Raw genomic sequence first — 144179 nt, 5'->3', positions numbered from 1 at the left:
TATTAATAGCCATAACTAAGTCATTCCAACTTTTTGGCAACGAGAGCAGAAATAACAGAGCCCTAACTTCATCATCAAAATTTATCCCTATAGAACTTAACTAACTCATGACCGTGTTAAATTCATTTAAATGATCAGTGACAAGTCCACCTTCTGACATCCTCATATTAAATAGACACTTCATCATAAATATATTATCTGAGGTCGAGGGTTTTTCATATAGTTTGGTCAATGTCATCATTAAACCTTATGTTGTCATTTCTTTTGAAATTTTGAAAGCCACTTACGCTACTAGACATAGTCATATTGTTCTCAGTGCCTTTCTATTGAGGATATCTCATTCTTCATCTAGCACACTCGTCGACCTCTTTGATTTTCCTCTCAATGGTAGGTACAGATCTTTTTGATACAGATAATCTTCCATATGCATCTTCCATAGCTGGTAGTTTTGGCCGTTAAATTTCTCGACCCTAAACCTACCATCTTTCGCCATTACTCCCACTCGAACTAGGAACCCTTCTCCCCTACGAATTTATCAACCAAATAGACCTTTTGATCTAATATCAGTTGTTATAAATTAATTAATGGAGCAATAAAACACATAATATTGCAAAAAAAAAACAAACACATAAAACAAGAGAGACGCAGATATACGTGGTTCATCCAATTTGGGCTACATCCACAGAGAAACGGCAAGTCATTCCTTTTATATTATCCAACAAAATGAAGAGATACAACCTACAGAAAACCCATTGTAATTTCCTCTTCACTCTCACACAGTGTTCTTTATCTTTCTTGCTTAGAATAATAATACACAGTCGCAATACAATCCCCTCATATAAACCGAGGGTTGTATTCTAGGGCAAAAAGCCCTAGATTAACATAACTTATATTGTCATATCATCTGCATAATGAACTTCCTATATTGACAACGAAATTACAATATTTTATAAGAAAAATTTTCATTTATTTTTAGCTTCGGCGGCACTGCCCCCGAAGCCCCGTTGGGGGGGGGGGGACGGGGGTTCATAAAAGTCATCGTCGCACCCCCTATGTTATAGACATTTTTGGGCACTACAACCCCAATCAAACATGTCCATAAACCAAGGGCTCCTAAGTCCCTAAAAGTGTTGTTCCATACCCTAAAAGAACAAGGTCAGCTACTTACATCATCTCCCAGAAGTTCTCCATGAAAAGCTGCTCATAACTGGTCAAAACTGGACCATCTCACCTGCTCCATGGTCAAAGTGCGATGCATCCCACCTAATGCACACGGGAGGTGCGATGCATACTAAAAATCCCTTCTATGGGGTGCAATGGGTGAGAGTGGACAAATGGCAGAGACAGTTTGCGAGGTGGATGATCATGGAATCTTCTAGAAACTTCTCCTGTGACACTTGCCTCTCTGAATTCACCCAGGGATGAGTAATATATCATCAATCTCCAAGTGGAATCAAGAACTATCAGAGAGAGGACACTATTCAAAATCCCAGAAGCTGACTCACCCCTCTGCAATCATCTATATATGGATCCCTCATCCCAGAGATCCAAAGGCTGGAATTTTGTATCTTGTAAGGAAGTGTTGTTGATTTCTTGTTGGAATATCATAGTGTTGGGTGATCTAAGCTTTTCATGAGGTGAAAGAAGGGCTTTCATGCTGGAGGGTGACACTGGGTCAGAACAATTGGTTGTAATCCTCTTTGCTTATTCTTGATATTAATAAAGCTATTCAACTTTTTCTCCACATTCTTGTATGTTTTATGATATATGCATTTTTGTGGTCAATATACATCTGGTCCTATATTTTTTATGATTGTAGATCTTTGTTCTTCGATAGTATTATGCTGCTTTGATTCCACAGGTGCTCTTTGAAGCTAGGTAGACAAAGGAGAAGCGGCAAGGATCTGTCAGAAGGGAGAGGAACCGAGCAAGGAACCAAGCGCAAGACTGAGTTTGGTGTCCTTCATTCCACTCTTATCTACTTCTCATAAAGAAAAATGAAAGTAGTTTTAGTTTGTTTTTTTCTAAGATAACTACCAGTCTTAGTGGGACTAGCAGCTCCGAGTGGACACTAGATTTCCCGATAAAAAAATGGTGACTCCACTGGGGAGCGGATAGATTGTTTGTTTGTCTATATTTGTTTGTTTTATAAACTTACACACGGAGCCTGAAGCCAAGCCAACTAGCCTTCGAACTACATTTGCTATGCAAGTGCAAAGTAAATCAATGCTGCTTCAGTCTATCTTCAGGTTTTGTTTATAAACTGAACAATCGATTTGCAAACTTTCTAATTGCCCTAGTGGTGGCTCTAGTAACCTCATTAGATCAGACCCTGTGATTTCTATTTACTGTACATCATTTTCTCGGCCTAAATCCCTGAACTGAGCTACAAACTATGACCAAGAGCCAAGTAAAGTCTCGTCCTGGTACCATCGCACCCTCTCTTCAAGGAAACCAATATGCATCACACCTCCCGTGTGCAGTAGGTGGGATGCATCCCTGTTTCCCTGTGTTACAGGTGCGATGATTAGAAAATGATAATTTTGCCTCTAGGTTTTGGTTTTCCTTCACTATTTTAAGCTTTATTCAGGAGTTTTGTTGTCTGTGATCAGTATACCACTGTGAAAACCCCCTTCCTTTCCATCATTCCGCCTTCATTGTGCAAAGAACTGCGAATGTTTTTATGTATTTTCCGCCATTTTCAGTTCTCTTTTACAAAGTAGTAGCATAGTCGAAATGTCGTTTTTTGATTTGAAAGTGTCGCAAGTGTCGTTTTCAGTCAAAGAAAAGAATTCTATTTTTCTTGATGGTTGATTATACAGTTACTCTTGTATTTGATTTGAAATAGTAGTTTTTCAAGTGTCGAAAGCAGTTTTCAACTCAAAATAGTAAAGTGTCGTCATTATCTTCCTTTCGTTCTGAAGAGAAATTTGTTAGTACTGTCGCTTTAAAAGATAATTCAGATTTGTACTTAGCATTATTCTTGTCATTCACACATTAAGAAAGCTGAAAACAAATACATGCATGTACATTTTCATTTAGACTGCTTGTTGGTTTGATTTAGGACAGTGCATCTTGTGTGTGCTCTCTACTCTATGTTGAAAGAATATCATCTCTCTTTATTTTGTAGCTAGGATTTTCTTTGCAAAAAGAAGATTAAACGATTGTTTATCATCTTAGATTGCATTTTAGGAATTGTACATCTACATCACGTGGTGAACCTGAAAGGAAAATTTCTTAAGAAAGATCAACTGTAAAATAAATTTAATGAACCTAAAAATGCTTTCGAACCTAATGCACAACCTCTAGAAGTCTAGGCTAGAGACATATTCCAGCGTCGTAAAGCTTGGTAACTGTCACTTTCACTGTTGGTTGGGTGATTCCTCCTCTTTGAGATGACAAGTGCCAGTACGGACTTGTGCTCCCACGTACCGTTGAGGATATATTGGGAGACCACAATAGGCTATATCCTTTATCCATAGGAAGCTGTGTCTGCCGCCCTATCGATCACAATGCACTGAACACAGCATTTGGGAAGATTGACTGTCGTACCGTAAAAATTATTCTGCAGTTTTTTGATTGGTTTGGTAATCCCTCTGTCTAGATTTCCAGAGTAGTCTCTTTCGTTCCTTTTCAGACTCCTTAAATGAAAAGGTCCATCTGAGCACTTGTCACTTCAGGCTCATTAAAAATCGAAGGCGACTAAAGTCATCTTTTGTTTTTTCTCGACTCTTAAAAATTGAAAAAACAAGTTGTGTCAAAGCGTCTAAAATTCATTTAATTTGAAATCACTGTCCCCTTTATTTTTATTTGATCGAGTAATCTGCAATCGTGGAAGAAAGTCAATTGAAACCCCGTCGTTCGCGGAGACTTACGAATCAACCGTCTTTGTCCCCAGAATCAAAACTATTCCGGACAAAGTGAACTCGTTTAACCGACTCAAAGTCCCCTGGTCGGGTTGGAACAAGTGTTCCGACACCCTCAGAGACTCCGGTTACTCCAAACATTTTTGGTACCCCTACCTTTACAGAAGAAGTTCCGCAGCCACAAGAGGATAGTAGAACTGATCCTAGCGTGAGGGTAAACACTTCTATACCTGAACCAGCTCCATCCATAGCTAATTCGGAAGGTGTTGTTCCCCAAACATCAGTCGTTACAGAATATATACCTTCTTCGGCACCGGAAATATTTTACGGACCTGACGGCCTACCTCTTCCAGATTGCTATAGAAGAGATTGTAGAGGATCCACCATCTAGTACTCCATCGCAATTTGGAGTAGGGGTCACTCTATATCCTTCTTCATCAGAAATTAGTCTACCGTTATCGGAAGTTCCTGTAGAATCGCTAGGAAACCTTTTGGATAGACTAGATATGTCTGAACAACCGTCGACATCTAGGACTATGTCATCTGACACAGCAGCGGCAGAACTTCCTGCTACTACTCCGACAATGTTCGCCAGCATACCATCTGTCGCAACTAGCTCTCAATCACTGGATGGGATCCATCAAGGGGTTGTTTCGATAGTATGGTCTATTCCCGTTTGTTCATCCGGAATAATGTCTGGAATCTCTTATGTTGAGACTCAGCAAATTGATCCTTCGCAATGTCAATTTGGGAAGTTTGGCCCTCAAAGGCAAATAATTCCCTTAAGCACCAGATTAGCGCCGTATGGAGGGAAATATGCCCTTTCATTGTCGCCTCCAGGAGGTCAACCATACGAGAGTTTGCAACAGAATTCAAGTTACGCAGGAATTACATCCAGTGGTTGGATACCAACACTACCTCAACAACCAAGAGTTGTATACTCAATGCAACAAAGTATGCATATATCAAATATCCCCACTACGCCGGCTATTGTGACGGTGTCGCAAGTACAAGCGTTACTTGTTGTATGCCAACCTCAAGTCTCTCAGGTCGCAATCCAATAGCCCCTTGTCCCTACGACGCCACCACAATCATCGGTTACTGACTCCTTGATTGGAGTGACCCAAGCTCAAATGGGTGCCATTACCGCTCATCTCAGTCAAACAGCTAGTATTGGACAATAGCACATGGTCTCACAACCATGGCTGGTGCAATATCAACAACTACAATTCCAACAAGTTTACCAAGGATCTGAGCACCAAGTCTTTGCAAGTGATGGGTAGCCGTATGTTCAAAACGGTCAACATCAACCATTTCATAATAGTTATGCCCATCAACCTTATCAAAGTTATCAGCATCAAATGCACTATGCTGGTATGCAAAGACCCACTGCTCAGGAAATCCCATGTTATCCTGGGTACACTTTGCCATACCTGAATCAACAGTTGCCCTTCATGGAAACTTTAGAGTTACCATATCTAAACAGGCTAACAAACGATCCAATCGCTTACGCCCCTTGGTGGCCAGCAATTCCTCATAAACTTCCGTCAGATATTCCTAAATCTAATGGAAATCCGGGTGAAGACTCATCGAATAATGTGATGACCTTTCACTTGTGGTGTTCATCTAACACTCTAAATGATGATTCGATCAGGCTTCGCCTTTTTCATCGAACATTAACTGGTCCAGCAGCAAAATGGTATATCGAATTGCCTAGAGCTTCGTTTGATAACTTCAGCACCCTAGCCACAACATTTTTAACCCATTTTCAGTTACCCATAAGGTATGAAACGAGAATAGAGCTTCTTACCAATTTCAAGCAAACGATGGCCACTCACATATCCGATCATATTCATGAGTGGCGACGTCGTCGTAGAATGGTAAAAAAATATGTTCCTGATCAGCTATTGGTTGAATGGTTTATTAAGCCATTGTTACCTTCTATTATGGAAGATGTGGCAAAGGGAGGAGTCGTCACTGAAGAGCAAGTAATTTCTCGTGCACAATATCTAGTCTGGCACGTTCTACAATAAAATCCCTTATGCTCCTAGATCAGAATTTTCCGTTCCTCCATCTCCTAAATCAAACAAAGACTCTCATGCCGGGGACAGTGTGATAGGAACGACCAGCACAAAAACCGTAAAGGCTAAGTCGAAAAAGGCCCGTACGGTTTCAGGTCAAAATGCAAATGAAGAAATTCTCGCCTCGGAAGTAAATGTCGTATCGACTGACAAAGGCAAAGAAACTAAGCAACCAGGAGGCAAGAAGAAAAAGAAAGGGAAGAAGAAGAAACAGGAAGAGTCGTCCCCTCAAAAATTTTCTGCAAACCCTCCTGGAGATAGGAAACCAAATCATCCATGCCTAATATGTGATTAGGATCATTGGACAAGAGAATGTCCATATAAAGCTGAGCTTAGAAAATTCTTCAAGAATTCGAAAACCTCGGCAGTATTGACTGATCCGTTTCCAAATCCAGAAACAAATCAGGTTGCTAGTGACAATTATTCCCCGTCCCAAGTGCTAATGTTTTCAGTTTCAAAGCAGCAAAACGATGCTTTGATATCGACAAGGAATAAAGATTACGGGAATCCACAGCTGTCGGACAACAAGGCCAATGATCAACCCAGTAGTTCGACAACAACTTCGACCGAAGTTGTGCCACCCATCATTCCTGAACTAACGATAAAGCGCCAAAGGGAGTAGTACACAAATGGACATTTAATCCTCGTGCCAGAGCAGCACAGCATTATAATATAGTGGAGGATTTGGCCCAATCGCCATCTGCTATGTCGACACTTGAGGTACTGCAAAATTGCCCCTCTCAAAAGAAGGCTTTATTATCAGCGATAGGTGGGATTGACCCAATGGATTCCAATCTTGTGTCCTTTAATCACAAAGGATATGACCCTCAGTTACTAGCTCAACTAGCTTTCCTTATTCAAGTGAAAGCCCTCAACAAAAATGTTCATCGAACAATTATTGATGAGGGGGCATCTACATGTATTATGTCGATGAGTTGCTGGAAAACTTTAGGATCTCCACCCTTGTCGCGATCTTCGACAACATTAAAAGCATTTGATGGACGAACATACACCCCATACGGTATTTTAAATAACTTGCAAGTCGAACTGGGGGGCAAAATAGTAGAAATAGATGTTGAAGTAATTGACAGAAACCTCGATTACAACATCCTACTGGGAAGGCCCTGGATATATGCTATGGTAGCCGTTGTGTCGACCTATTTTAGGAAGATTGCATTTCCCTTTCAAGGAGGAATTACAATCGTCGACCAACAGACATTTCTCCCCAACAATTCACAAGTTACGAGAAGCATTCTGATGATCCACGGAAGCCCTCACTCGCTTCAAAATATCGGAGTAGGCCTACTAAAAGACCCAATATTAATGGGGACTTTTGCCCTACCGCCTCCAATAAATCTAGCGGAAGTGGCAACAGCGGGAACCTACAATATGATATCTTCTATTCAAAAGATCTCTGAAAACGATATTAAAACGGATCATCTGCAGGTATTTCCTCCAAGCCCAATAGAAATCTTGTAGCAATCAATGTTTTCGACATGGGAGGCAAACCCAAATCAACGTTCATCAAGCGTTTGGATAGATAGGTCTAAGGAATATGGTACCCCTTCAAATCCTTGGTCACAAGTACATTATATAGACGAAGGAATTGTTCAGTCAATGATGATTGACGGGGCACCATGGGAAGATTACCACCATCGTTCCCATCTTCTGGATTACAAAGAAGATACTCCTAGTGACCTTCATCATCCCTCAGTTTTTTATTTTCTATCAAATACTGTAAACACGGTGGATTCTGAACGAAACTTGTCCAATATTGAAGAGACTATCGCCATAAATATCTCGACCAAAACAGATGTTGTAGAGAATATTCATGTCGGCAAATCTTGTTCTCCTTCAGAACTGGAAATATATAACGCTCTTTTTCGCGAATTCAGAGATGTCTTTGCTTGGTCGTATGATGAAATGCCAGGCATTGACTCGAGCATAGTTGAACACGAAATTAAGATGTATCCAGATGTCAAACCAGTACGACAACGGCTACGGCAGGTGCACCCCAAGAAAGTCGCTGCCATTAAGGCAGAAGTTGAAAAACTTCTCCATGCTGGTTTTATTTACCCGGTTCCTCTAACCGATTGGGTATCAAATATTGTTCCTATAATGAAAAAACAAAGAACGATTAGAGTGTGCATCGATTATAGGGATGTAAATCAAGCTTGTCCGAAAGACAACTACCCTACACCCTTCATTGACCAGATAATTGATGAATGCACCGGATGTGAAATCTTCTCATTTATGGATGGATTTTCCGGGGATAATCAAATAAATATCCGCCCACAAGACTAGTCAAAGACTGCATTTGTTTGTCCGTGGGGCACATTTGCATATTGCAAGCTACCCTTTGGTTTAAAGAATGCAGGGACAACATTTCAGAGGGCAATGAATTATGCCTTCCATGACATCAAAAACATCGTTCAACCATATCTCGACGATCTTCCAGCTCATTCGTGAAAGCGGACCGATCATCCGCAACATTTGAGAGCGATATTTCTACGTTGCCGACACTACAAGATACGACTCAATCCACACAAATGTGTATTCTGTGTCAGTTCTGGTCGTTTACTTGGCTTTGTGGTCTCAAAGGACAGGATTCGTCTCGACCCATGTAAGGTCCAGGCAATCATTAATTTTCCTCCACCTTCAAATTTGCTTCAGATTCAGAATCTCCAAGGGAAAGCAAACTTTCTGAGAAGGTTCATTCCAAATTACGCCGAACTTGCTAAAGGTTATACTCGTCTATTGAAAATATAAGTACCCTTCGTCGTCGCGCAAGCTTCCTTTGATGCTTTAAAAGAATCCCTAATAAAAGCATCATTAATGTACGCTCCTGATTATCAAAAATACTTTAACCTCTATCTAGCTGCAGCAGGTACAACCATCGCAATGGTTTTAGTTCAAGAAGACAATGGAATCGAACATCCTATATATTATTTAAGTAGAAAATTAAATGATACAGAAAGCAAGTACTCCTACGTTGAAAAGCTAGCTCTCGCAGCTGTTCAAGCGATACAGAGATTTCGACACTATATCCTCTTTCGAAAAACTACCATTCTGTTAGATTGCAACCCCATGACTTATATATTGTCGCGACAGTTGCTGGGGGGAAAATATTCAAAATGGATAGCAATTCTACAAGAGTTTGATCTGGAATTTATAAAATCCAAATCGAAGAAATCCCTGGTTTTCGCGGAGTTACTATGCGATCTCCCATCGTCATCCAACGATGTAACATCAGAAGAAGCAATCGTGGACAAATCTTTGTTTCTGATATCTTCAAGCAATTCGTGGTATGGAGACATAGTAATCTATCTCCAAACCCAAACATATAGGTCTAATACCTCTCGCTCGGAACAACAACGCATTCGATACCAAGCAAAAGACTACATGATCGTCGGTGATACACTTTACCGTCGTGGTGTCAATACAGTTCTGAGGAGGTGCCTCACCCACGAGGAGGCTGAAAAAGCCCTGAATGATTGCCATTCAAGCGCGTGTGGGGGGCATCAATTTGGTTATGCCACGGCGCAAAAGATTTTACGAGTAGGATACTTCTGGCCAACAATGTTTAAAGATTGCATAACTGCAGTCAGAAGTTGCCATGCATGTTGTTGACACCTAATCCGAAACGGATGAGGTGAAGTCGGACAGTCATCTAGAAGATGAACTGATCCGTTTTATATGTGTATAAATATAGTGTTGGCTAATGAATAAATCAATCAATCAGTGTTTTCTCATTCAATTGTTTTCTTGCGCTCATTGCTGGAGTTACCCTGGCCTGACATGGTATCAGAGCACAGGTCCCAAATTGGTTGTAACTCCTGGTCAGTTCTGTGCTGAACGCCTCTCAGACTGACACTGCTCACTGACTGCCAGAGACTGTGCCTCTGGAGACTGCGCCCTCAGACCTTGAGTACTGCGTCCGTTACCTATGCGTTGATGCTGTTGAACTAAGAACTGAGGTATCGTTTTCTTTTAATGGTGACTGTGGTATGCGTTCAAGATTTTGGCTGCCTTCTTAGTTTAATGAAGAGTGACGGTGAATGCGTTGAAGTAATGGTAGAACAGTGTATTGCTGCGTTTAAAAAGAACTGTGGTTTATTACTGCCTATTTTAATGATGTATTAATGCTGGATGCGTATTTTTAATGACCATTGCATGACTGTGTTTTTTAAAGAACTGTGGGTATATGGTGCCTGGTATAAGCCTGCGTAGGTTTAACATGGTATATATACCTACATATAATACACCACTTACAGCATTTGTTCATATATATACATGGGGGTTTGTTTCTCGGAAAGAGAAAACAGATTTGTGTCCAAACAAAACTGTAACTTATTCTACAGCGGCAAATCAGGTTCGGTTCATTGAAAAGTTTGAAATCCAGATTGGGATCCCTACAACTAATATAATCCATCCCTAATCTCTCTGAAGTTTTTAGTTAGGTCTACATCATGAAGCTGTCTCTGGGACATTCGCTTTCCCAGTGCGATGACAGACTTTCTTTTCTTCTCTTTCCAGTGCGATGCTTTCCAGTGCAATGACAGACATACGCCACGGAATTAATTTATCTAACTGTTAAAAGAGTTTTTCTCAGCGCCACAATTTAACGCATTGTAATATAGTGTTCCTCAAGGTATTCTGTGAATCCTTCTGCAAACGTCAAGGTTTCAAAAATTCGCCTCTGTTATGGTATCCTCTGCGGTCTCTTACATTCGCGTTCCTCTGCCTCAGTAAATTTGTGTTCTATTCTTCTTTTATAATTTGGGCGCATCAGGGTTCGGGATTATGAATGTAGTCTAGTTTCGCTCATTATTGGTATTGAGAATGGAATCCCGCGTTCATTCCAGCAATTCATTGCCAGATATATGTGACAACGAAGAGCGCCCTCTTTTTTAAACTGTGATATATGTTTTGTTGTGAGATATTGATGCGAGATATAAGATATAAGCAGCAAGCGCCCTTGATTTTTTCATTGAACAGTGATATATGTTGAAGATACAGCACTCTCCTTTTTCTCTATTGAACAGTGATATATGTTGAAGATACATATGAGCGCTTTCTTTTTCTCTGTTGAACACTAATATATATATATTATTTTTTTCCAGCAGAAGTCTTGCTGTGACATAAGGATTTTTTTTCCCAGTAGAAGTTTTCTATCAACAGAAGCTTTTTTGGCAGAGATAATTTTTTTTTACAGAATGCATTCAATCATTTCCATGGTCGGAATAGTTCTCACTGGCAAGGAGAACTATTCTGAATGGTCTCGGATGGTGAAACACACCCTCATCTACAATGAGCTGTGGAAAGGAGTGTGTGTCGGAGAAGAAGACAGAGACCTTGTGCAGCCCACATCAGACAAAGAACTCACCATTTGGGAAAACAAGAACAGCAAAGCCTTTGCATTGATCGCAGCATCTGTCAATGAGGAAGTAAGTCGTCATATTTCCTGCTATTCCACTGCTTTTGAAGCTATACAAAAGCTGAAAGAACTCTATGATACACATTCTGCACTTGAAGTTGTGCAGCTCATGATTAAACTCTTCACTCTTGAACTGAAAAATAATGATCCTCTTGCTCTTGCATCTGAAATAAAGTCTATAATGCATGATATAAAATCCACTAAGGTTGAGCTGGATATCTCTCTTATTGCCTTTCTCAAAGCACTCTATCCTACCTACTCCAATTATCTTGAATCTTTACAAGCAAATGGAAACCTTAAAGATATAACCTTTGACTCTCTTGTGAAAAAGTTTGCTGAAAGAGAGAAAGCCTTTGGAAAGAAAACAGTCCGTGAATCTTCTGAAGAGACTGTTTGCCTTGCTCACAAAGAAAAGCATCCTGCTCAAGATTCTGCAAGAGGAAGAGGTGGACGAAGAGGAAGAGGAAGATACTTCAGAGGCAGGGGGGGCAGACATTCTCAAGTAGAAAAGGCAGATCTGCATTGCATTCGCTGCAAACGAAATGGATCACATGATGCTTCTACATGCAAGCTACCATGGGACAAAGTTGAGCAGAGAAGAAATCAGCAGAAAGGTAAAACTGATGACTCAGACAAAGGTAAAGCACCCGAATCTGCACACTATATTGAGGCACAATGTAATATTGGAGTAAATGAAGATTTGTTTAATGCTTCACTTGCTTCTTCGAAAAATGACTGGTTGCTTGATTCAGGAGCAACCTGTCATATGACTCATAGGAGAGATTTCTTTGAAGATTTCACTAACAATGTTGATGGAGCAGTATACTTTGCAGATCAGTCAAAAATCAAGCCATCAGGGCTTGGCACAATCAGGCTTAAACTGCCTGGTCTTCCAGACTTTCTTCTAGATCATGTTCTATATCTCCCACAGCTGAAGAGAAACTTGCTGTCCCTGGTTCACATCCGCCAGCAAGGTCACTCCATTCACATGTTTGATGGCAAGCTTGAGGTAAGAAAGGCATCTGACCACTCACTTGTCATGAGGGGTATAGAAGAAGAAAGACTCCTTAAACTGCAAGGAACCTCTGCTCATGCACAGCATTTCTCATATATTTCTCATCATGAAAAAGGTGCACTTCCATCAAGTTTATTATGGCATGCTAGATTTGGGCATTTAAACTATGATAGTCTCTGCTTGTTGAAGAAAAATGGTGTTGCTGGTTTGCCTACAATTCCTAGAAAACATAAACAATGTGATGCTTGCATTCTAGGAAAGCATAGCAAACAGTGTTTTCATGATTCACATTCAAGAGCACATAGGAAGCTTGAACTTATTCATTCAGATTTATGTGGTCCAATGCCTGTTCCTTCTGCAAATGGAAATAAATATATCATGACATTTATTGATGATTACACCAGAATGTGTTGGGTTTACTTATTGAAGAACAAATCTGATGCTTTTCAAACATTTAAGAATTTTCATAAGTGGATTGAAAATGATGCACAATCTCATATTGGGTCTATTCGCACTGATAATGGAAAAGAATATACATCAAATGAATTTGAACACTATCTTCGCCAACATGGGATTAAACATCAAACAACTGTGCCTTATAATCCTCAACAGAATGGTGTAGCTGAAAGAATGAACAGAACAATTTTGAATATGGTACGATCTATGCTTTTCTTCAAGAATGTAAAGACAATGTTTTGGGCTGATGCTGTTCTATGTGCTGCATATATAAAGAATAGATGTCCATCTAGTGCTATAAGAAACAAGACTCCTTATGAATTATGGTATGGACATGTTCCTTCGGTAAAACATCTCAGGATATTTGGTTCCACCTGTTATGCTTTAATACCAAAGGTACATAGAAACAAACTTGGTGCTAGAAGTCGTAAGTGTATCTTCCTGGGGTATTCAAACACATCTAAAGCATACCGCCTTTATGATGAAGTAAATAAAAAGTTTGTTTTATCTAGAGATGTAATTTTTCTTGAATCATCCAAATCTGACAGTGTTGTTGAGCGGCAACTTGATCGCTTGGATAGATTCACAAAACCGAAATCATTTCAAGAGTTTGATAATCAGATCCCACATCTTGAAGGGGGGATTCCTATACTAGATCAACATGTGGAATCTTCTTCTGAAGAACAATCTCCCCTGCCTGACACTCCAACAACGGATGATGCTTTAAGTGATGTAATTGATAGAATTGGGAGACTCAATCTTGATACAGAGCCAACTCAATCAACAGAACAGCCTGGACCATCTCAGAAAGGTCCCCCAAAGTGGCTGACAAAGACACTTGAAAGTGTTCATCCTGATGAAATTGGAAAAACAGGAACCCGAAATTCAAACCGACAAGATGGAGGTGATGTAGATAACTCTAATTCACCTGTTGATATGGATGTTACTTATGATTGTGAATTGAACTTGTCTACAGATTTTGAACCAACTTCCTTCAAAGAAGCTGCTTCTCATGATGAATGGAAAGAAGCAATGCAGAAGGAGTATGATGCCCTCATAAAGAATGGCACTTGGAAGCTGGTTGATCCTCCATTTGGAACCAAACCAATTGGCTGCAAGTGGGTCTACAAGAACAAGTACAAAGCTGATGGCTCACTTGACAAGCACAAAGCTAGGCTTGTGGCAAAAGGTTTTGCACAGAAGGAAGGGGTCGATTATGAGGAAACTTTTGCTCCCACAGAAAAATGGGCCACCATCCGGACACTCTTTGCACTAGCTGCTCAGAACGGTTGGAAAGTCCATCAAATGGATGTAAAAACTGCATTCTTGAATGGAGATCTAAAAGAGAATGTTTTTATGTCCCAGCCTGAAGGATTTGCTGTGAAAGGACATGAACACAAAGTATGCAAACTTGTGAAGTCCTTGTATGGCCTCAAACAAGCACCACGAGCCTGGTATGAAAAACTAACTGAGCATCTTCTGAAACTCAACTTCAATCATTTTGATCTTGATGATGCAACTTTATTTGTCAAGAAAGTTGGAAAAACAGTTGTATATCTTGTGGTATATGTAGATGATCTTTTAATGACAGGGAACAATGAAAGCTATATTGCATCCATAAAGAAAGAATTAGGAAAAATCTTTGAAATGACTGATTTGGGCTATGTTCATTACTATCTTGGCATTGAAGTAACCCAACATCCAAAGTCCATATTTCTTTCTCAAAAGAAATACATTGGAGATTTGTTATACAGATTTGGCATGACAGAGTGCAATCCCCTCTCTACTCCAATGGAACAAAACTTGAAGCTCACATCTACTGAAGGAAAGGAATTTGAGGATGCAACAAAGTATAGACAGCTTGTAGGAAGTCTCATCTACCTCACTACTACCAGACCAGACATTTCATTTGCTGTTGGAATCCTCTCCAGGTTTATGCAAAGGCCTTGTGAGGGACACTGGTCTGCTGCAAAAAGAGTTCTAAGGTACTTGAAGGGAACTCAAGACCTTGGAATCAAGTATACACAGGTGAACGACTTCAACTTGATTGGATACTCTGATTCAGACTTCGATGGAGACAAAGAAACCGGGGTATCTACTTCAGGATATGCTATGAGTCTTGGATCAGGAGCTGTCTCCTGGAGATCACACAAACAATCAATACCAGCAGATTCCACAACAGAAGCAGAATACGTGGCAGCAGCTGAAGCAACGAAAGAAATTGTGTGGCTCAGGAAAATTCTTGAAGATTTGCAGGTAAAACAAATACAATCAACTCCACTCATGATTGATAACACATCTGCAATAAAGTTGGCCAAGAACCCAAAGTTCCATGATCGTACTAAGCACATCAATACTAAATATCATCTGATCCGACATCATGTTGAGGCCAAAACAATCCATCTTCGTCATTGTTCCACAAACGAGCAAATTGCAGACATCTTCACCAAAGCGCTTGGAAGAGAAAAGCTTGAAAAATTCAGAATGATGCTTGGACTCACCAACATCCCTTCAGATTAAGGGGGGGAATGTTGACACCTAATCCGAAACGGATGAGGTGAAGTCGGACAGTCATCTAGAAGATGAACTGATCCGTTTTATATGTGTATAAATATAGTGTTGGCTAATGAATAAATCAATCAATCAGTGTTTTCTCATTCAATTGTTTTCTTGCGCTCATTGCTGGAGTTACCCTGGCCTGACATAATACCAGAATACCACCCGCACCTCTACAACCAGTAGTTGTTGTTGGGCCATTTGCCAAATGGGGCATAGATTTTATGACATGTAACCCCACTTCGGCTGGGGGGCATGGGTATATCATAGTCGCAGTAGACTATTTTACCAAATGGGCCGAGGCGATGCCTACATTAAACAACAGCGGAAAAACGGTTGCCCTCTTCTTTTTCAATCATGTAGTCTCCAGATTCGGTGTTCCACAGACCATAGTCACAGATCATGGATCGCATTTTCGCAATCACATGATGGTTGAGTTGGCTGCCAAGTTAGGGCTGTCCCACAACAGCTCTACTCCGTATTATCCGCAGGCTAACGGACAAGTTGAGGCAATCAACGAGGTCCTAAAGCGGATGCTGCAAAGGATGATTGGAGTCCACAAAAGGAGTTGGCACCTGATCCTGTACTCTGCCTTGTGGGCATACCGGACATTGGTGAGGAATGCAACTGGGTTTACACCCTTTCAATTGGTGTATGGCCTGGAAGCAATCTTACCGGTTCAGTGTGAAATCTCGTCCCTCAAACTCGCAGTCGATCTTCTCCCTGGAACTTCAGAAGAAGAGGCTCGTTTCTTGGAACTAATCCAATTGGATGAAACCGTCATGATGCCACTTTGGCTAACGAAGCCCATAAGAAACGAGTCAAGGTGCAGTTCGACAAGAATGTCAAACCCTGTGTCTTCTCAGAAGGTGACCTGGTCTTACTTTATGACCAGGAACCCGACAAACTGGGAGCAGGTAAGCAAATCCTTATGGATGGGCCCCTAAATTGTTAAATGTGTATTAGCAAAAGGAGCCTACGAATTAGTAGATTATGATGGGATTCCACTGGCACAACCTCGCAACGGGTTGTACCTTAAGCGTTACTATGCTTGACTCAAGATAGTAACCCGTATGCTTTTGTTACATTTTTGTTTTCGCTAAGGGTAATTGTTTTGGTTAAGTGATCCGCTTTTACATATGTTGCAGATGTCGGACCTATTGGAATCATTTGCTGGATATGCCGACGGAGCGAGTCGTAGTTCGCGGAACCTATCTTCTGCAGCTTGGGCCATATTCGATCTAAGTGGCGAATTAGTGAGTTTCAGAGGGGTATGTATTGGTCAGTCAACAAACAATATTACTGAATACAGCACGTTGATAGAGCTCCTCTCTAATGCCATTACATGTGGCATACACCGACTAGTCGTCAGGCTAGACTCACAAATCGTCATTCTACAGTTCACTGTTATCTACTCCGTACGGAATCCAGCTATCTATCGCATGTTCCTAAGGGTCAAGATTTTGGAAAGGCAGTTTGATTTTATTCAATATCAGCATATTTCCATAAACTTAAACACATTAACAGACTCATTGGCAAATTATGTGTTAGATAGACATTTGCAACATTTATAAAAGAATCATTTCATCATATATTTGCATCAAGATCACGTAACTCAAACAAAATAAAGCTCCGAAAATCAAAAATATATATATAACTGTTTATGGTTCATACATAATGTTTTGTAACCAGGGCAAAATCGGTCGAATGACCCAAAACTCAAAATGCTAGGGGGCACCCTAGTCTAATGATGTTGCTGATAACAAGTCACCGCCTGTGCAATCATGCGTAAAAGCCTAGTCCATCGACTCGGCATGCCAGTAGTATGTCACTACAACCTCTGGGGAAGCTCGTCGGTCCTCACGTCCGGAATACCGAGAGTGAGGCCCTCGACCTGATCCTGCAATGCTGAAAGGGTCTCGGCCACATCAAGGTCGCGAAGGATAGCCCTCCCCACAGCCTCTCCTGCTAGAGCAGCACCTAGTACTCTCAGACGTACTATTGGCCGAACTGGTCCAATATTTGCATGAGCACATGAGTTTTGATTATTCCTGATAGAAGAAAGCACAAAAACATTATAAAAAGAAACCATGAACAGAGATATGGTCAAAGAATTTACCGATAGCACCCCACTGCTCACCAGTCGGCAACACCAAATCCGGGTCACCCCGGAAATCCATACCAGCATATGGATACTCGAAAAAGACCATCTCCTGACGATTGAACCACTCGAAAAAGGTGTCAAAAAAGGAAACCTGGGACTAACCAGCTTGTCGGGCCATAAGTTCGACCCATCTCTGCATCCGTGGCTCAGTCGGTAGAGGTAAACCAAGTGAGATGTACTGCGGCTGCATCAGTGGGATCTTTTCCAAGGCGAAAGCGGTCAAAATAGAACCATAGCTGAAGTTCTTCAATTTTCCGTTTTTTACCTTCGTCAGTTGTTCTTTCATCACAGGGAGTACTGCGTCACACCAATTGAACACCTTTGGTTCAAGGCATTCCAAGGCGTATTGCATATAGGACCTGTTAGCCACGTGAGGAGTCGCACTACCAGCCAGTCTAGTAAAAGTGAACAGAATGGTCCTCAAGGACTGGTCATCGACATCTTGGATGTTGATCGTGCCGTCCCTACTCAGCTGAGATCCCTCTTTGCAAAATCGGCGAATATAATCTCTCACAGATTCGCCCCCGCGGGCGGCATCTGATAGTGAAAGAGCGGCACCACGCCTCGATAAATCGGTCAAAAAATAGATGTCCATGACAGTCAAGCGAAAAGATTTGCCTCTGATCTGAAACACCTGGTTGGTAGGATCCCATGCATCGAGAAAATATTGCAACAAGTTGATTTGTTACCTCATGCTAGAAATGCGGAAAAACTTGAACAGGCCACAGTTCCACAGTGCAGTTACCGTAACCGGATCATGTAGAGCAAGCATGTCCTTCTCGCCATGTAACAACCATTTTGCTCCAATATATCTCTACAAAACAAGCAAGGGAAGAGTCAGGATCCTGATTTGGAAAAAAAGGCAAAGATTCCATGAGAAAATAGTGCAAAAACTTCCCTTCTCGTGCCCATCACACCCCCAGCAGTGTACTGGGTGGGATGCATACTGATTGGCCAATGGCCAAGCCAGTATGCATCGCACCTTTCAATATAGAAAGGGTGCGATGGAGCCAAGGCGAATTTTTCAAACCCCAAGGACTCAGAAAAACAAGGAAACATGCACAGAATTCAAAAGGGAAAGAATGCAACTGAAGAGCTCAGGTTTAGCTCCTACCTGGTCCAGATGGCGCCGAGAATCGTCCAAAAAATATCCTGAAATCAGCTGGTGAAAATCAAGGGGGAAAAGCACCTCCAGAGCTCCAACAAACCAAAGTTCAAATGAAATGGTAAAATGAGGGGTAAAAAACCACTTTTAAATTACTTTTCACGTAATTCGAGTAAAATATTAGTGTTTTAACTCATTTTGAAACATATATTGTTCATTTATAATCGTTTTGATGAAGCAATTGAACAGGCAGTACAACCTTTGAAGGAACAAAGTGATTAACAGTGAAATTAAATCGATGACCATTATCACGAGCAGTTTTTATGTGGAGTTCAAGCTCGTTAAAAATTAAACATAAGCAATGAGCAAACGTTCCCCCAAAGTTTAAGCTCATTAAAAAATGAACCAATTTCTGGTAAATAACCATTGTGAATGCATTGTCATCAGCTTTTGAGCCCTGGTCGTGTTCTCATTATCACCTCCACTCTGTTTTAGCTGATCATTCACCTCCATTTGATTGTTTACCCCTTTTGAGGAATAGCTGCGAAGAGTGATCCTGTTATCCATCCTTATGACACTGTCGTGATTGGAAAATTCCAAACCTTACCTGGAATCAGCTGCTACCCAAAATTATCACTCATTTCTCAAAAACGAGTCTCCTTTAAGCTCTTTTCACCTGACTCATAAAACATGAAAAGATTGCCGAGCGATTGGCCTCTCCAGCTCGTTAAAGCGACCGGAAGTGCTATCCCTTCTCTAGATTTTAATCTTTTTGGGCCTGAGGGATTATTACACAAAAAGATCGAGCGCTTGTCTTGTTCGGCGCATTAAAATTACCGAAAATTCATTCCTTTCGTATTATTTTATAATTTTTCGGACTTAAGGGATTATATGACGAAAAAGTATTATTGGATTTTCCTTTACATCCCTTTCAGACTCTCTAAAATTGAAAAGGACCAAGTTATCTTTGTCGTTAAACTCGTTAAAACCGAATAGCGACAAACTTGTCCATACAGACAAGAACGAGTTTCACTGTCACTAGGCTCGTTAAAATATAGCGACGGGTTTGCCCGAAGGGAAAATTATAGAACAAGCATATTTTATCCTCCTCAAGCTTGACAAAAATAAAGAGGTACTGGTCAGCAATGACTGGGGAAAAATTGGGAAGAAAACTTGAAGAAACTTTATTGGTAGCAAGTCGCTCTTGAACATGACATTTTCACTCTGCATCCGAGTCGGGTTGGGTTGTTCCGTTCACTGGTCATATCACCATTGGTCCATCACACCATCCATATTTGGGGTTAACGCTACCAATCCATGTCAGTGTCGCCGGTATGTTCAAGAGAAGTCGCTCAGCGAATTCACCTGTGTCTCATCCACTGCAATACATTCATGCTCCATCCTTTCATGACCGCCACCCTGAACCCTATATCATCAGATCATTTTCATCTCCAAAATCATTTACTCTGTTCCGTGTCGTAGATGTGGGATTCATTAAAGCCCTCCTACGGTGGGTCGCTTCTTGTCGACATCAGCTCATTATCCAAGAAGTCGACTTAGGAACAACCCTTTCAGTACTTTGAAGCTTGCATGCCTCAATGACAAGTTTTTCACTTCCGGCGACAGGTTTACATCAATGGCCTTCGACCGAAAGATTTTGCGCGGTGTTCAATGCCAAGTCCCTTATTCACACCATGTGAATTGTACTGTAGTACCTTGAGGGTCATCATCATTATCGGTGATTCCTCTCGCGCCTGTTAACAGCTTACATCATTGGCTGGTAATCAGGCGATGTCTTTCCATGTTCGACTCCAGAACATCTTTCACATGGATCGACTTGTACTCCGAGTGAAGATTGAACGAGTTTGAAGACCCCGAATCTAGTTTCATCCATCCGGGCTGCAATATATTCAGGAAAATAAAGACATCAAATGTACATTGTTGCTACACAGATGATCATCCGAATCAAAGGATGATGACTCTATTAGAATCATCAGTCTCCCGCACAGACGGTTGTCTGTCTTATGTACATGAAAATGAATTTATAAAGCTGAGCATGGGAATGTCCGCCTCAGCTAGATCATGAAAAATATTATGAAAATAATGTATTGTATTGTATCTTATTACAAGTCGCCTTCCAGCGCGAAAAAACTTCGGATCCTCATGATAAAGCATTTCACCCGACATCAAAAGATTAACGACCTCATGCTTTAGGGGACAACTGTTGTAGACATTTTTGGGCACTGCAACCCCAATCAAACATGTCCATAAACCAAGGGCTCCTAAGTCCCTAAAAGTGTTGTTCCATACCCTAAAAGAACAAGGTCAACTGCTTACATCATCTCCCAGAAGTTCTCCATGAAAAACTGCTCAGAACTGGTCAAAATTGGACCATCTCACCCGCTCCATGGTGAAAGTGCGATGCATCCCACCTAATGCACATGGGAGGTGCGATGCATACTGAAAAACCCTTCTATGGGGTGCAATGGGCGAGAGTGGACAAATGGCAGAGACAGTTTGCGAGGTGGATGATCATGGGATCTTCCAGAAACTTCTCCTGTGACACTTGCCTCTCTGAATTTGCCCAGGGATGAGTAAGAGATCATCAATATCCAAGTGGAATCAACAACTATCAGAGAGATGACACTAATCAAAATCCCAGAAGCTGACTCACCCCCCTACAATCATCTATATATGGATCCCTCATCCCAGAGATCCAAAGGCTGGAATTTTGTATCTTGTAAGGAAATGTTGTTGGTTTCTTGTTGGAATATCATAGTGTTGGGTGATCTAAGCTTTTCATGAGGTGAAAGAAGGGCTTTCATGCTGGTGGGTGACGTTGGGTCAGAGCAATTGGTTGTAATCCTCTTTGCTTATTCTTGATATTAATAAAGCTATTCAAGTTTTTCTCCACATTCTTGTATGTTTGATGATATATGAATTTTTGTGGTCAATATACATCTGGTCCTATATTGTTTATGATTGTAGATCTTTGTTCTTCGATAGTATTATGCTGCTTTGATTCCACAGGTCCTCTTTGAAGCTGGGTAGACGAAGGAGAAGCAGCAAGGATCTGTCAGAAGGGAGAGGAACCGAGCAAGGAACCAAGCGCAAGACTGAGGTTGGTGTCCTTCATTCCACTCTTATCTACTTTTCATAAAGAAAAATGAAAGTAGTTTTACGTTGTTTGTTTCTAAGATAGCTACGAGTCTTAGTGGGACTAGCAGCTCCGAGTGGACACTAGATTTCCCGATAACACCCTAGACCTCCCTGACGAAAACTAAACAGGCGGCATTGTCGCCCCGTTAGGAACAGGGATCCAACAAAGTTGAAACAAAAAACCTTTGAACAATCAGGAAGATAATCAGACACCACACCCAACAGCTTTGTCTTTATACCAATTCTAGACTCTGCTTGCTCCACATAGCATCCTTTCGGATTTAGAAACAAAAACCCACAAATTCCTATGGGAAGGTGGTAAGGAAAGCTCCAAAAATATACATTTGCTTAAATGGACTCTGGTGAAGGCACCTAAAAAACATTAAGGTTTGGGAATACGAGATCCATTGCTAAAGAATAAGGTAATAGGAGCAAAACTAGTTTGGAGATTTGTCACCCAAGAAGAAAACTGGTGGAAAGTAATCTTCAAGGAAAAATATGTTCAAGGATAAAGAGTTTGATCTTTGGAATCCATCCAGATAAAGAAAGGATGTTCCTCGATCTACAAATTATTTGTTTCAGCATCCCCCCTCATCCACTTATGGTTGTATTGGAAGCCAAGAAATGGTAATAGTATTAATCTATGGAATGATGAGATTGTGAACCAGTGGCCTTTTGAGCAATTTCCTGAATTCCTTCCACTACAAGAATATTTTTGTGCTCAAAGGAAATTTACATTGGTAGACATCACCAATTGTGATGAAGAAGGAAATTGGATGAACTGGGACTTAAGGAATGCTCCAACAAATCTCCAATGCTTGGCCGCCAAGCTCTGTGAATGGTTGATAGGTTGTGTGCCTTGGAGAAAGGAGGATGAAGATCAAATTGGTTGGAATGCTTCATATTATTCAATCAAGGATATGCGGATTTTCTCTTTCAGTCCAGCATGCCTCCAATGCTCAACTTTTGGCAAAAAATATGGAAGACTAATGCTAATCCAAAGGTGAATTCCTTAAGTTGGCTCCTTGCACATAAGAAAATCTTGACAGCTGAGAACCTTAGAAAGAGAGGCATCCATGGCCCCTCAAGATGCTCTCTCTGCAAGAAGCAAGTGGAAGATATCTCTCATATTTTTTTGGAATGTGAGTATACAAAAAAGGTATGGATGGAGGCAACATCTCCTCTCCACAATAGGGTCAAATGGCCCTCTACTCTGCAAGAATTATTCTCCTCTTGGGAAAAAAATTACAAAGGCAGTTTTATATGGAAACCTCTTTTCAAAATCTATTGGGAAACGCTCCCCAAATTTATATGGTGGAAACTTTGGTTTGCCAGGAATACGAAAATCTTTAATAACAAAATTACTCCTCCCCAAAACACTACAATTAAAGCATTATCATTGTGTGTTGAATTTGAATCTCAAAAGCAAGATCACTAGAGCAAGTTTTAGTAAATTGGTAGGTATGGATAACATCCCACAAATTACTGGTTGAAATCAACAAAACATGGGACAATGTCGAAGGCTTAGAATGATAGGTGTAGAATTCAAAACTTATAAGAATAGTAGACAAGGATGGATTCTCTATTTTGATGGGGCATCCAAATGAAATCTAGGAGTGGCAAGAGGGGGAGGCGCTCTTTACGGCCCTAAAGATGACAGTCTCTTTATGGCCCTAAAGATGACAAAGCGTTCAAATACTCATGGGGAATTAGTCATATGAAAAATAACAAAGAAGCAGACAAGCTCACTAATGACGAATGATAATTGAAAGTATGATAATTGCACATCAATGGCAAAATTAGGCCATCAATTATCCTTTAATGGAGTCCAATAACTCAAAAATCAATTTAACCCGATGTAGTTCAGCTCATCAAATCAAGGTCATAGTCATCAAGAACTTTATTATCAATCAATAGTTTTATGTTTTGTAAATATTGTGTTTTGTTGGGGCAATTCTACAAAAACCCCATTAGCAATATGTTCCTTGGGAAAGTAGTACATCTCTTGGCTAAGAGAAAAATGATAGAAATTTTGAAGGACATATAATCCCTGATGTATTTTCCGTGAGCCAAGCATGATTTATATTAAAAAATTATGTTGATTTTTAAAGTGTTCTAGTCATTATATTTATTTATAATGTCATGGTTGGAAAATGTTGATATTTTAAGGTGCTTTGTACTCGTGATATTTGCTTTTAATTTCATGGTTGAAAAATGTTGAAATTGTAAAGTTTCTTGGAGTCGTGCTATTTTATCTTTAACGCAATGGATGAAAATTGTTGGAATTTAAAGGTTTTCCGTGATCATGATTTTGGTTTTTAATGCCATGGTTGAAAATTGTTAGAATTTTAACCCTAGAAAATGGTGATGCAGTATCACCACTTTTCAATACCGTGGTGTTATTTTACGTTTTTTGAGTAAAAATATGGTTTTTTAGGCTAAGGTTCTCGTTTTGAGGTTATAGTTCTCATTAAGATGGTAATATTGTTCTCTTTCCTACACCCTTTGAGTAAATATTTTTAAAGTCAATCTTTTAAGCCAAAATATGAGTACTTACTGTTGAATTCATTGTTTCTACCCAACTTAGACATTCATTTTGTTGGATCTATCTATTAATGCCCACCAAACCACTCTTTCACCATCTTGACCAAACAATGATTTCCTTACTCACCGCTAGATCTAAGATTTATTGTTTTCGTTACTTTCTTCCACCTTCCAATATCAATGATCGTGCTATGCTAAACAAGACTCCATGCCCGATGGAAAAGCCTCTAATCTAAAATGTTTGCAATCTTTAATCCTAGTCTCCTACCATCACCCTCAAACATTGTTTATCATCTTGTTTCCACTATAAATCTAGTGTTATGTCCTTAAAAAACAGGCTGCTACTTAATGATGGTTGAAATATAATTGGCATAGTTATGTTCATGTTCACCATGGTTTATGCATTGGATTGCATTATCCTTATGGTTGATTTTGATCTATATGAGTTGACTATTAAGATTGAATATGGCCTCTATAAGTCTGATAGACCATATTGGTCTTGGTGGACGTTAATCATCATCATCATCATTTCAATTTGTTATGGATTATATCATATATATAGATAATTTTATGGTTAAATTGTGGTTCATATGTTATATGGTCCTTATAATCAATAAGATCTTAATGGTTGTTGAAGCCTTGAAACTTTAAATTTCAACTCAAAAGTTGTAGAATTAACTACTAAAATCACTCAATTTACTATGGCTTCGTCACCTGCACAGTAAAAAGTCTTTCAACACACAAGAGGCGAATTTCTTTCATTTTTACAACATGCTCTTCATACTTTCCATAATACACTCTTTCTTGTAGGACTTTTTTGAATTTCTATTTGAACTCATAAATAATTGTTATTGACCATTTCTACAACCTATTTGTTGTAGAAATATCTAACTATTGTTGTAAACTACGTGAAACACTGAGCTACACTACCACAATAATATATAAAAATGTTTTCCTTCATGTAATCCAAATGTTCAAGGTTCATATACTCATGTGAATTAATTACATAGAGAGATCTTATTCAAATAAAGATAAATTCTAAAATCGTTTTAGAAATAATGACAACAAAAAATTAAGTTTAAAAAGCTTAGCCCTTGTAACATTGGGTTCATCTCCATAACTTGGAAAGGTAAATATGATAGTCATATTCAAAGAAAGAATTTATAATCTACTTGCAAAGTCTATTGAATAGAACTATGAAAACACAAACAATCTAAGCAGATAAAGAATAAGCTTCAACATTATCATTGTGTATGTAGAAGTTAGATTGTCAATTTCTCAAGTAACATTTGTTTTGCGAAAATAAAGTATTCACATACTAATAAGCATGATATTTTATAAAGTTGATGTGAATCAACATAATGTTTTGGCTTTGCTTGTATGTTAAGCTAACTTAAAATCTTAGGGCCTCTAAGATGGATCTTTTTGGGAGGTTTAGATTTTTGGGCTGAATGCATTTTTGGAAAAGATGATCTAGCTTGTCCAATAGATGGGCAGTTTCATATATATAACTTTCTTAATTGAAAGTTAAGGAGTTTTTATCTCTGAGAATAAAGAATAACAGAAGCTAACTTAAGATCTTACAATGTGATCAATGAAATGGAATTAATGTATCTAATTATTACACTAAAAAAAATTATCATTGCCTAATAAAACTTTCCAAGTTTTTTCCAAAGATATAGATCTTCTTTAAGAAGATCTGTGAGACCACACAAGAATATCTGAAATATGAATTCAAAAAAATAACACCTCACTCATTTGTTGACCATAAAGTCATTTTCTATCTAAGAGATCTAAAATATCAATTCAAATGAGTAAAATCCCATTGCTTCACTAACCATGAAGTTCTTTCCAATAATACTTTCAAATCCAATCTCTATATGTCTAATCTCAAATCAAGTCAAGTTTTCTTACTTTTTTAGTATTCTATTCTTTTTATTTTTCATTTCCATATTCTAATTGCAATAATAATATTCTTTGTTTTTGGGGCAGAAAAATACAACTTCATAATTGCAATAATTGTATTCCTTGTTTTTGGGTGAGAAAAATATCTATCGATTAATTTTTTTAGTAATCAATTCCCAGTGATGCATTGTTGTGTCATTTTTACATTTCCTGAATGACATTTAATATATAACCTAGAGATTTCAAAGGAAACAACTATTCCAGTGAATAATAATATCATACACATAAATATTCTTATATGCAAATTTAGTTAATGTAGTAATTAAAAAAAAAAAGGGCAAGTGTAATGTGCATGTTATAGATGGACGGAATGGTGCACGCATAATTGATTAAATTCAACCAGGGTCTGAATCCCATGTATCACATGAACTTGTGGGTGGGAGAATGTACAACTTAAATGTGGAAGTCTAGCAACACGTGTTCAGAGAATGTGCATGGTTCAACACATAGAAGTCAAACAATGCAGGTTTGTGAGTATTTTGGTAAAAAATATTGAAATGCCGCCGTGAAGCTTTGCGACAGGAAATTAAGGAGCTATTGGGTTATGCCATTGTGATTGAGAAAGGTCACTGCCATGTTAATGACCCAAGTTCAAGCCCCGAAAATCATATAGCCCTGAAGTGTTGTCCAAGTTTTACGGGTTATTATATGCACCATTAGTCGAACAAAATTGACAGAGAAACATATATCTGAGAGTAAACGCAAGTTGGATAATGTGATTCAAGGGAATAAATGTCACTGATATTTTTTAAGTATCCACTTCACGTGGAATGCCAAAAGAAACCAGTGGCCAGACTTGCAAATCTGGGTGCAAATTCCCCTACTGGAGGTGCATGCCGAGAAAGGCACCTCTTTTGCAAGGCATAAAAAAATATCTCTTGGAGTTTATTAATCTTGATAAGGAGTCGTCGGCAGAAGATAATGCACTTCACGACTGAGATGGGAAGACACTAAAGAGACTAAATGTACAGCAGAGGATTCTTCAACCTTTGTAACTATCATAGAACATCGACGAATAGTTTCTTTTACTCTAGGCTTAATAAATTTCAGCGCCAATTTATGCTAGCCATTCCTGAAATTGTCGTGTGTTTGCAAATCGGAAACTGCAAGTTTATTTGTATTTGTACAAAGCTTTTCTGCTTTAGTGTCGATTGGTTTAGAACTCAGACGAGTCATGACGATAGCATGTTTACTTGAAGAAAATTGTCTTGTTCAAGTACATCGCGATAGCATGCACGTTTAATTGATGAAAATGTGTTATTCAATACATAATGATAGTATACTTGATTCATTACTTGCCAAGAAAAGAGATGGAAACAACTAAAAGAATGAAAAATGGGGAAAGGAAAGCACAGAAAAACTGAAGAGAAGAAAGGAGACGAAACTTATTTATGGAAATTGAAAAAGGGTTACAGATAATGAGAAAAAGGGTTATGAATAATGAACGAAAAACAAAATAGGGTTTTGAGTGTGTAAAGAAAAGAAAAAAAGACTTTGAAAGAGAACAAAACCCCAAAGATGAGGCCTTCAATTAAAAACTAAAAATAAGACAGAGATGTAACAACAATGTTAATTGTAACTGGGATTCAAAGCATCTGATATTTCTACTTTGTGGATGGTAAAATCCAAGATGCTAATAAGAACTTAAGACTGAAATGCACAATCTCGCCAGCATGAAATAAGAAGCAGATGACATATTCTACCAATCACAGCATGCTGCCTATAACAGAATTCAATCTGCATGAACAAAATCACTGTATTGGAGAATGGGACTGTATAAACACTGCAATATATACAAGATGCTTCAAATCTTTTATGAACAAATGTCCAACATATCACTTATCAATGCTGATGAAGAATAAGAAACACATAATTCAAGAGTTATTAGTATGTTTTCAAACGAAATAATAGCTCAAACATGAGTTAGTTCCTTCGAGACACTGAAACTCTCAACAGCAGCCGCCACTATCTGTATCATTTGCCTGATTTTGTTTGAAAATATTTTTCTTTGCTGCAGATGCACTATCTTGCAATAGGATTGGAGTGTCTAAAATCTGCAGAAACAGTGGGTAAAAATGCTTAAGTTAGAATATACACCGAATCCAGCTTTCACTAAACTTCCTCCAATTCATTTGCTCCAACTACTTTGTCACAACGTACTTAAGTCAAACTCTGGATTTCTGCACCATGTTGTATAATTTAATAAAGTATTTACTGGAGTACTTGAACTGTTCTATCCTGACCTTAGTACTGAAAAAAATGATAAAGAGAGAAAATCAACAATTCACAATTTTTTCTAGGAGCCTTTAGTCGCTTGCCAATAAAATACCTGCCCTCAGTCAATTGAGCCTGCTTTTGTATATCCAGAGTAATATTTTGGATCTTAATAAAGCTAACTTAAGAAACATAATAGAAAGGCATAATGACATCGATTCTATGAATCGTTGATCACAATTAACATTTTATTGTTCTCAATTTTCACAATATAAAAGCTTATCTTGGTCCTTCACATCAACAGGAAAAAACATCATGGAAATGAAAAGACATCATTTGGATCTGGCAGTTTGCGAATCATCTCTCTTAGAAATTAAGATACTCCTACATAATGCAATATGCTAGGGATGAAAGATCATTTATAAGATATTCACTATTTAGTATACCAGCTATTCTTAGTAACTGAATCTTCATTTCTCTCTTTCTGGAACTTAAATAATTACATTGACCTAAAAAAGTAAACCACTATTTATGAGAAAAATGCATGTCCTCTTAGGCATAAAAATAACAAGTGCCACCGAAAGGAGTTGGATCCATTAGTTGGAAGCAAGGAATTTTTCACCAGTCGACAAGATGTGTTAATTTTCCAATACCATATCTGATTTAATATCCCTGGCAATTTATTTTATACCCAGAAAATTATATTCATCCCAATAAATTATTTTTTCTGAAAACTGCTGAATAAAAAAATACACTAGTATTTAACTTAAATAATTGCAATGGAAATTTAAATAGAAAATCAGTCACAAAAGACAGCAGGATATCACCCACCAAATTCTCCTTCACCTTTCTATTACGCAGGAAAATTAGGGCTCCTTTAATAGGGAAAATGACCCTAAGAGAATACACAGAACATACAGCACAATAAAACATGGATTTTTGGCCTCCTGAAGAATTTGACCCTTTGGAAATTCTTGGCCCTGGAAAATCTCGGCTTCTTCTCCTGCAAATAAGCCTCCTCTTCCGCACCCTGCATGTCCCCTTGCGCACTGGAGAAAAACACCCTTTTACCCCAGCGCAAGCCTAGCTGGAAATCCCGGCTTTCTTCACAAGTCTCAGCCTCCTCTCTCCACAAGCTCAGCTCCTTTGAATCCTTGTCCCAAAATCTCCTTGCTGCACACCTTTCTCTTCTCTTTAGTCTTTTGACTCTCCCTTGAGAAAATCAATCTCCCAAGCATTCGATGTGTGTTCCACCTCTCCTTTAGGCTTCTTTTATAATTTCTCATTGAGCTAGATCCCTAATCCTAGATCTCCAAAGTGATCAATGGCTAGGATTAAATCCTAACACACTTAAATAAATGGTAGAGATTAGATATAACTCACTAAAGTAAATTAATTTACTTTTCATTTAGAAAATCTTAGCCCAATAGCCAATATTATTAATAAATAAATCAATGTGTTTTTCCTAAGTTAGACTTGGGAAAGAGATCATAGAAGTCACTCAACATAAGCAAGTACCTAAAGAGGCTTTTGGACATCTTATGCATGCTTTACACCTAGCCTATGTAGGACCTGTCCGAGCTATCATTATCAACAGGGTACAGTTCCCATGAGGACTTTTCCTAGAGCCATGGGGTCACCTTGAGATAGTGATTAAACATGTGATTGCACCAAGAGATCTTGTGACCTATGCAATTGCACACATAAATGGATCAAATCCCAACCCCATGTCCGTTGATTTTAAGCCCAAGGGGGTTGGACCCATTTGAAGAGGAGCAAGAAGGTTTTCACCAATGGGCAAGGTCCAATTCTTGCAAGGGCATTTCTAGGAGCCATGCATCACCTTCAGATAGTCGTCAAACATGTGGTTGCAACCAAAGATATTATATTATATGATCTTCTAAGTCACCTAACACGAGCACATGAGACACGGAGGCCACGCAAATATGAGTGTCCGACAAGTGACATGGAGACCCCTCGAAACAGGACACGTTTTATATATATATATATATATTAAAAAATAATAGATACATCATATTATGATATTACCCAAATTCTCATGATGATACAAATTCAATCATACATGTACATTGTAACATTATGTATATAAACATGATTCATCAATGATACAAGTGTACAACTAGCACTTGCTACTACATCAATGACGATGAATTGGCATTGGACATACCCAAGAAATTAACCATAAACTGCAGTTTTCTCATTAAGTCATCAAAATCAAAATGTATTACATAGGTACTGAGTCCTGAGGACTCCCGACTAGGAATGCCAATAGAAAATACAAACAAGGTAGAATGGGAGATTGTTGGAAAATTGTCATTGATGTCAATGGGTGAATGGGTTAGTAGTCATTTGATGATTTGCATGCACAAATCAAGTAAATTTGGTTGCAAGGGCCTCCTAGTCTGGTAGTCCTTGTCTCGCCATTTCATTTGATAGGTGGCACATTTTGCGAGTCCTAGTTGGAGACATATTAATTTTTTAACACTGATGGCCCAAAGATGGGTTTTGCACTAGCACATTTACCCCAAGGATTTTTGGCATTAACATTCATTGTTGCCCTAAAAGGAAGGTCAAAATTTATAAATTAAGAAGTCTAAATTCAAGGGTCCAAGTATGCCTTGAAAGAAGAGTATATGAAAGGAAAAAATGAATTGTTTAAGTGTCCTAAAGTCCCTCTAATAAAGTTGTTTCATCTTCATCAAGTCGGCTTAAAACTCAATTATGTCCATTCATAAAATTAAATTATTGTTCAAGTCGGCCCCAATATAGGGCCCCCTCCAATCATGTATATATATGGTGGTCATTGACACTCTTAAGGCATCAAACAATTCGGAGCTTCTATGAGCAGAGATCTGTGAAAGAAGGAAGGTTGTGAGTTGATTGAATATCTTAAGGAGGCCAAAACCAAGATGTACTAATTCACCTTTCTATGGAGAATTTTGATAGCATCTATCTCGCAGGAAATAAGTTTGTTTTCAAGGTATTGTGGTTGATCATCTTGACATTCATCTGGTGTTTTCTTCACGTTGGGCAAAGGACATTTACAGGTCTAACTCGACTTGTCTGAAGCATGTTCGACCCTGCTTTGAGGCCTCCTCCTGAGGCTGATCTCGGCCTCTCTAAGGCATATTTTATCTGAACTTTTGAGGCCACCTTCTTGTTTGAATTACCGTTGTGACTGACCCAAATTTCGGCCCCTCACTAAGGCTCATTTCGGACCTTTGGTTGAGGCCTAAGTTGCACGAAACATCGAAATGTCTAGAAGTTTCTGAAATGGGGACAGCCTAAAACATGACTCCCGAAAAATGGAAACACAGTCGAAAGAATGAGACATATAAATGACATTTTAGAAGGAAATCCAAATTTATATTAACTCCAACAAATGATTACATGATGCAAACATCTGAAATTAGCCTTTATAGATGAGGCTTTACATCCAAGACTCCAAATCAGTATTTATATATGAGGCTATAAAACATGAATTAAAGACAATTATGGCTACATTAACATATCATTACTAATAAAACTCCTCATCCTCATCAGCAAAAATAGAACAAGATGCTTGTTCAACAAAAGAGGCAACTCTACTAGTACTTCCAGTTGCACTTGCATCACCACTGGCACAAATATCAAGAGCACAGAGAGAGAGTTCTAAATCTAGACATTTTGCATCCACATCCCAATCTTTATGAGGTCCACTTGTATATTCTTCATGCCTACGAGACACAAGGCATAGGTTTGAATGCACATATACAAGGTCCTCGGCCTTCTGTGATCCCAACCTGTTGCACTTCACACTATGAATGAAACTGTAAATGCTCCAATTTCGTTCTGCCTTACATTAGATTGTAAAGAAGCTGGAAACATCCTTTGAAAGCTGGAAACATCCATTGGCCACCTCCTTGTCCTCATGTGGAGCCTTCCTCTTACCATTGCCTTCAGCAATGAATTCTTCATCATAAAATTTTGGATTCAAAGCATGTGCGAAAGTGTGCAATGGAGTGTTGAAGTTATTCCACTTGGTAACAATAATGGACCTCACTTGTTCAACAAAATCAAAATCCACAAAAAGAAGAGTGTGAGCCTCTTGTGTAATAATTTCCACAGTTTTTTCAACCATGGTATCCTTGCCATCATAAACCTCTCCTAGGAAAGGTTTCTCTATGTCTACATCTCGGAGAAGATCAAATGCAGGTGATGTGAACTTGACCAAGAGATCAATCTTGCTCCACCAATCTTCATCAACCAACACTCTCCTTGCCATACTTCCCTTCTTTGAATTTGTTTGTCTCCACTCAGCCCAAGTTGGACCCACCACCATACTCATTAATGCATTTTTAACTTCAACAAGGTGATGCAACATGATGAAGTTTGAGGTGGTTGGTGATGAAGTTTGAGGTAGTTAGAGTATTCTCGATATATTGCTTAAGATTAGTGGTGGTTGGCGATGAATTTTGTAATCTCCCTAGCCTGCCCTTTCACCTCCTTAATCTATTATGTTTTTGCCTCAATCTCTTCTAAAATCATATTCAAATTGTGGACAATGCAAGCAGTCCAAAATATTTGATTGTATTTACTCTCAGCAATCAACCCTGCAGCTTTGCAAACAGGTGCGTTATCTCTGATAACTTGCACCACATTTTTTAGCCCTAATTGTTCAAAAACAGAAATTAAAATGCCAGCAATGAACTTACTATCCTTTATCTCACCCGAACAATCTTTTGTTTTGATCAACACGGCTCCTTTTGGTGATGATGCAATGACATTAATCAAAGGCTTGCGTCTTGTATCAATCTAGCCATCTGAGATAATGGAAAACCCTGTATTACCCCATGAGTTACGTATTCATTTCAGAACATCATCAAGAAGTTGCCTCTCTTTCTTCAGCAAAATTGTTCCGACTTTTTCATAGTTTGGCCCCTTGTAACCTTGAGGAGCTTTGTTAATCGCTCTCACCAAATCCTACCAATATGGGGATCAAACAACATTCAAAGGGATGCCACAAGCAAAGATGGCCATTGCCACTCTTGAGTCAGCTTCTTCTCTCCCTTGACTATCAAGCATTTTCAACAATCTGTTGTCTTGAATTAGAGTTGATGGCTTTGATAACTTTGCTTCTACTTCTAGTGCCCTCCTCTTCCTTGCTTCCTGAACAATCATTGGCTCAATACTATCAAACATGTGAGGATTGGTAGTTCATGTGCCGATTTTGCTTCTTTGATCCTTCAACCTTTGTTCATCATCACTCTCCTTCTTGAATTTAGCTCTCACCGTAGTCACTGTTCTGATATGAAAGAGTGCTGGTCACTTATCTCAACAAACTAGATCTCATCGTAGTCCCTCAGGCTGGCAGGATGCACAGCTTTGATACCACTGTAATATCCAAGGGTAATTGGCTAGGGTCTCTAATAAGTCAGAAAAAAGCATACCCAGCAGTGCGCACACATTTAATCATTGAAAAATAGGCATTCATGCATGAACATAAAGGATCTTTACTAGCAATATAATACTTCCACAACTTCAGTATATCATGGCTGATTTGTCCAATGAACAGAGCATATACTCAGCCATGATGCACAGCATAGTTCTAACTTCTAACTAAATTGGACAGTAATAATGATTCTTCAACAAATCCACAAATTAGGGCTGACTGCCCACAACGGCAAATGTATCCAAGATCCACCAGTACAGATCTGTTTGCAATCTCCACAATTTAGAAAACTAGATCCTACTGTAACTGTGCTATTAAATCAGATCTGGGTGAGCTATATTAAATTTAATATATTAGTCAGGTGTACTGCACAATAGTCTGATTGCCCTGAAGATAATCCACAGAGTGGGTGCCCAAACTGCATTTCCTGAGCGTAATGCAACTTAGGAAGTAGCCCATTCAACTTGCTGTCAAGGAAATCGAAATAGGGCAGCTGTGCCGAAAATTTTAGCCCTGCAGCCCTGTGGAATTTCAGCCCTGCGTACCTGCAGCTGTGATCCTGTGGCTGCGGCCTGCAGCTGCAATCCTGTGTGCGGCCTCCAATAATTCGCTGCCTCATTAATCCTGTTGTTTATGAGGCAGATTTTCACTGCTTCTGCTACAGGGCAAATTGGAGAGGATTCCTTCAATTTAAATTTGTGTTGGTTTGAGACAGGTTGCAATTCACCACAATCACAAAAGACAGAGCCAAGACAGAACAAGGAAAAATTGTTCATCCTCAAAACCAAAACAGAACTGCTCCAATGACCTGTGCCAAAACAAGGAAAAAGGGTGACTAAGTAGGGCTGGAGCACCTCCACCGAAACTAGTCAAGGAAGAGAAAGGGGTCTTAAAACCCTCAGAGCCTCAGGCTCAAAGAAAAACAATTCAGCATGATGCCTCAAATGAATCTAACCCTCTTGTTTTTATAGATTTCAGTGAGGGGATTATTCTCCTTAATTAATTGAGTGGGTGGGGTTCACAACCAACCCCAACTTTGGGCATTTTTGCCCCAGCTGCCCCAAAACCTGCCCACTATTGCCCAAGCATTGGAAATTTTGGGGTTTTTGCCCTTTATCCAAGACTAATGCCTACGGGGATTGATAGGCTACTTCGTCTCTTGGGCAATTAATCTCTTGGGGACATTACAATTTCACCTACAGGATAGCATTAAAAAGGACCATCTGAGTAGGTTTTATTGATAAAATTGATGATCATCAGTTAGATCAATGAAACGTGATAAATGTGACATGAAATATTTCCTTTATCTTTTTGACACTTGAAAATATTTTTAAAAAAGCGCTGAGGTAACAAAATTTGTTTGACAAGCATGTTAATCGGCATATCCTAATAAAAATGAGATCGGGGCATATTTTCAACATGCCTGATAAGTGTGCTATCCATACAGCACATATCTTGGAGTGAAGGCACTTTAACAAGAGTATTTTCTGCAGATTGTGGTCAAAACAACAGGGTTTGAACTTTGAAGACAGCACTTACAGGAAGTAAAAGGTTCAGACCTGGTGATTTCAAATGAAAAGGATGGTTCTTTCACCAAAAATATTTAAAGGCTAACATCCAGTGCTGAGGGTTATCCTTCAAAGCAGTTTAAGTGACAGATGAAAGGAAGAAAGTGCCAGCACTGAACAAGAGTAGCTTTTAGAAGTTTTGCCTTGGGAGTTTGGCCTAAAACAGAAGCAATAGGAGGGTTAGGTGATTCTGATTTTCTAGCAGTGGATGTTGAAAATAGTAGCGAGAAATAAATTCCTTTATTTGTGCCTTAATTCAAGGAGTGAAATCGAGTTTCTTCTTTGGCATGCTCGATTTCCTAAAGAATAGGAGAATTCCTAAAAATTAAGACGACCTATGATGCAGTTAACTAATGGGTTGATATGGAAGGCCAAGTTATCTGTCTTCTAAAGCGAGTTGATTGAGGAAAAGGATAAGTGGTTCGGTCTCAAGTCCTAGATTTGAGATAGAACGAGTTTCATGAGTAGTTAACTCAGTTAACTCAGTCAATCACAAAAGCAACTTTCCTTAATTAGAAACTTACTAACTTTAGCCATTCAAATTGCATTAGAAGGAGGAATGAAGGCATAATTTGTATCATAATTGAGCACAAGTTTGTGTGTTACTTGTGAGAGAAAGGTGCCAAGAGACCTTGTGCGAATTGTTGGAGGAAGGCAATTCCTTAAGGAAGTGCACATAGAAATAGGAGATTCCCTATTTAATAGGAGGAGAATTTGCACGAGGAATTCGGGCTCCTAGTGCGCACGGATCTAGGAGGAAAGGACAGCATTGTTGCAGGTTGTTTCAAGCCTAGTTCAAGGCTGAGAGATCATTGTATTCTCTATTGAAACAAAGTGTTTGTGTAAGAGATCTATTGCTCATTCTTCTTCAATAAAAGTCTCAAGCGAGGGTTTTCCCAATTGGGTTCCCTAAAAAAATGTGTTTTGCTATTGTGTGATTGTGAATGTGATTTAAATTCTGTTATATTTTGCTGCAAATTAAATAGAGAAATTCCATGTCAGTGAAAAGAAACTCGTTTTCAGATTGTTCATATTAGCAGTTGCAGAATTTCATGGATTTTAAAGTAAATTATGGCAATTTCTGATACAATGGATGAGGAAAAGTTTAGTGGATAGGATCACACCTTTGCTTTCTGAGGCAAAGAAAGCCATCCAAACAGAGAAAAAGTCACAGAAATTAAGCATGCAAGGACTTGTCAATTTAGCACGCCTTCTTTCCTTCTTCCAAAAGTAGCTAGGGCAAGTTGGAGTCTGGACTCGAGGAGTTGGTTTCTGCATATACAGCGTTAAAGATGGAGTGGAAGGGCTGGACATTATTCTTCTCTAGGCAGTGTTGTAGCAGCAAACTACTCATTTCTTTTCCATCAGCTGAACCTTCAAAATTCAAATACGACCTCCACTGCAAGCAAGGAGATCCATCGCAGCATGTCACCTGTGGTTCCCTATGATGCAATTAATCTCTTGGGCTACATGTCATTCCGTCCAATTATGCTTTGTTTAGCTCCCTAAATCTCTTAGGTTTCATTGATTAAATTGTATTGCAGTGTCATGGTTAGTCTATAGTGCACTTATATTGAATTTATCCACCTATGATGCACATTTACCTCACTCGTTTCTGTTAATTTGTTGTTACACCTCCAGAAATCTGATCTAGGAGGAAAGGACAGCATTGTTGCATGTTGTTTCAAGCCTAGTTCAAGGCTGAGAGATCATTGTATTCTCTATTGAAACAAAGTGTTTGTGTAAGAGATCTATTGCTCATTCTTCTTCAATAAAAGTCTCAAGCGAGGGTTTTCCCAATTGGGTTCCCTAAAAAAATGTGTTTTGCTATTGTTTGATTGTGAATGTGATTTAAATTCTGTTATATTTTGCTGCAAATTAAATAGAGAAATTCCATGTCTGTGAAAAGAAACTCGTTTTCAGATTGTTCATATTAGCAGTTGCAGAATTTCATGGATTTTAAAGTAAATTATGGCAATTTCTGATACAATGGATGAGGAAAAGTTTAGTGGATAGGATCACACCTTTGCTTTCTGAGGCAAAGAAAGCCATCCAAACAGAGAAAAAGTCACAGAAATTAAGCATGCAAGGACTTGTCAATTTAGCACGCCTTCTTTCCTTCTTCCAAAAGTAGCTAGGGCAAGTTGGAGTCTGGACTCGAGGAGTTGGTTTCTGCATATACAGCGTTAAAGATGGAGTGGAAGGGCTGGACATTATTCTTCTCTAGGCAGTGTTGTAGCAGCAAACTACTCATTTCTTTTCCATCAGCTGAACCTTCAAAATTCAAATACGACCTCCACTGCAAGCAAGGAGATCCATCGCAGCATGTCACCTGTGGTTCCCTATGATGCAATTAATCTCTTGGGCTACATGTCATTCCGTCCAATTATGCTTTGTTTAGCTCCCTAAATCTCTTAGGTTTCATTGATTAAATTGTATTGCAGTGTCATGGTTAGTCTATAGTGCACTTATATTGAATTTATCCACCTATGATGCACATTTACCTCACTCGTTTCTGTTAATTTGTTGTTACACCTCCAGAAATCTGATCTAGGAGGAAAGGACAGCATTGTTGCAGGTTGTTTCAAGCCTAGTTCAAGGCTGAGAGATCATTGTATTCTCTATTGAAACAAAGTGTTTGTGTAAGAGATCTATTGCTCATTCTTCTTCAATAAAAGTCTCAAGCGAGGGTTTTCCCAATTGGGTTCCCTAAAAAAATGCGTTTTGCTATTGTGTGATTGTGAATGTGATTTAAATTCTGTTATATTTCGCTGCAAATTAAATAGAGAAATTCCATGTCTGTGAAAAGAAACTCGTTTTCAGATTGTTCATATTAGCAGTTGCAGAATTTCATGGATTTTAAAGTAAATTATGGCAATTTCTGATACAATGGATGAGGAAAAGTTTAGTGGATAGGATCACACCTTTGCTTTCTGAGGCAAAGAAAGCCATCCAAACAGAGAAAAAGTCACAGAAATTAAGCATGCAAGGACTTGTCAATTTAGCACGCCTTCTTTCCTTCTTCCAAAAGTAGCTAGGGCAAGTTGGAGTCTGGACTCGAGGAGTTGGTTTCTGCATATACAGCGTTAAAGATGGAGTGGAAGGGCTGGACATTATTCTTCTCTAGGCAGTGTTGTAGCAGCAAACTACTCATTTCTTTTCCATCAGCTGAACCTTCAAAATTCAAATACGACCTCCACTGCAAGCAAGGAGATCCATCGCAGCATGTCACCTGTGGTTCCCTATGATGCACTTAATCTCTTGGGTTACATGTCATTCCGTCCAATTATGCTTTGTTTAGCTCCCTAAATCTCTTAGGTTTCATTGATTAAATTGTATTGCAGTGTCATGGTTAGTCTATAGTGCGCTTATATTGAATTTATCCACCTATGATGCACATTTACCTCACTCGTTTCTGTTAATTTGTTGTTACACCTCCAGAAATCTGATCCCAACCACCTTTGAAATAAGCAAGAATTTACCCTCATTGTTGACTGTACATGGGCAGGTCATAGTTTTTCATGTACTAATTAACTTGGACTTTATGCAGATTTATTGGTTTAAAAACAGCATACAACCTCTAGGGACACCCCTCTGAAATAAGGAGAGCGTCAAACCGAATGGAAATGCTTCCAACGGTTATAGGGTTCGCTGTCTAGGCTCTATAATTATTAGGTAGGTCTGTCTGTGCAGATTTACATGATAAGAGGCCCCTATGTTGCAAATTTCTGCCAATGTCTCTAAAATACTGTTATATGCTTCCATCCATGACATCTAGTGGTTCCACTAAGGTTTCAGGTGATGATTTAAAATGGCCATAGCTTTCTCAATATGACTCAGAAGTATATCATATAATATGTCAAATTGTAGTTGTTGAAGAGCTCTTTCACCCAGTTTTGGTTTGGCTTCAATACAAGCAATTTGTCAAGAGTTATTTGCTTTGCAATACCCAAAACAAAGTCACATCCATAACAGGAAAACCTTAAAATCACTCATTTTAAATCAGCAATATCTTCACTTTCTTAGTCCAATTTCAGTAACTTTTTTGAAATGTGTATTTTGTAAATGATGAATCTAGATCTACAATTTGTTTCTTCAATTTCTGCAGAGAAAATTTGAAAAATTGATCCAAAGTGTTACAGCCCAATTTTTCCTCCAGAAATTCTACAAGAAAAAAATGGAATCTTCCCCCTTTTTCCCAAGAAAGTACTCTAATAGCACTTGTAGTTTGAAAATGAATCACAAACATATAACCATCAAATAATAAAAATGCTCCCTACTTCACTGAATCATAAACCCTTAAGCTAGGGAAACACCAAACATTAATTCTTTTAAAGAAGAATAAATTTATGCTCACATGTCTCTTCAAGGGGAAACTCCAAAATTATCAAAGATGAAAGATCTAATACAACAATCCTTGACATCACATAAGGAAGACCCCATTGTTATTCATAGTTATTGAATAAATCCTAGCTCTAACCACTATTGGCCTATACATTAACCAGCAAGATCCATCTTAAATACGGATCTAATATGAGCCAAGAGGGGTCCAATTTCTTCAAGTGCAAAATTTTTTATGAGCCCACATTATTTAAATGTTTTGCATAATCATTTATATTTTTTTAGATTTTTAAATTTTTTTACTTTGGCCCACATGAGCAAAATTTCAACTTCGATGACAGACGAACAATGTTACACATCACACTGGGTTGTAGAATGAGCCTCTTGGCTCAATGAATGGGCCAGATTACATTCATTGCATAATATAAGCCAATGTTGCAAACATCGGCATCAGGATAAAATCAGCAAGGGTCTGGAAAACCAAAAAATCGTAAAAAGCAGGAACATATCAACAAAAAATCGGCAAACATCGGCAAAATTAAGATACCATAAAAATATCTTTAAAAATCGACAAACACCAGCTAGGCCAAAAAATCGTGATTTTGAGATACAATCGGGATGTTATCGAGATGTTTGCAACATTGATATATGCAGTAGACCTTGTTTAAAAACTACTAACATAGTGGACCCAGCCATCATTACATTAAAAAACCACCATACCTACACTATTATTAACTCTATTGGGCCCTATGGCCCCCATTACATCCCTAGGGGGACCCCATCATTGGCATCTTCTTCTGATGGTGAGGTTTGTCATCCCAATGAGTTACGAAAACTCCTGAAGTTGCATGCCCCAATATTGGTGACACGTTGGATGCTCAAAAGACTCAATATTACTCTTACAACGAGGTTTGTGCTACTTGTGATCCTCAGTCTTATGTAGAAGCTCTCAACAACCAAAATGGAAGGCATGATTGCGGAAGAATACCACTTGATGAAATTTACACATAGTAGTTTGCAACTCTCCAAATATGGAAAAATGTTGTTGGATGCAAATATATCTACAAAACCAAGTCCTTTTCAAATGGACACATTGAGAAGCATAAAGCTCACATGGTCACTTGATACTTTACTTAAAAAGAAGGAATTAATTGCCTAATACTGTTGCTCATGTTGCCAAGATAGACACTATTCAAATTATTCTTTTGTTTGTTTCTTGTTTCTAGTGAGAAATTTGCCAAATGGATGTGAAGATTGATTTCCTAAGTGGAGTTCTTCACGAGGAAATTTATATGTAGTAGCCTGCAGATTTGGTTCACAATAACGCTTCTAAACTTGTTTGCAAGTTGAAGAGATCTTTTAATGGATTGAACAGTGTTGAAATATGTAACTAGGTTCGGTCTTCATAAATGTGTTTGAGATGTACTTATCAAAAGGAATGAAGAAAATATTTTTTATTATGTCTATGACTTATTAAAGCATGGGTTTCATGCTTGGGTCATCATGTTTTAGGTCAAAGTCCCCATTGAGGGCTTCTAGGATTTATTCCAAGTCATTAGTCATTGTACATTAAAAGAGACCTTTCTTGGGCTTTCGAATCATGTAAAAAGAAGTATTTTTTAGTCAAAAATGAATTTAGTCTCCTCCACATCAAGTCGGTCACAAGACAAGCAATTCGACCTCCCTGGAAGGCTATAAATACAAGGCAGTTCGAATTCATTTGAAGCATCTCATTCTCTCACATAGTTCAATCTCTGAAGTTGGAAGCTGGAAAAGTGTGAAGTTGGTAAGGGGCTAAAAAAGGAGCTGGAAAGAAGTGCGAGTTTCTGGAAGGAGATAGAAGACCTCAAGATCAAAATTTTAGGACAACTCTCACTCAATTCTAAGGTGTATAAAGGGTGATCGAAGTTCTCCAAGTTTAGTTGCAGTTGTTGATGCGACTATTGCTGGGTCGACGCTGCTACTAGGTCGAAGTTGCTGGTGCTGCTATTCTGAGGTGTATATGTTAGGATATTCCGACAAATAGGATATAGTTAAGTTCAACTTGGTCTAGTATAGAGTTAGGTTAGAGTTAGGTAAAGTGTGTTTCTTTACCGTTGTACATTTTGTAACTTACAATCCGACGGTCACGATATGTAGTGATCCGACGGTTCACTCTCACCTCGGTATTACCGACACTTGATCCGTGGCTTGACACCCGATTGGTCCATGAGTTCTATTTAAAGCGCATGGAGGGTCATTGTTCGGGTAATCCGTGCATGAGAGAAACTTATGTAAATTTTCATTCTTTGATTAATAAATTGCCTGTAGTACCCACGTTGGGACAGGCCGTGGACTGTTTCCCTCCTTGCACTTTGAGGGTTTTAACCACGTCAAAAATACTGGTGTATTGATTTGAGATCTGGTTGTGAGCGGTGTCCTTTTGGTGTTCTTTCTGAGGAACTTACCCTGTAAATTCCTACATGGTATCAGAGCTATTTGAGGGCCGCGTCCGTTGGTGATCCAAATCTGAAGCCGGTAGAACTGCATGCGGCTGTCGTTTCCTAGATCTGCTGTTTCTGACTGCTTTCGGGCCGAGAGGACTGCTCTGTTGCGTTCGAAGCATCTGTTCCAGTGAGGAACCCCTTTCGTTTCACGCGAAAAGGTTTCCGGTAGCCCTAACTGCGTCATTTTTCAGATCGGGAGGTATACAGTGTTTTTTTTTTGCAGTTTGCTGTTATTTTCTCTCTGCTTATTTCGGTCTCAGTTTATTTAGCTTTTTTTTTAACCGGATCTATACCTTTCATTTCTGCGTATGCTCTTTGCCCTGCGACTCTGTGCGATTTGGGCAAATCAGAAACAGAAAGGAAGGATTTTTCTCATGCGTATGCTCTTTTCCCTGCACCTTAGTGTGATCTCAGAAAATCAGAAACATTGAGAAAAAGATTTAGTTTTTCGGCTAAAGCTAACTTTGAGATTTTTTTTTTTAATTTCTAGTTTTTTGGCTAAAGCTAACTTCGAGCCGCAAGGTTCGTTTTTCTTTGCATATTCGTGTTGGGTTTTGTGTTTTGTGTTTTGTAGGGAAAAAGAGCTTTCTCAAGGCAAGCACGCAAACCAAGGCCCCCCCCCTCTCTCTCTCTCTCTCTCTCTCTCTCAAATTTTTTGTATAGATCAATTGGTTCAAAGCTATTTTAAGAGAGTAGAGATCTTGGGTTCAAGTCTCCATTTTGTGGGGGCAGATTTTTTTTTCATTCGCGCACTTTGCCGACAACGTCAACAATTTTTTTTCAAAAAGCCATAACTTCTTCATCCGGAAGCCTTTTTCAGAGCCGTTTTTTTTAAAACCGCCTATTTTTTCGAGATCTATCCATTGGAACACTTGCTTTCAGCATCTTCAGCTTCAGTTTTTTTTAAAATGGAAATTCCATGCCAAGTCATTCTTGACAGCACTAACTACTTCCAATGGGTAGCCTACATGGAAGATTTACTTAGAAGTAAAGGTCTCTTCAGAATAGCCACAGACCAAGAGAAGAAACCAAAAGATGAAGACAAGGCTGCAAAATGGGAAAATAGACAAGATCAAGCACGTGGTTTGATAGGGATGTCTATTTCTCCTGATCTTAGATTCCACATTGCAGAACTTGAGACTCCTCATGAAGCATTAGAAAAACTCTCTAAAGTTTTTGGGATTAAAAATGAAATTAGAGCCCATCAACTTGAAAATGAGCTGCTTACTTTGGATCCTAATAATTTTTCTTGCATTGAAGATTTCTTGTCCAAATTCAAGACCCTTAGATATCTCTTGGAAGGTGTTAAAGTTAAGAAAGAAGATGGTAACCTTATTTATTCCATCCTTACTAAGTTGGGACCAACCTACTCTGTATTTGTTTCCACTTTCCATTCTACAAGGGAAGCTTTCATTTGTCAAGGACAAGAATACAAGGCCCCTTCCTTTGACTCCTTTTGTGATTCCTTAATAAGAGTACAAGAAAAACTCTTACACCTTGGTCTTCTTATTGGAAACTCTTCCACGAAAGCGTTAGCCGCCCAGCAGCAACCAAATTCAAAGAATCCTAAGAAGTCATATCCTCAAAAGAATGGTCTTAAACCATCTCAGCCTCAAAATGAAAGATCATTTCAGCAAAATGATAAGACCAATAAAAACAAATGGAAGAAGACTGATAGACATTGTAACTTTTGTAATCGAGATGGCCACTTAGAATCTAAATGCTTTAAGAAGATGGAAGCCTTGGAAGCCGCAATGAAGAAACATAACATCCATGTGCAGCCTACTTCAACTTCAACTTCCGGAATGGCACTTTCTGCATGTCATTGTCAATCATCTCAGTCTGGTTATGCATTAAATGTATCTTCTTCTTCTTCTTCTCATTCTCATGAGTGGCTCATTGATTCTGGAGCCTCTTGTCACATGGCCAAAAACCAAGCCATGTTTTCTTCTTTAAATGATTGTAACACCAAAAATATATATGTTGGTGATGATAGATCTCTTAATGTTGTAGTGACTGGAACTGTTCATCTAGACAATGGTCAGTTTAATGATGTATTATGTGTTCCAACCTTATCCTGCAACCTTCTATCTGTCTATCAGATAACTCATTCAAGTGAAGGTAAAATTGTTGAATTTTCACCTCATGATGTTGTAATCAAGGATCTAAAAGATCCTAAACAGATTCTAGCTACTGGTCTTGGTGATGATTCCAAAAGGTTGTATAAGTTTCACAACTTTGGGTCATCAAATCTTCCCTCAGTATTTATTGCTCATAATGATGAAGTGAGCAAACTTTGGCATGAGCGATTTGGTCACTTAAACTATCGCTCCCTTCAGCATCTATGTAAAGAAAATATGGTGACAGGTCTTCCTATGGTATCTTGCAGAGATGGTGTTTGTTCCGGATGTGTACTCGGAAAACATCATCGGGACATTTTTGACAAACGTGCCTCTTGGCACGCCTCAGCCCCTTTACAGCTTGTGCACAGTGATTTATGTGGTCCTCTTCCTGTTGCTTCATTCTCTGGCTGCAAGTACTTCTTAACTTTCATTGATGATTTCTCCAGACGCACTTGGGTATACTTCTTAAAACTCAAGAGCGAATTATTTAACACCTTTTTGGCCTTCAAAGCCTTTGTTGAAAAACAATCTGGACATCAAATTCTTAAGCTAAGAACTGATAATGGTGGAGAATATGTTAAAAACACATTCATCAACTTTTGCACCGAAAATGGAATTCAAATGCAACATACTGTTCCATACACTCCACAACAAAATGGTGTAGCTGAAAGGAAAAATCGCACCTTAAAGGAAATGGCTAATTGTATGCTGCAATCTAAAGGACTCAGTCTTAGTTTTTGGGCCGAAGCAATTAATTGTGCAAATTATATAATCAATCGCACTCCTACTAAAGTTCTAGAGAATATCACTCCAGAAGAAGCTTGGAGTTCCATTAAACCAGATGTAAGTCACTTTCGTGTGTTTGGAAGTGAAGCATGGGCCCATATTCCAGATGAAAAGCATAAAGCTTTAGAACCTAAGAGTGAGAAATGTACTTTTGTTGGATATTCTGAAGATGTAAAAGGTTATAGACTTATTCCATTTAAGTCCAAAAATGTTATCATTAGAAGAGATGTAAAGTTTGATGAAAATAAATCGGCCTGCGAGCCTAGTCCGGCGGATGTGCCACCTCTTCCTATCTCTTCTACTTTTGAAAACATTTCTTCTTCAGATGATGAAAGCGAGGATGATAATCCTCCCCCACCTTCTCAGGATCCTCAACTTCCACGATGGGTCCGTACTACTCAGGATGCAGCAGGTGATCTTGCCGGTGATCCTACAGATCAGCGACGTACACGTTCTCAGTTTGAAAGAGCCTCTTCTTTACTGGCTCAAGCTCCAGTAAATCATGATTCTGACACTTTTGCAGAAGCTTCAGGCCATCCACATTGGGAAGCAGCTATGAATGAAGAATATCATTCATTGATGACAAATGATACATGGGATCTTGTTCCTCTACCAAAGGGACGCAAACTTGTTAGATGTAAATGGGTTTACAGAACCAAGTATGGACCAGATGGGAAAGTTGATAAACATAAAGCTCGTCTCGTTGCTAAGGGCTTTTCACAGGTTGAAGGCATTGACTACACTGAAACCTTCTCCCCTGTTGCCAAAATGAACTCTATCCGCCTTGTTCTTTCCCTTGCTGCCTCTTTAAAATGGGAAGTCCATCAGATGGATGTTAAATCTGCCTTCTTGCATGGGGACTTGCAGGAAGAAATCTATATGGAACAACCCATTGGCTTCATACAAACAGACTCCAGCCTTGTTTGTCGACTTAAGAAATCCCTTTATGGCCTCAAGCAAGCTCCTCGGGCTTGGTATGCCAAAATGGATAGCTTTCTTTTAGAATCTGGATTTTCTAGGTGTCATTCTGACAATACTGTCTACACCAAGAAAGTGGGCAACTCTCTTATCATCCTTGTTCTTTATGTTGATGATCTTATTCTTACTGGTAGTGATCCCAACCTTATAAACCATGTGAAGTCCAGCCTTAAAAAGAAATTTGAAATGACAGACTTAGGACACTTACACTATTTTCTCGGTCTTCAAGTCTTGCAATCCCAGGAGGGTATTTTCCTTTCCCAGTCCAAGTATGCTTGTGATATTCTTCGTCATTTTCACATGGAAGACTGTAAGCCAGCCCCTTCTCCCTTTCAGTCTGGAGTCAAACTTTCAGTCTCTTGTACTTCTCCTGAAGTTGATGCTACCTTATACCGTCAACTTGTCGGAAAACTCTTGTATTTAACCCATACTCGTCCTGATCTTTCCTTTGTTGTTGGCCTTGTTGCTCATTTTATGCAAAACCCCCGTGAAAGTCATTGGAAAGCAGCTAAAAGAATACTTCGTTATGTTCGAGGTACAATACAGTTTGGGATTCATTACAGTGCCAAAGCAGCTCCTCTGTTAGTTGGTTTCACTGATTCTGATTGGGCTGGTGACCCTGATGATCGGAAGTCTACTGCCGGTTATGTCTTCACTCTTGGTTCAGGGCCTATTACATGGGCTTGTAAGAAACAAGCTGCCATTTCTCTTTCGTCAGCAGAAGCAGAGTATCGTGGTGCCGTGGAAGCTAGTAAGGAAGCCTTGTGGCTTCGTCAGATCCTATCAGAGTTTGGCTTTGAGCAGCAGCATCCAACCACACTTTGGTGTGATAATCAAAGTGCCATTCAGCTATGCAAAGATCCAGTCCAGCATCAGCGCAGCAAACACATTGAACTACACATGCACTTCATCAGAAAGCTCATTCATGACCATGTTCTTGAAGTGCAATATTGTCCAACAGATGATCAGGTTGCAGACATCTTCACAAAGGCTCTCACAGAGGCGAAGTTCACTAAACTTCGATATATGCTTGGAGTTCAGGAAGTTGTCACTAAGGGGGGATAGGCTCTAGTGCCTCCTTCCTTCTCCTATTGTGTCATATTTGTAAATCCTTCAATCCTATCCCAAGTTGTTTTTAAGGGGGGATGTTGGGATATTCCGACACATAGGATATAGTTAACTTCAACTTGGTCTAGTATAGAGTTAGGTTAGAGTTAGGTAAAGTGTGTTTCTTTACCGTTGTACATTTTGTAACTTACAATCCGACGGTCACGATATGTAGTGATCCGACGGTTCACTCTCACCTCGGTATTACCGACACTTGATCCGTGGCTTGACACCCGATTGGTCCATGAGTTCTATTTAAAGCGCATGGAGGGTCATTGTTCGAGTAATCCGTGCATGAGAGAAGCTTATGTAAATTTTCATTCTTTGATTAATAAATTGCCTGTAGTACCCACGTTGGGACAGGCCGTGGACTGTTTCCCTCCTTGCACTTTGAGGGTTTTAACCACGTCAAAAATATTGGTGTATTGATTTGAGATCTGGTTGTGAGCGGTGTCCTTTTGGTGTTCTTTCTGAGGAACTTACCCTGTAAATTCCTACAGTATAAAGGGTGATCGAAGTTCTCCAAGTTTAGTTGCAGTTGTTGATGTGACTATTGCTGGGTTGACGTTGCTACTGGGTCGAAGTTGCTGGTGCTGCTACCAGGTCGAAGTTGCTTGTGAAGGGTTGTCATTTGCAAGAAGGATTGAGGGTTGACTTGGTGTGGAGGGAATCTTTGTCTGGGTCTAGAATCTTGGATTATCTCGAGAAACTATTGAAGGAAGAATTGTTGACTGGGTTTTCCCCTAGATAGGGGTTTTGCCCTGGCTGTCCGCCTACATCTGTTGTCCATGTGTTATTGTTTTGGTAATTACTTGATGAACTAAAAGATAAAAGAAGAACATAAAGATAAAAGAATCACATCATTATCTATATAAGAAAATATTTCTGATTTTCTGATTTTCTATCAAAAAGGCCCCTAAGACATGGTATGAAAATATGAATAACTTCTTTTTTGCTAGCGGCTTCACCCATTTCCATTCAAAATTCATTTCCAAATTTTCATGTCAAGCATGTCAATGACGAAAAATTTTGATACTTTTCCTATATGTAGATAACTTTATTCTTGATAACCATAGTACAAAAAATTATTGTTGACATGAAGAAGAAGCTCCTAAACACTTTTGAAATTATTCACTTAGGCCTTTTGCACTATTTTCTTGGCATTCAAGTTTTTGCAAGTTGATGACAGTATTAGCAATTTAGCATTTCACATCCAAAGCGTGATCTTGACGTTCTAAAATGGTTTTGCATGGCATATCACAACCTTGTTCAAACCCATTTCATTTTGGGCTCAAAATGACTAGAAGTTGTACTTCATCAAACATTGATGCCACTTTGTATCTGCAGCGTGTTGGCAATAATTAATAATATCATATACTTGACTAAAGCAAAAAACAAAAACAAAAAAAAATATCACCTTTGTTGTTCATCTTGATTCCAAGTATATGCAAGAACCTAAAGAAAGCCACTAGCTTGCAAATAACACAATTCTGAGACATGTTAAGGATTTGTTTAAGTGCACTAAAACTTGAGGTTGTTGCCGCATTACTATGATGCAGCAAAGATTCATTATGATAATTATAAAAGAGATATGAGTTGGGACAACAGTCCAAAAGAGACTAATTTGGAGGATGGAGCCATGGTTTTAGAGCAGTTGTAATGCAGGAAATCCCCTTTTCCTGCATCTTCGAACAAATTCCAACTCCTCAACTGGAACCGTAAGTTCGTAACACAGGCACTCCAATACTACATCATCACCCTCATCTCAATCTTCAGAAGGAGATTTAAATGTTCATTTGAATCAATCGCTCTAGTTCAGCAACAACTAATTGTTTAGTATTGAAAATGATAGCGAGAAAGGGTTCCTTGATTTGTGTCTTAATTCAAGGAGCCTCGACGAATTTCCCCTGAGCATACTCGAGTTCCCTATAAGTTAGGACAAATTCCTATAATTTAGGATTTGTTCCGAAAAGTTAGGACGAGTTATGAGGCAGTTAACTAATAGGCTGAAGTGGAAAGCTCAGTTTATTGTTTTTCTAGTGCAAGTTAGCTGTGGAAGTCAACATGCATGACTTTGGGCAGATCGAGTTATATGAGTTAATTAGACTCACTAACTCAATCACCAGTTCGACTTTCCAGAAATAAAACTTGCTGATTTTAGCCATTCAAACTGCCTTTAAAAGGAGGAACGAAGGCACAGATATGATCATTTTCTTGTGAGCACGAGTTGGTGAGACAAGAAAATAGAGCTCACAGGCTTGTGAGAAGGTTGCACGGGTTTATGTGAGGAGCTTGTGAGAGAAAGGACATACAAGAGGAGTTTGTGCGAGTATTGAAGAAGGCAAGTAGATCAGGGGTCTTGCAGATAGTTTTAGCTTAGTACAAGCAAAGGGAATCAGATTGTATTCTCTATTGAAACAAGTTGTATTTTTAAGAGATTTGTTGCTCATTTTCTATCAATAAAATTCTCAATCAAGCAGAGGGTTTTCCCAGTTGGGTTCCCTAGAAAAATATTGTGTTTTGCTACTGTGTGACTGTGATTTATTTCTGTTCCTATTCCACTGCAAATTTGGTAGAGAAATTCGGTGTCTATATGAAAAGAAACTTGTTTTTAGATTGTTCATATTAGCATATCAGAATTTCGTGGATTTTCTGCATGGTATCAGAGCTTTTGGAACAGAATTAAGATCAGCACATCAAAAGGGTGATCATCTTAGGAGAAGACATCTCTGATATGGCCACAGGCTCAAGAGGACTATCCGATGTGAAGGAGAGATACATTTAGGAGTCTTTTCTTGTGATAGGGATTAGGCCGAGTTGGGCAGGGAGGCTGGCGAGTATTGGAGGAGCAATCTGGGAAGAACTATGCACGTTTTTGTTGGAAGTTTTTCACTGTGAACAGATCACTGTATTTTCTATGTTTATTGCAGGGAAGAATGAGTTGCTAGACATATAGCACAGGAGTCCTGGCCTAAAGGAAGGGAAATAGAGTATGTTTTGTGGGCATTTTGGACCAGTTTTGAAGAGCTTATGTGGTCAGTCAGCAAGCCCTAACCAGAGGGCCAAAACTTCAGATATAGGTGCACATGCCGCATTGATTTGGGGACAAAAGCGATCGTCCAGACCAAAGGAATGTTTGTGCTTTTCCAAGTTGTGTTGATGTAAGGTTGATTGTCCAGGTTTCGGACAGAATAGGTAACATCTTAAGAACAGGTCGAGGACTGTTAGTAGGTGCCTAATTGTGGCCAAAGAGCAGGTCTTGAGTGCTAGCAGTGGCAGATATATTGAAGCCCAAGAATTTGCAGACTTTGAAGGACTAGAGGAACAGTTAAGTGGGCAGCCTCCAAGCCCTAAGTACAACCTCTTGTGGAGGACTACAGGGTTGTTAGTGCCAAGTGGGCAGGTGTTGGAGAGCTCTCTTGGGTAAGCAGGAAGGCATACCAAGGGTTGAGAGCAGATCATTGTTTAGAGGTAGCATCAAACTTTGTTCCATGTAAAGGGAGGATCACGATCGTGCTGGAAGATAATCACATTCGGAGAATTCATCAAGTAGGCAATAGCGCCACCTCAAAATCCCCAGCAATTGACCCAACATAATAAGAATGATAGCAAGGCAAGGGGGATTATTCTAAAAGGAGTCAAAGATCATATAGTGCCTCATATCCATGAGAAGAAGACAGATTTTGAGATGTACGATACCATCTTAAAACTATATCAGAGTACCAGCGATACCAGGAAGCTTGTTCTTAAGGAGTAATTGAGGAGCATTCGGCTAATCAAGGATGAACCCATAGTCACATATTTGTCAAGGTCCACTCAGGTACGAGAAGAACTAGGTGGTGTAGGCATGGTTGTATATGATCATGACCTTGTGAGTTTTCCTTACTTGGACTTCACAAGTCTTAGAAAGGGTTCCAGGATGTTGTTAGTGGGAGAGAGAACTTTCCAATGTGGGAAAGGTTTTGGACTGATTGCATAGAGTAAGATATCCAAAGAGGAACCATAGAAGGGATATCAATTAAGACAGTGGATGAGGAGAACCTTGACTTCGCAAAAAAGGCCAAGGGCAAGAAGGACCAAGGAAAATCCAAGTCCAGTCATAAGGGCAAGAAGAAGGATCTAAGTAATATCAAATGCTTCCATTGTCATGAGTTTGGGCACTATGATTCTAAGTGTCCTAATCAGAAGAAGGAGTCCAGTAAGGATCACGTAGTTGCATCAGCACAAGTAGATGCATTTTTTGTCCAGTGCGAGAAAGATTTCTCATTGATTGTTTGCATGGCAAGCTCAGCAAATAGCAATATATGGTATATTGATTCAGGAGCATCCTTCCACATGGCTGGTAACAAGAAGAGTTTCAGCCACCTGAAGGCGAAGGACATGCAGTTTCAAAGTGAGCTATGAGATGATGGCATGTATGCAACTAGAGGAGTTGGTACTATCAGCTTTCAAAGGGTGTGAGGTAATCCTCTTCATCTCAGAGATGTTCTCTATGTTCCAGGATTGAGGCAAAATCTTGTTTTGGTAGCTACCCTTGAGGACAAGGGATATCATATCATCTTCAGCAGAGGTAAGGCATACCTCCAACACTTAGCTTCTAAATGTAAGAAGCAGATAAGTGTGAGGATGAAGAATCTCTACAAGCAGCAGATAGAGATAGGTGCAGCCTTGAGCAACAAGGCAAGGAGTTCTCAGAGTGGAGAAGTGGTGGTTGAGCGAGAACGGGATACAACTCTCAAGATGGAGCCTCAACCAATATCTCAATTTCAATCTAAGCTAATTAGCAGTTGGGATGACTAGCAGGATGATGATGAGGAGCATAGCCCAAGGCGAGTGGAGGCAGCCACTCAGTCAAAGACTTCCAGTATAGGGAGAGTTTGAGCCAAGTAGGCTGAAAATTTGGTTAAGGGAGATCAAAAGAGAGTTAGGTCTCCCAGCATCAAGAAGCAGACACAGAGGTATACAGTGTACATGGCACTTGTGCCTAAAGTGGTGGACTCGCAAACCATGGTGGGAAAGAATAGGTCTTCAAAGCAGGTTTCCCAGAAGAAAGCAGGGAAGTCTTCTAGTGCAGAGGGAGTGGCGGAGAACTTTGTAGTGTTGGAGACAAATCCAAGTGGACGAGGTTCTTCCAGGGACACCTTCCTCGCTAAGAGGGAGTGTTGAAAATGATCGCAAGAAAGGGTTCCTTGATTTGTGCCTTAATTCAAGGAGCCTCAACGAGTTTCTCCTTAGCTTACTTGAGTTCCCTATAAGTTAGGACAAATTTCTATAATTTAGGATTTGTTCCTAAAAGTTATGACAAGTTATGAGGCAGCTAACTAATATGCTGAAGTGGAAGGCCCAGTTTAGTGTTTTTCTAGTGCAAGTTAGTTGTGGAAGTCAAGATGCATGAGTTCCAAGTCTAAATTTGGGCATATCGAGTTACATGAGTCAGTAAGACTCACTTAACTCACTCAATCACCAATTCGACTTTCCAGAAATAACAACTTCATTTTAGCCATTCGAATTGCCTTTAAAGGACGAACAAAGGCACAGATTTGATCATTGTCTTCTGAGCACGAGCTGGTTTGACAAGACAATAGAGCTAATGGGTTTGTGAAAAAGTTGTACAGGTTTATGTGTGGAGCTTGTGAGAGAGGATGTACAAGAGGATCTTGTACGAGTATTGGAGAAGCCAAGTAGATCAGGGATCTTGCAGATAGTTTCAGCTTAGTACAAGCAGAGGAATCAGATTGTATTCTCTATTGAAACAAGTTGTATTTGTAAGAGATTTGTTGCTCATTTTCTATCAATAAAATTCTCAATCAAGCGAAGGGTTTTCCCAGTTGAGTTCCCTAAAAAAATATTTTGTTTTGCTACTGTGAGACTGATTTATTTATGTTCCTATTCAGCTGCAAATTTGGTAGAGAGATTTTGTCTATACGAAAAGAAATGTGTTTTCAGACTGTTCATATTAGCAGATCAGAATTTTGTCAATTTTCTACATTTAGCCCTTCGTTCTCTAAGCCAACCAATCCTAACGTGCTCTGTTCTGGTAACAAAAACTATACACTTGTAACAAGAATCCCCTTATGGTCACCAGAAATCCACATGAGAATTGGAACTCCTGATAGTAACAATTTGATTAAATTTACATTCCCCGACAGTCACCCAACTCATAATCCCATCTCATGCTGAAAGTCCTCAACAATAGGCAGTTTAATAAGAAGCAAATCGACTTGGTTCAGCTATGTCTTCTCTGCGCTTGGGTTCCATTCATATTGTCCAACACCGTATAAACCCCAATCTCACACATTTCCAATATGACTTCAACATAGAAAAGTCGTCCTCCTCCTTGGTTGCTCCTCTTCGTCCATCAATGAAATTTGCTTTTGCCTCTTCCAGATACAAAGATCTCTTGTTGCGGCTCTACACTATAAAACAGCAAGCACTGATTTCCTCTCTTTAGGCCTTCTCATACTTACCTTCCTTGAGTCTTCACCAAAACTCATGTGCCCATTTAGACACAGTGTCAACTCTCGCAATGAGTCTTCTTCTGTTCTATAGACTTTAAAATCCCGCGACAATCCTTACCTAAGTCTTACACATGGACCATTCTCTTTATACATGCATTGATAATTCCCCCGTTGAATTCCGTAATGGAATTCGGTCTTACTCAGTGGATACAGAGCCTTTTGCTTTGTATATTCTGCTTATGGAGATCAACGTACAAAATCTGGGTTTCTCCTCTATAAACCCCAATTTTCTCAAGTACTCTTGTATGACAAGTTCTTGTTAGCACTCAGTTCAATTGTAAATACCACGACTGAAACTTATATTAATTCTCAATTCATACAAAACACAAGTCTTCCGTATTTGCGCAGAGACAATACGATGACATGAAAATTCCCATTCCATTCAATTAATGATTTTACATACATTCTTACTCAGAATTAGTTGTGTTCTCTCCATGGCCCGATTTCTCCTTTATTTGTCCAACCTCTATTTTGTGCCTGCAGGCTTACAATGCTTATATCAAAAACTTAGAAATGATAACCTAACCAATACAGTTTACATCCTATGCCAAGATTCTTCTCCTACAATCTCTCATGGTTTAACTTAACAAGGCAGATTAGGTACTTCAACTAATTTTCTCTAAAAACTAATTAAATAATTTAAATAATTACAAAGAAACTATTCCCTCGGTAAATATCAAACCCCTAGGCCTATCAACAAGCTGGAAACTTGAGAGCAATGCTCCTGCATCAAGTTGGAAGCTGAACTTTTGGATGATCATGACAATTATAATATTCATGGAGCAGACATGCCACCCACATCCACTAGCAAGTTTCTAAATGCAACAATTTATCTTTATCTTCACAACATCCAACACTGTATGGATGTCACGCAGCTGTTTGTCATGACAATGACCATATTCACACAGCAGACATGCCACCCACATCCACTCGCAGGTTTCTAAATGCAACAATTTTATCTTTATCTTCACAACATCCAGTGTTATATGGACGCCGAGAAGCTGTTTGTCATGTTCTACAAACACTTCCACCTACTCTTATTTATAGTATATAGACCACAAGAAAAGAAACTAAAAGACTCTAGTGGCAATAGGATACAAGATCTCTTTTTCTTTATACTTAGGACTACGTCTTTATTAGAGCCTACTTTCTAAACATTATTGAGAGTCTCAGTTTGAAATTTGAAGATTGAAGTTTGAACCTACCTTTGAACTATTCACTGAATCTTTCAACTCAATGTTCTATTTCATTTCGTGGTTGATGTTATCTATTACAATTTGTTGATGACAAATTTTATAAGTTGAAACTTGAAGGTTGAGGTTGTGGTTGATGTTTGATCACTTGATGACAATGTTGTAACTTATAACTACTAAATGATCGATGTTATATGTGTACTAAATGGTTGATGTTTCAATATTCATCACCAATCAAATAGTTAAATCTATGTTCCCATATTTTTCTGCAGTTTATTCGACATTCTACATGTCTTTTTAATATATATGCATCAGAATATATTAAAATATGTGTCATATAAAAAATGCTCCCAGACACTTTTGAAAATTATGCTTCTTGTTCCTCCTCCCAACAGCCTTGCCTCCAATCTTCCTTCTGTCTAGGTATATCTTAAATCCTTCAGTTAAAGTTCCTTCGAGCTAAGGTATATCTTTTCATCAACAGACCCATTCCTTTTATTAGATCTAAAATGCACATCAAATGTTTCCTTGTTTATCCATAAATCTTATTAAATTATTTGCAGTTTTTCTCAACTATATCACCGTCATCCTTGAAGGGATTATTAGCTCCTAAAACCATTGCATACTGAATATATATGCTTCATAACTCACTGCGTTAATATATTGAACTCACAAACTCTTGGATTAAATTCATTTTCGGAAAGATCCATAATTACAACAGTTTCATGGTAACAACTTAACTGACATGGAAGCAAAGGTAGCATTCTGTATCTTTCAATTGCCAGGACAACCTTGCATCTTATTGTTCTAAGAAATTAACTTCTTATATTTTTCCCACTAAAATATAGTTTACAAAAATGAAACTCTAGATATTGCTAAGGTTGACTCCATGTCTGGTGGAAGGACATCGTCAAAAGAACAGAGTCTCTCCCCATTATTCACAAAGGATGGTCCAGCTTGCAAGAAAACATGATATAGCTAATCTAAGGACTCACAAGACACCAAATCATTATTTACCAACAATGGCATTCTGAAAACTTTTATGACATATATTGCCATTTTCCACCCATCCCATGAAGTAGATTAGCCTCAATTCTCTTGTAGCTAATCAACTGAATAATGAGATCAGTAGAAACCAATAGAAGATGAGACAGAAATTTTCTCATTTTTCTTGCAATACTTTTTTTTGGGGGGATACTGCTTTTAAACTCACATCCCTTTGGTAAGCTTCTGCGCCATGAAGGATCTATCCTAGCCATCAAAATCACCTACAACTTGCACCTGGCCTCATCCACACCCACTCAGGGGTTCTGAACCCAGGTATCACCTAGAGCTTGCCGCTAGACCACATTCCCATCAGCTAATGCTTCTAATATTAAATCAGAGTTTTCTCAAAAATTGCCCTAATTTGGAGGTAATTTCTATCAGGTTTTTATGTTAGAAAGAGACAACCTCTGGTGAAATTGCTAAAGAGATAAACATAAGCCTGCTGTTATTTTTTATATTTTGCAATATCTTCTGGTGACTTGCCAGCTTCTGTGAACATTGTTAGATTGCATGTTTTGGAGTCAATTTGTTTCAATTCAATCTGCAGTGTACATGTTAAACAGGTTTCAAAGTTGTAAATCAAAAAATAAAAATAGTTGACTATAGAATTTTCAAATTGAATACTAAAAATATCCCACATGGGGCAGCTCAATTGGCAATGATCATGTTATGAAGTATGATGTAAACCATGAGATTCAATGCTCAAATCCCCGTGCGTCAATCCAACAAAAAAAACATAAATACTAAAAATAGACATAGTGCAAAAAATCATAAATTCCCTGCTATAAAATACCTTTAGAACAAGCTCTTCAAAGCAATTTTCTACATTGACATGCGTCTTTGCACTGCATTCAAGAAACAAGCAGCCCAATTGCCTTGCAAGAGCAATGCCTTCTTGCTTAGTGACAACTCTCTCATTCTCCTGGAACATAATAAAAACAGAGTTAATTCATATACATATAGCAGAATATACATACCCAATACACGATCAACACATTAGGTCATGGAAAAGAGCATTCACAAGAACATAGAAGTAACCTATGGGAACATTGCAATATAGAGATGTATAAAAAATTCAGTGCATCAAATAACTTTAATTCATGCCACACAAGCAACTTTTGTACCTGAACTGTACATCAACTGTTTACATAGGAATAAGCATAGTCAGCAAAATTAGGAAACAAATAATCTCTCTGCTGTAAATCCTAATAAAGAATTTCGTATAAGAAATTTAAATTTTAAATTGATCTCAAATGATTCAAAAACTTTAGAAGAGAGAGGCACACAGACTAAGAAGAGGATTTAACTATTGCTGAAAAAATGGAATATTGAACATTGTGGCAGAGGAATTTTGCCATGTTCGCATTTCCCACTTCTGACCAGGACCCAAAAAGACAACAGGTGTTTAGATGGCAGAAATAGAGGACCCAAACAAATGTCTAAAACAAACATGAAAAGATATTTAAGAGGGTCAAATGTACAGGTACATTGGTTGGTGGAAGAACTGACATAAATGGGATTCTCCTAAAAAAAACAATGAAGCATTCCAATGGCACATCCAATTACATGACCATGAGTATCAATGACTCAGTCACACCTAATGTTTATGGAATAAAAACATAACTAATGTGCAGTAACAGTCCTTTACCAAAATACACAATTGAGCCCTGAAATAATTGAGTTTCCAAGAGAGAATACCCTGTCGACTTTATTTCCAACAAGCATCTTTATGCAGTCTTGATTTGTTGAGTACAGATCCACCTCCTTTGCCCATATCTCTGACAGATTCGTGAATGTTTCTCGTCGTGTGACATCATAAACTGCATTTGATTATTTGTATTTAAAAATGTGCTTCAAGAAGCATAGCATCATAAATATATGTGTTTTCCAGATTTTAATTTTGGTGCGTTTGAATCAAAGAATAAACAAAAAATACATATCAAAAAGTGCATTTGCCATTTAGTGGTAGGAAGGAGTCAATAACAAGATGATAGAGCAAAAATTGAAATAAATGGATCAGCCAGAAGGTGATAAACAGAAAACCAGTCCAGGAGTCTGTAGTTTTCACAGGTGTATCATCAACTTCACTTTAGAAAAGATTAATGTGAATTCCTTCCCATGATTATCCAGTTTAAAAATTGTGCATTGTTCTATAAAACCTTAATCTTCGAACTTGACTATACTGATTCAACCCCAACTGAAATGTAAACATAGGATATAAGAACAGAAAGTCACAACTCACAAGCAGCAAGACAATTTACTTACCAAAAATAATACCCTGAGCTCCTCTATAGTAAGAACTGGTTAATGTTCTAAAACGCTCTTGGCCAGCTGCAAGAATAACAGGTGAAATGTTCAAGTCACACAACGTAATTTTTCACATGATATTCAATATAGCAAGATCTACTCTGAAGTCATATAATGGAAGAATTTTATTTAACTCTAGTATCTAATTAAATGGGCTCAAGATTGAAAGATTACAACATACTCATGTGAAGGGAAAAACAAGAGAATTGCAAATAATTACAGCTGTTAATCAACAAGGAATCTGTATTTCATTAGAATCAGTTGTTTTTGTTGCATGCTCAGGTGCAAAATAACCAGTCATGACTCATGACAACATTCAAAAGATGTAAAATTGTCACTGGAAATGACTCTTCTATCAAGGCAAATTCATTCCTTTGTTAGAAATCATGAGGTAGAGGATCTATGGTGAATTATCCAACAAATCCTAATCCAATAAGATAAGCATGCTGCAATATAGCAGTGCCCCAATGATAAGACTTCAAGAGAGTGCTCAATGCAAGTACAAGGCCCTTTAGGCAAAAGATGAATAAACTTGTAAACTTACTTGAATGAGTCGATGTTACAAATGAAGGAGATGGTGCATTTATGCTACTCTACTAGGGTTAAGGCACTCATCCCAACAAGGAGACTAGACCAACCTGTTGGTCCCCTAAGTGTTACGGTAACCGAGGAACAGGTAGAGAAGACATTCTCTGAGGACTGGGTCCTCCCACTTTAGGCTATCTGGCTGGTCTCTTGTAGCCTCAGGGGGTATTCCATGTATTTATATCTTAAATATATTCAATCGTACCTTTATGATGTTGACCAGGCTAATGATAACATGTAAAATTGACGTAAAATTTGAGATTCCAGTTGTAAGAAATTGATTAGCTTAACAAGACCTCAGGTTATGCAATAACATAAAAGGACAGTCTAACGGATGACACATTGATGCGATAAATATAAGATCAAATTCTATCTAACACAAAGAAAATGCTAAAAACAACAAAAGAAAAGGCTTTAACTTTAAACATAATCATATGGCAAAATAATCGCCTCGGACAGCTAAACGAGGTATGCAATATCAGGTATTGTTTCCCTGCAATTTAACATTGAAGATGACCAAGTGAATTTCAACAAATACTCTAAGAATATGATATCAGATTCTTATTAAATTCACAATACGCCAGACATCGAAAAACATATGAAGCCGTGAATTCGATGCCAAAATATGTATAATAATGTAAACAATCAAAGAAAAAAACAAACAAATAACGCCGCTGAAGTGATATCCGACTCTCATCAACAAGCAAAGTACCAAGCACTCAATTCATCGAAAAGGAAACCTTCTAATCAGAAACCTCCAAGATAATATAATGCTAAGTAAGATTCTAATTTCAGATAATTTATTAGTCACTTAAAAGCCGCTCAAGTCAATATTCGTAAGGAAAACATGTCATTTGCATAGACTGTATAAATCAATTTTCGCATTGTTGACCACTGGAAAGGTACTTGATGATTATATGAAGACTCCATGCCCAAGGATGTACCAAAGGACACTTGTACCATCAGTCTAACGGATGACACATTGATGCGATAAATATAAGATCAAATTCTATCTAACACAAAGAAAATGCTAAAAACAACAAAAGAAAAGGCTTTAACTTTAAACATAATCATATGGCAAAATAATCGCCTCGGACAGCTAAACGAGGTATGCAATATCAGGTATTGTTTCCCTGCAATTTAACATTGAAGATGACCAAGTGAATTTCAACAAATACTCTAAGAATATGATATCAGATTCTTATTAAATTCACAATACGCCAGACATCGAAAAACATATGAAGCCGTGAATTCGATGCCAAAATATGTATAATAATGTAAACAATCAAAGAAAAAAACAAACAAATAACGCCGCTGAAGTGATATCCGACTCTCATCAACAAGCAAAGTACCAAGCACTCAATTCATCGAAAAGGAAACCTTCTAATCAGAAACCTCCAAGATAATATAATGCTAAGTAAGATTCTAATTTCAGATAATTTATTAGTCACTTAAAAGCCGCTCAAGTCAATATTCGTAAGGAAAACATGTCATTTGCATAGACTGTATAAATCAATTTTCGCATTGTTGACCACTGGAAAGGTACTTGATGATTATATGAAGACTCCATGCCCAAGGATGTACCAAAGGACACTTGTACCATCAGATACCATCAGATCACCAAAGTTTTTTAACTCTACTTCTTCTTCTTATCATTTTCTTCTTCAGTCCTCAAATTCCGCAACCCTACGGGGCTATTGTATAAATGTCACTAACATGATGAATAAAGCCATGTAACAGGCCTAGGGTGTTGGGACTCAATCAGCAAGTGAGTACACCTTGGAGTGTTTTTTTTACTTGGTTAATTATTCATGCTTTTTACCGGCGAATAATTTTCTAGGTTTTCTCACTCATTACATTACCCCAAAGTCAGGGTGACAGTTTGAAAGTTGAGCCCCTAATGCATCTTAATGTCTAGAGTCAATGTATATTACCATGCTAGGTCATCTCTAAAATTTCGCAGAATTTGACTAAGTCTACATACGATTTTTTAATAATTAAAAAATTCTCGCAAAACAGGATTTTTTAAATAATTTCTATGTAATGATGTAAATAAGTCGTCTTCGAAAATGTCTAGCGCATGTGACTAATCGAAATTCATCCTCAAAGACCTAACATTATACTAAGACCCACTTCAAGGGTCAAAAAATGACTTATAGTCCCTCTAAGCCGATTTTTCTAATGTCAGAGGCAAAAATGAGGGAAATTTCAAAAAATAATAATAATTGGAAAAATTTACAAATTTTTCCAAAGTCAAATTTTGACGTGGAAATTAAGTGGAGAAGCAAATGGTGATGTAGTAGCCATGTGGGGCCCACCACAATTGCACAATTCTAGTCAAAGTCAATCAAGTCAAAGAGGGCCCATGTTGAAGCACAACGTATTTGTACATTCTAATGTTTTGATTTAAGGTGGTGCACATTAAAAGTCAAAAAGGGGACAAGAAATACTAAAGTGGGACACATTAAGATAATTCCAAGATTAAAGGGGGGCAACAAAAGTGACATGGCAAAACTTGTCCCCACTTGGTCATACATATACCCCTCTCATCCAAAAGTGTAACGTACAACATAATTTTTTTGTCGTAGTCTAACGAGCCGAAGGAATTGCCCAGAAAGTTATGGAAATATCAGTTATATTTAGAGAAAATCCGGCCAGGATTTTTGAAAATCCAAGTTATAGTTGTTAAACTTCAAAACTTTAAGTGTCCTAAATGTTTATGATGGTGTTGAATCCATTTCCACCATCAAAAACACGATTCAAACACTGTCTCTGCAAGATTTTTTGAAATTTTTTTGCCTGGATTCCGACCACTTTTGGCCATCCAGGCAATTCCCCCGCCTTGGTAGACGACTCCGATTTTTTTTTGGCATATTTTGGTCACTAAATTGGTCAAATTGATTGGAGGCCAACAAAAGTTACATGGCAGACCTTGTCCCCACATTCTCCTACATGTGATCCACTACCAGCCAATGGAATGTTACTTGTCCACCACAAAACTCCACGCAGGCAAGGAAAAGGCAGTTACGCAAGTCCAGAATTGTGAGGATTTGATTTGGAGTTATGCCTCCACCAGAATATACCTACCTTCCACTTGTACAATGCCATACCACACAAGGATCTACTTTCCACTTGAACAATACCAGCCCACACAAGGATCTACGCACAACAATTAAGGCTACATGCTGGCAGCCACACACAGAGATATGCACAGCTGATCACCTAATTATAAAGTCAACACAGCAGTTTGTTGGCTTGGATTGCAACGTGTCACAACATGGTTCTTGATTAGAGATTCGTTGGGAATTGGCTCCCCGATCCACCTACCATCAGTCACACATGGAAGCTGCAGAAAAGGAATACGGTGCCCAGCAAAAGGAAATATGCATAGATTGTGAAAATGCCACTTACAACACTTTGTTTCCACTTGGAATTCTAAGTCTCACACTTGTGATTTGATTTCCCTCATTGGCATTATCACTATGCCACTTGGAGAAGAGCTCTTTCATTGGGATTTGCTCCCAACTCTCTATATAATGAAGCTATGGGCTCTCATATTGTATCATGTTATGAGTTGTCGGGCTTGAGGAGACTCTGCCTGTTTGTACTAGCATATTTTTAATATAATCAAGACTTTGGGGCTACATGGCTTATGTTCTCTTGGCATAAACAAGTGACTTCTTTTCATGCTAGTGTTTTCATGTTCATTTCCTTTTGCATATTGAATTAATATTAGATTGTATTTTGCCATTTTATTTGGATTGGTGTGTGCAAGCTATCTTGCGCACCCATTAATTTAGAGTTATATTCTTTTCCAACTAATTTTAGGAGAAATGTTTTGTTATCCTATTTATTATATTGCTCTAATCCATGTATGAACTAATATCTCTTTCAAGTGTGTAGGAAAGATTTTCGTTTTGTGTGCAGGAATCCATCCGGAAGTGGGGGAAATCTTCACGAGATCAACCAACTCCTGGAGCCATAGCGATCCAAGACTTAGCCATCTTCCACTCCAAAGTCTTCCATCCAACGAAGCAAGAGGGAATTTCTTCACTCTATAGTTACTTGATCATCATTTAAATACTTCTTTGATTCTAGTTTTTCAAAGTCATATTTGTTATTCAAGAGCTATCATCAAAACTAGGCAAGTATGGGGGTTTACTCCCAATACTTGAGCTAGTATTTTTGTACATTAAATTTGTATTCTAGTTTGTTTATTTTGATTTATTTTTAATTAACTCTTGGTTTTCATTTTCTAGCCCATAAGCTTGAAGCAATGGACAACAAAGAACTTGGAGGAGAGACATTGAGAAACTACTTACTTGTATGCATGCAGGACCGCCCCACTCATTTCAAGGATCAATTTTTCAAGGGAGGTCATGGGTCTTATTGAGCTTTGTAGCTTGTTGTTGTATATTCTTGAGATAGTCTAGCCTGGTTAAATTTCTGCACTTTGTAAAGATCTCTCTCATATTGTGGGCATCCCTTTAGAGGCATTTTAACCCATCTCAAACACTAATAAAATAAAATAAAATTTAGAGGGAGCTTGGGATCTTTCCCATGGCATCCCCCTTCTTCATTTGAGGAGGGAATTCTCATGGTGTGACTGATTTTTTGCTTCTAGTTTTCCTAACTTCTAAACATTTAATTTCATGCTTAAGAATTAACTCATTTCCAATTCACATGCATTTTTTCCTAATTTTAAATCTCTCATATGCATATGCTTCAACTTGTAAAGTTTGAGTAGATTTTATCTTACGTGCAAGCATTCAACATTGTGGCAAGTTTTGATTATTCATTCAAGTACATGCTTCACTCTTTTTTATTATACACGTTGATAACTTTTTTAAAGCAATTCCATTGCAACAATCATAGTTTTAAAACAATCTACTTCATTTGCTTATTTTCCATGCAAAGTACATATGAGTTCACTTACATGCTAAAGTCTCAAAGTTTTACAAAATATCTCATTTTCTATTCATGAAGCATTTGCATGTGCGTGTATTTTAATTGGGGAATTAACACAATCTGCACTCTCATCTAGGAATTTTAGTATAGAAAGGCTTCCAAGTAAGGCTTCCAAAGCCTCACTAAAATTAACCTCCAAGCATAAGCTTGGTTTATAGAAAATATGGGGAAAAAGGCTTTCTTGGAAAGTTCTTCCATTTGGCACGAAATAAGGTAAAAGCGTTGTGAACCTGTTGTTATGAAAGTGGCTTGTCCCTTTGTAGGAACAAAGGCACACATTGGCTCGTAAGACTCGAGAGATAAGTATCGTTAATGACACCTTTGTGCCATCGCCCCCTCTTTCTTACAGTCACCCCAACTTTTACCTTTTGGTAAGAGCTCAAGAGGACTTCTCACTTAGCTTGGGCATTTTAGATTAAAAATAACCAAGACTAATTGCATCCAAATCTAGTATAAGTGCATCTCATGCTAATACATCTTATAGTTTTACTTGTAATTGTCCATTCTAGTTGTCAATGTTGAATATTTTATGTTGGCAAGCATTGTTTCATTTTCCTTTTTGCAAGTAGAACGTTAATTGCATTTCCTTTTACAAGATATCTCTATATGCTTTGATTTAGGCATTGATTATATTTTGAAAGCATTTTATATCTTATATCGATTATCATGCTAACATCTTTGTTTCCATTTCAGGATTGTTTTGCTTTCATTGTTGGAAGCATTCTACTTTTGTTTTGAGCAAATGTATCTTTCATTCCTATTGAGCAATTTATCTTAAGGCACTGGTTTTTATGGTTTTATCATGTTAATGGTTTTTACTGCTCATATAATGTTTCGCTCATAATTCTTAAAAGTAATCCACTTCCACTTTAACATCTCCCCTAGAGCCTCACATTTCTTTTAACTTAGTTTTCCATATTAGGGACCACCCCCCATAGCTAACCTAGGAGATAGATTAAACAGAGAGAGAAGGGATTTAGTGTGACAGCCCCTTCTATTCGTTCCCTGCCACCAACCACACATTGCGGGATTGAAGATTTTTCTCACTAACTTGTAGGTGGGTGTAGGCAGCAGGTAGGTGTAGGCGACAAGAGCAACACACACAACATAAGATCAAGTCGGTGTAGCAAGTGCAATCAGACCTTCCTTTCTCAAATGTATATGTTTTTGTAACCCAAAATCAACCCGCTTGTAATGAGAAACATGGCCATTTATAAGAAGTTAACACAAGTGTTTGAAAATAATTGTCTTTTAAACGAAAGATAATTTGTCTAATTAAAATAAACTAAAATGACAATCTCCTTTGGGCACTTCTTCCTTTGGTGGACCGCTTAGTCGTCTTAATTGACTTCTTCGACGTGGCAATCGGTGATACGTTGTGAGATCCCCTCAGCTTTGGTCTAGGAAATAAGGCCATGCCGCAATCTGCCTCTGCCCATTCCTCGTAATTTTGCGCCATGGACTACATTGGGGGGACAGTCTGTGAAGCAATAGTCGCTTGCTCTAAAACAACCCGCAAATTCAAGTGCTTTTTAACTTTGGCGATCTGATCCCAGTGTGTCGGTGATAACCATGGCACCTTTTTATATTTGGCAATTGCCAAAGTTAACTGAGATTTATGTTGATAACGTGTTGGAGGAAGGCCTTGTATAGTTTGTCCATTATTGCAGATATATTGAAATCCCTGCAAAGTGAATTCACCACTAACTGTGTAGAGATAGCCCCTTCACTAACAGTCGCAAGACACCCTAAATCCTGTCTGGTAACCTTCGGTTTATCTTGGAAATCTTCTTCTAACCTTAACTAATTTTCGTTTCCCCAAATGGAAGGGATGTCGAACCTTTCCAGATAACTCCATTCAGTTAAAAAGCCATCAATAATCTTTGTGGCCCTTTGAAACTCGTCCTTCATTTCTGAGAGACATTTGTTGGAAATGTAACTAGTTTTGGTCTTCATAATTATTATTGTACTCATTTCAATATGTATCTTATGTAACAAAAAAAGAAGAAAAGAAAAAATATATATTCTAAAGCATGGGTTTCATGCTCTTTATTAATGGCCTTCTAAGTAAAAGCATGTTCTTCGTGCTTCTAGGGTTTGTTAGGTCACAGGATTTATTGTCATGAGTCAAGAAATTCAGCATCATGTTTATAAGACCCTTCCAGGCGAATAACTTGTAAAAGAATTTATTTTGTCTAGCAGGTCCTGGAAACCTCCAAGTACAAGTTAGCCCTAGCAACTACAAGTCGGCCTAAAGAAGGGAATTTGACCCCTTGGAAAGACTATATAAAGGAGCAGATTCAACCTCATTTGGTACTCACTCACTCACAAGTTCGATATCTAAAGAAGAAGTTCGATGTATAGCTAGGAAGCAAGAGGAAAAGGAGAGTGAAGGTCTAGAAGGCAAGAAGAAGGAAGAAGATATGTTTTTCGGCTCTTTCACACATGCGAAGATCTAGGGGTTTTGCAGCTTCCAAGAAGGTCGAAATTGCAAGCCCAAATTGCAAGAGAGCGAGTTGCAATATCAAGTTGCTGGAAGAGCATATATTCTATGTTGACCTCGTTGACCTTGGAAGAATCTGTCTTGCTCAAAGGAAGATCTCTTGAAAATTTGAATTAGGGTTTCTACATCGGCTACAAGGCTGCAGTTGCAAGTCGAAGTTGCAAGGTCAAAGTTGGGATCAAAATTGTAGCTGGAAGTTGGTTGAAGTAGGATCAAGCTTTGTTGATCTGATCTACTTGAAAGGGTTCCTTGGACGGCTGATTTGGTATTAGGAGGAGGACTTGGTCTAGGGTTTGGGTCTTTGTTGTCTTATTTGAAGTAGATTCTATAAGAAGAGGAGATTTTTTGGGTTTTCCCCTTGGAGGGGTTTTGCCCTAGCTTAGAGCCTAATATTTGTGTCCATGGTCTTTACTGTTTTGATCTTGATATTTGTTTGATGAAAAGATCTAATAAAGAAACACAAGAAGATCAATAAGATTCATAAGAAAGTATTAAGGAATAAGGAAAATCCAAATTAATAGCTGCCAACTTGAATTGCCAACAACATTTATGTTTCTCCTTTACCATGGAGAGAGAGAAGATACATTCGTCTCTAGCAGGCAGGTTCACGACCTGAATTGTCTCATCCTCAAGCAAGTTGTAGAAGTCAATAAATTGGTCGACATCCTTCAATTTTTCCTCCAACTGAGGGGCAAAATTTTTGGCATCGATATTAGCATTTTTCATCACCACTTTCTCACATTCTGATAGGATTAAAACATATGATCTCACTGTTGCAATTTTTTGGTCAATTTGTCCCCATATTTCTTCCTTAGCTTCGATCAAGCCTTGCTTGCCTACGAAAGTGATCTTTATGATCTCTTGAAGGGATTCAATCTCTCCTTTTCTTTCAAGGAGTTTTGTGTTTCCTCGATTGTCTCGTTTTTTATTTCCACCTGTCATGCCCATTTTCTCTCATTTTGTTCTTTCTCGGACTCCACTTCTTTAATGCTTTGTTCAAGTTGTGAGATCTTAAGCTAGAAGATTCTTAAACCATTGGCATCTGCTGCATCCGTCGTAGTATTCTCCAAATCTTTATCTAAGCCGCTTTGTACTCTTCAATTGTGCTAAGGTATTTCTTTTCCTATTTCTCAATTGTTTTCCCAATGTCTCTATTTTTTCTTCTTGTCTTTTGAGTTGATGTTCCTTTCAATCAAGGACCTTCTGCATTGTCTACAACTTGTTCTCAATCTCCTCTTTCTTTTCAAAAGTTGTTATTAGAGTGCTTGCATCATAATCGGGGATTTTAGCAATTTCCTTTAGGCTCTCTATCTCTTTGTCCTTTTCTTCTAATAATTTTTTAAGGAATTGCCATGCTTTGGGTGTCCTGACTACTTTATTATTTTGTCCTAAAGTTCCTTAATCCGATTAACTTTAGTTCTCAAGGAAACTTGTGCATTATAGAGTTGTTCTAAGATCCTCTCAAGCATGGCCTACAACTTTTTGTTACTGGCAGTTGAATCTAACAATCTCTTGGCCATAACTTCACTAGTTTGCTTATGCCAAGTTATCGTATCAAAGTCAGTTAATTTACCAAGATTGATGACCACGAAGGATGCTCCGAAACCTACCAGTTTATTGTTTACATCTACCTCTGGTTGTATCACTGTAAGATTAAACATATTACTTTCGAAATTGGTTGAGGTAATAAAGCTCAAGCTTGTGGTGGGAATCATTTCCCCAAGTGCAATTCTTTCTACCACTTGTGCTTCTTGTGGTAAGAGCATCAATTCTTTCTCTAGATTCTCCACGGCCCTTTCTTTAATGAATCTATGTTTGACTGCTAGTGTTTGTTTTCCAAAGTCTTTTAGCTATGACTCCTCAAGGGTTTGTTGGGTTTCCTTGGATAGTTTCTCCATTGCTTTCTCAAAAGCTTCAACGTCAATATCTTCATCTCCCTTTGCTTTCACTATATGTTCTATCTCTTCTAATTGTTATGTATCAGACTTTCTCTTCCAAACATTATTGGTGATACAATCAAAGGTTGGGCAAGCTCTACATTTTGAGATTGAATTGTTGTCAGAACCAAGACTTTATCCGTTCCTTCATCTTTGTATATTTTCTGTTCACTTTATCCAGTGGCCACCTACACAATTGTCTGATCTTTGCTATTCTAAGGCAGAGAGAACACATTAACCACTTGTTCAATTTCCAATCTAAGCTCGTGAACATAAGCAAATAGACCAGCTTGTTTCCTTAAGCTTAGAGATGATGCCACGAGGGTCATATTTCCAACAAACATCATGTACTAGACCAAAAGAGAGCATTTCCTTTTCAATCATATCAATTGTTGTTTTATGCCTAGTAATCAGAGAAAACTGCACAAGGGAAATTAAAAAGCGCCTTCTTGTTCTTGGAAACAAAATGGAAATCATTCACAATAAGCCTTTGTCTTAATACTTCATAGACAAATATTAATGGAGTAATGAACTTAGGGAGACGATAAGATTCCCTTTCAAAACCATAGATTCTAATAATGGAATAGTCGGGGAACAAGAACCAACTACCAATATAGTCCTCTTCGGTTAGTCGTAGAATTCTTCTTGCTTCTTCTGATATTTTGTCAAGGGTCTCCCAATAGTTTTACTCGCAGTTAAAAAGGTAAGTGATCGATGAATTGGATATAAATTCCAGGAATACGTCCGGCATATAGAAAATCAATGCAACTATAGACTTCTTTCTCCTTTCTGTCATTGTCTTTTAGCCCTTCTATTAACAACATGGATTAAAAATATTATGGGTGATTAAATAGGGCCAAGTGCACTAAATAGGTGCAGTATCTACACATTTTGAAAGGGCCCATTGTACAAAGGTCCAAGACTATGGCTCTAGTCAAGTATTTAGGGAAATTGATAGCTATTTCCTTGGGATTTGTCATTATGAGCCTAATAGTCATAAATATGGCTTCATCCATCACAAAATCATCAACGAGACCAAAAATCATGGCCAGAAGCGACGTTAAGGTTTGAAAGAAGGGGTTTAATATGCTGGAGGCAAGGGTAAATCCATTTTTTGAATCGTAGTCGAGGTTTTAAGCAAACTTCGGCAGAATTCAAGTTTCTCATCCTTTGCCCAAACTCCTCATCAAACTTCTTGTCCATAATATCTACACACGTGGTGGGAAAATTCAATATTCTAGCGTATGTGATTTCAGATATTTCCAAGAAAATCCTATTATTTACCGCAAATAATATTTTTGGTCTTAGAGTCAAAAAAATTAGCTAAGAACAAAATAGAATCGGGGTCAAAATGAGTTGCAAGCAAAGTCGCTGCCAAAAGTCCCGATTGAAATAAATACTTGTCTTAGTGAAATTGATCAGAGGGTAAACTCAAGGTCCTTTTCAAAGTCAAAATATCAGTGTTGCGAACCTGAGTATCCATAATCCTTACAAGTTCACTGATATAAATCTCTCTTGATGATTCTTCGACATTTTTACAACTTTGCATGCAAATTGTCCTGAAACAAAGAAAATTGGTAAGATAATGTCCTAGGTACTTACCTAGCTTTGGTGAAATAACTAGGTCGAGTCCATAATCTTACCCCCCATAGGCACTTACCTGGCTTTGGAAGTTGATGTCCTCATCAGATCACCCCCCATATGTTGAAATTCTTTCATACCCCAAATCTAGTCTATGTCTAGACTTGATTATAAACACAATAAAGGTACTCAACTAAATGCTCTTTGCACGACGGAAATATGACAACATTGAAATCAATTAAGTATGTAGATTTATATGGCCCAAATCTCGACCTTTATTAGTCCATTAATAAAGAATCATTAGGGCTCCCATACCAGGGATCGTGGCCCTTCAGGCCTCTGATACAACTAGTATACAATTAGGGCTTGAGATCTATTCCATCATATCTGCAATCTGCCTAACCAAAAACAGAGACAAATCTCGACTTACTTGCTGAAGGCAGTCCTTCATCCTTAGTCCTTTTAGTCCTCTTGCTCACTGCTCTTTTGGTTGTCCTTTGCCTCCAAGATCACACAGAGAACAACCCCTTTTGTCCTTTGTCTACATGCTGCTACAAACTCGCGATCTGTTAAATCTCCTTCTTTAGATCATAGATCTGACTTTCTTCTAGCAAATTTGACCCTCTAGCACTCGGATCAGACTTTCTTCTTACATATTTGACCTTCCAACACTCAGATTTGACTTTCTTCTTACAAACCTGACTTTCGAGCGCAGCGACTATATCTTCCTACTCAACCTCCTTCTCCCTTCTGGCAACGACTCCTTTAGCTAACCAAATCATGGAGAAAGTCGACCCACTTGCTACTACGGCTCCTCTAAGGCAAATTTGCGGCTAGGTCCTTTAGCCTCCCTCTCTCCACAAGTGAAAGTCCTTCTCCACTTATGTGTCTAGGCCTCTCCTTTGGCCTCTTATTTATACTTTTGTGTGAGTGATCTTGGGGGTTTTCCTTGTCCATCAAGAAACCTTCATTTAACAACTCAAATACAAATTAGAATAAACAATTAATTAACTTGGGTCTCAAGCCCACAACTTTGGGTCAAAACCCCAAACACTTGGGTACTTTTCCCAACCAACTTTTGGTGGGTTTTCACCACTCGAAAATACCTTCCGAGCTACCCAATTTCAATACTCCCTCTTCATGAGGAAGGTATTTCCAACACACTTTGAAATCTCCAGCTCCATGACTTTCCTTGCATGCCCATGGCCATCCTCACATGAGTCATGACTTTCCCTTGTGTGGTAGCCATATTTGTCCTTGCATGTGCCACGTCTTCCTTCATACTTGGTGAAGCTTAATCTTGCACAGTGCATGATTGTCCTCGCATGCAGCATGACTTTTCCTTGCAACACCATGAGTGTTCTCACATGGTCCGTGATTGTCCTTGCATGGGCTGAAAACTCCACTCTCTTGCTTGAAACTGAAGATTCAGACTTCCATTGGGCATTTGACATTTCTTTGCAATCTCCCTCTAAAGCTAGACTCCCTTTGAGCCTACACAACCTCCATTGGCTCCCTCTGCTTTCATATGCACACTCTGATCCAACTGCCTTCAAAGTAACTCTAATACCATGTTGAAATTCCTTTGTACCCAGATCTGGTCTATGTCTAGACTTGAGCATAACACACTGAAGGTAATCTACTAAAAGCACTTTGCACAGGGGAAATATAACAGCAATGAAATAAATTAAGTACGCAGATTTATATGGCCCAAATCTCAACCTTTATTAGTTCATTGATAAAGAATCATTAGGGCTCCCGTCCCAGGGGTCATGGCCCTTCAGATCTCCGATACAACTAGTATACATAGTATACAATTAGGGCTTAAGATCTATTCCATCAGATCTACAATTTGCCCAATAAAATACAAAGACAAGACTTACTTGTTGAAGGCAGTCCTTTGTCCTCAGTCCTTTTAGTCCTCTTGTCCACTACTCTTCTAGTTGTCCTTTGCCTCCAAGATCACACAGAGAATATCTCCTCTTGTCCTTTGTCTACAAGCTGCTACAAATTCTCAATCTGCTAGATTTGCTTCTTCAAATCACAAATTTGACTTTGTTCTTGCAGATCTAACAATCCCGCACTCAGATCTGACTTTCTTCTTGCAAATTTGACCTTCCAGCACTTAGATCTAACTTTCCTCTTGCAGATCTGACTTTCCAACACTACGGCTAGATCTTTCTACTTGGCCTCCTTCTCCCTTTTGGTAATAACTCCTTTAGCTTACCAGATCATGGAGAAACTCGACCTCCTTGCTACAACTCCTCTAAGCCAATCTACGACTAGTTCCATTAGCCTCCCTCTCTCCACAAATGAAATTCCTTCTCCACTTGTGTGTCTAGGCCTCTCCTTTGGCCTCTTTATTTATACTTTTGTGTGAGTGATCTTGGTTGTTTTCCTTGTCCATCAAGGAACCCTCATTTAACGACTCAAACACAAATTAGAATAAACAATTAATTAACTTGGGTCTCAAGCCCACAACTTTGGGTCAAAACCCCAACCACTTGGGTACTTTTCCCAACCAACTTTTGGTGGGTTTTCACCACTCAAAAATACATTCTGAGCTACCCAATTTCCAACACCATAATGGTTAGTTGGGGTCATCAGAAGCCACTCACAAAGAAAGCTTTCACAAATACTGGAATTGATCATACTAAGAAGGGTCTTCAATGACGCAAACAAATATTTGTCATATAGAGGAGCGCCAATTGAAATAAGGACCATGATGGGAGTTACTATGGTTGTTGATAAGGTCGTACAAGAAAGTTAAAGCATTGATAAGAGTGGCAATAGCCCACTTGGAAAAAGATGGTAACAATGAAATAGTAGGTTCATCGTTCTCATCATATCATCCAACACCAAAAACTCTTAGCAAAATCTATTATCATTAATCTAGATATCACTAAAAGGAGAAGGATCACCGTCAACAAAAGGACCATCACTATGTTGCACATCTGGAGAGAGCTCAATGTCTCATCACTGAACTACTCAACAAGAAGGTTTATCACTAGACTACTCAGCAAAACAAAGCTCATTACTATTCTACTTATTGAAATAATTCTCATCGCTAAGTTGCATATCCTCATGAAAAAGTGGAAGGCTATAAGAGAACTTTGAAATAGGAGAGAAGCCCACTGAACGAGTAGGCCTATAGAAGAGGCATGTTCCCATATTGATAATCATCACTAGAAAGAAGTGATGGAAGACATACTTGTGGACCACGTAAGGAATGGGCTCATCAAAGATAATGATGCTTAGTCACATAATGAGTGACAAGGTCATAAAGACATCCTCCCTAAAATACTCGTTATAAACAACCATGGTCTAGCAAAAAGTATATTGGACAAGAGATATAGTACATTGTCCACAAGGCAAGGGACCCATGCACTTGATCCAAAATCCTAAAACATGAAATATAGCACCTCCACCCTTGCAGGTGCTCATAAGGAGTCATATCAAAGACAATACAAGTAGATGTGCAATTAATGATAAATGTTACAAACTTTCCCTAGAAGAAGAGCTTCACATTCTAATAAAGAACCATACAACAAGCCAATTCCATGATAGCCCTTTTTTTGTTTAACAACACCATTCTAATGACGACTACAAGCAACTGTATACGACCAAGATATGCCATGAGAGCGAAGAAACTAATGGAAGGCAACAATGTATTCTCCTCCCCCATCAAGCCATAGACACTTAATATTTTGCTTAAAATTAAGATTCAACAAGGTTTTTGAACTAACAAAATTTGGCAAACACCTTATCCTTGGATTTAATATATAGACCAATAGAAACCAAGAAAAATTATGAATAAAGGAGAGAGTACTTGGGCCCCCCCAAGAGAAGTGGCCATGTGACCAAAGGCGCATCACACATCGCTCACAAACACCACATGGAGGGTTGATCTATGGAAGGTCTTCAACGAGGCAAAGATAGCTCATGTGCATCAGGTATCCATAGATGATGTGATTGATACAAAAGTGCTATAACTTACTATCATCATGTGCATTGACCACCATTGCCATAAATTTATTTGAAGCTAGAGGTGGAGAAGATTTCCCTAGCTTGTGCATAATTCATCGCAGTATCCAAATGCAACAATTTTGAAGTCATCATTGATGTCTTTAATCACCCATCAAAATTCCACCCTTTTAATGGAACGAGTAATGCAGCAAACAAAGAGAAGATTTGGCCCTATTATCATACAAACTAGCACCTTTAGCTCAAAGTCACAAAGATAAAGGCTAGCCTTGTGGAACTCAGGAGGTTGTCCACTATCACCTCACCAACACTCCCCACTTTAGACAAAGGCAGGATCTAAGGGGCGTATCCCTAAGGGTTAACTACGCTCAATTTATGTAGTAGGGGAGGGATTAAAGAGAACATGGCAACAATGAGGATGGAAAATGGTAAAATGAGATGGGTTTGGGTGATGACTAAATAGGAGACCAATGCCTCACCTACTTGGACTATGGAGTCACTTTGACAATTTCAAAGGGGCAAGTCAAGGGTTTATGGGAAACCATATGACATATTCTAAACACCTAGACTCGATTCAACAAAAGATTTTGATGATTAGGATTTATAATATAAGTGAGGGAGAGGGTCACTTAAGACACCTTCTCAAAGCGAGTGGAAGGTAGCCCCTCACCCGAAGATTTGTCTATATACACACCTAATACTTAAATATAGCATGTGAAATATAATTGTGGCTTCCTTGAGTATATATGGCTTCCTTCTTTGGCTCGTATTCACAAGAGATGTGTTGCAATGTGTGTTTGACCTCTCCTTAGGTCACTATATTTATACCTCTCTATTGTAGCCTTAGGTGCCCCCTTTAGTCCATCAAAGGTGGCCTCTTGCAACCAATAGAATAAACTATAATTTATTTTGGGTCTTTAGCCCACCACATGGGTACATTGCCCACAAAACCACATTTTTGTGGGTCAACTCCACAGAACCTTGTACCCCAAGGGTTGTGGGAGTAACTCCCAAGCTACACATTTCAACATCTCCTATATATTAAGTTTTAACAAATATTCAAGGTAAATTCTTACAAATGTATATATTTTCACATTTTAATAGGTGTGTTTTGTGTTATTTTCTATGCATGATTAGAATGAATGTCTTGCCACAAGATAAAATAATGATGGCATCCCATACAAACTCTAAAATAAAGACTATGATGAAAGTCAATTATATTTTACAATATGAAAAAAATGAAGCATGTCCGCACAAATCAACAAAGAAATAAAAGGCACCAACTTTATGCAAAATACATACATGGATTTCATTAGGGAAGGATGGTTGAAATGTTTTTTCCTATTTTCTTTTTTCACAAAGCATGCATCTAATATGACATTTAAAATATATCACTTCCCTTTTCTTTTTCTTTTTATCCTTATGTTTCAATTTTGAAAGTTGAACAGATACCTGTATCCCAAATTGTTAGCTTCAACCTCTTTCCTCCTATTGTCATGAGCTTTAACTTAAAGTCCACACCTACATTTGAGCCATCAACCATATATCAAGATTCTTAACCACAAACAATTTCAAGAAATAGGCATGTGAACTATAAATTGAAAACAAAAATGAAGAATGAGAAAAAATACGAAGTAATGTGCTTAAGAAAGTGACAAAATCAAAAATTGTGGGAACATCAAAAATTAAATAACTAATGTCTAAAGGACACAGATAGGCAATTAAGAATACAACAATATAAGCAAACAAAAATTGGAAAACATTGATGATATCGATGTAAATATTCTAAAATACAAGCTTACAGAAAAATTATTTTGACTAGCATATCGGTGTAGGATACAATCTCATAATTGATGGAAGGTGTTGTCCACTTTCCTACAATATACAGCAAATGGATTCCATCAAGCAGGAGCTGGACTGAATTGTAGGACTTGGAAAAGTTGCTGTTGTTAATCTTCTGCAGAATAGATCAATCATTTCTCATTCAGCATTTGGAGCTTTTGTTTTTTCTGCTGTACAAGCTCAACCATCTATTAAACAGGAGGTACTCTGTTCAGAATATAGATGGCCATAGAAAGGGCATATTTCAGACATAACTACAGCACTTATTGAGGTCTCCAATTGCATAAATCAGGGTTGTGTCATAGCAGTTTAAGAAGAATATATCAGTAGTTTGTATGGCTGAGGCTAGAAACTGTAGTGGTTATTGCTGTAAAGCTGTAAGTACTAAACATTTGTGGAAATTTGGTGTAATAACCACATAGAGACAGTGCAATATGGAAGAGGTATCAGTCCTTGAATTAGCAGGTTTCCTAGTTATTATGAATAGAAATCACAAGTCAGCTAACAGCAACTAAAGGTTGACATCCATATGTTGAAGTTCTGCTTTTCTAGACCCTTTGGGGCCAGAGAAAAGAGATATAATACCAGCACTGAAGTGGAGTAATTCAGGAAGATCTATCAACAGAACCTCAGCCCTAATAACTTCAATAGATCACTAGAGCGCCTCAGAACCTCAGCTGGTCATGTGCTCTGAGGATTGTATGTGTGTGTGTACATATGTTTTGGATGCTAAAATGACTTATGCTGAGCCAACCTGAGTTTGACCCAGAGCCAACCTATGACGGCACGGGTAATGATGTTATTTTCAGAGGATTTGGAGGGTCGATATTTGTAAACATTCATTCTGATGTGGTTTGAAAGAGTATATTTGATGATGACACCACCCTAATAACTTTGATGCTGATTGCTAGAGCTGATATTCTACTTTCATTGTTGAAAGGGCAGTGTTTTACTTTGAAACCATGCAATCAATTGGAAGGCATTAAGAACCATATGTTGCATATGTAAAGAAAGGATATCAGTTCTGTCCATCAAATTGATCCAAGGGGCTGCACTTGATGTTCACTTGAATGGAAACCTGAAGGGCCTGTTTGCATTTCTTGTGGGGTTGTTTTGAGAATACACACCCGTGAAAGGGTTGGAAGGTCTTGAAAGGTCACATGTCCACCTTGGAGATGCATACACTCACACTTTGAGGAAGATTCAAGGCTTTTTATGATTGGTGGATGAAACCCACCGTGGCGAGCCTTTGAGAACTGAGTGTTGCACATCTGGAGCTGATTTTGAGGGGCCAACCCCCGCTGATGGAGATTCCTTATTATGGAAGCCCTTGTGTCCACAATTTGAGGGCCCTTGGAGGCAAAGTTGGTGCATCTTTCCCTCATTTAAGGAGGTGAGTTATTTTTGCGAGTTTGTGTCCCTTAATTATTGTACATGTGGCATGAAACGTCCTTTGATTTTGTACTTTGATTAATTAATTATAGAAGAGGGCCTTTTGACCCTCCATAGGCTAGATTAGGGGCTTTTTAGCCTAGGAAATTAATATTTTATTGTAAAGGCAGTTGAGCACCTCCTCTATAAATAGAGGTGCACTTACTCTCATTATATCATGGTTGTATTTTGGCATAAATCCCTTTACAAATCTGAAATCTCTGAAACTCTCTTGTTTCTTAATTTTGGCTATGGATGGATGATTTGAGTGACTTCTTGAGGAGTTTGAGTTGATGTGCATGGTTTTCTCTTCTTGATGGATATTGATATATCTTGATGAGGAAGGCCTTGTTGATGTGGATAGACGTCTTTTCATGGATGATTTAGTAGTGAATCTTGATGGATGCATGATAAATTAAGATATCTTTCTTTATCTTGTTTAAGTTGATAGATAAGGGTTATTAAATATTCACCATAGTTTTTCTAGTATTTTTTCTCATTATCCTCCTTGGGAAGACTTTCATCACCTTCTTTTGTGGTGACATAAGTTAAGCTCCCTCCCTTATTTATCCTTGAAAATTGTAAGGTGCCTAGCCCACACCTCTAGGGTACACGAGTTAGACTGCCCTAGTCCTTGAAACTAGATCTACTCCAAGCCTCTTTGAACCTCTCATCAGTCTTTATTGAGATGACCCAAGCTAAGTTCATTCCCTTATCCCATCTACGAATATTGAAGGATGCTAGGGTTAGAGGTCTCAGGGACAAAAGCTAGTGTCCCTTAGTTCTTTAAGTTTAAACCGACATTTGTCTCCTTTCTCTCCCAGTGTGTTGCTCCTTGACCCAATGTGCCCCCAAAAATATATTGGCAAGCTAACGCATTGATCTTCTATCTTCCATCACCATTTTTCCTCATCGATCCTTTAAATTGTTTTGTTGGAAATTTACTCTTCTAGTGATTCCTTGGTTGTGTGTGTGTTTGGGGGCATTTCCCTTTGAACTCAAACCTAGAAATTACCCAAACAAACCCCCCTTCAGTTGGAGGACAGCTAGCCAAAAGGGAGAAGAGGGTTAGTGAGGTCAGAGTTGACCCCTTCTTGAGTACACAAGATCCCGCACTTGAGCTTTTGGACTTTATCTCTGAGAGTGCGATATTTTATTGTAACAGGGACATGCTAGATTTGTTGTGGTTGACTTGAGATTCTCTAGTTAATTAGATTCTCTCTGAGTAAATTCTTGTGTCTTCCCATTTGTAGCTAAAGTCTTATGTCTTCTCACCTTGCTCTACGTAAAGTTCTCAATGCAATTGTTGTGTTCCCTAATTCAAGTATTTCCATTTCCTCTTTTTCCATAACCTTTATTCATATCAATTTGGAAATAGATCATCTTAGCCAAAACTGAAAATACAGCAATGGTTTTGCTTCAAAAGGCCACATTGGAATTGCAATCAGTTTTAGCTGTAAAGGACTCTAAGGAGAACGTTAAGATTCATAAACGAGAGACAGAGAGAGAGGATCAAATTTGCTCAAACCAGCAAAACCCTAATTCTGCAATAAAGAGAAGAAGCCAGCACTAGGGAAAAAAACCCTACAGAGAGAAACAAACCCAATCATAAGTGCCCTAGAAAGAGAAATAACCCAAGCATAGGTATGCTAGAGAGGGAAATAAATCAAGTAGAAAAAGTGCAACACTCTAGTCTCTGACAATGCCCTTAGGCATAATATTTTATTAATGATGGAAAAGAATCCACTTCAGTGAATATTACAAAGAAGTTGGTCTATGTCTACACAATTCAAGGTGTTGTCCGCTTTTCCCAAGAGGGGTTATGAGCATACTTTGACTAAGTCGGACTTAACCAAACCTAAATATAATAAATGATACGCCATAAGGTCAATCGTAACTGAAAGTGAAGCTCAAACTACTCGCAACATCTCAACAAAAGCATGCTAAATATGTTGAGAAGTAAGCAAGGAATATAATCGAGGCCTTCCAATTCTATTACTTAAGTGAGGAGTGAAGTCAAGATTTATCATTGGACAGCTCTACAATGAAAGGTAATCATTGTTCTTATTAGTCCGTTCAAGTTTTCCATGTGTATGCCTCTAATAGTCCTCTAGTAAAGAGGAATGTTTGAACTCGTTAATGGAATTCCTTTACTCTATTCCCCCTTCATTATTGATGTTTGTAACATCGAAAGGTATTCTACATAGGCTAAGTGTCAAGCATGCAGATAGAGCCCTCCTTAGGTGCTTGTTCAAGAGGGGGAAAAGCACATTCAATAATTTATTGATTAATGATGGCTATTGCACCAAGGTTTCTAAGGATAAATAACTTAATTATTTAAGTGACTTATATCTAATCTCCACCATTGATTTAAGTGGGTTAGGATTTAATCCTAGCCCTCTATCACTTTCAAGATTGGGGATTTGGCTCAATGAGAAGTTATAAAGGGAACCGAAGGGAGAGGATGATGACACGACATTGTGATTAAGACAAAGATTTTTTCAAGGAGTGAGAGGCTCCAGTGGCTGAAGAAAAAGAGAAAGTGTGCAGCAAGGGTTCTTAGGAAAGGAAATTAGAGGAGGCTGAGAATTTGGAGAGAGAGGCCGAGAATTTGAAGGAGGAAGCCGAATTTTCTGTGCAAGTTGTGTTTGTGGAGTGAGGTCAAGTTTCAATGAAGGGCTGTGTGGAGCAAGGAAGGAAGACAAGTTTCCAGCCAGGGGGGCTGAGTCTTTCCAGTGCGCAGGCCCTACAGCCAAGGGAGCAAAATTCACAAGTAGAGGCCAAGATTTGCCAAGGCCAAATTTATTCAAGGAATCTGAATTTCCAGAGGCTGAATTTCTCTTGGGCCAAGAACCCAGTGGGCTACTTCCATGGTCAATTATTGTTGTAATTTATGTGTATTTCTTTGTGGGTCAAGACCCTAAATTTTCCAGATTAATAAAAGTTAAGGGAGATTTATTGGGCAAAAAAATTTGTTGTGTTTGTTGATTTCCTCTTTATTTTCCACTGCATAATTTTTAAGTTTGAAGTTAAAAATACCAGTGTTCTTATTTCAGCAGTTTAGAAAATTAATTTACTGGTTAAATAATTTTTTGGGTAAAAAATTTTGTTGTGTGAAATAGATCAGACCCAGTATTTAGAAATTAACATGGTATTAGAGCAACCTTAAGCGTTGTGATGAGGGAAATAAGTAGCAAAAAGGTTTATAGCAGCACATTTTATTTTTCAGCTGAAGGGTTTTGTGGTTGAGGGTTTCATCTAGAAGAATGACTTCTATCGGGTTGAGGTATGAACACAAACTGGAAGGGGCATAGAATTTCACATCCTCCTTGTTCGTCTCCCCACTCCCTCACTCCCCATCCCGGAAATTTGGTGGAACATAGGTATAGACAATAAGGCACTAAATCCCCTCCCCCACTCCCACCCGCAAAAAAAAAATAATAATAATAAAGGACTTAAATTTGAAGAAAAAAAGAAGGCAACTTCGGCAATGATCACGGGGTGCTGATGAAACATCTCTATGCAACATTAAATACTAAAAATGAGTAGATAACTTTCACAGCAAAAGCATTTCAAACAAAAACTAATGGAAAAACAAAAAATAATAATAATAATAAAGGACTTAAATTTGAAGAAAAAAAGAAGGCAACTTCGGCAATCGGGGTGCTGTTGAAATATCTCTATGCAACATTAAATACTAAAAATGAGTAGATAACTTTCACAGCAAAAGCATTTCAAACAAAAACTAATGGAAAAACTAACCGAATCTGTTAAAACCCAATCTATCTCTTGCAAAAACTACATTATACAAAGATGCCAGCTTATTTTAAAAACGGCACTCAAAACTCCTTTCTGTAAATTACCTCAGGCCATTCAGGTATAAATTCCAAATTTGCTCAGATGGCTTAATAATTAAAATTGCACCAAGTATGGACCAGGAATATATCAGTGAAATGAAAATGTGATCAGATTGGCCCCTCTAGGAATCCAAACTGCTATTCTGCAATGTTCAAAAGATAAACAAAAAAATAAATTTCGCAAGAAGCGTTAGCTCCATCATAGTTATGCCTACATGGATCAAATCTAGAAAGAAGGCAATCACAACCGTATGGGTCATGGTATACACCTAGAAAGAAGGCGATCACAATGTTTACATGAATTATACACCGGTAGCTCCCAGATGCATATATTTCATAAAATTCCTACAAGCATAAAACAGATCTAAAAGTTCAAACCACAACTCTAGCAATTTTTAGCTCAACAATAGGAAAAATCAATATCCTTACAGAAACAAAAGCTTTTAACAGAAGGAATTTATGAGACAAAAAGGGCCAAAAACACGCAAGCCAAGGATTTAGGTGAGAAAGGAATCATACCGATTGTTGGGGAGAGATCGTCGAAGGAATCTGAAGTAAACCGCAAAAGAAGACTGCTCTTGCCAACACCTGAATCTCCAATCAATAACAATTTGAACACATAGTCGAAGTCCCCTTGACTTGTAGAGGAAGCCATGAGATTCAAGACTTCCAATCACTGCAACCCTGTTTGTCCACCCTTCCGAAAACACTCACTCAGCTCGGCGCCACGCCTCTTAAAACCATTCAAAAGCCAATTTTGGAGGCTCGATCCCTAGATCCGCGAAACCGTTGATGAGGGAATGATTTAGTAATATTTGTACTCGTATAAATTCACGGGGTTGTCATGATACACTGTTCATACAGTATTTTTCAGTAGCCCGTCCGAGGGATACTGAATTAATAGCTGGATGACAATTAAAAATCCCAACCTCAGACGCTCCCCCAGATCTCAGAATATTTGTGGGTAAATAGGCTAATAAAAATCAAACGTGAATTCGAGTGCTGATATGAGATTTGTTGGGAGAATTTTTTAATGCTTACCTTTGACCCTTCGCTTTCGGCTATGAAGTACTTCTCACACATTACAGAGCGAGTGTAGATAAAATTCTTCCGGCTAGTGTTATATACAAAAATTCAATTTTTTTCATTGTCGGTGATGTATAGTAAGTATTACGTTATCTAAAAAGATTTTAAAAAAATCCTCACCTTTACAAAAGCTAAGCTATCGTGCTGCAACCTCAAACAATAAGGGGTTTCAAATCAGATCGTCCTTTAAAAAGGTATCAATACCCCCTTCACTATTTGACTATCACTGCCGACATTTAGAAGAAGCGTAGAGTGTTTCTATACTTCCAAACTCGTGAATTTAAGAAATTTAGGATATTTTTTATTTCATTACGGTGAATTAGTAATTTATTAGAGTAATGTGGATAAGGCCTAGTATGAAATTTTTTCCCGATTGTCATTGTAACATTAAGAATATATTCAATAGTCTATAAGTTAGAAATATCAATAACTTATGATTTATTAAGAGTTGAGATATTGTAACTCTATTATAATGGGATCTAACTAGAAGTCATGACCTTTGAGTCTTATTACATAGGGAAAACATGTCTCTTGGAATTGAACATCTTTTTTACACACACCAAATGAAAATGCAAGAAAAGAAAAAGAAAAAAGAGATAAAGTCTCTTAAAAGCTTACATAATTTTATCTTTATTATAACTTTGTGAATAAATAAGAGAATTATATATTTTGAATTTTGAATTTCTTATATAATTTTTGTAAATACCATTCACTGGATATATGAGAGGGAGGGATTAACCCTAAATGGAATTTCCAAATGGTAGACAATCTCATCATCTATTGACATGGTTAGATCAACCATATTGGTTCACCCTCAACATCAATCAATGAGAAACTGGACTTGTCCTAATGCATTTGCAAATAAAATATAAAGATAAGGTGCAAGAGGGCATCTTTACCTAATAGACTTATGAAAAACAATTTTATTTTAGAGAAACCAATTAATTAAAATGAATGTTAAAACATTGATCATGAATACAAAATGAAAGCCAAACCCCAACCAAGATAACATGTCTATTATAAAACTCAAGTATATTAATCTGGACATTGGGGGCTAAGATCCAAGTGTCGTGAATGTCGAGAGAGGAGGAGAGAAAATATATAGATCTACCATGAAACTAATCACAAGAACATTGATAACAAGAACTAAATACCACAAAAATATGAAGAAAGATAATGAGAATTGGAAAAGAATAAGAATCATTGCATGCAATGAGGCCAATTTTGGGATCTCTCTTTCCCAACCTTCATTCTCTTCATATTGCCTTCTTATATGGTGTCTTGTTGACGAATTCAACTTTGGTTAGGTTTGAACTTGTCAAGTACATATTGATTAAGCTCCCTTTTACATAAAAATATGACTTTTTGATTTATACATCTGAACTTAGGTTATAAGCACCCCCTAAGATTTGGATCAATCCCCCACCCCCCACCTTAGAGAATGATGATCCCCATTATTCAAAATGCTAAAAAAAAGAGGGACCTCATTATGTTTAATGTACCATCATGATTACAATGTGCCATGAGCCATTGAATAGAAGGGTTTTGTGTGGTTAACCCATAAACGTGGGTTTATGGATGACCCATAATCATCATGATTACAATGTGCCATATGTCAATGAAGAGAAGTGTTTTGTGTGGTTAACCCATAATTGTGGCTTTATGGATGACCCATAACCAAGTTGGAAATGGCAAGTTTGGAGAAGGGTTTCGTGCAGTTTACCCATAACGTTTCTTTTTTTTTCATTGCAATGGACCTCTTGTTGCAACTTTGTTGATAACTTTTGTTATAGGTAATGAAATGAAATTTTGTCAAAGACCATTTTGAGGTATTGAAGAAATCTTTCCATTGATTTAAGATACTTGCATTGTGGTGAATTGTGGGGTGATAAAACCTTCATGAAACTCAAGATACGTGTAGTCGTGTAGCTTTATGGACATGTGTGACTTCAATCGACAATATCTCTTAAACCAAGAAGTCAAATCAAATTCCGTAAAAAAAACAAACAAACAAACAAAAACTCATTTGAGCTAACATAAAATCCTTTAAAATGAGTTATTTTACACCCTCTAAAGTGCTTTGTAGAGGTTGTGGCACATGCATGAAGTTTGTTGAAGATTGTTGCCTTGCACTCCATCCAGATAGTGCTTCTAAGGTGGCCATACCAGCATAGAGAAGCTAAGAAATGGTTGAAATGAGGTCATCCAAGATTCTATGTATTGCGTACAAATTTTGTAAGTTGTGACATCATTGTACAAATCTACAATAATAATAAATGTGAGAATACAAGTGTGAAGGGCCACAAAGGATGTCAAGGATTTGAAATGCAACATGGGTTGTTGTAGAGGTCATGGAACCTCCATGTTGCAGACCAACAGATGTAGTGAATCCATGTTATAATGCTCCTGCAATGGTGAATGAAGACTATTTGCAAACTAATTGTGATACTTACAGTGTATGGCAAAGCAAGTGGACTCCAAAAGTACCAAAAGGAGGTTGGAGATTAATGCGAAACTTTGAAACTTAAATATGCTTCAAACCTTTGTTCCCATGGAGTCGTAACCTGCTCTGATACCATTGATTCAGATCTTGGCAGCTAAGATCTAGGAGCCATGAATGTTGAGAGAGGAGGGGAGAAAACATATAATTCTTCCATGAAACTAATCACAAGAACATTAACAAAAATGAAAGAATTGAATACATCACAAAAATATGAAGAGAGAGAATGAGAATTGGAGAAGAAGAAGAATTCCATTAAGAATAACTATTACATGCAATGAGGCCAATTTTGGGACCTCTCCTTCCCAACCTTCACTCTCTAACTATTGCCTTCTTATAATGTGTCTTTTTAACTGATTCAGCTTTGGTTAGGTTTGAACCTATTGGTTACATATCAATTAAGCTCCCTTTTACATAAAACAATATGGTTTTTTAACTTAAACATTTGAACTTATGTTATAATCCCCCCTGAGATTTGGATCATATATCATGTCATAAGTCTTACCAAATTCATTTTTCAACAAAAGAACTTGCTAACCAAACTCTTTCTCCCAGACAACACTCTCCCATGTTGTCAAAATTTTATCGAGAGATGAAGCATGTTTTCTAAGGAAGGACAATCTAATTTGCCACCCATTTGAACCTTGTTGCAAACACCTTGGCCAAAATTTTGTAGGAGATATTAAGTCGAGCGATAACATGCCAAGTACCAGTGTTGTCCCTTGTTGAATCCTTTGGGATTAGTTTAATCAATCCTTGATTTTGCAACTTACCTATTATCCTAAAATTGAAAACTTTTTTAGTCATACATACTAAATATTTAACCAACTATATTCCATGTTCTTTTAGAGAATTCATGGTGGAGACCAACTATTCTAGTATATTTTAAATTTTTCATTGTATCCAACACTTCCAAAACATCTTCTTAAATCATTTCAACCATAAGAATCTATTCTTGCAGGTTCAAACTTCAAAAGGGACAAACCATTGACAAACTTTATTGTTGTCTTGACATTCCTCATCACGAGTTACTCATCGATTATGTTTTAAAAGTGAAGATCAAACAATTGTCTAACCTCATCAAAGTCCTACACCAAGATCCCCTCTAGGTTCCTCAAGCCAATAATTATTTGTGAAGTATTTTTTTGATTAAGAAAGTAAAAAAAAAAAATAGAATTCATCACTTAATCTATAATAAATGGGCTTTAACTTGAATGCCTCCTATGTGATATTCTTCCATGCATCTAAAGAAACTACTCTTCTTTAGTGCAAATCCTCATCTAAAAAGGTGTCACTTTTCGTAAATCTTTACCTAGCCTACTTTTTTCTTATTTGTTTAAATCAAATGACCATTTTGCCCTAATAATGAAATAATTTCACAGTTTTTCTAATGGTTGTTTCTCACCATAATATCCATCCAACTTTAGCTTAGGGCCTAGGTTGAAGGTTCTAAGCCTTGGTAATCAATAAGTAACATTCCTGTGTGAAGCATTAAGTTTAAAAGGCAATGAATTGGGTAGAGTAGATGAGTCTCTAACTTTCAAAATGGACATTTGATAGGAGATGATCTAAACCTACATATTGTGAAGGAGTGACTACGAGACATACACAAACAAGAGGGAAAGAGAAACATGAATTATGATAGTTATTATCATCCCATTAGACCAAGGGAGTCACCCTCCATAATCCAAATGCATATGTCTCCAATTAACATCAAAATTTGAAACTTGTCCTGGCATCATGACCAACCATCCTTCTCTAAGCCCAAAATCATTGAAGCCACCCACTCAACCATATAGTGGTATCAAAATCCACATCCATAAGAGAGTTAATAAGTCAATACCAAAGACATGTATGATCCATATGTATATGATGAGAATAAATGTTGCACAACCTATCAATATCCTTGCCACAACAAAAGGCACTGAAACACATCAATTATGATAGTTTAAATCCAATGAGATAATGGACAAACTCGGCAATAAGGCATCCTTATTCATATGTCAAAGCCATAAATCTTAACCTCCTAGAGCCAATCCACATCTAGATTTTGAGGAAAAACTATATCCTTACTATTAATTTTCTTGCAATAACACCATTTCATTCAAATGCCTCATAAGCATTGTGAATCAGCAATGCTTCCATGCCACCTTGATTATATGGGGATGCACTAACAATTACATCTTTGTAAGGCATCTTTTCTCCCCCCCTCCTTTAGAGGATTCGATGGGGTGACTTGTGCTCCTCCTTGCATTATTAGAACCCTTTTTATGATTTGTTGTCCTTATAATTGGTTCAAAGGGGTGAGGTTGTTATAAGCTATGGGTGATTTTCGCATATTAGTGACTTTTGTTATACACAATGTTGTCATTGATGTCGGGGGATGGCTAAGGAAGTTTTAGTACCATTCATGAATCCAAGGAAGCATTATGTTAGCCCAATCTCTTGCATGCCTATTTTTTTAAGTTGTGATGCCCAAATGAATCTATGAATGGTATGGTTAAAAATTCCTCTCTAATACCTTTCCAATGACATATCACACTTGGAAAGACTCCTCTCAAATGAGAAATTATGATCGTTTAAATTTGGCAGCCGCAACGAGGTTAAAAACACCAAATTTGTTAAACAACGAGCATCTTTGGAGTGGATCTATGGTCATGTGATGAAATATACAGTGAATGTCACATAAACATGCACATTATTTAATCCATTAAAGATCGAGCATCTTCTAGAGGATCTAGCCGATGAAATTCTCATGAACAAAAGATGAAGTGTCAACTTCCTTGAGGGTTAAAGAAGGTTGCCCCTCCACGCTAGCCTAATCCTATAATGACATGTGGATCCTTCAGTTAGATGCCACGTGGACCCCATGCACAACCAACTATGATGTGGTAGCCCTAACATTGACGATTCACAAGTCACATGTGGCGAGTTTTGATTGGCCTGAGATGATGACATGGTAGGTAACGTTTATGTGGCATACGATAGGTGACATGGTTGCCATGTGGCATGTCTAATGGTGTTTTTTAGTTGTTTAAATGAATGAATATGTGTGACATGTGGCACCAATCATGGGTTGCCAAATGGCATGATGATGTCATGTTGACGTTAGCATGTCGATTACCATGGATCCCTTAGGACAGGGTCTCGTGGCATTGTCATGTGCTGAAAGGGCTAAATCCTATTGTCTTTGGTTCATGAAAAATGTCACATGGTAAATAAATTGTGGTCGTATGGTTTTATATCTTCGAATTTGAAGGCATTAACAACAACTTAAGGTTAGCCCCCATGAGCCCTAGGACCATGTATGTATGTATATATAGCCATTGTGATCCAAGTGAAAAATAATTACCAAAGTTAATAATTATTTTGCTATCAATGGTTGTTAAAACCATGGATAATGCATGATAATAAACAAAATAAATCATAATATTATGCAGAATCATGGACGAGATATTGTGTGATGTTGCTCCTGAATTTTGTGATGTTCTTTTAGGACAACCTTATATGTGGAAACATTATTTTGTTTATGAGGCTCGACCACGTAGTGTCATTGTTACTATGGGGGATCAACTCTACAAGATACCAGAAGTAGTTTTGAATACTGCAATTTCATTGATCTCAGCAAAACAATGCAAGAAGGTAGTCTCTCATACTTCCAAGTTTGTCCTTTCCACAATTCAGTTAGAAGGTAAACAATAGGTCACTGCAACCACCACAGCTTAAGTACAAGCTTTCTTTATAGAACACAAGCCACTGGGTAAAGGGCTCAGAGATATATTCACCTCACCTACAAAGGTTCCCCTACTCTTCCAAGTCACAAATCCACTTACACTAGATGACATACTTCCATGTGTTCAGTGTGGCTACAAAAAATCTCTTTACAATATTCTTTTGAGACATGTTCAAGATTCCAGCTAGCAACCCCCATGGATGTCACTTTTCAGACTACATCTTCACCAACAAAGTTCCCCCATCAAGGAGCCAAATTTGTTGAACAATTTCAACACTTCTAACAACAAGTTCATGATACCCTACCAATAGTCAATGCCAAGTACAAACAACGACATGACCAACATCAGGTTTTGTGTAAGTTTGAGAGTACAACTTATGGAATTATGGACACCAGGATGAAGGGTACTCACCAACAAAACATACAACTCTATCGAGTGGTTAACACAGGGGAAGCTTCTTCACCAGGGCAAGTGGTTCACTAGGAACCAAGTTCAACAAAAAAATCCTCATGTGATGAGAGAACTTTACGCAATGGGGACCATTTCTTCCTGGGGGGCGAATTACCAAAGTTAATAATTATTTTTCTACCAATGGTTGTTAAAACCATGGATAATGCATGATAATAAACAAAATAAATCATAATGTTAAAGTGATAATCTAATCGCATGATGATTTTAGTTTTACCATCGTAATTATGATACTCATCTATGGTATTCACCCATGATACCATAATTTATTATATTTATCGATTGTGTCGTAATTTATTATATTTGCACATGGTATTCACCCATGGATTTTGTAAACTATGGTATTTACTCATGGTATTTGAAATGTAAGAGGAGGCATGACTCTCAGTGAACGATACCCATTAAAAGTATAAATACCAAATTTCACTATGGAGTAAATCATTTTTTTTTCTCATAATGTAGTCTCATGGTATATTACCCATTTCAATAAATATTTGAATTTCTCGTGTTATTTTTCTGCAATATTTCTTTTACGCACTAAGTTCAATATTTGTCTTAAGCATTGTGACATATTATTTTGTCATTCATGAAGTTTCCTTTGTTAAACAACTTGGATCACAATGACATTAATGCATTAGATCTCACAAGAACTTTGCAACTAAGCATGCTTGGGCCAGAGTAGTACTAGGATAGATGACTTGTTGGGAAATTTTAATTTTTATTCTGGTCTCAATATGTAAGTCTCATTATGTAAGTCTCATTCCTCCCACAATCCTGATCACATTGGTTCCAATTGCAATGAACATACGTGGGACATGCAATTGGTTATGAGTTCAGTGGTTGGTTTCGTTGGTTCAAGTTCTTTGTTGGTGGATAGTCTTGATTTCGATTCTTATTGGGAGCCTCTATTACCAATTTCTTTTAAACATGTTTTGCAGTATCCCATTCAGTAGACACGTCGGATGGTCATTGAGTTGTCTGCAATGTAGTGGAAACGTGGTCAAGTTCGATTTTTGTATGCCTACGTATATTACATCGTGAGAAAAGATATAATGTGGAAATTGGATGTTGATTGACAACGATATGGGATCTTGCGGTGACTCTCGACAGGTTGTAATTATGTGATTAGTCGTTGTGCTAACTACGACATGGCAGACACGTTGTTCAATTCTTGTATGACTACATATTGAGAAGAGACGTAATGTGGAGGTTAGACGATGGATGACCACAAGATTGGATCCCATCCTCTCCCCTTTTGGAGTTACCTATACCATAAAAAAAAATGAGTTTAAGAGAATGGTATTATAAGTATCATTGCATAACACAATTGGTATTAGATTTGTATTTTGTAGCTAAGGTCTCAATTTCAAACCTGGTTGCTCGTGAGGTTAGAAATTATTTTTCCTACAAAAGTACATATAGTCGAACACTTAGGAGACTAAAAAGGAGCTTTTTGTAAAATGGTTGTCAGAAAGGGGCTATTTTGTAAAAAGCACCTTGAAAGGGATCTTTTAGCAAACAATTAATACTTATAATGTATTTTTGGGTTTTCTTAGCTCCAAATTTAATTTTGGAAAAGGGGAGATGACTAGATTTCTATTGTGATCAATCCAAGGATTATGAAGAATCATGAAGATGCATTTTTTATGTTAAGAAGCCACATCACGTGTTTTGGATTTCTTTAGGGGTTTATGAACAGGTCACAGGCTTATGAGCAGTGTTATACACATGATCGAAACAGGTTTCCAAAAAAGTTGATATGTGACCAGATTGATGAACATGTTGTTGTAGGTTGATGTACAAGTCATGACATTGTTCATATGAGTAGATTTATGACAATTCAGTGTTTTTGATGCTCGTGGATCCAATCTAAAAATTGTGAAATGCGGTCCACTGGTTTGTGAAGAATGTGGGTGCCTCCATCATAGGTTGGTGCCTCAATTAGGTTGTTGCCTACATCATTCAAAGGTTGGTGCCTTAATTAGGTTGTTTCCTACATCAGTCAGAGGTTGGTGCCTCAATAATGTTGTTTCCTACATCAGTAAGAGGTTGGTGCCTCAATTAGGTTGTTTCGTACATCATCGAGGATGGTGCCATAATCAGATTGTTGCCTATAGTAAGTCGGTGCTTGCATAATTTCAAGGTTGGTGCCTCAATCAGATTGTAGCCCAAAGCAAGTTGGTGCTTTCATTTTTAGGGGATGGGTGTCTCCTTCTGGTCGATGCTAGTAAACATTGTAAATTGAAGATTTAAGATAAGAATGTGTGGTTTTTTCCCGTAAGGGTTTCCACCTGAAAGTTGGTGTTATCATGTGTTGATGTGATGATTGTTACTCGATATATTGTTTCATTCTTTGTTATGATACATGTTTCTTTCTAATATACTGATATATTCGGTTATTAATGAAATGGTTTTGAATTGTTACATTAACCATTACACTGATTCACCCCCCCCCACCCTTCTTAGTGTAATCTTTAGTCTAACAAATTTCTATATGACTTATATAGGAAATAATTTTAAACATGGAACCATTTTACATGTGGAGAATCACATAATGACTTTAGAGGATGTGTGGTGTGGATTTGTTGTCGCTGCTACAACACTCTCCAAAATTTCTCTACATTCAAATTTTGGAGCCTACTTTATCGTTGTATCTAGTGTCGCCTTGGTTGTCAAGTGTCGTTTCATGTAAGTCTATATGTTTCAAGTATTCTTGGGTGTTCTCAAGTGTCATCGCATTGATTAGAACATCTTTGGTGTATGCCATTGTCATAACATATTTGTTGTTGTTAAACAACACTTTTGGGTCACAGTTAGACACACTTCACCTGTTGTACTTAGGGAATGCATGTAATGTGGCATTTTGATGTATATTTATCCTTTTCCAAGATTGTTTAAGTTTTCTCAATGATTTGGTATCTATTGCACATGGTTTTATGTCCAAAATCATCATGTTCGCCCCTCTTCCTATCTTCCAAACTTAGACAAAATTTTGGTTTCAAAGCGAACCCATTGAGGCCAAGAGCTCATGAGCACACCCTGAAGCCTTGATGGGAAATAATTCATTGTTTTAAATGGCACCATGCACCCTGTAAGGGCGCAAAACAGACTCCTTAAGCCCTTCCCCTTCCTTACTCTAAACTGCACTCTTCTAGAAACCAAGTCTTCCTTTGAGCGCACCCCTTCGACCCAAAGGAATGTTCCCTCCTTGGGCACATGAGCACACCCTAAAGGTCTTAAGCTCCACGTTTCATCCTTCCACAATGAGCATGTTCCCTATTGAGCCTTTGAGCACATGAGCGCACTTTGAAGGCACGAAGCTTCATCCTTCAGCCTTCAGACTTGTGACATGTGCCCTCTTGGGCCTCTTAACTGCATGAGCACACCCCGAAGGCCCAAAGCCTCCTCCTTCAACCTTCAGGAGTGCGCCCTATGCCCTCCTTCTCTCCCTTGAGCACTTAGCGCACTTGGGAAGCCCGAATCCTTCCCCTTCATCCTTCAGACTTATGCCATGCACCTTATCTTGACTGACTCTTCCTTTTGAGTGCATGCCAAAGCCCTGAAGCCTAATCCCTTTTTCCCTTCAGCTTTTCGAAGTATGCCCAGAAACTCTCCTTGTCCCTTTCAGGCGCACTGATAAGGCATGAACAAACACTTCTCATAAAACATGTTAGAATGGGAAATTTTCAGGTTGACGATTACTTGTCATGAGTGATTGTAGATACAGGTATTTCAAGGACAACATGGAAAGCATGCATGAGGAAGATCAGGCAAAGAAGGCAAATAAAAGAAGCACTGAAGAACAAAGGACACATTGAAATCTTGATGATAAAAGCACCCTGAAGATTCCATTAGATCAATGACCCTTTTAAAGATGAAGACATTGAGGATCAGAAGCTGCATGAAGAACGAAGACACAAATGGCAACCATGTCACCACCAAAGAAAGTCCATGTCATCAATCACTATTAGTCCCAATCATCAAGGATAGTGATATGTCATGTCTTCATCATATGATGATGTGGAAGTTGTGATGTAATAATGTAATCATTGTAAAAACAAATAAGGGAAATCCAAGAGATATGTATGGACAAAAGAGTCATGGAAGTCCAAAAGCCATCTACTACCAAGAGTCATATGTAATTCCAAAAGTTGTTTGGAAGTCCAAAGGTTGTACAAGTCCAAAGGTCATTAGGAGTTGGAAATTCAAGAGTCTTGGGGATATGAAAGGCCACACTTCAAGTTATAAAAGGATCATCATTACTCATTTAAAGCGATTTTAACCTTAGCTTCTACCACAAGGCATTAGAGAGACAAAGTTAGTACTTTTGGGGAGCAAGTAGTGGCTTTATTGCTCCACTATTGAAGCTAGTGATGTTTGTTGTATTTATGTATCTTGGAACCTTTTGCTTAATATTGAAGCCTTACAGGCCAACACATTTTCACGCATGGATTTTGGATGTTTCTAAGACTACTCTTTGAATTTTTATGATTCATGTTTTCTTTCACATGTACTGGACTAAATGAACTATTTCGGTGACTTCGATGCTTAACTAATTGGAAATGTGTTGTAATGTTTATAACGATCACTGCATCTATGTGAACTATTTTGCTTGATGTTAGACAAATATTTCTCATTTGTGTGTATCCATTAGGGTAGTACTATTACTTCTCTCTTAGAGGCTCACTTTATCCCCTTTCTGTAGTGAAAGAACCTTGATACATCTACAATCGAATAGTCACAAGGCACACTCGCTTGCTCATGCAAAAGCACATGTACGCTTCTCTCTCGTGCTAACAGCTAAATCCAATGCATATCTTTACGTAAATAGCAGTCGAGTTTTATTTTGGATGGAACTCCTACACCAAAGGGTGTGAGGTCTAATTGGAACCTCATATCGAGGATATTCCATATATGTTGGTAGTATCTAGCACCGTCAACATTCTAGCACTAGAAGGAGGGCAGTCAGTTTTTTATGGTTGATAACTCTACACACCCTAACCATTAATCTTTTGGACAAGGTAGCAACATTATTAGCACCATTCTAACTCCTATTCTCGAAGTAGGAGGGTCTTCTCAGCCTAATCTAGAGTTGTCATACAAGGTTACCTACGAACAACTCTAGGCACTTCGACTTATAACCCGTCGATTTGTAAAATATATTGGTTTACTCCCTATCACTCATAATATCCCGCATCATCCAAAGAAGAAAGAAACAACTCATACCTGTGTATTAGTTTCAACTGTGGAAGATTTGGTTTTTACTTCTCTTGAAAAGTTAGCGAAATCCCATGAAGACACAGTGCAACAAGATCCACTTCCACCCGTTAACGAAGGGTACAAGGAAGACACTTTTTTTTACAGAGTTTTTGAGTTCAAGGACGGTTTAGATAGTCAAGGAGGAGGCTCCTTGGATTCTGAAAAGGATAAGTAACCAAGAGACGAAGACATGTTCAACCACGACCTGTATTGCATGGCCCAAGGACCTCCTGCTTTTTCGGATAATCTTCATAACATGCCCAGACACCCAAAAAAGTTGTTATCAAAGTTTAATCTTGATAAGGTGACAAAGGCATAAGATCACATCGATGATTTCTACATGCATCTAAGAATGTTGGAAGTAAGGTAAAATTATGTTGCTTACATGATTTTTCATTTTACATTTGAAGGTAGAGCGGCAACATGGTACCACAGTTTGCCTATCAATTCAATCCATAGTTGGAGGGAGTTTAAGAAGTTATTTTGGAGAAATTTATTGATGACAAGACTCCTAATGTTGGCTTGTTGGGGCCTGACCCGGGTTCAGCATTAGTTAGCCAAACAAATCCCTACACTACTGGCCCTTTCGGCATCAACCCACAGAGCGCGGACCAAAGTCTCACCCAAAGCAGTATGGGGGGATGCTGAAACCAAGTTTCCACACACTGAGATGGTCATGATGTTGGTTTATTCCTTCCACTCCTACCTTTGTGCAGGTCACTTAGTTCTAGGGCTTGCCAGACTAGCCCTCTATTCTGCCCTTCAGTACCTCCGTGAAAAGGTACGATTGACCTTCGCGCAACCCTAACCTTCGATTCAGATACTTTTGCGCTGCTAAGGCAACGTATTGCACAGATTGTCAAGTTATCTTAAGAATCTTACTTATCCTATTAGATAATCACAGTTAGCACCACGTAAACAGATCCCTACTTGCGTTCATTTATCCAACGTAATTACATACATTCGTGCATCGCATAAACATTATAAACGAAATTCATACACAACATGACAAGATGCATTAATCTGAACAAAGACACAAAATTTGCAAAATACTTCTCTTTATTGATATTTTCAAGTGATTACAGACTATCCGCCCTGCGCACACAACTGCAGGGGTCCGCACACTCAGCTGTGGACTTCCACCCTAGGCCTCTGCGCACTCAGCTGTAGAGCCTCTACCTACGCTATGACCTAAAACTTAGATTTATTACTTCAGAGCTATGACTATCTTCTTGATTATTGAACTACTTAGAGCTTACTTACTTGGCTCTTTTTATACAATCCCGTGGTCCGCGGAACATGGGTAGATCTTTTATAGCCGACTTTACTTTACAAAAATAAGGGCGGACAACCCTTTATGACTCATGACACCTTTGCGCTCCGCGACCACAAAATGCGGAGTCTTTACAAGTTTATTACAAAATTTGACCCAAAACATGGGCTTTTAGCCCCAAAACTGTCCTTGGGGGATCCCGTTCCCAACACCTGCCATGTTATTGAAAGAGCTCAGAAATAGTAAGATGGGGGGAAGGAGAAAGTGAAAGATTTTAATCAAAATTTCAATCATCTATTGAACAAGTTTCCCTCAAGCACACAATTACATGATTCGATTACTATTGATTATTATACAGTTGCCTTGCCCACTAATAATTCCTCATTTGTTAAAAGAGTTGCAAAGGAAACATTGGCACTAAACTTTTCAGAAGCCATCATTGTCGAGAAAGAATTATTTGCTATTGGAGTTATTATGGATGATGATGAATCAAAAGACTCCAAAGAGACTGGCATGAAGTCTCAAACTTCTTCAATTAAGGCTAAGGATAAGGATTAATCAGACATTGAAATCTTGACAAGACAGTAAAATCACTTACGAATGAAATTTCATAATTAAAGAGAAAGTTAAGAAAGACTTATACTAGTAGAAAGCCTCGTGAGTCTTTCATGTTTCGAATGAATAATAATAATGACAACAATAATCATCCCACCAAGTCTGCCCAAAGTTCAAGTGTTGTGTTGAATATAAAAAGTATGGGTATGGACAACTATTGCTCTTTCCATCAGGGAGATCATTCAGAAAAGGCATGCCCACAATGGAACCACAACATGGACACTTTGGCAGCACACATTGTGGATTCCTCATTAGCAGATGAGCAGTCGAAACAAAAAGAAGAAACAAAAGAACCTGCAGCAGCTGAATAAAGTATGGGCATTGGACATGTAGTGAATACATTCGATTGTATCCTCAACGTTGGCAATAAGAGTATTGAAGAACCACCACAAAGTGAAGCCCCCCCTCAGAAGCAAAATGGTCGATATAGTTTGATGAGAAAAGGGACCATTTCTGAACAAGAGGTGATGAGACAAAAATTGAAGGAACAATTGTTAAGAAGGATCTCACCATGAGTCAACCCTTATCAGAATGCAAAAAGTAAGTCTGGAAATACAACTACTTCCAAGAACACTTCCTCCAACAAAAAAAGTAAGTCCATCACTCTTAAAGTGTCAAACAAAACTACTCCTCCAGACACTTCAATGCTGCCTACTAGAGGTGAAACCATTGATTATAACATTGTTGAAGATTTAAAGAGAGCTCGCACCAATATTTCCATCTATGAGCTCGCAAAGATAGCAAGCCAACGCGAGTTATTTCTCCGAGCCTTTTCACAACCTTCTCCAGGAGACAAAGATTATGCCTCTCATAAGGTGTCTGGTAAGTCATCTAGTTCCCTTGAATCTGTAGTTAATGGTTTAACATTAGATGCTAACGCTCTCTGCCTTCCATTTTTGTTAATGTTTGGAATTTTTAATTACAATGTGCATAATTGTTTAGTCGATTTTGGTGCATTTATGTAATGCCATTATCTGTTGCCAAGAAAATAAATGTTAAATGGAACAAAATTTATGCACAAATCATTCAGCTGGACAGGTCTCTCGTCCAAACTATTGGTGAACTCAGGAATGTTCTTACTCAATTATCATCTTATCAACGAATTCACCAATGTATAAATATTGTAATTGTGGACATCCTAGAAGCCTACGATGTACTTTTGAGTAGAGATTGGTCTAGTAAGTTACAATGGTATTTTTCTACTGATTGGTCACATTTATGGCTTCGGTATAAGGGCAGAGATAACTAGATTCAAGTGGAACATGAGCCACATATGAAACACACGGTGACACCACTTGAGGGCTATAACGAGCTTGTTTCCTTTGTTGATATATTTTTTGGAAATTGTTTCCTTGAAACTGATCACGAGTGTTATCAATCACATCCATCACCCGTCCCACCACATACACAGCTGGAGCTCCTTCCTTGTTCTCCAGTTGCTGCAAATGTATCTTGTAATATAGATGTACATAGTAATAGTAATAATAGTATAGAGAGCAACCTAGTAGCTAACAATATTTTGACTTTATATTTTGATGGTTCAAAGACGTAGGATGGCTCTGGAGCTGGTTGTGTACTTATAGACCCATGTAATAAGAAGCATATCCTTTCATGTTGTCTAGATTTCAAGTGTACCAATAATACTCTTGAATATGAAGCACTCGTACTTAGATTGAAAAAAGCCATTGATCTGAAGGTAGGGATTCTCAAGGTAATTGGTGACTCAAAGGTGGTCACTCGTCAAGTACGAGATACTCTCCACTGTGTTTCACCGAATCTTAAAAACTACGAGCATGAAGTATGTCGTTTAATTAATTATTTTAAAGTTTTGAATATCATTTATGTTCCTAGGCTTAGAAATGTTGCAGTAGATGCATTAGAAAACACAACCGCTAGAATGTTGCCATTGAGAAATGGTTTTTCTATTGAATTATATATAAACCATTTGTGCATGAAAACATCACTAACTTTCATGTTTTCAATGACAACAAAAAAATATTGCATTTTATGTTTAATGCATACATATTCAAGGATGACCAAGAAGAGGCTTTTTGGGAGGCATCTAATGCAATGAAAGGAAGCATTATGCCTTAAGGTGTGGTGTCCCTAGAGAATTTATATGACCTACAAGACCAATTTAGAGGACTGATCAATACAAAGACTGAGAGTACAAAGTTATCATCTAAACAAGTCAATCTAGGAACTCAACAAGATCTGAAGTATGTGAACCTCAGTACATGTTGTTCTCCACAAGAACGACATACATTTATCCACTTATTTATATTGTACCATGATGTGTTTGCATGGACATACAATGATCTAAATATGTATGACACTCGTATAATCCAACACGTAACTCCCATAAAGGAAGGGGTGAAACCGTTCCAATGAAAATTAAGGAAATTTCATCCAACACTATAGCCCCTCATCCAAAAGGAATTGAGAAAACTACTGGATTCCCAAATCATTTTTAAAGTCAAACATTCCACTTAGGTTTCAAACCTAGTGCCAGTTAGAAAGAAGTTCAGCGAAATAAGGTTATGGATAAACTTCCATAATCTCAACCGGGCATTTGTTAAATATAAATATCTAGTGCCATCCATGGAACAAACCCTCCAAACAATATCTAGGTCTGAGATGTTCTCGCGACTAGATGGTTTCTCTGGTTACAATCAAGTGCTAGTAGCTGAACTAGATCGATTGAAAACTATCTTCAGGATCAAATGAGTAACATTTGATTTCAAGAGAATACATTTGGGCTTATCAACAATGGTGCTACATTTAAGAGAGCAATGGACATCTTTTTCCGAGACCTTATTGGTTAGAGCGTAGTCTTTTATTTGGATGATGTCGTTGTGTTTTCCAAGAAAAGATCAAATCATGTACATCATCAGAAACGTATATTTGAGCAGTTCCGAAAGTATGTGATTTCTCTCAATACCAAGAAAGCATCTTTGGTGTGTCAGAAGGGACTCTCTTAGTGCACATCATTGAAAAGAGCAGAATTAAAATTGATCCTGAGAGGGTCAAATCCATTACACAAATGTCGTTCCCAGTGAAAAAGAAAGTTATGAAGTCTTTCCTTAGAAAGATAATTTTCCTAAGAAAAATCATCTCCGATTATGCACATATAGTTAAAGCGTAAACATGAGATGATTAAGAAAGATGCAACATATAAATGGGACAAACGAGAAAAGGATGTTTTTGCTTAAATCAAGCAAGATATTGTTGATGCACCCACATTATTGAGTCCAGATTATGGCAAATATTTCCTGCTTTATACCTTTGCTTCAAATTCCTCTCCTGCGACTATATTGACTCAAAAGCATACTGAAGGAAATGAGTGGCCTATCTCTTTTATGAGTGATGGCCTTGATCTGAATAGTTTGAGGAATGAGACCAAAGAAAATGACAAAATAATAAGAACTAAAAAAATTTCGAGCATGTCACCCATCACAATACTATTCTAGCTCAAGCATGCTTAACTGTAGAGTTCTCATGAGACATCATGCATTAATGTTGGTGAAATCCAAGTTGTTTAAGAAATGAAACTTAACAAATAAATAAAAGGAATATATCACAATGTAAAAATGGCCACGAATATGACACATTGTTATTTTTATTGAATCTGAAATATGGCATGAGACTACATTAGGACAAAAATCTTGCTTTACTCCACGGTGAAGTCTATATTTCTACTTTTTATGAGGATCTTTCACGGAGAGCCATGTCTCTCATTACATTTAAAATACCATGGCTAAATATAATAAATTAAAATATCATGGGTAAATATTATGGCTTACAAAATCCATGGGTAAATACCATGACTGAGTTTTATAATTAAGATGGTAAAATTGAAATCAGCATGTGATTAGATTCTCACTTTAATATTGTGATTTATTTTATTTATTATCATGCATCATCCAAGGTTTTAACAAACATTGATATAGAAATAATTATTAATTGTGGTAATTATTTTTCGGGTGAGAATTAAATCTCATGCCATTGACAGGCAATCATATTTTGTATATAAGGCAATGAAATATTTTAGGCCCTACCTTTTAAAAGCTCACACTATCATATTTGTACCTCATCCAGCACTAATAACAATCTTCGTGCAATAAGAGTTGGGTGAGGAGGGAAAATTGGATGAGCTGCCTACAAGAATAGGATTTGGAGTTCAAACCATTTCATAACATAAAGGGCCATGGCCATTGTAAGCTAGCAATTGAAGCAAGAGATGCTCCCAAGCAAGATCTTTCAGGTTGGGAGCAGGAGATAGAAATGTACAATGTTGAATATGTTCCTTAGTCCACGTCTATAGCTTCATGGTATTCCGACATATGACAATTTCTAGAGAGTGGCACCTTACCCACACAATTATCGAATAAACAAAATATGGAAATTCATTTAAAATCTCTATCCTACCAACTTGTTCATGGAGTGATTTTCAAAAAGCACCACAATAGTGTCCGACTAAGGTGCCTTGAGCCACAAGATATAGAAAAGGTACTTAGAGATTTGCACGATGGACCGATAGGTGGCCATTATGTGGGAAATACAATAACGCACAAATTCATGAGGGTGGGTTATTATTGGCCCACTTTATTCAAGGATGCTCACACTTACGTCCGCAAGTGCCCAACTTGTCAGAGATTGTAACAACCCTGGTCAAAATTCCATGTAATAAAGTTAATAATGGAAAAATAGTAACCAAGGTCATGGGACATTTATTCCAAGCTGAGCGTTGGGAAAAACATCCTAGTGCGGGTGTTCATTTGATTTATTATGGCTAAGGGAAATTGGCAAAGGCAATGGCAAAGGCTTTGGAAAGACATGAGGCATTAATTGGCATTTTATTTATGAAAATAATGAAAATTAGGGAAAAGGAAGGTGAAAGGTCACATGTTTGCAAGCGAAGAGGAAATTGAAGGAAAATAATGGAAAAATAAAGAAATTAGAGGCCTCATTAATAAAAAGACTTCTGAGGATCACTTGGTACCTTTTTGCCAATTCAATTTTGGAGCTCTCTCTATTCTCTCTCTCTCTCTCACTCTTGGAAACTTAGAGTTTTCTTAGAGCACTCTAGCATTGGATCAAGGAAAGGAAAGGAAGGACCAAGAAGGTAAAGGAAAGCAAAGATCAAGCAAAGAAGAGTGACATCTAGCAGCTACAGTGGGATTATTTGCAGGTATCAATTTGCATGTGTGCTTTCCTTGCTAGATTTGGCATGCATGGTACATGCATATGTGTATTTGGTTTTCTTGATGTCATTGGCATGGGTTTTTCCAGGTGTGAAAGTGTTCTTCGGCCTTGCCTTGTCATTTCTAGATAACCATGGTGTGATGGGTTCTCTTATATTTGGTTGAGCTAAATTTCCGGATGGTTTTGAAACTGGGTGAGGTGGTCTTTGAAAGAAAGTACATAAGGCCTAGGAATCCATGGATCGAAGAAGGTGGGATTGTGGTAAATCTAGATTTTATGTGCCTCGGTGGACCTAGAAATCCTCAACTGGTGAATGATAGGATATACGATAAAGACTAGAGGTGCGTGCCCTCGATCAAGGCTAAGAATCCTTGACTAGTGAATGGAGGGATATACGGTAAAACCTAGAGGGTGGAGTCTTGATTAGGCATAAGAATCCTCAACCGTTGTATGGCGAGATATACAGTAAACCCTAGAGACTAAGAGACATGCAAATTACTCACAGTGTAGGTGGAGAAATTTGGTGGCATCCATGTTTTTTAAGGGCCCAGTGATCCGGTGGGGATTGCGGTAAAGCCTTAGGAAACCTAGTTTGGTTTGGTTTTGAGTCCCACATTCCTGCTTGGAATATGGCACAGGGGTGATTGGCTGAAAGAAAAAATTAGTTCAGCTAATCTATGGTTGGGTGGTTTGTGGAAGTCCCAAACCTGTTTGGCTTTTGCATTCATTAATAAGAGCTCTTTCTCCTTGGTATTTCGTGTGGAAATATATTGGTTCGTATGTGATTTTTATGGTTGTTATTTCTATTGGTTATACACTGGTTATGAGTATGTTTTATGACAAACTTGATGTATGGCTCTCATTATGTTTTAATTTGCAAATGAATGTACAATGAATATATGACCTAATTGATGATATGTAAGGGCACAACAATAACACTAGTGGGATTCTATGGGGCACAATAATAAAAATATGGGGACAACATGGGCACAACAATAACAATAAGGCGATAAAATGACAATAATAATAAGGGAATACACTAGTATTATAGGGACCTAACATGCCCCTCTCCTTCAAAAAAGTGTTGTCCTCAATGCTTGAGTAGTTCTAGATGCTTCTATGTAAAATTCTTATCCTCCCATATGGAATCTTCAGTGGGTAAGTTCTTCCACTTGATGAGATACTCTAAATTGATCAATTTCGTAACTGTCAAGTTCTTGTTTCGATGACGGCTTCAGGTTCCAATATGATTTTTCCTTCCTCATCAAGTTCTAGCAATATTGTTTGAACTGGGAACTTATCACCTATAACGTTATTTAAGCATGAAACATGGAAAACTGGGTGGACTCGGGAAGATGCAGGAAGTTCCAATTTGTATTCCATAGTACTAATATTCTGCAACACCTTATACAGACCATAATACTTTGGTGATAATTTATTATCCTTATTAGCTTACTTAAGGGACATTTGTTTTTATGGTGGTAGTCGTAGAAATACCCAGTCACCTACATCAAAACTTCTTTCGTTGCGATGTTGGTTTTCTTGTTGTTTCATTCTATTCTGCACCAAAGTGAGGTTATCCTTTAAGAGTTGGAGAACTTTTTGTTGATGCTCGATGTGATCTTCCACTACTTGAACCTTAGAATTTTATCTTATATATGATGTGATGGATGGTGGATGATATCCATAAAGTTCCATAAATGGGGTCATTTGTGCTACAATATGGAAGGAAGTGTTATACCACCATTCAGCTAGAGGCAACCATTTGACCCAATGTGTTTGTTTATCAGATACAAAGAAACGAAGATATCCTTCCAAACATTTTTTCACTATCTCAGTTTTCCCATTAGATTGAGGATGATAAGATGAGTTATGAGCTAACTGAGTACCCAAACAAGAAAATAATTCTATCCAAAAATTTCCAGTGAAAATGGGGTCTTTGTCGCTTACAATAATGTTTGGGTTTCCATGTATCTTTTGAATTGTTTCCATAAATGAAGTAGAAACTATATTGGCCTTAAATGGATGAGATAATGCACAAAAGTGTGCATACTTGATAAGTCCATCAACTACCACCATGATGACACTCTTTCCTTCGGACTTGGGTGAACCTATGATAAAATCCATTGAAACCTCCTCTCAATGTTGAATTGGAATGGATAAAGGTTGTAACAGACCTGGGGTCTGAATTGCCTCAACTTTATTTTGTTGGCAAACTAAACATTCTGCCACAAACTTTTGAATATCATATTTAAGGCCATCCCAAAAAAATTCCTTCTTAACCTTGCGGTAAGATTTTAAAAATCCTGAATTCCCTCCTAAGGGACAAGTGTGTAATTCCAGAAGAATATTTTTTTTGAGGTGGGAATTATTGCATAGGTATAAGCGATTTTTGTACCATAACAAATCATTTTTCCAACTATATGTATAAGATGTACTAGGATCTTGTTGCAACTTTTGAATGAGTTCCCACACTTCTTCTTCATTATTCTATTCATCCCTTGCTCCATTTATCCAATCTGGTTAGATAATAGAAATGGCACAAAGCAATGCTTCCACATCCTCATCCTTTCTTGAGAGTGTATCTGCAACAATATTTTGCTTCCTTTTTTTGTAGATGATTTCAAAGTCATAACCCAACTTCTTTGTGACCCATTTTTGCTGCTCTTAAGAAGATAATATTTGTTCTAAAAAGCATTTAAGACTATCATGATCCATTTTTACCTTGAAGTGTCTTCCCATTAGGTAAGGTCGACATTTCTTAAGTGCATGTAGTATTGCCAACATTTCCTTCTCATAAATAGATTTGTGTAAATACTTTCCTTTGATTGGACGACTTTCAAAAGAAATGAGTCTTTCTTCTTGAATTAAAATGGCACCAATTCCATTTCCTAAGGCATCACATTCCACAATAATGTTTTTTGTGAAGTCTAGCATAGCTAAGACCGGTGCTTGGCACATTGCCTCTTTAATATGTTCAAATGCTTTTGCTACTTCTGGAATCCAAGAAAATGCATCTTTCTTCAATAATGATGTTAGAGGGGTTGTTATTCTCCCATAATTCTTAACAAACTTGTGATAATACCTTGTCAACTTGAGAAATCCTTGTAGTTTCTTTATGAATGTGGGGATTTTCCATTCCTTAATGGCTTTAATTTTGCTAGGGTCTACCTTAACATGTTCATGAGATATAATATGACCTAAATATTCCACCTCTTGTACTCCAAAGAAACATTTTGAGGTTTTTGCATATAATTATTTCTCCTCCAATAGTTTGAGCACTCTATCAAGATGTTGAACATGATCCTTCCAAGACTTGTTGTAGATTAGTATATCATCATAAAATACTAACACAAATTTTCTAAGGGTGGGTTTGAAAATGGAGTTCATCAAACCTTGAAATGTAGAAGGTACATTGGTAAGGCCAAAAGGCATGACCAAACATTCATAATGACACTCATGAGTTCTAAATGTTGTTTTTGGAATGTCTCCAGTCTTTATTCTAATTTGATGATATCCTGAATGAAGGTCCAACTTAGTGAAGTAAAGTTCTCCATGCAATTCATCCAATAATTCATCAATGATAGGAATCAGAATTTTATCTTTAATAGTGAGCTTATTGATCTCCCTATAATCCAGACACATGTGCCACGATCCATCCTTCTTGTGCACCAATACTACTGGAGCAAAGAAATAATTTTGAGCAGGTTGTTGGCTTAGTGGGTCCTGAACCAGGTTCAGAGTTAAGTTTGACAAACAAATCCCTACACTACTGGCCCTTTCAGCATCAACCCACAGAGCACGAACTGAGGTCTCACCCGAAGCAGTATGGGGGGATGCTGGAACTAAGTTTCTGCACCTAGAGATAAGCGTGAAGTCGTTTTATACCTTAAACCTGCCTTTACACAGATGAATAAGCCGTTAAGTCTTATCGATATAACTTCCTCTTACAAGCCTCTATACCTTCACGAAGGTCTGCAACTGTCTTTCACGGACCTTAGACAGGCGAATCCGTTGCTTACGCACCTCTGTAATTGTTCCTATCCTTGTATTTACCCAGATTGCCCTAATTATTTGATATCTTTAACATGCATTAAGATATTCTTCATGTAAACAGATATTAGTACTTGTGTTCATATAACAATGTAAACCATGCAGAATCGCGCATCAATACAGTATTAAATCATAAACCCATAATTCACCATAACATAAATGGATTCATTCATAATAGAAGTAAATATATAAAACACAGATAGTTCCATAATAATCCCTTTATTGATACTTCATATTTTCTTATAGACTCAAGACTACTCTACGCACTCAGCTACAGGGGTCTGTGCACTCAACTACGGGCTCTACTCTAGGCCTCTACGCACACAGCTGCGGAGCCTCTCTTCTACTCTAAGACTCTTCGATCTTCACTTCTATTGACCCATTACATTCATTCTTCGCTCATGAACTTAGCTGAGCTATGCCTTAGACTCTCTAAGACTCTCCTTTTTATACAATCCCATGGTCTGCGGACCATGGGTAGATCTACTAAAGCCGACACAACTTACATTAAAGAAGGGAAAATACCTTTATGAAACTTACTATCTACGCACTCAGTGACCATAACTTGCGGAGACTTTACACTTTACATAACAAATCTTGGGCTTTCTGCCCCAAAATTTACCCTAGGGGACCCTGTCCCAACATAGGTTGAATTATACTAGCCTATAGCATTTTGTAATATTCCTAACCCAGAATATTCCTCAAACCCCAACAAAAAATCCAACCAAATATGTGCAAATGATATAATAACCCAGAAGTGATAAAATAACAGTGGAACAACATATAATAATGTAAATTGGGAATATAAGCAGATACACAAGAAATGCAGTGAGAAAGCTAAGCCATTTTATTATACAGAGGAATAAATGAGTACAAGAGGTGATTAGATAGATGGCACCTCAACTTGCACAAGGCAAGTGAAGAAATACTCTCAGAATGACAAGAATGGCCTCTCTGCATGGATGCTGCTGCTGCTGCTAGAAAACAGATGATGATTTGGGGCTGCTTCCCTCCTTGGAAAAAGATGAAACTATGGATTCGGGCTCTACTCAAGAAACCCAGAAAAACCCATAAAGCTTTCCTGGAATGGCCTCACACTGATTTGTGTTCTAGCGGCTGGAAAACAGCCGTGCTACTACTACTTCTGGAAATCAAATGAGGATTTGGGACTAATCCCCTCCTTAGAAAACGCTGAAACTTTGGAATCAGACTCTACTCAAGAAACCCAAAAAAAACCAGAAATATTTTCTGAAATCACTGACCCCCAAAAATCACCCCCTTGGGGTTCTGCGCAGTTCCTCAAAGATGCTGATGAAACTGGTGATGAAATTGCTGCTGAAATGCTGATGAAACTACTACTAGAATGCCAATGGAAATACTTTTCTTGAGCAGGCACTCGAGGTCCCCCTGGGCTAAGGGTGAAGTCTCCGAATAGAGACACTCAATGCAGTAAATAGTGTTGCAGACTAGCTAAACAACCAGCGTGCTCTAAGTCGAAATGACCATCACAAATTCTCATAACTAGAATGATCCCAAATGAGGGGGTTCCTCTCTATTTTATAGCCTCTGCCTCTCACAATCCCTAGGCTCACTTTCTCCTGCGTGATCCCCTTCTTGCCATGTGTTCCTTCCCTCCTGCGCAATCCCTCCATGTGTCTTCGTGGGCCCCATTTCTACGTCCCCCTTTGGCCCCCTTGGTTCCCCCTTAAGTCACAACGTTGTGCTACCTAGGAAGTGACCTTTTATTCTAAAGTGAGTTATGTTCCCCCTTCCTCACTTTTTATTTACAAAGAACTATAGAAGGCAAAAATCTAACAAAATCGAATATTCCAATTAGCCATAGCTAGTTAGGAATATTACAGTCTCCCCTGGAAAAATGTTGCTTGTCCTCAAGTAACTGAAGTGATGGTTGCTGTAAGATCTCCTCACTCTCCCAAGTGGCATCCTCATCCGGCAAATTCTTCCACCTCACCAAGAATTCCCGGACTGTCCTGCTCCAGAATCGTCTCTCCCTAGAGTCAATGATAGCCTTTGGTAGAAATACCAAATGCCCCTCATCATCCATGTGCGGTAGCTCATCCGTCACGGTCACTTGCTGCCCCAATGCCTTCTTCACGCATGATTCATGAAAAATGTTATGAATCTTGTTGCCTTGGGGCACCTCCAACTCATATGCAACCTATCCAATCCTGCGTATCACTCTGTATGGCCCATAAAAGTGGGGCTTGAGCTTCTCAGCCCCTTTCTGTTTCAGCAATGACTGTCGGTAGCGCTGTAATCATAGGTAGACCATGTCCCCTACCTCGAACTGTCTCTCCACCCGACCCTTGTCGGCATACAACTTCTGTTGGTTCTGCGCTGTAGCCATGTTATCCTCGAGAGCTCGGAGGATATCCTAAATCTCTTGGATCCAAATCTTGGCTCTAGGAGCCTTTCTATCACCAAATATCATGTCAGTAAAAGATAAATGATGATACCCATATAAGGCATAGAATGGTGACATACCAATGGACATGTGATGTGAAGCATTGTAGCAGTACTCCCCTAGATGTAGCCACTTCAACCATGCTCGTTGTTGTCCACTACATAGTTATGCAGGTATCCCTCTAGCCACTTGTTAACTATCTTTGTCTATCCGTCTGTCTGTGGGTGATAGCTGGTACTCGGTGTCAACTCCATCCCCACCAATCGGAAAAACTCCTACCAAAACCCACCCATGAAATGACTGTCCCTGTCACTGACGATGGTCTTAGGAAGACCATGTAGCCTGAAGATCTCCCTGAAGAATAGCTCTGCCACCTATGCTACTGTATAGTGTGCAGATATGGCAAAGAAATGTGCATACTTCACCAGTTGATCAACGACGACAAAGATACAATCCTTGCCCTATACCATGGGAAACCCTGTGATGAAATCCATCGAAATACTCTCCCATTTCCCCTCTGGAATGGGAAGAGGCTGCAATAATCCTGCAGGATGGCTCATCTCTCCCTTATTCCTCTGGCAAACATCACACTCTCGGATGAGTTGGAGTACGTCCTCCTTGAGGCCCTTCCATGAGAACCTCTCCCTAATGGCCCTGTAGGTTTTGGTAAAACCCTGATGTCCCGCCAATGGGGAATCATGTGATGCCTGGAGTATCTTCTTCTTGAGCTGAGACCCCTCAGTCAAGAAGATCCAGTCCCTGTAGTAGATGATCTCATCGACCACCCTGTACCTGTCATTTGCCACTTGCCCGTCCAGAACCTCACATGCAAATCTGTCTTTGGAGTACTCTACTAAGAGTTGAGCCGTCCAATCTGTATCCAAGCTCATAAGAGATAACGTGGCTGGTCTACATGAAAGGGCATCTGCTACCACATTGTCTTTACCTTTGACATACTCAATGTGAAAGTCATATGCTTGGATCTTACTGATCCACTTCTGTTGCCACTCCTGTAGCTGCTTCTGCTCCAAAAAGAACTTGAGGTTGTTGTGATCAATCATCACCCTAAGCCTGTTGCCTACCAAATACTGCCGGTACTTAGCCAATGCATGCATGATTGCCAACATCTCCTTATCGTATATGGAATACAACCCCTCATGTGAAAGGAGCGTCCAGCTCTCAAATGATATAGGGTGACCTCCCTGCATCAATACTGCGTGATCCCCTCTCCCGACGCATCACACTCTAAAAAAAATGGCTACGTGAAATCTGGCAATGCAAGCAACTCCTGGATAGCTCGCTCAATCTCATCCCGATAGGCCTTGGGGTGCCTATAGGGGGTGGTAATGATAGCCTGTATGCCCTGATCAAGCTCGATGGTGTGTTCAAACCCTTGCTTTGGTGGCTGTCCTGGTGGAATCTCCCCAAACACTATGGCATACTGATCAAGGATAGACTGTATTTCTGGGTGTACCGTCTGCCCTATAGTTCCTGCCTCTGAGGCACGCAACTCCATTGCCCACTCTATGTCTCCCTTTCGGAAGACTGCCTCCATTCGATGAGTCGAGACAATCTAAGGTGGATATGTGTGTTGTCCCCGTATCTTCTCATGCCTCCCTGTCTTCTCATCATCCCACTCCATCTCTAGGGTCTTCCAATGTGTCGTGGCCTTCCCTAGAGTGATAAGCCATTGAACACCCAGTATCATGTTGGTGTCCGGAATATCAACCACGAAAAAGTGGTCAGTCAATGTGTAGGTGCCCATCGTCACTGAAAGCTCTGGAACATAACAAGCACACATCACGGTCTGATCTCCTGGGACCAAGACTGAAAACCCATCGAAGCTCTCTGTTTATATACCTCTCCACTCAACCATCAAGGCATCGATGAACTTGTGGGTTGCCCCACTGTCAACCAAAACTGATACTTGCTGGTCACGTACTGTCCCTCATATGCGTAGCATCAGATACTTGGGAACTCACTATAACGCTGCAAGGGCCCCTCCGGTGGGTGCAAAAGATGCACCACCTATTGTTGGTGGTGGAGGTGGCAAAGGTCCCTATATGGCATGGATATCTCCTGCCTCCACATCCTCCTCGTCATCCTCTTCTCCACTGCTCTTCTTTAGCTCCCTCCTGGCATCATCGTCAAGTTGTACTCATCCTGGATTCCCCTTTGGAGGTGGAATCCTCACATCCTTCCCCTTAGACTGGAAAGTCTGTCTCTGGGGGTAAGGTGTCCGGGTCCTGGGTAAGACATCCTGTAAGTCCCGGGTCCTGTTGATAGCGTCCTGGAGCGTAGCTGGTCTAGCGGATCAGACTAGACCCCGAAGTGGCTTTTCTAACCCCTTAGCATACATATAGACCCTCTGTGCCGTAGAGAGGTCTGGCACCATTAGAGAGACCCTCAAGAAATCTGCAATGTAGGTCTCTAGGCTCCCTATCTGTTTGAGCCTCATCAGCTCAACGAAATGCTACTCTGGATCCCTCTGATTAAATCAATCCATTAGTCTCCCGGTAAACTCGGCATATGATGTCACTGTGGAGTGCCCCAATGTAACCATCCCATGAAACCACCAATCCTGGGCCTTGCCATCCAAATGCAATGTTGCCACCTTGATGGCCTCTGCCTCCGACATCTGGTTAAGCTAGAAATAAATGTCCAGCTTCTCCAACCAAGACTTTGCCGAACTGTATGATGAGCCATCAAACGTAGGCAATGGGAATCTGCTTGCTGCATGGTGGGTGTCAGCATCATGGTAATGATGGTACCCTCTGTGATGATAGCGGGGTCTGCTATCCCACTAGAGCTAAACAAAATCTCTGAATGAGAGGGCTTCCCTGAACTCCTGCCCATAGGCCTGGTACTCTGCAAAATAATTGCCCATATGCCTGGGCTCTGCCTCCTGCTGGGCTGCGGCCCCCGTGTCTACTCCTAAGAAGGTGGGCATGTTAGAGCGTGTAGGGGCATGTGAGGCCACCTAATGTGCAGTATCACGCTGCTCTGGAAAGTGATGGGATGCACCCGATCCCTCACCAATCTGAAAAACTCATGGGCTCTCACTCTGTCTAGCCTCTACTACTGTGAATCTCTACCCCATTACCTCAATCTGTCTCGAAAGATCCTGCACTGATTTGAGGAGAATATCCGCAAATCTCTTCACGTCCTCATCTACCATTTGCTCTACGTCCACTATTGGCTCTCTCTGTTTTGTGTCTACCACAGGTTCCTCTTGCTCTACATCTGCCATAGGAACACAATCTCCCTCTTTGTAGGTCTTCTCCAACCTACGTCCAGTATCTCTGTACCTCCTACCTCTGTAGCAAATGTATTGTTTTTCCCCAGGTGTCATAGATTGCCAGCTCCACATGCTGAGCCAAATCTATGCTATGATACCACTGTAATATTCCTAACCCAGAATATTCCTCAAACCCCAGCAAAAACTCCATCCAAATATGTGCAAATGATATAATAACCCAGAAGTGATAAAATAACACTAGAATAACATATAATAATGTAAACCAAGAATATAAGAAGATACACAAGAAATGCAGCGAGAAAGCTAAACCATTTTATTATACTGAGCAATAAATGAGTAAAAGAAGTGATTAGACAGATGGCACCTCGACTTACACAATGCAAGTGAAGAAATACTCTCAAAATGACAAGAATGGCCTCTCTACATGGATGCTGCTGCTGTGCTACTACTGCTATTAGAAAACAAATGATGATTTGGGGCTACTCCCCTCCTCGAAAAAAGCTAAAACTCTGGATTCGGGCTCTACTCAAGAAACCCAGAAAAACTTAGAATGCTTTCCTGGAATGGCCTCACACTGATCTGCGTCTCAGCTGCTGGAAAACTGTCATGCTACTATTGCTTCTGGAAATCGAATGAGGATTTGGGGCTACTCCCCTCCTCAGAAAAGGCTGAAACTCTGGAATCAGACTTTACTCGAAAAACCCAGAAAGGTTTTCTGAAATGGCTGACCCTCGAAAATCACCCCCTTGGGGTTCTACGGAGTTCCTCAAAAACACTGATGAAACTACTGCTGAAATGCTGATGAAATTGCTGGTGAAATGCTGATGAAACTACTGCTGGAATGCCAATGGAAATACCTTGCCTGAGCAGGCACTCGAAGTCCCCCAGGGCTAAGGGTGAGATCTCCAAACAGAGACACTTAATGCACTAAACAGTGCTGCAGACTAGCTAAACAGTTAGCGTGCTCTAAGTCGAAATAACTATCACAAATGCTCATAAATAGAATGATCCAAAATGAGGGGGTTCCTCTCTATTTCATAGCCTCTGCCTCTCACAATCCCTACGCTCACTTTATCCTGTGTGATCCCCTTCTTGCCATGTGTTTCTTCCCTCTTGCGTAGTCCCTCCATGTGTCTACGTGGGCCCCATTTTTGCGTCCCCCTTTGGCCCCCTTGGTTCCCCCTTAAGTCACAACATTGTGCTACCTAGGAAGTGACCTTTTATGCTAAAGTGAGTTATGTTCCCCCTTCCTCACTTTTTATTTACAAATAATTATAGAAGGCAAAAATCGAACAAAATCGAATATTCCAAATAGCCATAGCTAATTAGGAATATTACACATTTCTGGAACCATACATTCAATTTCACTCTTTTGGGCATAGATATATCTGTAAGGCCTGATGTTTTGGAGGAACACTTCCTGGAATCAAATCAATAGCATGATCATGATCACAAACAGGTGGGAGGCCTTTGGGAGTCTCAAATACCTTGGAATGATTGTCCAAGACTTTTTGGAGATCTGGAGAAATAGATGATTTCGATGTGGGAGCCTCTAGCGAACATAATTGTGTGATTACACCATGTTTTTCTTTATTTAGAAGCTTTGTCATGTGTTTATAGATGATTATCTTTCCCAGTTTCCCTACGATACCCCTTAATTTAACTTCCTTTCCTTCTAAAAAATAAATAAAAGAAAAGTTCTTGAAAATTAAAAGCTATCGTGTCCAAGGATTGTAGCCACTGGACTCCTAGTACAACATCAACACCACCCATTGGAATGGAAAACATTGGACTATTCAACACATATTCTCCCATGGATAGCTTGATATTATGACACTTTACAGAGCAGTTTATGGTTCCTCCATTTGCAATAATCACATGATACTCTGGTGCTAGATATAGGAAGCAATTCAATTCCTTCGCTATCTTACAATGAATAAAATTATGGGTACTACCCAAATCAATTAACACTATTACCTTTTTCTTCTTGATATGTCATTCTATATTGATAGCTTGAGGAGTGGTAATTCCATCCAAGATATGGTCAGATTCATTTCTTCTTTCTCAAGGGTTTGTTCCTGGTGTGTATCCTCTTCTTTTTATGTTTCTTGTTCCTTTTCTTCTTCCTCTTCACAATCTATGTAAAATAATTTCTTCTCAGCACACTTATGAACTTTAGTGTATTTTTTATCACAACTTTAAAAAAGCCCTTTTGCTCTTTTTTCTTCCAATTGTTGTGGTGTCAACCTTGTAGGTTGTGGAAGGCTAGGGGCAACAACAATTCCATCTCTATAGTTGTGATTAGTAGGCTTCCTTGTTGACATAATTTTTCTTTCAATTTTTTTTCCAACCTAAATGCCTTCTCCAATGAATCAGGTTTCCAACGGAAAATCTCATGTTGGATGTTATCTTCTAAAATTCCTATGAACGCATCAATCCTATGCTCCTCTAGAATATCTTTTACCCTTATATTCATTTTTTGGAAGTCCTCAATGTGCTCCACCACTGAACCCTTTGGTGTGAGATTTATAAATTGGCTAAAAAAGGTGTTTCTTTTTGTATCCTCGTAATGTGCTATCATTTCTTCTGTAAAAATTTCCCAAGTGACAATTTGTTTACGAGAGCAAAGCCATCAGTACCATACAATCTGATTGGGTTCTAAATATAAAGTTGCAATGTGTACCTTTTGTGTGTTTTGCACATTATGGAGATCGAAATATAGCTCCATCTGTAGTATCCATATTATGATATCCTTGCCATCAAACTTCCTCATATCAATCTTTGGAACATGGTGGTTCTTTAATCCAATGTTAGAGTCTATGAAATCATGACTAACATTTCTTTTGTTCTCATCATGAGTTTCCTCTACTACATTTTCGCCATTAGGAAGCATTCGTTGTAGAAACTTTGCAAAACCTCCTTTCAAACCTTCCATGTCTTTAATCAAATCTTCAATGTTTACTTCTAAACCATCCATCATAGATTCTATTACTTTTTGTGAGAGTAAAATTTGTTGCACTTGGTCTCGTAATTTTGATATATCATGTTTCATTTCTTCCTCTTCTTCATGAGTCTCAAAGCTTTCAGGTTGCTTACTAGGTGTTTCCATTTTCTTTCTTCGGGGTGTCAATTAATGATAAATGTGCTTCATTGTGTCCTTTGAATCACTTCAAACAAATTTTTGAAACAAAACTTATGCAAATTTTTAAAAATGACTACACAACTTTTTTGTCTTTGTAGGAGCTTGATATTGAATATGTTGTATATATGTAATTTTGGATCTCCAAGGTCTGAAATTTCGTCTCATGATATCCCTCTACGTCCTCCTTCCAACCCACCAAGTATGATCGAGATTGGGTTCTCCAAGAAATGGTTATGTCAAATCTTCCACGATTACCTGATTATAGAATACTTTAGTAGAGTGAACTTGTACGAAGTGCCACATGTCATGGTTTTGACCCTCAAACCTAAAAACGATACACATAAAACAAAATTTCATCCTCTTTCTGTAACTATTTACGAAATTTCAATTCAATGCTTAGAGAAAAAGTTATAACGATTTTTCAAAGGTGATCTATTTGAGATCGAATTTGGGAGCCTTCAAAAACCCTAACTTCCTCAGTTCATATCTTCGAAAATATAGCGATACAGGATCTAAAATTCAGTTCCGAGGTTCATCACGATTTTGGATCAAATGGGTTTTAATTTCAGTTTCTGAAGCTTCATAGAAACAAAGTTATAGTGAAAATTCTATGATGACATGTTTGAAGCAGTGAAACCATAGAATCCAAAGCTCTGATACCAATTGTTATGCAACCAACTCAAAAATAGAAGAATGAGATAGATCAACGACTTCAAAAGTAGCCTCTTTGAGGGGAAAACCTCCTTTATATTACACAAATGAACAATTCTTGGATGATACAAATGGCCAGACCTCCTTTCTATATATAGGAGTCTAAGGGTTCACAATATAATCAGAACTGACATAACAATAATAATGTAAGGGAACAACACTAACAATAGTGGGCTTCTATGGGGCACGATAACAATGATATGAGGACATAATGGGCACAAAAATAGCAATAAGGGGCTAAAATGACAATAATAATAATGTAATACACTAGTATTATAGGAACCTAACATGAGATCATGGGGTTGTAGCTCCCTTCTAGTGGGTGTTGGAGAATGACTAGAGTTTGTAGCCTCGTGCAGGTAGTAGCCCGCATGCTGGTAATAGCTCACACCAATATAATATGTAATGGATATTTACTTTATATAATACGAAAGAAGACAAAGACAACAACAACAATGTTTTTCTCCCACATTGTGTTTCCACCTAAAATCTCGGTGTTCTCATGTGTTCATGTGTTTATTATGTGATGATGATTTATATGCACTTTATTGTTCATGATTATTTCATAATCAATAACTAAAGAAAAAATGATGTACTGGTAAGGTTAAATCACTGAGGAAATTTATGAAAAATTAAGTAAACTGGATACACGTAATTTTATTTCACTGGAGTCGCATACACAGGTGGGTTGCATGAATGAAAATAACATACATATTTCTGAATGAGAAATTGAAAGTTAAAGTGAATTAAAAATATTGATTCACATCCCCCTCTTAATATTTTTCCTAACAATTGGAATCATAGTAAGTTGCTCCAGTATAATCTTACTCGCTTGAGAGTGGATCGAGGACAATAGGAAGGAAGAAAAAGAAGAAGGCAACACATATGAAGAAGTCAAGTCAGGAAAGAAGTGACAGTGATGCATATGATGCTGTGGCAATATCTCCATTTATAGATTAGGGACAATCTGCAACAAATGAAGCCAAGTTAGTAAGTATGTACAATAAAGGTATGATTATACTTAATGATTCTAATTGTCAAGATTGGAAATAAAGGACGAAGATAATGTTCCTTGAATATGATGTTTGGAATTTAGTATGTAATGGTTATACTAAATCTCCACCATCAAGACAAGAAATCCAAAAGAATTGTCAGGCATTAAATGCAAGCTTTTGTAACATATCTGATTCAATATTAAAGAATATCATGCACTATGAAATTGCAAAGGAGGTATGGGACAACATGGAGGGCATCTATGAAGGAGAAGGGAAACTAGTGAAGAAGGAAGGAAATTGTTGTCTATTAAAGGATGAGAGTGACCATGAAATATCGGATGGAGTCACTGACTCAAAATAAGATAGGTTAGAAGAAGTACTTAATCTTAGAAGAAAATTTTATTTTTCCTTGAAAAGGATTAACAGTTTTGAGAATAAGTTGTAGGCATATAAAAATAGGGATCATGATAAATTGATAAGCACTGCAGAAAAATATGAACAATTTAACGAAAGAAGACATTGATATTATGGAGGAATTGAAGCTGAGATCATTTCCCTAAGATCAGATCTTGAAAAATAAAACAAACAACATGAGGAGACACTTCAAGTGTTTGAAGAACAAGATAATGGGCTTAAGGAGGAGATTATCAAATTAAGAACACAAGTAGAAGAAGACACTGAAAAGATTATAGCAAGAGGATTAAAAAATGCAGAGAAATTATATGTACTAATAAAGAAGAAATTAGGAAGAAATAAGAGGTACAGTTCCTCTTCTTCAGATTCAGAGTAAAAGAAGATGGTCCCCATTGTATTCTACTCTACTTAATGTGTTCTTCTAACACATACTACAAAAGTAAATGAGAAGTATATAACCTCATGAAAAACAGGTGATGATTATCAGGTCCATGGGATGAATGGTGTATGATCTTAGGGGGAGCTATGCATGTGTATTTGGATCATGGTTTCATGTGTTGTTATTCATTTTACACTGATGTTGTATTGGTGAAGAGAATGTGAACAGGAACATGCATGACATGTTCAAGGGAATTTGTGCTTATAAAAATCAATAGTTTATATTTTGTATTCAGTTCTTATGAAAGACAGTCGTGTGTATACGCGGTTTTTGATCTAGACAATTGTGTATGCTTCTCTGTGATGGAAAAGAAGTGACACAAATTCAAGGGGAGCCTCCCTGGTGAAATTGTAAAGTTGGGTTACACTTTTGGCCCTTTTTTGAGAAAAAAAATATCATTTTTAGATTTTTTTTCAACTTTCGAAAAGCTAAAGTAATTTTTTTGTTTAGAATTTCATTTTATAGTAGAAAGAAAACTTGTCAAAAAAATTATTAGCTTTCTATTGCTTATTTTTTAGAATTTTTTATTCATATTTGATATGTCAACTTAGCAATTGTTTGACTGTGTGTTCTTTAAAAATCAAGGGATTCATAAAAAGTCATCTTTTTTGGCCCCAGTGTATTCTTTGTTAACCTTGCATTTTTGAAAAAAAATATGTACTATAATAATCTAGATAGACTCTACTTCAGTATGGTTATACTTACAAAACCAACACATGCAAACCATTCCCATATTTTTCATATTGTATTTTGGTAGATACATAATTTTGATTTCACTAAATCATAATGACCTTCATAAATATTTTTGCACACACTTTACTAGATTTTTTTTTTTTTAATTAGCAAATATCTATGAAATTCCATAAAATTTATATCTACTCAAAATCAATTCAATTCTCGAAATGCTGGTATTAATTCTGAAAGTAAGTTTATTATATTTGATGGAGTTTAACCATTGCAAAATTGTAGAAAGGTGAATAGAGCTGAGTTGTTCCAGAGTTGCAGGTTTTCAGTCGAAAAAAATAATCTTCTCGATTGATTTTTGTTTCCATGAATAGACACTAAATTTAATGGAAAAAGAGTTTTCAGATGAAAATCTAAATAATTTCAGCCGAAAAACCTATCCATGTATTTTACCGACCACGAAATTGAAATGATATGATCCTTTGATGTAATCGTTTCAACCAAACACTATAAATAAACTTGAACGAAACATTATTTTCACAGGCACAATCCATATGTGTAGCTTTTGAACACCAAAATTTTTTGAATCTAATTTTTGGACAGATTTTTATTTTTATTTTATTTTTTATTTTTTATTTTATTTTATTTTTTATTTTATTTATTTATTTTTATTTATTTATTTATTTATTTTTTTTTTCTGGATTTTGAAAATAAGTTTTTGGGTTGGATTTTGAAAGTAAGTTTTCTGGGTTGGATTTTGAAAGTGAATTTTTTGGGCTGGATTTTGAAAGTAATTTTTTTGGGCTTGATTTTGAAAGTGAATTTTTTGGGCTTGATTCTAAATATATAGATTGAATTATCATGGGGAATCAAAAAAATTGCAAGAGAAAATATGATTGAATTAGAGACATTGAGGCTTGTATAGAATACTCGAGAAACTATTACAAAAGAAAGAAGGAAGAATGCTTAAATGGTGAAAGGGAAAATCATTCTCAACAATAAGTTGAACCAGGTATGTAAATGTAGATATTATAAATGATATTTAAAATTTAATAGTGTATTGTGCAATTTAATTTTTACTTGATGAACTAATTTGAAAAATATTTTGCAATGTAAATAGAGAGAGATTTTCCTCATAACATTGATGATGAGATTGAAAATGTTGAAAGACAAAGTAAAGAAGAAAATCAACCAATGATTGATAATGCTGTTGAAGATGTTGAAAGAGATTCAAGTGAAGAAGAAGTTGAACCACCACTAGGTATGTATATATGTCATGTATTATTGATATTATACACATTTATTAGTTTCAATTTCATGAATTTTATTTTTTAATTTAATTATTTAATGTATATTCATACTCAATTACATAAAATTATCATACGTACATATGAAATCAATATTGGTGATGAGATATTAGAAAATGTCGACACTGACACATATGGAGATAAAAAAGTTGACCATGTTATATGATATTGTGTTAAGCTCATTATTGATAAGTTATTCAAAGATGAAAATGTGACAGTTCAAGCTCAAATTTTGAGAGGTCTCTTAACATCGAAGAAATTAAAAGAAGCTACAACACTATTGGGAATTTGAAAGTCAACAAAAAATAAAAAGGTGAAGGAAAATGTGATTCAAAATATAAATAGTGCTCTAAAATCAATTGGAAGAACTATAGAGAAAAGTGATCTAGATGCACGTAGAGTAATATAAATAGTAGTGGTTTCATCAAGTACTAAATAAAATCGTTTGGTAAAATCTATGGCAAAAGCATTAAGGACCTCAAAAAAGACATTGCACAAGCATAGGATATTTCAATTGAAAATAGATGCAAATGATAAGCTTGCTTGTTGGACAGTTATTTGTAGGCACCTATACAAAGATAGAATTGGAGAAGATGTTAAAAAAATAATATATGAATATTGGATGAAAATTTCACGTGTTTCACCAAAAAGAAAAGGATGTGATGCGGTGAAGAATAACACAAAATTAGTTTGAAGAACATGCAAAACATGTCTTGGACACTAAAATAGATTTGTTCAATAATTTCAAAGAAGAGAATCGTGGAATTAATGTCTCAATCGGTACTTTTGTGCAACAAAAACCATGGTATGTTAACGTGACACTTGTTGTTGTCATTATCATGTGGAATTTCAATTATATTATGACAAATTCCTTAATTTTGGTAAAATTTTTTGGAAAAATTAACCTCCTCCTTCAACTATCTATGATTTCATATCCCAAATTCTATGTGGAAGAGAAAATCATGAATTATTTTACCAAAAGAAATTTGTTGGTGGTAAAAAAATGTGATCATTATGGAAATTTGACCTTGTTTCACAATAAATATCCTATTGATATGAATGATCAATCACTATCCAACATAAAGTAGAATCTAAAGAGATGAATATATCCATACATCGATTGGTTCAAGAAGTAGTATAAGTGTTAGAAGGATTTATTTACAAGAAGAAGAAATTTATATGATAGAGTTTTTGAAGAATTTTGAGACAAAAATTTATAAATACAACAAACATTCTCATGGAGCTCGATGGTAGGACCTACAATTCAAAAAATCCCGTGAAATTTTTCCACTAGGGACTATTTTGCCGATAGTTGGATTTGCAGAAAATTACACATTTGTTGCACAAAATGAAATACAGAGTGAATACTATCATTCTAACCAAGTCTCTATGCTTGTCCATGTTCTATATAGACATGCTGAAAATATTGTTGATTGTATAAAAAGCACCAGTGAGAATCGACATGTTATTAAAGAATAACATTTTTATATCAGTGATGATCATACACATGATACACATTTTGTACAACATTTCTTTGATAAGATTTGTGACTCATTGAAAGGTTGTGTAATAAAATTCAATGAATATTGGATATGGTTAGATGGATGTGCATGTAAATTCAAATCTTCACGATCATTCTTTTGGTTGTGTCATCTTCATATGAAAACCAACATTAAATAGTCTTGGAATTTTTTTGAGACTCGTCATGGAAAAGGAGAATATGATGGCACAGGGGCATGTATAAAATGAGTCGTAATAACCTCGATTAAATTTCATGTAAAAAAATATAAGACCGAGGTCATGGGACACATATTCCAAGCCGAATGGTCTGTAAAACATACTAGTGGGAGTTCATTTTGGTTTATTATGGCTAAGGAAATTGACAAAGGCAATGACAAAGATGCATTATTTGACATTTATTTATGAAAATAATGGAAAATAGGAGAAAAGGAAGGTGAAAGGTCATAGGTTGCATGTGAGGAGGAAAAGAAGTAAAATAATGGAAAATGAATAAATATAACCTTTAATGATAAAAAGGATTTTGAGGATTAGTTCATGGACTTTTGTCAGTTTTAGCTTGGAGCTCTCTCTATTCTCTCTCTCTCTCATACTTTTGGACACTTAGAGTTTCTTGGAGCACTCTTGGAGGAGTGTGGCATACTTGGGAATTGGAGAAAGAAGGCAAAAGAAGAGCAGGAAATCATAAGAGGACATTGGGATCAGCGGCTAGAACGGGTTTTACTTGTAGGTATCGAGTTGCATGTATGATTTCCTTGCTAGTTTTGGCATGCATCTGGTTTCTTGGTCATGTTATGTCATTGACATGGAGGATTTCCTAGATTGATATTGATTTTTCTTATCCTTGACATTTCTTAGATATTCATGGTGTTGTGGGTTTTTCCTTTCATTTTTTAGTTGGTACTCATGTTCCTTATGGCTGTGGGTTGAGTTATTAGTTCCTGGAGCCTTGGTTGGATAAACGCTCTAGAAGCCCTGTAACAACTTAGGTTGAGTTATTAGTCCTGGAGTCTTGGTTGGAAAAATGCTCTAGAGCCCTTGGTGGGTTGATTTACTGGTCTTGGAAGACCTGGTAAAACAAACACTCTGGAGCCCGATAGCAGTTGTGTTGTGTTAGTGTCGGTATCTTCATCCCTCCGTCAGAGATCAAATTCTCTTGTTGCATTGCATATTAGGTGTCTTGCTCAGTCAGCTACATTCCATTAGGAGAATGGATCATCTAACGATGGTGGCTTGTTGTACATTTTCCCTCATTTCCTTTACTTGCTGGCTCATTTCCATTCATCAAGATCATTTGTAGTCACTTTTTGTCTTTAAATTTGCAAGAGTCATTTCTAGGGTTTCAGTCTCATTAGGTCTAGGGTTTCATCAAAAAGGTCTTCAAAATGTCCAATAACAGTCAGTAGGCGCATGAGGAGGTTGAATAAAGTTTTAGTACCAATAAAATTCATAATCTCATGCTTAGAAATGTATTTTTCCTCAAAACCTTGTTTTGAGGAAAAATAAAGTATTTTAGGTTTTTATTATAAATTGATGTAATTTCAGTTCTTTCATATGTAGATAACTTCAGTGGCAACCCTAGTCACCTTGCCAAGCTTCAATTGCTCCATCCCTTGCAAGACAAACAAAAAAATCAAGTCATTCAGTGCATCAAAGGCACAAATAAAGTAAACTACCCAAAAATAGAGTTGAAAAAGTAAGTCACATTGCAAACATTGTAAAAGTGGGTTTCATGAAGGAAAAATAAAAAACTCTTGTATATAATTCATCTTTACAATTCAAAAATCTCATTGGCACTCAAAGAAGAAATATTGAGCAAAGTGAAGGTTGTGTTGGAGAAATGAAGCGAAATTGCAGTAAAGAGTTCAAGTTTTGGAGGCGTGACGCATTGGGTGAGAGGCGCGGCGCATACAAGTGGCGCGACACATTGGGCCACCCTCCATAGTGTTAAAATTATACTGGCACGGTGCATACAGGAGGCACAACGCGTTGGGTTTGTGGTGCGGTGCATAGAGCTTCCAAACCCAATTTCATCATAAAATCCCTCGAATTGCCAAAATTGCTCAAATCTTCTAGTGTGCAAGTAACTCAAGCCCTTTTCCTTGCTAGTGAAAGAGTTTTTCTTAAAAATTTATGGTGGTTGTGTGAAAAAACAACTCAAACCCTACTTCCTTGCAATTTCTCAAAAAACGATTTCCTAGGGTTTGCATTTGTCATTTTGCTGCCAAGTCCACTCCACCTTTCCCTTACTCTTTGACTCCTCCATTTATTTTCCCAGTTCATCCATTCATTCACTAACTCTCATATTCCTAAAAAACAAATCATTCACCCTTATCCCCAATTCCCATTTTCCCAAATCCTAACTGTTATCACTCAGGTTGTCCTTAAGCTCGTGAAAGGATACGGCCGCGATAACCACACACCAATCTTTGGACTGCAGGTTCTAGCCCACCTGCAATCAGAGAGGGCTCTCTCTTTCTGATTTAGCTTTGTTGAAGATGATTTTAGGCTATTTTTTGAGTTCAAGGGGTTTTGTTTTGATTTTGGTGGGAAGATTGATGCTTTCAAGTAGAGAGGCAGAGATAGCATGAAGGTTTTAGAAGCATTGGGCGTGGAGTCATGGAGTAAGACTGCTGGTGTGTTTTCTTGGTCACAAGAAGGAATATGGAGCAAGCTAGCTGCACATGAAACAATGATTCAAGCTTAAAAGGATGGAATGAGGGATAGGAATGAGAGGCAGTTAAGAATATCTCTTTCAGCTTAGCAGAGGGAAGGCGAATGAGCTCTATCTAGGAGCAGTGAAGAATCCCTAGATAACTATCAAACATGAGTGAATTAGGGACAATATGAGCCACAAGGAATTCATATTCATTACAAATCCAGATGAAAACATAAAGAAACAGCAGAAATTGAGCATAGAGGGCAATTAAACCAGTTCTAAGCTAATCTTTCTTTCTGCTATTTAGACGGTGATACAAGTATGATAAAACATATATGAAATTGAAAGAGAGGTAAGAAATACTTATTGCATCATGTTGCAACACAAGAATTCCACATTCAATTCTTTAGACCATTAACACACAACACACAGTCATTCCTCCAAGCTTTTCAACAATCTTTGATTAAGTAAAACCTCATGTCCACAGAGCGAGTCTCTCTTTTTCTATACAATCAACTAACCAACCCCTTTAAACAGTGAATTAGGGTTGTTTATATAAGCAAAATATCTACACTAATCAGATCTCAGATAGATCTGCTGTAATAAATGCCCTAAACCTAACACATGTCTGAAATAAATGCGGGAAAATATCCTCGAGCTGCGCTGGGTGCAGCTGTAACAAAAAGGAATTAATGTATTGCCTTTATGGCTCTGTGATGGTCACTTAGCCATAACTGTGCTTCGGGTTTTGATCCATTGCTGTTGAGTGGTTCTGAGGTGCATTAACTGTGATGGGAGAGCCTCGATATAGCTCCACCGCTTTCTTTGACTTTGTTGGAGCTCATTCAATGTTCACCTGTATTGGGAAAAAGGATTTCCATTAAAAACATTTAACTGATACTCTTTGCCGCTTCCTTGATCTGCTTTGGCGCTGAACCTGGAGTCTTTAATGTCTTCTGAGTGCTTTAGACTGTCTCATCGACTTTAATGGCTGTTGTTCGGCCCTCTGTTGCTTTAAAAACTGTGTTTGCCCCTTTCTAAATGCTGTGTGAAGAAATTCTAGTCATTTTGCACCTTTTGGGCCTGTTGGAGGCTGAGGGGTTAGGGGCTTTCTATTTTTGCCTATTTCCTGTAGCCATGCGCGATTAGCGCTAAGCGCTAATCGCGCATGAAAAACTACCTCAGATTCTGATTCCAGTCTTCCTGGGCTGCGATTTGCGCCTTTCACGCTTTTTGACGATGACGTCAGCATGACATCAGCGGTGGGTCCCAGTATGGCGGTGACGTGACAGGATGATGTCAGTAGTACGGCGGGTGACGTGGCAGTACGGTGGAGGAGGTGATGTGGCAGTGATATGGCAGGGACACGGCGGCAGGAGGCCGATGCGGCATAGTGACGTCAGCATGACATGGTGCTGACGAAGGAGGGGAGAAGGCGCTATCTGGTTTCGGGCGCATTGCCTTTGAGCAGAAGTGGTTTCGGCAGAGGGGGCTCCGCCACAGCCGAGAGGGCGACGCGTGGTGGGAGTACGACGGTAAAACTGCCCATCTCCCGGTCGCTAACCCTCGACATATCGGCGTAGGGAAAGGCCCGCCCACCGTTGATCTATGGGGCGCCAGGTCTGACGGACGATGGGATAGACAAGGCGACGGAGGGTTAGGGACGGGGCCCGCGTGAATATTCGAATTGTATAATGCCGCCAGGGGGGGTTAGACTTTGGTTTAGTGGGTTTTTTGTGGGTTTTTCATGGTTTGAGCGCCGGGGTCATAGTTTAATCAAATATTTTTAAACTAAGCCCGAACCTGTGAGCACGAGAGGTTAAAAATGATGAAATGTTATGGGTAAAGGGGTGAGAAAAAGGTTATTAACTTAACCAGATGTCAAGTTAATCCCAGGGTTAGGACGCAGAAGGCTAATGCTGAGTCCCAGATGAACTCGGCATTTCCCAAACTGATATTTATAGGGCTAAAATGCCAAGGGATGGGAATATGTACATAGGGAAGTTATTAACATAGTTTTAGTAGGGGAAGGGGAGACAGATAGGGAGCTACATAGTAAAATTAGCAGTTAATATGAAGTGATAAGAAAGCGCTAAGTATGGGAATTCTTAGGCTATAAGGGGGGAAATGATTCATAGAGGAAGTATGAACATTCCCTGAGTAAAGCAGATCTTTACCAAGGCAAATGATATGAAAAAAATGATGAAACTAAGAGGTATCAAGCAGATCTTGACCTCTTCAGGAAATTAGTGAGTGATTTGGGGAATGAGAAGAAAGGGGAGTTAGCCATGCCTCGCTTGAGCTCCTCCAAATGAAAACTGCCTTGTACCTGTGATCTGAAGTACAATATCACTTTGAAACACAAAATTGATCACAAATCAACATTCTACAACCTCAAAAACTACCTACCGAGCCTACTTACCTAGCATTTTTTCTCCTTTTTGGTTTGGGTGCACTTAGGCTTGTAGACCCTGCTTATCCTTTTTTCTTTTGACTGCCCTCCTATCTAAATCTACACTTATTTCTTCCAAGGGCCCAGATTAAGCAGTTGGGCTCCTTTGATTCTCTACCTATCTACAAATCTGCCAAGATTAAGCTGTTTGGACAGCTATTCATTCTCTATATTCTAAAACGAGAAATTGAAACCTAAGGAAACCAAGATTAGGCTGTTTGGACTTCCCTTTAACAAAAAATTCTTCAAAAATGGTTAACTCATCAAAATTTGGAATACAGCAGTGGCATTTAGACTGGCACACTTTCATGGTCTCCTTTTTGACCTCTTTCTGGAAATATGGAGCGTTGCAGCATGCAAAGTATGACATATTTGGCATGTAAAAAGGTCGATCATGAAAGATGAACACTTGTTGCAACAGGAGGCTAACAGTGGCTCCACTTGGGGATGGTTTTTCCTTGTGAAAAGCCAAGAACAACAGGTCAGATTGCCTTGATTTTCTATTGTTGCTGTGGATTGAAACAAACTTCTTTATGCTGGCTGCTAAAAGTGTGAAACTTGGAAATATAAACAGCCCTCTACTCAAATGAATTGCCATGAAAAGTGAAGCGCTGCCTGCTTTCTTCTGCGTGCTTGACATTATATACAATGTTGCTTGAGCATTGCCTTTGAAATAGATCCAAAACATGGATCAAAACTGATGCATTTCCTTAGCCTCTGATCTGGAAACAGTTGCTAATGTGAAACTAAAAAAATTGCTCCTCTCTTATTGATACTGTTTGACTGAAGACTGCAAGTTGCAAACAATTTCTTTTTACCATGAATTTCTGTGATATGACAGTGCTACTCTTGCTGTTTTGCTGAGATTAATGCCGAGACAGAGCTTTAAAAATGGAATACTGGCATTGGTTGTGTCTTCACAAACTTTGCTGCTGCTCCTCTAACACTCAGACTGCTTATACAAAAAATAAAAACAAAGTGTTGATATATACAAATATCGATGTACAAAGAGATATATACAGAGCTGCATTGTATCCCTTAAAAAGGATCATGGTAATGTTTTAACATTCGGCCATTTACAGGGCCTTCTTCAGCAGTGCTGCTCTCTACAAATTTGAGAAAATATGTGTTATTTCCCTGAACAACAGAAATAATGAATGGCCCTTTCCATAAAAAATCAAATTTTGCATGTTTTCCCTTGTCTTCTCTTCGTGAATCCCACCTTAGAACTTTGTTGCCGACACAGAAATCTTCCGCCTTAGCTCTTTTATCAAACATATTTTTGAGCTTCTCTTGCAAAATCTGAGCTCTGTCATAAACTGTCTCTCTGGTTTGCTAAAGATGAATGGTCTGATTGATTCTTCGTTGAATGTCATTTGGTTCAGCCTGAATCTCTTGTAACAATTTGATAGTAGGGATGCCCAAGGATGAAGGAAATTTGGCCTCCATGCCATATACTAGCTCATAAGGGCTCATCCCAATGGATTTCTTTGTTGAAAGTCTGTCCGCCCATAGGGCATTTGTGAGCTTTCTATGCCAGTTCTTCTTGTTTTCTTCTAGCACTTTCTTTATGATATTAATCAGGCTCTTATTAGATGACTCAGCCAAGCCATTACCTTGGGGGTAATAGGCTGTGGAATGCCCCAAGGTGATGTGAAATTTATGGCAAAAATTGATCATTTTTTTGGATTTAAAAGCAGCGGCGTTGTCAGTAATGATCTTCTTAGGACAACCAAATCTAGAAAGGATATTGCACTCAAGGAACTGGATAATGATGGAGTCATTGGCCTGTCTGCATGTGATGGCTTCAACCCACTTGGTGAAATAGTCGATGGCTGTTAGAATCCACTTGTGCTGGCCTGAGGAAGAGGGATTGATTTCTCCAATGAAGTCAAGACCCCATTGTTGAAAAGGCTTTTCAGTTGAGATGGGTTTAAGGGGCAGGGGAAATAGCTTTCTTTTTCCCTCAAAGATTTGGCATTTGTGACATGAAATGGAAAATTTCCTTAGATCTGCAAAAAGAGAGGGCCAATAGAAACCAGCCCTTAAAATTTTATCAGCAGTGGACTTCCAATATAGATGTTCTCCACAGTCACCTGCATGGAATTCTTTCATGACATTGTTAGTTTCATTCATGGTTAAACAATTAAGCAAAATGCCTTCATGATTTTTCCAAAATAATGCACCATCTATGACACAAAACTTTGAAGCCTTCATTTTTAAAAATCTTTTCTTGGTCCTGGACAATCCTGGGGGAGCAAACAGGTATAACAATACAAAGCATATATCAACATACCATGGGGATTGCAAAAAGGTTTCACTGATCTGTGGAGTCGCCAGCTCCTGTTCATTGTCCAATTGGTTAATGTCTAAGGCTTGAAAGTTTGTTTCGGACATCAATTTGGCTAAACCTTGTCCCTTTATCAGTTTGGTTAGTTTTATTTCTATGTCATACTCAAGGATGTTAGCAATCCACTTGCCTCTTTTTCCCTCTAATCCTTCTTGGGTTAATATTTCTTTTACAACAGCGTTTGGTACATAAGCAATCACATGTGAATATAAAATGTAGACTCAGAAATCTTTGATTGCTTTGACCAGGGCATAGGCCTGCTTCTCCCTGATTGGGTACTTCAGAGGGGCATCTCTTAAGGCTCGGCTAAAAAATGAAATTGGCTTTTCAGCTCCCTGGTCATCCTTTTGCAAAAGGACAACAGCTATGGTGTGATAAGATGCAAAAGAAAATATGATAAAGTCCCTATAAAATTGCGGACTTGTGAGGACAGGGGCTTCGGTTAAGGCAGTTTTGATACTCTCAAAGGTTTGCTTGGTCTCAAGAGACCATTTTACCTTAGCATCCTTTTTTAACATGTTACTTAACAGTCTTATTAACTCGGCTAGATTTGGAATAAATCTCCTCAAGAAGTTGATTTTTCCAAGGAATGCTTGCAACTCTTTTATGTTTCTTAGATATGGGACTTGGAGGATGGCTTGGATTCTTTCAGGATCAATTCTAATCCCGTCCTTTGATATGATATGGCCAAGGAGTTTGCCTTCTTCAAGGCCGAAGAGGGATTTTTTGGGGTTCAAGGAAATGCCATATTTCCTACATGTCATGAATATTTGCCTCAAATGTTTTAGGTGCTCTTGATCAGATTTGGAGAAGGGGGTTAAGTCATCAAGGTAGACAACTAGGAAATCATGTATTTCCTTGGCGAATGCAATATCCATTTCCCTTTGAAAGGTAGCACCAGTGTTTTTAAGTCCGAAAGGCATCTTCACATACTTAAATGTTCCCCACGGTGTGGTAAAGGCTGTCTTGTCTTGGTCATCTGGGTGAACCAGTATTTGATTAAAACCTGAAAATCCATCTAGCAAAGAGATTATAGATGAGCCCACTACTCTTTGTAGGATGTGGTCCGTTTTTGGCAAGGGGTAGTGGTCTTTTAGGGAGACTTGATTTAAATTTCTTAGGTCTACACACAGCCTAATATCACCTGTCTTCTTTCTTGTAGGAACAAGATTGGATACCCATTCCGAAAATCTGATGGGTGCTATGATACCTGCTTCAAACATTCTTTTCACTTCCTTTTCAATCAAAGGGAGAAGCATAGGATTGATTCTCCTCAGTTTCTGTTTGAAGGGCTTTTGGTTTGGTTTTAAAGGAATGGTGTGTTGGATCACTGAGGTGTCATAGGACTTCAAGTCCTCATAACTCCAAGCAAATACATCTTGGAATTCTTTGAACAAATCAACATATTTGGGCTTCTGATCGGGTGGCAAAGATTGAGATAGTTTGATCATTTTGGGCTTCTCTATTGTCCCAATGTTGTGTTCTTCTATAGCAGCGTTCAATGGTTGCATTTTTGGTTTTTTGGGAATATCATTAGCATCAAACATGTCTTCCAATGGAGTGAGGCCGGCAGGGAGAAAGTTATCTTTCAGATCAACGATCTCGGCCTCTGTTTCTGCTATTTCCTCCAAATGCATCTGTTTCAGCTCTTCTATGTTTGTATTGTCAAAAACGGTTGGGTTCAACATTCGTTTGGCTGTTACAGGTGTTACAGCCTACTGATTTTCATTTGTTTGCTGTTGTTCATCCGTCATAGCATCCATGTCGATGGTAATATTTGAAAACTCATGCTCAAGAGTGAGGAAGTTGTTAAGCTGGGCATCATTTTCGAGCACTTGCCAATCTTTAACATTATTTGGGATAGCAGGCCTATGTTTTATCTCAGCAGTAAAATGGTGTTTTGGCTCAAAAGGGAGCTTGCATGTACTAGCAAAAGTAGCTAGGCTGTGTGCATGAATGTTATGCTCTCTTGAAATCTTGTCAAGCTTGGATTCAGTGAATGCATTGAGTATATTAGTGGCATCAGTCCTATAGGCCCTCATTCTATTATCATTGGTAACAAAGTTGCCTTCCATTTGTTGTATGATTAAATCAGAGTCACCTAGGATATACACCTTTGCAGCTCCTAGAGCTTTGAGCAGTTTAAGGCCTAACAAGAGAGCCTCATACTCTGCCATGTTATTGGTGCATTTGAAAATTAGTCTGTAGGCATGACCTTCTGCATGATTGTTATGTGTATTGTGAATCCAGACACCTGGCCCTGCTCCTAACTTGTTAACGGAGCATCAAACTCTAGATACCATGTGATTTCTTGCTTGTGGTTAATATCAATAGTTTCAGTCACTTTTGTAGTGGACATATTTGAAAATTTTATTTGGGGAGGTTCTTCTTGTATGCTGGTTGCATCTGTTGTTTTGACAGTTTCATCAGTATGGGCAACCAGTTCTTCATTGGTGTGTGTGTTCAGTTCTAAAGCCAACGGCTTGTCATCAATAAGAGGATTTGTTTCATCATTAAATAAAATGAAAGAATCCATATCAAAATGGATTGAGTGAATAGGAAAATTTTGGGGCTTATCCTCACTAGTTACCACATACTTCATCAGTGTTTCTCTATATAGTCTCTTTGGTTGCCCAAAGACAGATATAGTGGCATAAGAGAGGTCTAATTGGAGGGACCCTTGGAGTTTTGCTCCCCAAGATCTTGACAATAGCATGCCGTACTTTGGTGGAATGTCAGCAACCACCACATCCATGAGGATTGTCTTGTTGGGATATTGGACTAAGGAGACACACAAGTCTTTGATGAGGCCTAAACACTTGACTTGACTTGAGTCAAAGGAGAATAGATCTTTGTAGGGTCTTGTAACATCAAGGTTCAGCTTTTCCATTACAGCTTTGGGCATAAGGTTGTGTGAGGCACCTGAGTCAAACATGGCATTGTGCAAGACTTTTTCATGTATGTGCAAGCTGACAAAAAAAGGTAGAACATATCCATATGTTGATTTTCCATTAACTTCTGGACTAAACAACAACTCAGGTTGATCATCAAGGACATTCACATCATCCTTAACCTCTGGCATTTGAAGTGATCTTTGAATTTGTTGCCTATACACATCATGTTTGGCAAGTTCGGATAAGGGGATGGATATCTTCAGTTTACCTATTTCTGCCTCTAAGTCAAATGATTTTTCAGATTGGGTCTTAGTATTTTGAGAGGCAGGCTTCCCTTTTTCCATTGGAGTATCAACAATTTGGTCTTGTTTATCAATGTTATGGGAAGTGACTGCTTGCTGTTTTTCAGTTTTGGGAGGGCTTTTTGGAACACCGTTCGAGTTCTCTTCCGAGGAAGGAAGTGGCAGAGGCTAATCAATAGAAGGTTGCATTTTTGTTATGTCCTCTACAGTCACTTTCTGCAGGTTTGGGATAGGTATATCAGCTGGTTCTGTTATGACAGCCTTGCTTTTAATCTTGTTGGGTTGTTTACCATCCTTTGGTTTGCTAGGATCAGAAATATCAATGGTCCTAGTTATCAGCTTATATTGTTTGTGGACCTCATACAAAGCAGTATCATAGCCTTGTTTAAAATCAAAAGACTCACCAGACTTGGTCTAAAACTGATTAAAGTCATGTTCATCTTGGTCTTGTTGAGTTAGGAAAATTTGTTGCTCGCCCCTTGAATCCACCAAGTTCATGTGAGTGTCCTCTGGGGGTTCACTAGATGTAGAGGCTTCCGCATAATTTTCATGAAAAGGGGGCCTTACATCATGGTCTGGGCTAGACCTGCCAGCATTTGTGTTTTGAGTTTTCCTGAAATTTGGGTTCCTTATGGCATTAGGTTGTTGTGCTTCACATGAAGAGTTCCTCTCAACACTTTCTACTCTGTCTCCCAGCCTGTGCATGCCACTGATGATAGCATCAAGCTTTTGATCTAAGGCTGAGGGTTCCTCCTTAAAGGTGGTTCTTCTCTCCATTCTAGCTCTATTTCTTTTGGCAATTAGGTTAGCCTCTATGCTAACAGCAACATTTTGCATGTCTACAAGGGTTTGAATCCATATCCAGGTCGAATCCATTAGGGAATTTATACAAGGCAAGGTTAGGTGGAGGCCTTAAGTTCTGTGGTATTGCATTATAAGCATTATTGAATCTTGCACAATAATCCAAGACGGACTCTTGAGGGTCTCTTTTTATTGTATCGTACTCAGCTAGTATGTGCAAGGGGTCTTTCGTTTTCTCCCATCTGTTGATAAAGGATTGATAAATCTCATCCGGATTAGTTATGGAATTTGTAGCAAGTGCTCTGAACCAAGTCCTGACATCACCTGTCAGACTTTGGACGAAAATTTTCATTCTCACACTATCATCATCTATCTCGTAGTTCTCAAAATAGTCTTGCATTTTCTTTGTATGCTGAAGGGTTGTGCAAGTACCAGTTCCATCAAAATATGTGATTTTAGTTTGATAATCCTGAGGCATAGCCCCAGGGTTTGCAGGTAATTGCAGGGGTGCATATCTATTGGCCATGTTTACAGGGATAAGTGGAACAACAGGGATGACTGGAGCAACAGGGACGACTGGAACAATAGGGATAAGTGGAACGACTAGGACAACAGTAGTGGTAATGGGAGTATGTGCAGTGAATGGAGGTGTGGAAGGAGTGCTTTTAGAGGTGGACGATGAACAAGGGGAAGTAGGGGTTGACCGAAATAAAACTTTGATAGGGGTTGTTACACTAAAAAATGTCACCATGGCTATTTACAGTTAGTATGGCTCTATCAACAGTCATGCTATCCTCCTGGGCAAGTCTCATACCTCTGCTCTCCATGTCAGACTCCAAAAAGAGAGAAAGTCTTTGTAAATGTATTTATCTCTGGGTACGCAGGTTCTCTCAACCTTACCTGCGGATACACACCTAATGTTCACAAAAGCTGTGTACTTGTACGCTCTGTATGTAAAGGGGTAGGTGCGTACCCCTGTAAAGGTCAAAATGCGCAAGTTTCATCTTTAAAAAGTTACTTGTGGTCATTTCTAGAGCATTCTAGAAGGTTGTTCGACGTGTATTGAGCGCCTCCAGATGGTTCATGTACCCCTACCAAAGAGGAACTTATCCCATCAATAAGGGAGCTATCCCATCCAAAGAGGGGATTATCCCATTGATGGTGGACCTGAATAACTTCCTCTAGACTACTATAAATACAGGCATTGGGCCAGAAGGAGGGGAGGTTGGAAGCTAAACATTTCTAAGGGTAGATGCTGCTGGAATTAGGACTCCCATTTAGAAGCTTGTGAGGAGAGATTGCCATCTTTGCTTGTTCTATTTGGAAGTGGGTGAGCTTTGTCAAAGTAAAGAAGAACTCTTGATGGACCCTGGGAGGGACTTGCACAACACCAAGGCTCAGGTTGTAATTGTTCCTTTTGTTTCCTATTAATGCAAATGAGTCCATTCTTCTCAATAACTTGTTATTTATGAGTTGTTTCATGTACTCCTTGGTCTATGTGTTAAATATGTTTTATCTTATGAGATTATCAAGTGCTATTTAATTGTTTGATTGTTAGTGAATGCAGGTTTCGAAGTGAAGGAGGAGCTCATCCGGATCAGCGAGGCTGGACTACTACAACAGCGTTGGATTACAGGTAGGATCTAAACACTTGATTTCTTATATAGTAAATGCATGTTTAGAGAAGGATTGCTCTTATTTGTCTTGTTTGTCACTAGAGAGTCTTAGGCTCCTAGGGAGGTTGGTTGTGTCCGCACTATCGACTCTTTCCGCCTGACAAAATGGCGACTCCGCTGGGGAATCCATTGATGTGAAAGTTTTTTCCTTTGTATGCAACTTTGATCTGAGAAAAGTCATTTATTTTCTGATTATTGGCTCTGTGACTTTGTATTTGGGTGGGTTAGCTTAGGGTTAGATTGAATTTTGTTTTTCTTGGCTTTTTCAGTAGTACGCACCCTCTGAGTATTGCACAGTGCGTACTTGTACGCATTGTTTCTGTGTGCACAGAGCGGGCCCGCACCTGTCTTAACGGGTTGCCTGCGTACCCTGCTAAAAATTAAGAAAATTCCATTTTTTACATTTTTCCTCTTAGATTTTGCTTTTTCTTAGGTTTTACTGCCCAGATCCATTAGTCTCTTGTCAAAGATTTTCACCTGAACTTGTTTCGATAGCATTGAGTGTTTTAGTGGATTTCATAGAAGTTTAAGCCCTAGGGTTTGATTTTTGAATAGGTCCTGTAATGACTTTGGCGGTAGAAGTTGTCAAACCTTAGATCTCTCTGGTTTTGTCAACCTTCTTAGAAGTCGGACCTGTCATAAAGTCTACCTGTGAGAGCAACTTACCTTTGAGTGGTCTCTTTGGCAAATTTCGAAGTGCTTGTTGATTGAGTATTGAATTCCATTTTACAAAAAGAACAAAAAGATTTGAGTTTTGTTTTGACTGGTCTTTTGATTCTGCATTAGCTGGTCCTTGGCTTGATTGTGGTCAAGTAAAACAACCTCGAATCATCTTTGTAGGCTTTTGCCTCGTTAGGTTTGCTTAGAGTAAATTTCTTTTTGATTTGCTTGTGAGTCAAGTTTTCATAGATTTTATAATTTTTGAGATTGATTTTTCGTTAAAATAGATTTATATGCTTTATTAAATAAGAGAAAATACAAAAACATCTCCTTTGAAAAGTTTTGTTTCAAGTAGCTTTGAGGGGTTTTGAAAGAAAAAGAGTTTTTCGTGCACGTAAGGAGTGGTCATGCTTGTATGCTTGGAAAGATAAAGAGAATTGTTTCTTTGATTGTCTTTACTAAGAAAGTTGTTTTCTATAAAATTTGCATTTCTCAACTCTCTTAGTTAGGAATTTCATTGAAAGAGAAAAATAGCGTAAATCATCTTAGGTGCATCTTTGTAGTGGTTTGAGTCGAGTCTACACACCATTGGTTTCATTTCCGCTACCTTTTGTCTTTAAGAAAAACCATAAAATTAACGCTTAAAGTAAAATTAACGTAGTAACTTTTATTTACTAGGGCTCTGAAACACCAATTTAGATCAGGCTAGTGTCTTGGAGTAGGAGAGTAATTAACTCTCCAAGACAACAAAACCAAACAAGTAGCTTATCTTGTGATAGAATAAATCCAATTGTCTCATTTGTACTCTGGGAAAGCTCCTCTTAAAGGAGAAGCACGAGCTCATGTCCGAACCAGTGAGGGGATCAATCCCCCCTCGTTGGGAACGACGCCAGACACGCACGTATTACAAACGGTAAACCTCAGACTAACCATTGTCGAGGAGCCAGGGGTCACTTGTCGGTAAACCTTGGATTATTGTCAAGGAACCGGCAAGGGGATTGAGCTTGATACTCTGCCCTTGCGTGCTGTCGGAGTGTAGACTGTTCCCCCAGGTGCATTTGTTGCGGTTGGTAACCTTAGTGACCATTATCTTTAGGATTCTACCGAGGTGACGGTGGAGGGAAGATCCCACTGTACCTGGAGCAGACGTTGGCTAGACTCACTTGGATTTTCCGGGGGGTTCACTTCACTCGAGACGGTTAAAGTGGAGGAACTTGTGCCGGTCTATTCATTAAGCAGGTTGCCGGGGTAACTGTTCCACCCGCCACTTCTGTACTGAATCCAGCGATGTTGGGCTTCATCTCCAACTAGCGTTTTCGGTCTGGAAGGCTACTGTTTGTGCTTGGTTTGACGCCCTAGATTCTTTTGGCGTGTGATTCAAATTTGTTTGGTTCTTTAGAGACTTTAGGTGGTTTGATTTGAGATTTTACTTTGTTTTCGTGTGTAGTAGTTAAAAGTTTTTAGCTGTGGCGAAATTACCGAGACAGTCCCGTAGACTTCGGGGCCAGTCTCCTGAAGTTGTTTCTGTGGCCGAATTGTTGAGGAGATCCCGTAGACTTCGGGGTGAACCTCCTCGAGACGACCCCAGTAATCTAGAAGGTTTGAAGGTCCTTGTAACTCCTCCTAGTGGTAGTAGAGTAGGTTCACCTGAAGAAGGAGAATCTTCCTTGGTAGTCCATCCAGATTACCAAAGTCTAGAGACAGGTTATAATCCTGAAGCTGTTACAGTTTCTGAGCTTGCTGGTAGTTTTTCGTCTACTAGTGATATCGGCGAAGAACCTGAAATATCTGAACCTGTTACTCCGACTTCTAGTGTTCCAGATTCACCAAGAGTAGAACGAGTTATCACCGAAAATCTTCCTACTGGTTTGATTGCTATTGAAGAACTTGCTCCAGAGGAAGAAATAGACGTCTCTAACCTTGAAGATCAACTTACTATTGAGCTCAGGGAGCGTGAATCTATCTTTTACAGTCCTCCTAGAAGTACTACTTGGTACCTTTCGTTAACCAATTATTTAGACAACTTAGGGGTAGGTTTTTCTACACCTCGTACTCCTTTTCCACCTGGAGGTATTTATACTCCTGTAAATATGTCTGGTCAGTCGTCCGTGTTTACTCAAACTCCTGAATCTTTCTTACACGGTGGTCCTTCTGTTCCCACCGGGTATCAATCACTTTCTGGTACCTTTGCGGGGGCATCTCCTCAACCCATTGATCATGGGTTATCAGCTGGAAACAATGGTAATATACCATTGGGTGTAGGAGACATTTACATGATGTCAGGTTCAGTTCCCGTTTCCCAACCTCAAGGTGGCCAATTACTGCCTGGGGGGCAGCCTCAGTTAACGCCTGGGGGGCAACCTCAAGGTACACAAATCGTGTCTGGGGGGCAACCTCAAGGTCAGTATGTACCTATGGTGCAATACATGCCTCAAGGTCAACCCCAGCCTCAATATGTACCCCAGGGTCAACCTCAGTATCAATATTTACCTCAAGGGTATCAACCCCAAGGGTATCAACCTCAAGGGTATCAACCTCAAGGTCAAGGTCAACCCCAGTATCCGTATTTACCTCCAGGTTATCAACCTCAAGGTCAATACTCGAGTCAAGGTTATCAACCACCTCAAGGTCAGTCATATGTTCAAGGTATGGGAACTGCACCTTTCAATTATCAATCCTATCCTCAATCCGGTTATGGACCTCAGTATCCTCAGCCTGTTACGGGTCAATACCCCGGAATGCTAGTGTGGGATCCATCACAGGGTCAACAGGTGTTGCAGCCAAGTATACAGTTGGTACCTCAAGCTGGACAACCCGTAGTTTCTGGTCCACCCCAGCAACCGCAACCTGTCCAGTCAAATGTTCAAACTTCTGTAACTTTGGTAGTTACTCAGCCGCCCATTGCACCTAGTACTCCATCTCAAACGGCTGCTGCAACTACCGCTACATCTGCCGCACTTACCTCTGGAGTATCGACAGCTCCGGTTTCTACTGTCTCTGCAACCACTCCTTAGACATCTTTACCGTTGTCTGGATCTACGATTCAAACCACAGTCCAGATGCCTACAGGTCAGCCTGGTATAAGTACGGTTGTCACTACTCAACCTCAATTTGTTCAACAACCGTACCAGGGACAGTACCAACATGGGCAAGCTGTCCAACAGCCGGTTTACCAGTATCAACCGTATCCTGGGTACACTTATCAACAACCTCAACAACCCCAGTACGGTCCGGTTAATCCTGGTTTTCCAGGAGGATATAATATCCCTAATGCGATTCATGTTCCTAGTTATCCTGGATATCCTCCTCCTGGGACTGGTCTTGTGACCCAGAGTTTTAGAGATCCTAACCGGCAATTACCGTTTATCGCAACTTTGGATTTACCAGACTTGACGCGCCTAATGAATGATCCAATTCAATATCTTCAGTTCTGGCCGCCAATGCCAAATAAGTTGCCCAGTGATATACCCAAGTTCGAAGGTAAGTCTGGAGAGGATCCGTCCAATCATGTGATGACTTACCATCTCTGATGTGCTTCAAATTCTATCTCGGATGATTCGATCCGCTTACGTCTTTTCCAGCGTACACTCATTGGTCTTGCGGCAAAGTGGTACATTGAGTTGCCACGAGCCTCTTGTTACAATTTTAGCCAGTTAGCTACCTCGTTCTTAACTCACTTCAGTTGCCGGTCAGATACGATAATGGCACGGAGTTATTAACTTCACTAAAACAATCGACGTCCACGTATATTTCTGATCACATTCATGAGTGGAGACGTCGAAGAAGGTTAGTGAAAGTTTTTATTCCGGACCAAATCTTAGCTGAATGGTTTGTTAAATCATTATTACCGAAGATTACTGAAGATGTAGCTAAGTCCGGAGTAGTTACTGAGGAGCAAGTCATTGCTCAGGCGCAGTACCTTGACTTAGTTTATACTCAGTAGGGTACGTTACACGAGAAGATTCCAGATCTTCCAAAATCGAATCAAATTGCTACTGCTCCTTCGGGATCTCATGCCACTGATGGTATGATTGGCATCGTGAATACAAAGAGCAAGAAGAAATCTTCCAAGACTTCTACTACTCCTATAATCACTTTGCCTGATTCCCCGACAGGAGAGTCTTCTCCTGAACTTTCTGCCGATATTCACGCTGTAGAATCATCTACGGCCAAATCAAAAAACGGTGGAAAGAAGAAAGGAAAGAAGAAGGCTAAAGCAGACAAGGCTCCGAAGGAGAAAACGGAAAAGTCGGAAACCAATGACGAAAAGCGCAAACCTCGATATCCTTGTCTTATTTGTGAAGAGGATCATTTTACAAGAGATTGCCCTCATCGGGCCGAGGTTGTGAAAATAGTCAAAGGTTCTCCTACTCCTGCTGTGTTAAAAGATCCATTTCCAAAGCAGGAGAGTAAGATGATAGGTTCTTCCTCGAGTGCCAGTGAAGAACCCATTTTGATGATGTCTCATGTGAGGATTGCGACTCGATCGCAAGATTATGGTAGTAAGAATCCTGTTGATGGTAAGGAAGCAGAATCTTCTCATTCTAACCCATCAACCTCAGCTCCTGGTTCCGATCCACTACAGATCGAAAAACCTAACCCGGACTTAGTAATCAAACCGCCTGCCAAGGGTGTACTTCGAAGGTCTGCTTTCAATCCACATGCGAGAGCAGCCCAGAATTACAACATTGTTGAGGACTTAGCTGTTTCACCCTCAACAATGTCGGCTTTAGAAGTGCTGCAATCATGCCCGGCACAACGAAAATTACTTTTGTCGGCTATCGGAGCTGTTGATGTTCAGGACCCGAACCTGATAATCTTCGATCTAGAAAATAGTACACCGCGTCTACCCCATCAAATGGCTTTCCAAATTCCAGTGATAGTAAAAAACATGCCTATTCATCGGACTGTGATTGATGAGGGAGCTTCTACGTGTATTATGTCAATTCAATGTTGGAGATCGCTTGGTTCTCCTTCGTTGAACCAATCCCCCACCATCCTTAAGGCCTTTGATGGCCGTGGGTTCCGTCCGTTTGGTATTCTACAGGAATTGCCTATAGGGGTAGAGGGTAAAACCGTTAGTCTGGATGTGGAGGTGGTTTATGCCCCTCTAGACTACAACCTTCTTTTGGGTCGAAGTTGGTCATATGCTATGACATCGGTCGTTTCATCGGTCTTCAGAGTAATAAAGTTTCCATATAACGGTAAGATCGTGACAATTGATCAGCTGACATACTTTTCATCCGACCCAGCCTCTTCAGAGAGTATCCAGCATGTCGGTAAGACGACAATCCCTTATAGGGACGTTGGCGTAGGCTTGGTTAAAGATTCCGGTTTACTGGGAACTTTTCCTTTCCCTCCAATCAACGCAGACCCTTCATTTGCATCAATTCATATGATTACATCAGACAATAATATTTATGATGATCCATGGATTGTCCCATCTGAATCTGAGATAGACTCATTCGGTGATGCTATGCCTTTGAGTCCATATGAGATTGCTTATGAAGCCGTCATGTATTTTACCGACTCGCGTTCAACCCAAATCGACCAAATGAATGTGGTCAGTGAAGAATCACTTTTCACATCAACCTTAGAATGGATAGCGTTTCCCGAAGTCGTGTCATCTGACGAGCAACTTCGCGAAATCCTAAGTGTAGACGATCTACCATGGGAAGATCTTCATCACAGATCTTCGTTTTTACCTAAGGATGATGTTTTTGAAAATGATTTTTCATCTATCTTTACCGCTGAATACGTCAAAGACGCTCAGAATCCAACGAAACATTCCGATTCAGAGTTGAATTTAGGGAATATTTCTCGCACTATTCCCATTGATATTTCAGTGAAACCCGGAATTGAGGAAAACATTCATATAGGTGCCTCATGTACAGAAGAAGAAATTCAAACTTACAAGGCTCTATTCCAAGAATTCCGCGATGTGTTTGCCTGGTCTTACGAGGAAATGCCGGGAATCGACCCTGCCATTGTTGTTCATGAAATAAAGACCTACCCGGACGCTAAACCCGTCCGACAACGGTTGCGTCAGATTCACCCTCGGAAAGCGGCTGCGATTAAAGCAGAAGTCGAGAAGCTGTTGAAAGCAGGTTTCATTTATCCAATCCCGTTAACGGATTGGGTATCGAATATTGTTCCGGTCAACAAGAAACAAGGAACAATAAGAATCTGTATCGACTATAGGGATATAAATCGAGCTTGTCCAAAAGACAACTATCCAACACCTTATATCGATCAAATTATTGATGATTGTGCCGGAAGTGAAATGTTTTCCTTCATGGATGGTTTTTCGGGCTATAATCAAATCAATATTCTACCTGCCGACCAACCAAAAACGGCATTCATTTGTCCATGGGGGACATTTGCTTATTGCAAATTACCTTTTGGACTTAAGAATGCCGGGGCCACTTTTCAACGGGCGATGTCTTACGCATTTCATGACATCAAGCACATTGTGCAACCGTACCTCGATGATTTGCCTGCTCATTCTTTACATCGAGCTGATCACCTTGTCCACTTACGAGCAATCTTTATGAGGTGTCGGCATTATCGAATTCGGTTGAATCCCCACAAGTGTGTGTTCTGTTTAGAGATGGGTCGATTGCTGGGATTTGTTGTTTCAAAAGCCGGCATTCGCATCGATCCCTCGAAGGTCGAAGCTATCATCAAATTGCCTCCTCCTTCGAGTTTGCGCCAACTCCAAAGTTTGTAAGGGAAAGCGAACTTTTTACGCCGATTCATTCCAAATTATGCCGAGGTCACTAAAGGTTTTACACGGTTGTTGAAACAGAATGCTCAATTCTTTTGAGACGAGATTGCCCAACAATCTTTTGATGCACTTAAGCACGTGTTGACCCATGCACCGTTGTTGCATCCTCCCAACTACAACCAGGACTACTTCTTATACCTCGCAGCTTCGCATTCCACCATTGGAATGGTGTTAGTTCAAGAAGATGAATTTGGAGCGGAACATGTGATATATTATCTTAGTAGGACATTAAACCCCACTGAGCTAAAATATTCGCATGTGGAGAAATTGGCCCTGGCAGCCGTTCAAGCTGTCCTGCGTTTCCGTCACTACATTCTTCTCCGTAAAACTACAGTTATTTCGGATTGCAACCCTATGATTTACATTTTGACAAAACAACTGCTAGGGGGAAAGTACTCTAAATTGATCGTTATCCTGCAAGAGTTCGACTTGGAATTTGAGAAGTCCAAGTCTAAGAAATCCTTAGTTTTTGCGGAATTGATGTGTGATTTCCCGCATGCTGACACAGAAACTGTGGCAGAGGAGTCCATTGCGGACGAATCTTTGTTTCTTATCAGTACTTTAGATCCGTGGTACGGGGATATAATCATCTATCTCCAAACCCAAACCTTTCGGCCTGAAGCTTCAAAGTCGGAACGTCGAAAAATTCGGTTTCAATCCCAGCAATACAAGATTATTGGAGATACACTTTATCGCCGGGGGGCAGACTTAGTTTTTCGACGTTGTTTAACTCACGAAGAGGCTGAGAGGGTTTTGAATGATTATCACTCTGGAGCATGTGGTGGTCATATGTCTGGGTATGCCACAGCTCAGAAGGTGTTGCGCGCTGGCTATTTCTGGCCGTCCATGTTTAAAGATTGTATCATTGCGGTCCGGAAGTGCCACAACTGTCAAGTGTTCGATCGCAAGATGCGCGCACCACCTGCTCCTCTCCACCCTATAATTGCCGTTGGTCCTTTCGCCAAATGGGGTATCGATTTTATTACTTGTAACCCTCACTCGGACGGGGGGCATGCATATATCATCCTTGCGGTTGATTATTTTACTAAATGGGCCGAGGCGATGCCTACATTCGACGCAAGCGGAAAAACAGCTGCAGTTTTCGTATTCAATCATATTATAACTAGGTTTGGTGTCCCACAAGCAATCATCACTGACCATGGGAGCCATTTTCGAAACATCATGATGACTGAGCTTACGAGCCAGCTTGGTTTGCGCCACGATAGCTCTACTCCTTATTATCCGCAAGCCAACGGTTTGGTTGAGTCTATCAACAAAGTTCTGGTTATCATGATCCGACGAACCATTGGTATTCATCGGTCAAATTGGCACAACATGTTATTTTCAGCGCTATGGACATACCGAACCTCAGTGAAAACTTCAACAGGGTTCACTCCTTTCCAGCTAGTTTATGGCTTGGAAGCTGTGTTACCCATTGAATGCGAAATCCCATCACTTCAAATGGCTGTCGAATTACTCCCAGCTACTTCCGAAGAGGAGAAACGTTTATTATACTTAGCTCAGTTAGATGAGACTCGACGTGACGTTGCATTGGCAATCGAGACTCACGCAAAGCGAATGAAAGCTCAGTATGATAGAAATGTGACCCCTCGAAGTTTTTCGGAGGGAGACCTAGTGCTATTATATGATCAAGCTAACGATAAGCTAGGTGCTGGAAAATTCGTTCCTATGTGGCATGGACCCTACATTGTAAAGCGAAAGCTAGCAAAAGGGGCCTATGAGCTGGTAGATTTTGATGGGGACTCTTTAGGTAAACCCAGAAATGGACTTTACCTTAAGAGGTATTATGCTTAAATGATGGGTATGGAGAATGTTAAGTTAGGTTAGGTTTTCTTTCTAGCTAGTATGTTTATTAGTTTAGTTAGTGTGCTTAGATTAGAAAGTGTGTTTTTCGTCGTTATTCTGGCTTATCTTGGTTTTACTCTTGATATTGCAGATGTCGACGCCTCTCCAAACATACATTGGATTTGCTGATGGTGCTTGTCGTAGTACATGGAATATCTCTTCCGTAGCTTGGGTTATCTATTCGCCCTCTGACGAGTTAGTTTCTATGCATGGGGTGAGCCTCGGTCAAACGACGAACAACATTGCAGAATACAGTGCAGTGGTTGAATTATTGTCTGAATCCATTTCATTTGGAATTCGACGTTTGATAGTGAGGTTAGATTCTGAACTCGTTCTATTACAGCTTAATAGAGTATATGCCATTAGAAATCCTGTGTTATTAAGGTTGTTTTTGAGAGTGCGTCTCTTGGAACGTGAATTTGATTACATTGAATATCAGCATATTCCAAGGTCTTTAAATACATTAGCAGATGCAATTGCTTCTCGAATGTTGGACAGACATTTGCGATAATCATACAAGTAAATTTAAAAACATTTCATCACATATGTTAAACAAAATGAGCCGGTAATAATGATATATATATAGATAGGAGTGTGTCAAAAAATATACATCGTCTTCGATCATAGGTTGAAAAACACCTTATGATCGGCAAAAATGATAAGTACAAAAAACCAAAAATGTCATATGTGTCTACAAAAGTGACTAGCCAATCACTGGTGGTGCTCTCTATACGAGACCACTGCCCGCGCTACCCTACACAAGAACCTCCTAAAAGGTCCTGGGACTGCGACCACATAGCGCTGAAGTCGAATGGGAATGTCATCTATGGTGGTCTCTGGTATATCCGCCGTCAGACGCTCTAGATCCTGTTCCAGCTCGACTAAGGTCTCTGCGGCCGCATCCTGTGGGGCTGGTGCTGGTACAGCTGGTACTCTCCTCTCAAAAGCTCGGAGGTTGGCTGGACGCCGTGGACCTACATCTGCATTTTGAAAATTTGTGCTGTCAGTTTGAGGCGATATATAAAAACAAAAAAAATATATATATAATTTGAAAACTCATGAAAAATGAAATACCTCTGTCGTCCCATTGTTCTCCCTGTGGAAGAACCATGTCCGGATCATTCCGAAAATCCATTCCGGCGTAAGGAAAGTCCTGAATAGCAAAGACCTGGCTCTCTAGCCAGTGAAAGTAACCATCAGGAAATCGAACAACTGCCGTGCCCTCATCAGGATGCCGGGCCATTACCGCAACCCATCTCGTCAACTTAGGGTCTCGAGGCGCCCCGACTGGAACTGTAAGATGCTGGGGAACCAGCATTGGAACTCTCTCTAGGGCAAAGATTACAACTATAGGCCCATATCCAAAGGTCTTCAGTTGTCCTCTCTTTGCCCTGGTTAGTTGGCCCTTCAAATTAGCCAACACAACATCACAACAGTTGAAAATGGTGCCATGGAAACAGTCTATAGCCATCCGCATTTGGGACCCGGT

The 144179-nt window shown here is 38.7% G+C and overlaps 1 protein-coding gene across 2 annotated transcripts; it reads right to left on the bottom strand.

The window, feature by feature from the left end:
• Positions 1 to 28086: 28086 nt before the first annotated feature.
• Positions 28087 to 82337, bottom strand: RAB18 (RAB GTPASE HOMOLOG B18). Of its 2 annotated transcripts, XM_089384281.1 has the most exons (7): positions 82198 to 82337; positions 81676 to 82060; positions 75479 to 75547; positions 58427 to 58492; positions 57860 to 57981; positions 56955 to 57083; positions 28087 to 28402 (listed from the first exon to the last, which is right to left on the bottom strand). In XM_089384281.1, the coding sequence occupies exons 2-7, from the start codon at positions 81809 to 81811 to the stop codon at positions 28298 to 28300; spliced, it is 627 nt and encodes a 208-aa protein (XP_089240407.1). In that variant the 5' UTR covers positions 81812 to 82060; positions 82198 to 82337; the 3' UTR covers positions 28087 to 28297. The 2 variants fall into 2 exon arrangements, with proteins under 2 accessions (XP_089240407.1, XP_089240409.1); XM_089384283.1 differs by lacking the exon at positions 82198 to 82337 and having other exon boundaries at positions 81676 to 82170.
• Between the last annotated feature and the right edge of the window lie 61842 nt (positions 82338 to 144179).

Source organism: Pinus tabuliformis, chromosome Q (assembly GCF_031772625.1).
Source record: "Pinus tabuliformis cultivar Carrire ecotype Pingquan chromosome Q, CPIR1, whole genome shotgun sequence".
NCBI classification, from domain to species: Eukaryota; Viridiplantae; Streptophyta; class Pinopsida; order Pinales; family Pinaceae; genus Pinus; species Pinus tabuliformis.
This window is presented reverse-complemented; position numbering and strand designations above follow the sequence as displayed.

What these genes read in the sequence shown, in the direction of transcription:
- RAB18 (XM_089384281.1), bottom strand. Translation starts at nt 81,811, where the DNA reads ATGGCTTCCTCTACAAGTCAAGGGGACTTCGACTATGTGTTCAAATTG. An exon ending in CGATCTCTCCCCAACAATCG is followed by an intron (nt 75,548 to 81,675) that starts GTATGATTCCTT and finishes GCTCAAATGTAG; the next exon opens with GTGTGGACTTTAAGTTAAAG. An exon ending in TTGGAAATAAAGTCGACAGG is followed by an intron (nt 57,084 to 57,859) that starts GTATTCTCTCTT and finishes ATTATGTTCCAG; the next exon opens with GAGAATGAGAGAGTTGTCAC.